Source organism: Mya arenaria, chromosome 8 (assembly GCF_026914265.1).
Source record: "Mya arenaria isolate MELC-2E11 chromosome 8, ASM2691426v1".
Taxonomy (NCBI): domain Eukaryota; kingdom Metazoa; phylum Mollusca; class Bivalvia; order Myida; family Myidae; genus Mya; species Mya arenaria.
In genome coordinates this window covers 43,505,176-43,630,259 of record NC_069129.1, presented here as the reverse complement: position 1 = coordinate 43,630,259, position 125,084 = coordinate 43,505,176, and the positions used below count along the sequence as shown (strand labels likewise).

Below are 125,084 nucleotides of genomic sequence, written 5' to 3'. Positions count from 1 at the left end.
TATCCAAGCGGATTACCAGTAAACGGAGGTCATCATGAGTTCCGTTCAAGACTAGAACGTCCGTATAAGGGTCCTCCAAGGCGATAACCAGTAGACGGATATATATGTCCTTATGAGTTCCGTTCAAGACTAGAACGTCCGTATAAGGGTCCTCCGAGGCGATAACCAGTAAACGGAGGTCATCATGAGGTCCGTTCAAGACTAGAACGTCCGTATAAGGGTCCTCCGAGGCTATAACCAGTAAACGGAGGTCATTATGAGGTCCGTTCAAGACTAGAACGTCCGTATAAGGGTCCTCCGAGGCGATAACCAGTAAACGGAGGTCATTAAGAGGTCCGTTCAAGACTAGAATGTCCGTATAAGGGTCCTCCGAGGCGATAACCAGTAAACGGAGGTCATTATGAGGTCCGTTCAAGACTAGAACGTCCGTATAAGGGTCCTCCGAGGCGATAACCAGTAGATGGATGTCATTATGAGGTCCGTTCAAGACTAGAACGTCCGTATAAGGGTCCTTCCTGGCGATAACCAGTAAACGGATGTCATTATGAGGTCCGTTCAAGACTAGAACGTCCGTATAAGGGTCCTCCGAGGCGATAACCAGTAAACGGAGGTCATTATGAGGTCCGTTCAAGACTAGAACGTCCGTATAAGGGTCCTCCGAGGCGATAACCAGTAAACGGAGGTCATTATGAGGTCCGTTCAAGACTAGAACGTCCGTATAAGGGTCCTCCGAGGCGATAACCAGTAAACGGAGGTCATTATGAGGTCCGTTCAAGACTAGAACGTCCGTATAAGGGTCCTCAAAGGCGATAACCAGTAGACGGAGGTCATCATGAGGTACGTTCAAGGTCCTCCGAGGCGATAACCAGTAAACGGAGGTCATTATAAGGTCCGTTCAAGACTAGAACGTCCGTATAAGGGTCCTCCGAGGCGATAACCAGTAAACGGAGGTCATCATGAGGTCCGTTCAAGACTATAACGTCCGTATAAGGGTCCTTCCTGGCGATAACCAGTAGATGGATGTCATTATGAGGTCCGTTCAAGACTATAACGTCCGTATAAGGGTCCTCCGAGGCGATAACCAGTAAACGGAGGTCATCATGAGGTCCGTTCAAGACTAGAACGTCCGTATAAGGGTCCTTCCTGGCGATAACCAGTAGATGGATGTCATTATGAGGTCCGTTCAAGACTATAACGTCCGTATAAGGGTCCTTCCTGGCGATAACCAGTAGATGGATGTCATTATGAGGTCCGTTCAAGACTATAACGTCCGTTTAATGGTCTTTCAAGGCGACAACTAGTAAGCTATGTTCAGCTAAGTCTAGTATGTCCCTATTAGGTGTCTTTTATGGCAACAACCAGTAGACGGAGGTCAATTTGTGTTAGGTTCAAGAACCGAACGTCCGTATAAGGGTCTTCCAATTGGACGAACAGTAGACGGAGGACAACAAATATACAGCTCAAGACTAGAATGTCACTTTAATGTATTGTAGAAGGCGACAGCCAGTAGACGGGTACTATATGTTCAGTCGAGGTCTAGTATGTCACTATTGTGTGTCTATTGTGACAACAACCAATAGACGGAGGTCATTAAATATACATTTTAAGTCTAGAATGACCCTATTATGTATTGCATAAGGCGATAACCAGTAAACGGATTTCATTAGATTTACAGATCGAGACTATAATGTCCCTGTAATGTATTGTATAAGGCGACAACAAGTAGGCGGAGATCACTATTTGTTCGGCTGAGGGATAGTATGTCAATATTATGAGCCTATTAGGACGACAACCAGTAGTCGGAGGTCATTCAATTTATAGTTAAAGCTTAGAAAGTCCCTATAATGCATTGTATAAGGCGACAACCAGTAGACGGAGGTCATTACATGTATTGTATAAGAAAGCAACCAGTTGGCCGAGGTCACGATATATGTTCAGCGGATGTCTGGTATGTCCTTATTATAAAATTATGTCTCCTATGGCTTCAACCTGCAGGTGGAGGTCACTTTATGATCAGTTCGGGTCTAGTATTTCCCTTAAATGTACCTATAAGGGGGACACAGTCTCTAGTATGCTTTCTATACGGCGACAAGCAGTAGGCAGAGGTATATATAGTCTCATCTTCGACTCGATAATTAAGATGTCTTTTGACATGGGTAAAAGTTGAGAATTTTGAAAATCCTGAAAAATGCTGGGGGCCGCAGGGCCCCCGGTCAGGTCCAGGGCGAAGCCTTGGCCAGGGGTCCAGGGGGCCAGAGGCCCCCTGAAGCTCCTTGAACATAGCCATTTTAGTGGATATGAAATGCCTTTTCCAGGCTTTAATTTTAAATAATGAGGAGTATTGGAATAAGGTTTTTCAGACAAATATGAATATGATATACATGTGACACTACATAATAAAGAATATCCTGCATAAGCAAGCCAGTAATCATGATTTACTAATTTTATTTTAAAAACCTCAAAATTAACCATGCTAAAATCCCATATTAATCTGTCACTTTAAAGAACATGGTGCAATAAGCAACTTGTCAATTCACTTCGCACTTCGGCCGAGATCGTTGCTAAGTTACCGGTACGGTACAAAAGACCATTAATCATTCTTATTAATTGGCATCCTACTAATCAGCATTTTTGTAAATATCAAAGACATTATAAAACTGTCAAAACATAAAGAAAACAACATTTCCAGGGTGTTATAAATTATCTACAGTGTATAAAATTTTACGACATTTTGGGGGTAAATTTGACATATACAGTACTGCAGTCGTCTGCACTTACACTCCGACCTGTTTTGGCAGTCTGATTTGATTTTTTTAGCAGCACTTCTGATAATAAACTTGTTTTTACAAGTCAGAGGTAATATTTCTTCTGTTTCTCAATCAAAAACACTGGCACTTGACAAGTCTCAACCATGACGTATTTAATGCGTATTTTCCGAAAATCTAAAAATAGTAACAAATATCAAGTTTTTGTTTACACTGTTTCCGTCAATGTTTTTGTCTGAAAATTTAAGAAATTAGAAATTCTACCGCTTTTGAACACAAACTACCGCTATTGAGACCTAAATCTACCTCTCTGTCATTGCCAAAGTAAACTCAGCAAGTTTGCGGTTATTTTTGAGATGCCTGTTGTAAGTTTTTCGTCATCGGAAGTAGAGGATTACCTTATATGGAAAATGCTTAAAATAGCACATGACGTATTGCAAAGGCTACGATCCACGCACACTTCTGGAGAAATGACCCGAAAACTGATGCTTTCTGTCACGGAAAGCTCACGGGAGAGATTCAATTCGAATTTCTTAAGATTGAAACTGATATTTAAGTTTGCTTAGATATCATCGCTGACCAAACTTGAAAACAAATTACTACTCGCGCCTTTTTTTAACATAATTGTGACTAAGGACCGCGTCTGCCATATATGGAAACTTTCGTGATTCTCCTCAATGACGTTAATCTTCCGATCGATTCGATTAGTCGAGCAGCAAGTCGTGTTTTCCCGCCTATTTCCGTAGATATACGTCACAGTGTCGTTTCAAAATACCGCAGTGTTCGGATAAGACAATAATAACATAAGTTATCGCAGATCTATACGAACGTCGAAGCATCGAATAAGCGATGGAAAATATATTTCAAGGTCCCAGCCTACCCCCCCCCCCCCCCCATTTTCTCAACGGATCTCGACGAATTGGAAATTCGACCCTCCGGGAATACGAAAATCCGGAATTTCCGGATAAATCCGGAAAACTTTTACCCATGTCTTTTGAGGACATGTGTTCTTACACTGTGGTAATAGGATGTGATGTCAATACATGTACGGTATTATTCTATTAACATTTTGTCCGTCTGTCCATCAGCAACTGTAGTATTATCGTCACTTCATACTCCTTAAAAGGGCCTTATTATTTTCGTTTCCATGATGCTGTTCATGGGTCCGTACTTGACGTAACGTGGTTAAATGGTGTATACCTTAACTCCAAATAGGGAGGCTAAATGTTTCCTTAATATTGCTTTATTGGTGACAACCTTGGAGCAATCATGGACATTAAATCTTATGCAAATGGCCAAGTGATAAAATGCAATTGCAAATGGTACAAAATTATATCATTTTATTGGTTTTATACATAATATTTATACAATCAGGTATCAAATTATAACATATACAATGGACTGTGAATGCTAATATGAGACAGAGGAAGAGAGGGAGAGAAAAAAAATGAATGAATAGAAATAGATAGAGCAGACACACTAAAAGGGAAAACGGAGGGATAGATCATACACCTCCAGTTAGACAGGTAGAAGAAGCATGCACAAGAGCAGGCAAAGATGGAGAGAACAGAAACACGCAGAGAAATATAGAGGTAGAAGAAGCATGCACACCCACTGATTTAGAGGGAGGTCGCGCGCGCGCGCACACACACACACACACACACACACACACATACACACACACGCGCACACACACACAGAGGAAGATAGCAAAGGAGGATAACTTACATATACATTCAGAGGAAGATAACATTGTTTTGGTAAACAATAATCAACAATTAAATTTAAATCATATGGTAGACAATTGTGCATGGTGTTTATTTTCATATCAACCACTCAAACGATTTAAGAAAAAATCAAATTTCTTGCCGAAAAATAGATAATATGTCATTGAGCAGAGACAAAAAATACATTTTTGAAATGTAAGAAACTGATTTCCTTTGCATTGATAAAAGTAAAATGATTTCACTGAAAACAATGCATGAACAACATTCCTGAAATATTTTTGGTGCCTGGCCGGCGTGAGGTTTGACAGTACTAACTGGTTCAAATCCTCGTCGAGTTTCAGTGTCCGTAAAAAAGCGAAATTACGACATAAATCATGAAATTGATTCACTTTGGTTTGTACTTTCGATAACTCTTAAACTCCCTGTGCATGATGACCTACATCTCCTCCTTAGTGCGCGTCACACCTGTTGGACATGAAACATGAAGATTAGATTAGGATTGAGACTTTCAGAACATAACTATTTTGATATATTAATAATATTCAATAACGATCATATCTAATTTACTTTATAGTTTATTATTTTTCATTTTTATTTACTACATATCTCAAAAAGAAGAAAATTCTTAGCATCAGACTATTTTTAAAGACCTAGGAATACACAGACCAAAACAGATATTTCCACATACTACTAGAGATGTCACTAGAAATTATTCCTACACAAACTATGGAGCCATTTTTTGTGTACATGGATTTACAGTTTAAGTTGGCTAGACAGATAGACAGACAGGTTAAAGTGTTTCCTGTATAGACTCTAATAAAGATATTTTCAAAGGGTGTCATGAAAATTGCATAATTATTTTTAATGAATATTGATCCCAAGTTTGTATTTACCTTTGTTGAACATTTCCTCTGCTTTTGCTTTCGAGTACCCTTTCTTCTTGTAAAACATCATGATTGCCTGGAAAATTGGACATCATTTTAAAAAAAAAATAACAATAAAGCCCCATTAGTTAGTGACAGAAAAATACTAGATATGAGCAATATACATGACCCTTTAGTCCGATTAAATACTGTCAGTGTTCTATTAAATCAACATTACTTATCTAATAGTCATGAACACAAAAAAATGTGTGCCCTTTAGACTAGCAATTTCTCAAGACTAAAACTTAGACATTTAACTCGTACATGTGGTCAACAAGTGCTTGGAGTTCAACCTCTAACACATATTTCAAAACATTTACCAGAGTTAACTTATAAGAATGATAAAATCTGAAGAGAATCTTAAATTCTGGCAGAGCTCACCTCAGGGACCCAGACATCAAACACATAGTCTATGTGTTTCATTGTGTCTAGTTTTAGCTCTTGAATATTTCCAATGTATCCCTCTACTACACGATCAATCTGAAGGGATAAATAATAGAATGAATCTTGTATTCCTTTTTCAATACCCTTATGCAATAGAATCAACTTTTTCATAAAGCCTCATCACACAAGTGTGATAACAAGAACATTTCACTAAAATGAGATAAATATAAGACACATATATTGCCTTAAAAGCATCAGATTTATCCTAATAATTTTAGAACTAAAAACTCTTACACAAAAAAAAAGTCAAATCCACCCATAAATGTTATCAACCTAAGGAAGCCAAGTCAACAAATGTACCTGTTCATCATCATCAATAGGACCAAATCCACTGTGTTTTATTGCTCTCCTGGCTCTCTGTGACATCCCAGTGGAGATAGTGTGAAGATTGCTTGCCTGTTTGCCTTGCATAATTTTCAGTAGGTATGCCTGAAATAAATAATATGAGGTTACTATATTGTAAATATCTCTTTCTATGGATAGTGTAAACTAGACCTATGAATGAATAGGAGTATTATCCCTGCCACACTGAATTAAAAGCCATAAGTGTCATATACTATTTTTAGAAGCATTGTGTGTCCTGCACTGTTGTGGTCCTTTTCCTATAAAAGTAAGTGCAAAGTTACATTGCTGTTTCTCGAAGGCTATTATGATATTAATCATTTCGTAACAGAAAAGACAATGTGACATGTACTTGATTTAATTACTTCACTATGTAAGCAGGAGTGTATTATAGATTCTGTACACATGTCTCATGTGTTGCAGGACCAAACACACTTATTATTATTCAATAAACAGCCAAATGGGCAGAGTGTATAATAAACATGTATGTATAAGTATGGTATGAACAGTAAAATCAAACATTCTTGGTTCAACATTCAACAGCAAGAGTTGAAATGTAAACCTATCAGAAATTACATTACCTTGACTTCCTTAGACAACAGGAACTGTACTAGGGTTTCATTCTTTTCTTTAATTTTTTGCAACCTGCAGGGTAGATATAAAATTCGTTAACCAACCAAGAACAAATATAGTTTGAGGCAAACCTTGTTATTCACTGTTTATCATGCAAATATTTTTATCATTTTTTATCGCCATGGCACCTTACAGTTTGTGCCTGAATCAAGAGCATAACATTTTAATCAAAAAAATCCATCTTGACCTTCATCCACGAACTAAAGATTAAAGAACCTTCAAGAAATAATTATACATTTGTATTATTGTATACAAAATACAAATTGAACATTTCATTTACAATTTGTGTTCACACAACAACCAAAAAATTGGCCTCATAAAAATATAATTTCATTATCTCTATATAGCCATCTTCATTAACTTCAAGACTATGTTTGGAGTTATTGCACGATCCAGATTGTTTTGATGTGAAACTTGATATAATTTACCAATATAGTCTTACCTTTTTTGACCTTTCTTTGAAAACACATCCTTTGGTCTTTTTTGCCTTAAATTCCCCTTTCTCTGGTGTTTCTCCATGATGCTCTCTTGATCTTAAAAGTATCAAAGATCAAAAGCTTATGGGTCTAAACTCTGACACAAGAAAATTGAGGGTATATCATAGTCAAAAGTAAATGATATTATTGTATTTTGAAAACCCAAATGCTCCTAATTCACATGTAGTTACTTAATTAACTTACGAACATCATTATTGACCCTCATTCTGTAATATAACAGCTGAGACATGAATAATTACTATGAAAACAATCCAGTAATCTTTTGACCTTGACAGTTCAGATAAGAGCATGAATTTTAATCGTGAAATTTATTCACACCATTTTCTGTGGATCTATAACAAATTACATCTAATGGAAACTAACTGTCAGTGCAATTGCTAAATATGGACACACATATAAAATGATTAATAAATTACCCTGCTCACTCTCTAAAGAGCTCCATTCAACTGGGGCTACTGGCACCTCAAGGTCAGGGAGATCCACATCGTTGGTGGTCTGGTTCATTCGTGCAGTCATGTCAAGGCCTTCCCTTGGGGACTCTGTGTCATCCATTGTTAACAATTAAGAAACCTCATTTTTACAGACATGGCCTACATAATTTATAATGGTCTGTTATCTTTTTTTAACCTTATATTCATTGGACAAATACAGAAGAAAATTAATACACATAGCAAAGGAAAGACTCATTTGCTTACATGCTTGGGCTTGTGGTTGAATGCTTACACTCATACCCATAAGAGTGAGAAATAATGTTCACATTTCAAAATGAAAAAAGACTATTCATTCATGCAAAAACTAATTCTGAACTTTTACTGTTACCTTTGTGCACTGGTAAACAAAATAATACCTGAGAATTCATCCAAAGCCTGTTTCATTTCAAGTCTGCTAGGATCCTGCAGTGGCACCTTATAATCATAGCCAACAGACATGTGAATTAAAATGCAGCTAGTTACCATATTGATATTACAATAAAAATATCATAAAATCTATATATAAGTACAACTACAGATTGACGCTACAAAGGCATCAAGAATATAACATATCTAAAAACCATTGAAGAAATGAATGATATATTCATGCGTTCAAATTCTCAGTTTCAAATGACCTAGTTTTAAATTTGACATAAATCATAACTAAATTTGACAGAGTTTAATGAAGACTATTACTCTTTATGATTTGGTAATCGAAGTAATTGCATACATCCACTTAGCTCATTCTCATTGGCGAAAACGAATAGAATCATTTGACCCCTGATTTGACCACCAAATCACCACACCACCTTCCCAATATTACCTCTGCATTTATCCCTAATGAGAGAAGCTTGAGCTGTAACCGAAGCCTCTCCTTCTTTATGTCTTGACTAGTCCAACATCTGTCCATTTCTTCACCAGAAAAGTACAGGTCTGCAAACTGTTACAAACAATGTAAAATTAAGGTAAGATTTCAATGCAAGAAATATAACTATATATACTTATAAATGCTCCTATTGTATGTGTTTCAAAAAGGGTAATAATGAAAAACTGCTGGAAACGGATTGTTTTATTTGTACTGCATTTTATGAACTAACTAATTAAAATAATTTATAATTTATTGTTACTAAAAGTACCTTGAACTGTACAGCCTATATCAGGCCTGTGAGGCCAGTGACTTGTATAATTTCTACAAATTACTTCTCCTATGTACATACATAATCATTTATTATAATTTTATCTTTAGAAATGTATTCAGTTTATGTAGATGAACTAAAGTTCTTCAACTAACCCGTCTTAAAATGTCTATACAATTGGGCCAGCTTAATACAAAAAAAATCTACATTTTATGCAAAAGCTAAAAAATAAATGGTTTTGTTATATCATTCTATAACAATAACGTATTTGTATAAAAACGGTAGGGTTTGCACCAATATTGAAGGTAGGGTCGGGTACCCAGAACCAAATAATGTTTTTATTAGGCCAAAGCTGTACAACAAAGAAGAAAAGTTACAAGAATGGCACAAATTAAATTCTATAGCAGATAAGTACCCTTATCACATAAACTCCACATGATGATCCATCAGTTTGTTTGTCATGTGGCACTGTCTGGACTTCCCATCCGTCATGGGTCAGAGCGTCTTGTCCTATGTGCCTTCTGGACCTTTCACGCAGAAATGCTCTATATATATACAAACAAAACCGAGAAACAGTTAAATATTTATGTAACACTTTTCACAACAATTCCAAACATCTGGTACTTAGTATGCATTATTACACAAATTTTGGAATATAATTGAATATTTTCAAAAACAACAACAAAAACGACAACTTACGTCCATCTGTTTCTGTACTTGTCACATTTGGATCTGGGCTCACACATAGGATTTATGTACACCAAACATTTTGCATCTGGAACTACGATCTGAAAAATGGGTCAGATGATCAGGTGAAGAAAAAAGGGTTGATTCCTAACCTATATGAACACTGAAAAAGGGAACTGATCAACAATTTGTTTTCAAAACATTAATTGCTTAAGGCTAATCCATTTAAACATATAACCCCCAGGGGAGGCACTTTTGAATTTGCCACCTCCCTACAGAAGCAAATTAACCCTTTCGGGGTCCAAATTAGCAAACAAAAACACCCACTCATATACTATTAAAATAATTGCCTTCCCCCCAGGGTTATATGTTTTACTGGAATAGCCCTTAGTGGTTAAGTATATTTTATCCAGATATAACCACAAATGCTAGATATGTTTAAAAGACCAATACTTAGTTAAAACTAGAGCTTTTACAGGAGTGACGAATATCCCCTGAATGCCACCTGCACATAGGAATGGCAAACTAATTCTTTGGAAAAAAGCCATTACTCAGAGATAATTATACACTGCCTTTCCTCTCATCACGCTTTACCAAAGTATGTTATATAATTAAAATCCATTATGAAATTTAGAAGTTTCGCTGCTGACAAGAAAATGTCACAAAGGGCAATAACTTTCTGTTTATCTGAAATAGAGTTATGGCTCTTCTTGTACACAGGAAATCAACTCATTGTGCTTAACTGTTGTAATAAGTTTAATTAAATTTCATCTATTAGTTTTCAAGTTTTGCTCTGGACAATAAAAAGTACCAAAGGGCAACATCTCTGTAATAGGTTGAAATAGAGTTATGGTTCTTGTGCACTGCACTTCCTCTCCATATGCTTTACCGTTATATGAAGCATAATTTATACCGTTGTATGTAGCTTAATTCAACTTCGTTTGTAGGGGGTAGAACTATGGAGTACAATGGAGTGTTCATAAAGAAAACGTATGCTGAAAAAACACAAACAGAAACACAGCAACCGGATTTAACAAGAAATAAGAAACATTGTCTAATGTCATTCTTACCATTAGAACCCAATGAACCTGATTTTCATTGACTGCACCAATCAAAGCATCATACTGATGCAAGGGTATCTGAAAAGATAGGAGCATGATTAAAATTCAGGTTGTCCGGTTAGTACAGTGGTTAGCGCACTCGCTTCTCACCAAGGCAACCCGGGTTTGATTCCCCGGCTTGGGCGCATGTGAGTTTGGTTGGTGGTCACCAAGCCGGACAACACAAGACCACACTCTTGTGCAACATCGTAGTATAAGCTGTCATAGCTTTCTTCACAATCTTTGTAAAATATGTAACATTTCAACTAAAATTCAGACTATTAGCAAATTTGATTTTCATATCAATTATCATACACATGTTTTAAATAGTTGTAGTAGCAACTGCTTAAACATTTGCAACATAATTCAGCAAAAAAGTGACAAGAGATTACGTGTTTAGTTCTATGTTAAATTAATGCCCCACATGTATCCTTTAATTAATTTGGATTTATTTCGGTAGCAAACAAGATAGAAAAAAAATAAGCATGCTACATGCGAATAATGATTACCTTGTTTAAGAAACCTGTAGACTCCTGATCTCCCTCAAAAATACTGGTCATATTGATGGAATCTATGTGATACACATTTTTCTTGGGCATCAGATGAAGAAATACATCAATGACCTGAAGTATAAGTCTTTGGAATAAATACAAAGAGGATAATGTAAGATCATGAAATAATTCAGCAAGTAAGTACCAAAAGTTATATTTCACCAGTGGCATAGTCAACAGTGAAATATTAACTCTTGGTGAGCATGATGGAGATTAATTGTGCTCTAACATGTAAAACAAACAATTATTCTTTTAATCATATACATTGCTTAAAACCATATAAAACAAAACAACAAACCACTAGCAAAAGGGAAAATATTCAGTGTTGAATATATTTGGCAGTTGAAAAGGTATCTATAAAATAGTCAAGTATATTATACTATAGTTTTATATGAAATCATAGAATATTAGGCTAATATTTCAATACTCTATTTTTATTTGAAAATCAGACAAGCTAAAAAAAATTACCTCGTCTGACAAGGTGCTGTTGAGAAAATGTATGCTGTGGTCAGTTATAGTGTAAGGCCCTATTTGGAATAGAAGTCTTCCAGTTGGTTGATTTTCCAAAACTTCTCTCAACACTGCAATAACAATGTATTTAGAATTTAATGCATAAACATTAATGATAATTTATATAATTTCTACAACTCTCTTTACAAAAATTACTATACTATCAACATCAAATGTATTCCAGTTCAAAAATATATAATTATAATTAAGTTGCAGTATTAGCTGTATTGCAAAAAAGCCTCATTTTCTGTGATAACTAATATATATGGTAAGCATGCCTAAAAAAAAGGTGAAATATACCTTGTTTAGTTTTGGACTCAATAATGGTTCGCATATCACTGGAACTGTCAGCAGAAGTTGTTGCCGACACATCTGCAACTAGATTTGTGGATCAATGTGGATATGTAAATAAATTAATAGCTTCATGCAGCATAAAACTTACCCTTGTGATGTTTTTCTTCTTTTTGTTTTTTTCTTCCAAAAATTGAACAACTTATATGTAACAGTACTCAAGAATGTATATATTCAACAATATAATATTCTTCAAACTTATATTGGCCAACCATCAACAAGTATGAAAATATGTCCATTTAATATGAAGTTATTCATAAGAAATTAATTAAGAACCTCAACACTGACATCCATTCCTGAATAAAAATATATCTATATACATTACCTGAAATATCTGTAGGTTGAAATGATATTTTTCTTGTAGAACCTTTAGAGCTGGCAGGGACAGGCAACATTTTTCCAACTGGTTCTAAAACAAATTCATAAGGATATTTGTATAAGATAGCATATAAGTATTGGGTTTAGATTAGGGTTTAAGTTGTAATTATATTTTTTCAGATACTGATTTCATTAGGGTCTTACCGAAGAGAGTCGAATACGACATTCTGGATCCAAATGCAGTACTGATAATGCAATATTTTTGTCATGACATTATTCTATCATCGCACAATGATGCTGGTTATGACATGACATTTGCAGAGTCGGATATGGCCATATTGCACTGGAGTTGAACACTGACTACCATATTTTGCAATCCGTATTGCGTGTGAATTTATGAGTGGTATATAATAAATAAAAAAGTGTGAATATGTCACATCAAAAGAAAAAATACTATGGGTTTATCCTGAAATAAACTTTATAACTGTAAATGAAAAATCTGGATAGTGTATGACTGATAATTCTGCAGTAATGAGCAACACAAGTGCAACAAGTCCAAAAATGACATTTTTGGCTGTTATTACTCTGGATATATTATATGCATTGGCAAACAAAAACCCGGGTGCCCAATACCATCACCCAATTAACATTTCCCTGAGGTTTCATGCCTCAAGGTAATATAGCTTTGGACTTTTTTGCATTTTTTTTGCCAGTTCAAGGGCCATAAATCTGATATAAGTGCAGCAGGAAACAAAACCACAGGTGCAAAACTTCATTACCTAAATAACATTCCACCAAGGTTTCTTGACTGTCAGTATTGTAGTTAAAGAGCTTCACAATCTCGCATTATACTCACGACTGGACAAACACATGGACGGAAAGACAAGTGCATTTTTGTTTTTGGCATAAAAATTGTATTATTTAATATAAGTATCCCTTACTAAAATACATACAAATATATTTATCCCTTGCCAAAACATTAAAATTAATCGAGCATTTATAACCCAGAATTTGTTAAATACGAACCTGCTTGATCAGGAACAATGTCCTCGTGACATACCGGTACTGTGGTATCTTGTGGCACAATACGTGGGCATCCCACATCAGGTACTTTTTCACCTTTTACTGTCAAGACAGGAAAAATTGTATATTTTTTTTATTTAATTGTCTAGAACTAGAATAAGTGTAAATGTATTTCGGTATATCAAATGAAAAACAACAACATAGCATCATGATGTAAAGACCATGTATAAAAAGTATCATAGAAATAATATACATATTCTTATCAGCAATGGTTCCTCTATTACGACAAATTTCTTTTTAGTTACTTAAAAAAATCAACCCAATAACATAATTATATAAAACTAGAGTTTTCTCAAATCTAAAGCTGTCCAAATCTAATCTACACTTGCTTGCCAAACTCGTAAAAATTTTCTTTGAATGGTAATGGACACATTCTTAAAAAGGCATTGACAATGAAAATAATTTTTAATATTAAGCTTTAAACTTCTCATGAAATTTTATGTCTTTGTATTGAATTTATGCTTTCAACAGTTATTGTACTTTTCCTTAAAATAAAAAGTGTTTATACTGAAGGCAAATAGCTGTAAGCCGTGCAAGGTGCGGACATACGTTTTCTTCTGCACTTCAATACTCGTTGAATCCCTATTTATAAGTAAACTAAATTATAAGTTGAAACTCAGGAGAAATTAAAATGCATCTGAAACTGCTTACCAAATGTTTTTTTTTTTAAACGGGTTCTTCTGTACTTTCTCCTAGTCTTGAGAAGCCCATGCTTGCATGTGTTACTTTTTCGACCAAGTCGAGGTGGTCTTCTCAAGAGTCCAGATTCCTTTGGGACCAAAGCCCTTACTTTGGAATGAAGCAACATCAAGTCTGCGTATATGGACTCATAATCAGAAGCTGTTTGAACTAAGTAGAGCATACTTTTCAAAGAAGATGCAAGCATTTTACACCTTGAGCCGACACCTACAGTCACTTTATGCTTCTGACATGTTGTGGCTTTAGGGGTATGTGGAGAGTCTGAGCAACATGAGTCCATCAAACCATCCTGCTTTTTGTCTCTTGTAACAGAGGAGAACAAATCCATATCAATATTCAAGTGTGGCGAGTTCTTGAACTCTGCACTTAGTGTTTCCCATCCACTACCAGGCACCTTGAGCAAAATGCAAAGCATGTGTTTGCAAGGCAGATGGTTCTTTTTCCAGTCAGGACAGGAACAACTAGGCAAAGAACCGCTAAGGTCAAGCAAGTATGTAGCATTGCTGTCTGCACTTAAAACAGTGAACTTTTGGTGTGGAAGTACAGGTATGTTTGAGATTGGCATATAGAGATGGCTGATGGAAGGCGTTGAGTACAATGATCAAGGAAAAGTCGTGGACGATTATGTAAAAATCTGGGCAAATCTTCAGAGTACCTACGACTTGAGTCCAGACATTTCACATTGTATTCAACGTACCTGGAAACATAATTTATATGTGTATTACAAATTACAAATGGGATTTTATTTCTCATGAATCAACAGCGTATAGCATTGTTTGTTCAATACTTTTATGTTATGCACTATGGGTATTCATTCAGGTTTGTTCATCCAAAAGTCTTATTTCCAATTATGATTGAAATGTACACTTGTCCCTGTAGTTTTTATTTTATTATTAAAAAGAGATGTTTGTAAAACATGATACTACTGGTCAGGCCCAACCTTCATGTCAAGTTCGATGACCATAGGTCATGGTATTGTTGAGTTATAACTCGGACAAGCTTTGGACAACCAACAGACGGAGAGACAGACTGACCTACCGGTTGACCGACATGAGCAAAGCGATTTACCCCCTCTTCTTTGAATGGGGGGCATTAGTACCTTAAGTGCCGATGAAGACGGTCAATGAAAATTACCTTTTGTAACTATCGGGTACAAACTGTTTCACAACTGTTGTAGTCAGACTGGTCACTGTGCCTGCTGTGTAGTTCTTAAGATAATTTTGTTTCAACTGGTAATGCTGCCTTTCTAATCCATTGGTTGTAGTGACTCTAACATTTGTTAGAGATTGTCTGTGGTAGCGGACCCATCTCTGAAATACATGTTTACATGTTACACAATAGTGATTTTGATTTGTGAGTGGACTTAAGTGCTCAATCAAATCCCATCAATATACTTAAAAATGTTAACCCACCATGGAATAAATACTAAGCCTATCGTTAAACAATGAACAAGGAAAGGATATTTAATAGGTTCAAAGTAACACAAAATAAAAATAATAAAATCACAACATAATAAACAAAAAGCTTTTAACACACAGAAGAACATCCAAACAAACAAATACAAGTATCCTACTTAAACTTAAAACTGCCAACATACTTTAGAAGCTGACAACCACTGTTTTTCGAACCAAATACGCAGCCTTTGATTCTTCTGCCAGTGCTGAGATTCCTTCAAGGATTCAACGGCGTCTGTATACATTAGCTCACTGTCTGCATTAGTGATCTCCCGCATCCTTAAATTTGAAAAATGTCAGCATTACTTGCTATCTGTAGTAAAGAGAACAAGAGTGCCAAAATGGCCCTATATTGCTCACCTGATTTAAATTACCAACTAGTCAGTTGTTATTAAGAATGTTGTCATAACAACTATTTTGGGCCTGGTCCATGGGGTTTCGGAGTACAAGATGTCTTTCAGGTTTAAAATGTTGACGCTACATGCCAGTCACTGGGCAATCGCAATAGCTAACCTACTGGACTTCTTCTCAGGTAAGCTAAAAATGTGCTTGAAAAGTGATTGTAGGACGAAATACCCTAAAATGATACATGTATCAAATTATTTGATATATATGGTTAAAAGCCTTCAAAATGCCAAGAAAAATTTGATATCAGCAGAAAAAGTACCTGAAAATAATCCAGTTACTTTAGTGGTTATTTGATTGAAATTCACAATATTAGTTTTTGCTTCAACTGTAAAATAACAGTTTGGTAAATTTTAAGCTTATTAAAACAAACTGCACAATTTTTGAATTCATACTGGAGTGATTTCAGTCTTTTTGCTGTTTAATTTGCAAGAGAGAGTGAAGATTCAGTTTGAATCTAATACTTACAAGTGAAGTAACTCCTTTTTCTGTTGGCTGTTCGTGTTTGATGTCAACCAACGCCCCCAGGACTGCTCACGGTGAAATCGCATAAAAACGTGAAACAACCTGTTGTAATAGCATTGCAATATAAGTAACAACTATAATAGCAAAATCATTGCAATTTTCAGGATAAACGTAATTTAGGTTAAATATTTAATACATTTCTATATCTGAGGACAGACCTATGGACAGTGGTACAAGGTGATTTATATATATACTTCTACAATTAGTCTTTCAAAGAAAACCTATTAAACTAGCATCAAATTATGCATGAAATTATTTTTATCCCGTTAAAATATGCCTTTTGGATAACATACTCTACCATATTGTCAATCTAAACGCACTCAAATATATTAGCTTAATGTCACATAGCTAGCTATACCAGGGTGTTTTATCTCTGTATGCATATTTGCAGAAAGTTTTTCAGGGCCAATTTTCTCTTTTACTTCAGTTGCAACAGTATGGAATTCAAGAAAAAAGGTCAATTCTATCATTTGTTTATGTACCTGGAAGTGATGTCTCTATGGCTGCTATCTCTTTTTCATCATAATCAGTCATGAAAAAGGTTGGTGTCCAGTCTGGATTCCACTGCTTCAATACATCGAGGCCTCTGGTAATGTTCTTAATTGTCTCAGAGGGTAAAATAAAGCATCCCACTGTTATGTATCCAATATTTGTAGAAACACAAATAAAGTACAAAGCTACCTCACTTTTACATATGCCATATGTGGCATCCATCAAGCAGATTTCATTGCCATCTATTGACAAAAGTCTCCTTTGCCATGCAGTTTGGCAAACAAATAAAAAGTCCTCCCCTTCATCATCTTTAGGGCTAGAATATAAATAAATATTTATAATATACTTTATGTTAATAACCTTCAAAAACAATCATGTCTGACCAGGAATGGGAGAGACATGCCTCTGCTTCCGTCATTTCTGTTACAAGTTTCCAATAATGCACATTTTATTACTGTTAATAAGATACTCCATATTGTGCTCTTTGGGATTGTCTTTTGTGGTCAACGACTTCTAAAACACAATCAAAATAATCATTTACAAAATGTGTATATTTAAAAAGAACTTATCATGCAATACATTTTGTATAACATCTTGCAACAGTAAAATGACAATCTGTAGCATGTAATAATTTACCTTGGTACAAAGAAAAAATTATCATCAGGTTCTTCATTCCTCCACTTTACAACATTCTGCTTCAGGTTTTCTTGATCCTCCATTGAAAATCTGTAAAATTTGGGGATCAAAAGATATATAAAAAAGGTTTAATTTTACTTTTTTTCTATTCTCAAATTCATGTTTGCTTAGAAATAGAAAATTCCCAATAGGGATTCATACCCCACATGCCACTAAAGAGAACTATTTAAAAATGTTTGGAAATAAAACATTAGGAAAACAATTTGAAAGTTATAATTTAAAAACAGTTTGACATCACTTTTTAATTAAGTTATGTCACTGAAAGGGAATATGGATGTAATGGATTTAATATGTTCTTACTGAGATAAGCTGAGTGAAGAATACATATGATTTCGAAGACACTTGTTGGAAGGATAAAACCGGTTGCTTGTCTCGGGTACTAAAGGGAAGTTTGTCTTTGAAAAAGAATAAATGTGCCTCTTCATTTCAGCAACGTCCCTTACACCCTCGGCCACCAGACAATGAATTTTGTCTATGACTTTTTTGTCAGCATGATGGGTCATAGCATCAACCTATGGCAAGATTTTGATTTAAAAAATCCAACTTTAGTAAAAATAATTCGGATTGACTACAGAAGCTTATAATATAGTTGCCAGGGCTTCACATCATCTTTATGAGTACTAAATAATACGGAAAAAATCTATATACATGTAATATTTTGAGGTATTTCCTGGCACCTTAGGATTTAAAAGCTTATTAATGTAACATGTGACATTTTTGTTTTAAATTGGATCATTTTCAATTTGTTTTTGTATAATTCTATGAATAGGATAGCTACGAACACTAGGGAAAGCCCTATATAAATACATAAAAACCCTTAAATGGATAATGATCATTGTCATTCACAGGGCGTGTGTTGCATAGGTAAACACATAATTTATCAGGGGAAACAAACCTCTTCAGTGAGATGGTTCTTGTGAGCCTCTGTGTCTGGGAGTGCAATATACATATAGTGCTGAAACGAAACTTCCTTTGATTCATCATTGAGATCAGCACGAAGATTCTTGCTCTGTTTTCTTCTGGCCCATTCAGAGTTGTGTTCAGTCTTAAAAAAAACAACAGAATAGCAGGTAAATTCATTCTTAATTTTGTGCAAATGAACACAGCATTATATACGGAAAGGAATTTGTCATACCTTACATAAAATTGATATTGTTGTGTACAATGCATTGAATCTTAGTACTAACTGATATATCACATAGTTAGCGACACATATATCTTGTGCAGTTTTGGGTTAATATATTTTAAATTCGCAAGATTGTCTACCACATAAGTACCAGTAAATTTAAACTTTTCCCCATTTCTCTTGAAATTTGTGTATTATGGATTTGAAGAGAGGAATATAATGTTATCTCACCTTATAAGATGGGAAACGCAAAATGGACCTCACATGAATAGCAGCTGGACAATTCATTTTTGTTGTTGTCTGGATTAATTTCCGCCCTTGTGCACTATACGCATGGTCAGCCTGTTTCAATCAAGATATAATGATCAATTTTACACTATTTGTTTCCTATATTCAAAATAAATAAATGTCCCTAAGTTTTTAGAACATTACATGGACTATTTGGTATACCTGTAGAATGCATGGCGACCAATAAGGAGATCCTGTCCCTCCAAAGGATATCTCTTCCTATAGCTCTTACCAAATCAGAAGGCCATGTAATGGTTTTTATTTAAGAAAAAGGGATAAAAAAAATTGCAAGTGCTTAATGCAAAATATTTATGAGAACCAACAGGTTTTATTCTCATCCTTTTGGCTGGTAAACTGCGCAAATTTAACAAGCCCAAAAGTGAATGTAATTTCAGTTACATTGGAATAAAATATTCAAATGTTCCAAGTAAAAGAAATCGAAAATAATTATTTCAGATTTCATTTAATAACATTTCAAGTTTGAAACATAATGTTCATGTTTCCAAATAAAGATACTGCTAGATTAGTTAAAATACCTTCAGATACTAAAATTGGCAGAGACTTTGAATCAGTATATAAAGCTGTTAGCTAATATAGAAAACTTTTTGAACTAACCTTTCCTAAATTCCTTGTTTGGGCTGCCTTTATTTTCTCTGCTCGGTGCCTGTCCGGACCATGGCAGCATTCCCGCACCTCCCTACCTAGGATCATGAATGGTACCCCATCAAATGACAGTGGCAGCCTTTCACTGGAGTGTTCTTCCCAAAAAAATTGTTTTTTCCTGAGCTTCGACAGATCTGGAAAAACACAAACATATTGGGCCTATAACAAGCCACTAACAAATTTTAATAACAACATTCATTTGCATTTAGTAGCCAACCAGTAGAAATTGGTTGGTTAGCACAAACTATAAAAAAACACTTGAAGGTAATAATTAACATTATGATCAAAATGACACTGTAATTTTATAAAATACCTGGTAAGTCTATTTTTTTCCCTTCGACCTTGACAAAGGAAGACATTGTTGCTATTTCATAATCAAAAATCAATTTGTTAGCATCTTCAGCAGCTGTGCTTCCATGAAAACATTTTATAATGGTAAATCTACCCTGCCCAACTGACGGCATTTTAATGTTGTGCATGATGTGAGTGAACACAAACTTCACTCAAGACTGTCACATGTCATTTCTCCAAGACACACACTTCTTGGAGAAATGCATTTGGATACATGTTTGTTCTATTTGTAGCACATTGGATCATTTAAGAGCAAATGTTTCACTCCTGACCTAATTTGGTTTATCCAAAAACATACAATGCCAAAAATAGAATTTAAATATATGATGATTGAATTATTACTTGTTTATTACTTGTTTAAGTCATTAATACATATAACTGTATAATAGCAAGAGTAAGTCCTTTTTCCTATAGAAGTGCTCAAACATGAACCTTACACTTTCAACCATTAACTCCCAGCTTCTTACATGAACTGACCAATCACTCACATAACAAACATACAAGTTCCCATTTTTAATAAGCCACACCCATGCAACACAGTCATCCTTTCAGAATACTTCCACCAAATCCATATGTCAATCATACCCTTGGAACTACTTCCAGATGGGCCCTTGCTGACAGAAATTGGTTATCTCAAGTACATGCATAATAAACGGTAACAATAATAAACACTAAGCTGTGAAGTGAGTCTTCAAAAGCTGCCAGAATCAAGAAACCTGGCAAAAACTGCAGGACTGTAATTATGGTATTTCATAACTATGTGACACAGACATTACACATACGGTACCATGGATAAATTTTTTGGTGGTTTTAAATTGCAGCTTTGAATGGCAATACTGTAAACACATTATTCAACCTAAGACACATTCAACCAGTTGACTTTCTTGAAATTGGACAATGAATGATTTATGGTCAATTGCCTTTATATACAGTTATAAAATGTTCTTATGATCTAAGTGTGGTGCTTGTCATTACCATTTAAACAATATCTAAGAACAACACCTTCACAAGCATATATGTCATGACAATCCTTTAAAGACATTCCCATTTTGTTTAAGAAATAAAAATATATACATTTATCATCATTTTTTATTGTTACAAAAACATACTGTTTTCTGAAATATGCTAACCAAATAAGTAAGTACAGTTTTTCCCAATTTGTCCAGGTGATCAGTCAGTTAAGCTTCAACATAGATTATTATCATATTAGTCCAATGGCTTACCTCCCGAAATCACAATGTTTGTGCACTTTTGGAAACAAGCATGAAATTTTGCACACATATACATATGACCATTACAGACTTTTTCTGCTGTAGAACCACTTCGACAGCACCACCTGGTGCCAGGTGGCGCCACCTAGCGCCACCTGGCGGCAGAGGTGGGAGTTTTTTGCTTATATATTTACATAAGTGACCATAACTTTTGATCTAGGTAACATTTTTACATTCTGTTTGCAGCATATATGTCTTGTTACATAATAGCATAACATGGAAACACTTCTGCAGCGCCCCCTGGTGTCATGTGGCACCACATAGCGCCACCTGGTGGCAGATGTGGGATTTTTCGCTTATATACTAACATAAATGCACAAACATTGGGACCTAAGCCACTGGACTATCTGTGCCACTTCCTAATTGAGTTCTTATTTATCTTATAATTGATGTTGTAGGTTTGTGTCTACTATGAAGCTCGCATGAACACAAGGCGTTGGATAGAGATGAGCCAGTGAAGAAATCTATCACGGCTATATTGGACAATTTAGCGGGAACACGTGTAGTACTTTCATTAGCCATGGCTGAGGTGGACAGCAGAGACGATACAAACGTGTCTATTAAATGGCATCTATGCATATTACAAGGGTAAGTCTCTGATAAGTATCTGCTTCTCAGGATTGCGAATGTTATGTCAAGAACTGAACAAACAGTTTTCTGTGAAAGTCCCTTGACCACTTGAGGTATTTTTTAGTTCAGTTTAATCTTAATTACATTATCAATTATCATCAAGCACTGAATGTTTAATTAATGTAACATCAATTAAGAACTACTTGGATTCATGTACAAACACATTTTCACTAGGGAAAAATTCCAGAAGGGAATCACTTCAGTTTTACCCATGTATGACAATTTTATTAATTTCTTAGTTTTTTGCCAGAACATTTCTTTTTATCATATTTTTTTTTTAATCTTAAAAAATCTTCATGTCCAAAATTCATTTATTTCCTTACTTGTATGGATATCTGTGTGGTGGTTTCACCATTCTTCTTGATCTTGAAACGGGTAAGGTTTTGTTGCCTCATCGGTATCCCGTAAATAGTCTGTACCTGTTCACTGCTCGGCATGTCTAACAGATGACTCACAGTTTTTGCTATTCCTCAGAAGTGAAACTGGATTATTAAATACAAAACAATTTAGAATTAACCACGACAAAAAGGCAAAAAGGACTAACATTCATTTGAAATTCATATTATGCTTGAAACTATATAATATGTCCTGAAAAGTACAATTCTACTTTGTTAATAATATGTCGACCTAGTAGACATATTATAGGGACATACTAGATAAGAGATGAATACTTAGTGACCTCCGGATACTGGTTGTCGCCCTGGTAGACTCATTATAGGGACAAACTAGGTCAGAGATGAATACTTAGTGACCTCCGGATACTGGTTGTCGCCCTCGTAGACTCATTATAGGGACAAACTAGGTCAGAGATGAATACTTAGTGACCTCCGGATACTGGTTGTCGACCTAGGTGACATATTATAGGGACATACTAGGTAAGAGATGAATACATAGTGACCTCTGGATACTGGTTGCCGCCCTTGTAGACACATAACAGGGACAAACTAGGACAAAGCTGAATACATAGTGACCACCGGATACTGGTTGTCGCCCTAGTAGACACATTATAGGGACATACTAGTTAAGAGATGAATACTTAGTGACCTCCGGATACTGGTTGTCGCCCTAGTAGACACATTATAGGGACATACTAGGTCAGAGATGAATACATAGTGACCTCCGGATACTAGTTGTCACCCTGGTAGACATATACTAGGTCAGAGATGAATACATAGTGACCTCCGGATACTGGTTGTCGCCCTAGTAGACACATTATAGGGACATACTAGGTCAGAGATGAATACATAGTGACCTCCGGATACTAGTTGTCACCCTGGTAGACATATACTAGGTCAGAGATGAATACATAGTGACCTCCGGATACTGGTTGTCGCCCTAGTAGACACATTATAGGGACATACTAGGTCAGAGATGAATACATAGTGACCTCCGGATACTAGTTGTCACCCTGGTAGACATATACTAGGTCAGAGATGAATACATAGTGACCTCCGGATACTGGTTGTCGCCCTAGTAGACACATTATAGGGACATACTAGGTCAGAGATGAATACATAGTGACCTCCGGATACTAGTTGTCACCCTGGTAGACATATACTTGGTCAGCGATGAATACATAGTGACCTCCGGATACTGGTTGTCGCCCTAGTAGACATATTATAGGGACATACTAGGTCAGAGATGAATACATAGTGACCTCCGGATACTGGTTGTCACCCTGGTAGACATATACTAGACCACCTGTCAGAGATGAATACATATAGTGACCTCCGAATACTGGTTGTCGCCCTAGTAGACACATCATAGGGACATACTAGGTCAGAGCCAGATACAAAGTGACCTCCGGATACTGGTTGTCGCCCTAGGTGACATACTATAGGGACATACTAGGTCAGAGATGAATACTTAGTGACCTCCGGATACTGGTTGTCGCCCTAGTAGACACATTATAGGGACATACTAGGTCAGAGATGAATATATAGTGATCTCCGGATACTGGTTGTCACCCTGGTAGACATATACTAGGTCAGAGATGAATACATAGTGACCTCCGGATACTGGTTGTCGCCCTAGTAGACATATTATAGGGACATACTAGGTCAGAGATGAATACATAGTGACCTCCGGATACTGGTTGTCACCCTGGTAGACATATACTAGGTCAGAGATGAATACATAGTGACCTCCGGATACTGGTTGTCGCCCTAGTAGACATATTATAGGGACATACTAGGTCAGATATAAATACATAGTGACCTCCGGATACTGGTTGTCGCCCTAGTAGACATATTATAGGGACATAATAGGTCAGAGATGAATACATAGTGACCTCCGGATACTGGTTATCGCCCTAGTAGACACATACTAGGTCAGAGCTGGATACATAGTGACCTCTGGATACTGGTTGTCGACCTAGTAGACATATTATAGGGACATACTAGTTAAGAGATGAATACATAGTGACCTCCGGATACTGGTTGTCGCCCTAGTAGACACATTATAGGGACATACTAGGTCAGAGATGAATACTTAGTGACCTCCGGATACTGGTTGTCGCCCTAGTAGACACATAATAGGGACAAACTAGTTCAAAGCTGGATACATAGTGACCTCCGGATACTGGTTGTCGCCCTTGTAGACACATTATTAGGGACAAAGTAGGTCAGAGCCAGATACAAAGTGACCTCCGGATACTAGTTGTCGCCCTAGGTGACATATTATAGGGACATACTAGGTCAGAGATGAATACTTAGTGACCTCCGGATACTGGTTGTCGCCCTAGTAGACACATAATAGGGACATACTAGGTCAGAGCCAGATACATAGTGACCTCCGGATACTGGTTGTCGCCGTAGTAGACACATTATAGGGACATACTAGGTCAGAGCCAGATACATAGTGACCTCCGGATACTGGTTGTCGCCCTAGTAGACACATAATAGGGACATACTAGGTCAGAGATGAATACATAGTGACCTCCGGATACTGGTTGTCGCCCTAGTAGACACATAATATGGACAAACTAGGTCAAAGCTGGATACATAGTGACCTCCGGATACTGGTTGTCACCCTAGTAGACACATTATTAGGGACAAACTAGGTCAGAGCCAGATACATAGTGACCTCCGGATACTGGTTGTCGCCCTAGGTGACATATTATAGGGACATACTAGGTCAGAGATGAATACTTAGTGACCTCCGGATACTGGTTGTTGCCCTAGTAGACACATAATAGGGACATACTAGGTCAGAGATGAATACATAGTGACCTCCGGATACTGGTTGTCGCCCTAGTAGACACATAATAGGGACATACTAGGTCAGAGAGGAATACATAGTGACCTCCGGATACTGGTTGTCGCCCTAGTAGACATTATTACAGAGACACACTAGCTCAGAGATTGATACATAGTGACCTCCGGATACTGGTTGTCGCCCTAGTAGACACAATATAGGGACATACTAGTTAAGAGATGAATACATAGTGACCTCCGGATACTGGTTGTCGCCCTAGTAGACACATCATAGGGACATACTAGGTCAGAGCCAGATACAAAGTGACCTCCGGATACTGGTTGTCGCCCTAGGTGACATACTATAGGGACATACTTGGTCAGAGATGAATACTTAGTGACCTCCGGATACTGGTTGTCGCCCTAGTAGACACATAATAGGGACAAACTAGGTCAAAGCTGGATACATAGTGACCTCCGGATACTGGTTGTCGCCCTAGTAGACACATAATAGGGACATACTAGGTCAGAGCTGGATACATAGTGACCTCCGGATACTGGTTGTCGCACAAGGAAACACATAATAGGGACATACTAGGTCAGAGCTGGATACATAGTGACCTCCGGATACTGGTTGTCACCCTAGGTGACATACTATAGGGACATACTAGGTCAGAGATGAATACTTAGTGACCTCCGGATACTGGTTGTCGCCCTAGTAGACACAGAATAGGGACAAACTAGGTCAAAGCTGGATACATAGTGACCTCCGAATACTGGTTGTCGCCCTAGTAGACACATAATAGGGACAAACTAGTTCAAAGCTGGATACATAGTGACCTCCGGATACTGGTTGTCGCCCTAGTAGACACATTATAGGGACATACTAGGTCAGAGCCAGATACATAGTGACCTCCGGATACTGGTTGTCGCCCTAGGTGACATATTATAGGGACATACTAGGTCAGAGATGAATACATAGTGACCTCCGGGTACTGGTTGTCGCCCTAGTAGACACATAATAGGGACAAACTAGTTCAAAGCTGGATACATAGTGACCTCCGGATACTGGTTGTCGCCCTAGTAGACACATTATTAGGGACAAACTAGGTCAGAGCCAGATACAAAGTGACCTCCGGATACTGGTTGTCGCCCTAGGTGACATATTATAGGGACATACTAGGTCAGAGATGAATACATAGTGACCTCCGGATACTGGTTGTCGCCCTAGTAGACACATAATAGGGACAAACTAGTTCAAAGCTGGATACATAGTGACCTCCGGATACTGGTTGTCGCCCTAGTAGACACATTATTAGGGACAAACTAGGTCAGAGCCAGATACAAACTGACCTCCGGATACTGGTTGTCGCCCTAGGTGACATACTATAGGGACATACTAGGTCAGAGATGAATACTTAGTGACCTCCGGATACTGGTTGTCGCCCTAGTAGACACATAATAGGGACATACTAGGTCTGAGCCAGATACATAGTGACCTCCGGATACTGGTTGTCGCCCTAGTAAACACATAATAGGGACATACTAGGTCAGAGATGAATACATAGTGACCTCCGGATACTGGTTGTCGCCCTAGTAGACACATAATAGGGATAAATTAGGTCAAAGCTGGATACAGAGTGAACTCAGGATACTGGTTGTCGCCCTAGTAGACACATTATTAGGGACAAACTAGGTCAGAGCCAGATACATAGTGACCTCCGGATACTGGTTGTCGCCCTAGGTGACATATTATAGGGACATACTAGGTCAGAGATGAATACTTAGTGACCTCCGGATACTGGTTGTTGCCCTAGTAGACACATAATAGGGACATACTAGGTCAGAGATGAATACATAGTGACCTCCGGATACTGGTTGTCGCCCTAGTAGACACATTATTAGGGACAAACTAGGTCAGAGCCAGATAAATAGTGACCTCCGGATACTGGTTGTCGCCCTAGGTGACATATTATAGGGACATACTAGGTCAGAGCTGGATACATAGTGACCTCCGGATACTGGTTGTCGCCCTAGTAGACACATAATAGGGACATACTAGGTCAGAGATGAATACATAGTGACCTCCGGATACTGGTTGTCGCCCTAGTAGACACATTATTAGGGACAAACTAGGTCAGAGCCAGATAAATGGTGACCTCCGGATACTGGTTGTCGCCCTAGGTGACATATTATAGGGACATACTAGGTCAGAGATGAATACATAGTGACCTCCGGATACTGGTTGTCGCCCTAGTAGACACATAATAGGGACATACTAGGTCAGAGATGAATACATAGTGACCTCCGGATACTGGTTGTCGCCCTAGTAGACACAATATAGGGACATACTAGATAAGAGATGAATACATAGTGACCTCCGGATACTGGTTGTCGCCCTAGTAGACACATAATAGGGACATACTAGGTCAGAGATGAATACATAGTGACCTCCGGATACTGGTTGTCGCCCTAGTAGACAAATTACAGAGACACACTAGCTCAGAGATGAATACATAGTGACCTCCGGATACTGGTTGTCGCCCTAGTAGACACAATATAGGGACATACTAGTTAAGAGATGAATACATAGTGACCTCCGGATACTGGTTGTCGCCCTAGTAGACACATCATAGGGACATACTAGGTCAGAGCCAGATACATAGTGACCTCCGGATACTGGTTGTCGCCCTAGGTGACATACTATAGGGACATACTAGGTCAGAGATGAATACTTAGTGACCTCCGGATACTGGTTGTCGCCCAAGTAGACACATAATAGGGACAAACTAGAAATGTGTCCATAGGACACGGATGCCCCCACTTCGATTTTTTGTCACAGAAAATAAGCCATAATGATTATTCAGGATAATCTGCACATATAGGATAAGTTGAGTTGAGTTGGGTTTTACGGCATCGCAAGACTGTATAGGTTATATGGCGCCATTCAGGCAGGAAAAAACTTGTTGGATCCACATTGGACACATACTTTTCAAGAATTAGATTGGAAACATATATTTTTGAAGTATTTTTGGCAAAAAAGGGCCGTAACTCCTAAATGACTAAAGCGATTTCCATGACTATCGAACTTGATCAAGATATTATGGTCACAAACATGTGTTTAAAGTTTGGTGAGGATTGGACAAACAGTTTTCAAGAATTAGATTGGAAACATATATTTTTGAAGTATTTTTGGCAAAAAAGGGCCGTAACTCCTAAATGACTAAAGCGATTTCCATGACTATCGAACTTGATCAAGATATTATGGTCACAAACATGTGTTTAAAGTTTGGTGAGGATTGGACAAACGGTTTTCAAGAATTAGATCGGAAACAATCTTCGGGACGTACGTACGTACAGACAGACAGACAGACGTACGTACGGACAAGGGCAACCCTATATGCCGCCACTTTGTGGGGGCATAACTAGGTCAAAGCTGGATACATAGTGACCTCCGTATACTGGTGGTCTCCCTAGTAGACACATAATAGGGACATACTAGGTCAAAGCTGGATACATAGTGACCTCCGGATACTGGTTGTCGCCCTATGTGACATATTATAGGGACAAACTAGGTCAGAGATGAATACTTAGTGATCTCCGGATACTGGTTGTCGCCCTAGTAGACACATCATAGGGACATACTAGGTCAGAGCCAGATACATAGTGACCTCCGGATACTGGTTGTCACCCTAGGTGACATACTATAGGGACATACTAGGTCAATGATGAATACTTAGTGACCTCCGGATACTGGTTGTCGCCCTAGTAGACACATAATAGGGACAAACTAGGTCAAAGCTGGATACATAGTGACCTCCGGATACTGGTTGTCGCCCTAGGTGACATATTATAGGGACATACTAGTTAAGAGATGAATACATAGTGACCTCCGGATACTGGTTGTCGCCCTAGTAGACACATCATAGGGACATACTAGGTCAGAGCCAGATACATAGTGACCTCCGGATACTGGTTGTCACCCTAGGTGACATACTATAGGGACATACTAGGTCAGAGATGAATACTTAGTGACCTCCGGATGCTGGTTGTCGCCCTAGTAGACACATAATAGGGACAAACTAGGTCAAAGCTGGATACATAGTGATCTCCGAATACTGGTTGTCGCCCTAGTAGATACATAATAGGGACAAACTAGTTCAAAGCTGGATACATAGTGACCTCCGGATACTGGTTGTCGCCCTAGTAGACACATTATAGGGACATACTAGGTCAGAGCCAGATACATAGTGACCTCCGGATACTGGTTGTCGCCCTAGGTGACATATTATAGGGCCATATTAGGTCAGAGATGAATACATAGTGACCTCCGGCTACCAGACACATAACAGGGACATACATTTACAAGGCTTTATAGAATCAAGAATTTGTGCAAGCCTGGAAGTTATTTTACAAGTGCAGGGCTTGATGGCTTATGTTAATAAACAAGTGCAGGGCTTGCTGGCTTTGGTTTATTTTGACCATTTGTTGTTGTAGCGAACGCATAATAGGACGATCTAGACCTGAGCTCAACATATAGTGACCTCCTACAATATTGCTATACACTAATACAGACATAATAAGTTAATATTAGTTTGCCATGAATTGTCAAAACGATGAATTTAGATGATAATTAATATTAATAATAAGTATTAAATAAAGCGCTCGACGACATGCTTTATAAATACTGTTTACATAATACCTCGAATTTATATTACAATGTAATTAAATACCTGGTTATTCAAATCTACTATCTTTGACATTGACAAAGGAAGACGTTTTCGATTATTTCTAATCGAAATTTAGTTCGTTGGCATATTTAATCGGCAGACCATAGTCCATACGCCATAAAAACATTATTCTCATTAGTCTCATCGATTTGGTAGCCATTTTGATTTTGTGACGTTTGCAGTACGTCACACAAACAACTGCCCTTGACTCCGCCTCCTCCAGATACTGGATGTCGTTTAGCATTAACCAACAACAAACCGAAAACAATCAAAAATCAGTGTTTAGGTAAGCGCATTTGGCAAAATTCATGCAATTTAATTGTGCCAATAATGTTAAAACCTAGTCAGGAAGAGAAATATGTTCAGTATCAATAACACTATCATAAAACACTGTGAACATTTCGGAATAGGACCCCAATTCGGACAGTTGAGAGTTTTCGTAAATAACTAGAGACAGTGTGGATTTAAGTAAACGACAGTGTGTATTTTGGCAGATGCTTGTTTACATAATTAGGTCAAAGATTTCTGTGTACCACACATGTGATGAGGGTAAATACAGGAGTTGGAAATTCAAGACATTGTTCTGTTTGTGCCCGAGTTTCTGTGTACCACACATGTGATGAGGGTAGAAAATACAGGAGTTGGAAATTCAAGACATTGTTCTGTTTGTGCCCGAGTACAAAGAATTTGGAAGAACGGTATCACATATTTTTGTAATTATATTTGTTATTTATGCACCAGTCAATTGAAACAACGCCCCCCAGGTCCGGGGGTATACCGGGGATAGCCGGGGAAAAGGGCCGTGTTTTTACTTCCAGGTGCCCCCGCAGGGCCAGGTGACCGCGGTGGTTTTATCATAGCGCCAAATTTAGTGGAGATTGGGCCTTATATAGAGTCTCTGGGGTGCGGGGGCATTTGGCCGGGGTTTAACCATCAGTTCGTCCCCGCAGGGCGGGGATTTTACCCGGGGTTTGCTGGACCGAAAGTCAAAGTCCCGGCTATTCCCCGGACCTGGGGGGGGGCGCGTGGTTACAATTGACTGGTGCATAATATTACCAAATTAAGCCATTGATGCAAATAATCTGTTCAGTAGAGCATAGCCATACATGATACACTGACAGGTTATGCACCAGTCAATTGTAACCACGGCCCCCCAGGTCCAGGGGTATACCAGGGATAACTGGGGAAATGGGCCTTGTTTTTACCTTTCGGGTGGCCCAACAGTGCCGGGTGAATGCAGTAGATTTGTCTTCGCTTTAAATATAACCGGAAATGGGCCTTACCTAGGGTCCCTGGGGTTCTGGGGCATTTGTCGTGGAATTAACCATCTGTTCGTACCCGCAGGGCAGGGATTTTAGCCTTGGTTAACTGGACCGAAAGTCAAAGTCCCCGCTATTCCCCGGACCTGGGGGGGGCGTGGTTACAATTGACTGGTGCATAATATTATTTTATTTTATAATAATTTTTATTATTCAGTCAGTAACAAGAATAACAACAAGCAGTTGAATATTCTATGTTTTGCAAGAAATTTTCTTTCAAAAAACTGAGAAAACTAAATTGTTACATGGTATGAAGTAAACCGTAACATGTCTTATAAACCTCTTTTAAACCATTAACATGAGAAGTTGAGAACCAATCCTTTAGTAGTTAAATTACAAAGAAAATTTGAAATAAGGTCTGTAGTGACTTACTGCCTTGTTTAGAATCTGACTAAATAAATTAGCATATAGTAACACCTCTACATTTCAACATTAACTAGAATTAACCAGAAAAAGAAAATAAGTCAGTAGCGACTACATCCCTTGTTTCCATAATCGATTGTTCTAATTTCACTATCGATTGTTGCCGACGTAGGTCTTTCTGATCAATTGTCGATTATAATCAATCATCGACACAACACTAATCTCTATACTGGTGATCATAGCTGAGGGGGCACGTTCTAAAGCACTGTAGATGACATATGACCATTTTTACTGATGTTCATAGTTGACATACACATTTTAAGGTGCTGCTGTTAGACAACTGACCGTCTATTTCTATACTGGTGACCATTGCTAGGGGATATGTTTTAAAGTGACCTGCTCATGATTTGTCAAATGCACTTTTTTTAAATTAATTCCGAAATAAAGAGTGGCAAATCATAAGGAGTGTTAAAACAAAATTACCAAAAGCTGGAACCTTCATAAAATGTTGATATTTGCTCCAATATCATTTTGATGAACACAATTTTAAATGCATTAGTCATGTTATCACATGATATTATGAATGTTTCCTTAACAGGTCAACATATCCACCATTTTTATTAAAGTCCTGGTGGTTTTGTGGACTAGCAGGCTGTTTTCTACTGTTTTCTTGGTTTTACCAGCGTGGTTTCGAACCCCACTAAAACCGAAATACTGTTTTAAGCACTGTATTTTTTTCTGCAATTTTTATATCATAAAATAATGATAAAGTAAGTGTTTTCAGATGCAATACCAGGAAAACTAATTTTTGGTCCAAAAACATAAGCGATTCACTTTAATTAAAGGACTACATCTAGAAAACTTGGTATATATATATGCCTTCATATGAATAGTTATGGTGATGACACCTGATGTGAAGTTCTAAATCTTAAACAATGCAGTTTATCAACTGAATACCTGGAATCATTGACCTAAGATTGGATTTTGGATTCAAAAGTTATGTTAAGTTTGATTCAGTTGAAAAAACTATGAAATTAAAATAATGTTGCTTGATTTTGAAGTCTACAGATAATACACAGGATTTATTGAAGAAATATGGTTAGAATCAGTAAAGACTTGAAAGAAAGTCTTAATTAACTGGTTGTGTAAAGAAACAGATAACTTTTAATTTAGTGAAAAAACATAAAAATGGGATTACATGTAGAGAAAACGTCAGAAAACCATTGGATTAAGAAAGAGATCTACAAGAATAGGTTGGATTATGTGAAGAAAACTACTAGATCAACAATTGGATTAACCTGAGATATTACAAGAACATCAAATTAAGAAGATGATCTACAAAAATAGATTGGATTATATGAAGAAACTACTAGATCAACAAAATTGGATTCACCTGAGGAATTACAAGAAACTATATGATGAAAGTCTTTTTACAGTGCTTTAAAAAAAATGTTCAACGGAAATGGGCCAAAATTAAAGAGAATATTGAAATTATATGAAGAAACTACTTGATAAACAGAATTGGATTCACCTTAAAGGAATTACAAGAAACTATATGATGAAGGTCTTTTTTTTCTGTGCTTTGAAAAAAGTTCATCTGAAATGGGCCAAAGTTGAAGAGAAGATTGAAATAATGTGGATTTTTGATGACATGATTGAGTCTGTGACAAAAAACACTTCCATTGTAGGTAGTTTTCTATGCTTGGTGAAATTAAGAAATAGTTTTTCATACAAGTATGGTTACTTATCTGCATGGAAATATCAACATAAAGTGGAACTAATGTGAATTGTGTCACCAATTAATTCTTCTGAAAGTACACAGTAACTATTATACACTTCTGTTTGCAAATCACGTTAGATCTAGGATCTGAAGCATTGACTGATCTTGGCGTCTGTTCAGGCTTAAACCACCAAGTGAATTTCCTTTAAAGTCAGCTATGGCTTATCATTCAACTTCATACATCGAAAAAACACTAACTTTTGCTATTACACCATCAGTAATTTGACCTGTTGTTTAACTAATCACAGAACTTTCCCTTGAAAAAGCGGGCTCCTTACCACACAAACCATCCATGTACAGTTTGCATTGATCTCCCCTCGACCAGCCTATTGGATCGTAGTCTTAAAGTATGCTTGCACAACTGCATCGTTACAAAAGGATATCTTTGAAGAGGTGATAATGACTACCTGGGGTATCTTTGAGAGGTGACCATGACTACCTGGGGTATCTTTGAAAGGTGATCATGACTACCTGCGGTATCTATGAAGAGGTGACCATGACTACCTGGGGTATCTATGAAGAGGTGACCATGACTACCTGGGGTATCTTTGAGAGGTGAACATGACTACCTGGGGTATCTATGAAGAGGTGACCATGATTACCTGGGATATCTATGAAGAGGTGACCATGATTACCTGGGGTATCTATGAAGAGGTGACCATGACTACATGGGGTATCTATGAAGAGGTGACCATGACTACCTGGGGTATCTTTGAAGAGGTGATCATGACTACCTGGGATATCTATGAAGAGGTGATAATGACTACCTGGGGTATCTATAAAGAGTTGATCATGACTACCTGGGATATCTATGGTGAGTTGATCATGACTACCTGGGGTATCTATTAAGAGTTGATCATGACTTCCTGGGGTATCTATGAAGAGTTGATCATGACTATCTGGGGTTTCTATGAAAATGTAATCATGACTACCTGGGGTATCTATAAAGAGATGATTGTGACTACCTGAGGTATCTTTGAAGAGTTGATCATGACTACCTGAGATATCTTTGAAGATTATAGGGTGTACATGTAGTGTGATGGTCCTGAACAACTGTGTAACAGGTATTGGAGTTTTAAGTGAAAATGCCAACTTGCCCCAAACCTTGAACTGGACACCAACAGCCTCCTTATTCTTCAAATGGTCAAGCTTGTTAACATGGTTAAAATTTTACATGTTCACTAAAAAACACGTTTTTTGGGGGAAATTAAGAAAACAAATACCGGTACACACTACAGCAAAAAAGTGTAGGTCCAGCAGAAAAAATAGTGATCAGTCAGGTTTGTGGAAACAAACAAAAAAACATTTCGCCTTAGCTGTACACTGGGCTTTTTTAAAAGTCAGTCAAATATGACTGCATTTTAACCTTTTATTGTTCATTTAACTAATTAAGACAATTATCTGTCAGTATGTGCAAAGATCTTACATAAATTTATTAAAATAATTTGGTTAAAAAGCAATGACTGTAATATTGACTTTTGACCATAAAGAATGTTTTACTATTAATTTATACCAGTGATTTCCTGATATTAAATACTAGTACAAGCAGGAATTGATATAAGAGGGGATGACTAAGGGCGCAACCTTTTGACACATGCCTCTCCCTCAGAGATGAAAATTATACAGTTTTAAATGTTTGCAGTGAGGCTCAGGGTGATTTTAAACAATTCATGTGCATGGTGCATATTTAGCCTATTTTATAACCTTTTTACAATATTGACATAATAAGCAAGTTGAATAAATTACACAGATTTAATAACATGTAAATGCAAAACTTTTTATATAATTATACAAAAACATTGACTCTGAAACATAACATATCATATAGTCTTTGTTTTAAGCTGCTCTCTCACAGCCGGATCAACTGATTTGACATCTTAATTGTCTTGGAATGAGGTATTTTTTGCTAGATGTCTAGAAAACAGTGATATATATGACTGCTGTCAAAAGATCAGATAGTTTTTTCTTAAATTTCCAATAACATGGGTGAATGCAAAAAGGTTCCAAGTGACATTAAATAAAGAAGCAGATAGAACCTTTTTGCTTTCACCCACTTGAATTGATAATTGATGTTTTATGGCTACAAAAGTTACCTATAGACGCTTTAAGAAAATTAAAATTTTCAGCAGTTTTTCACACAATTGAGATCTGTTCTATTGTTTAATCTTAAATGAAGGATGCTTCTGAGACAAAACATGCAAAATAATGAAACAAGATAAGATCAACAATGACCCTAATTTGTGAAGGTCAAGTTTCTGACACAAAGCGTAATGGTATTTACAGTTACATCCACAAATAATGATTTGCAATGCTAATAAGCTCTTGCTGAATTTCAGCAGGACCCTGTTACATATGTGTTGGACTGATATATCAATCACTAAATATCAATGGTATAAGGTCAAATAAATTAAGAGTCATTGTGCAGAATAATTACTCTTTGCCATGACCATCACCTTTGACCAACAAACTTCAAAAACAATACTGGTCATGTTCTGGTCAAAGATAACCTACCATTAATCTTTCATGGTCTGAGGTCAACCTACAAAATGTATTTTACAAAAATAAAATGTGTCTGTTTGCAAACATATGCTAGTGTATATGCCCATTGTTTTTTTACAATAGTGGCAAAATACATATAAAATACATTTAAGGTCAATAAATCAATAACACAAAGCAGCCCAGTTTTTTTAAATAACAGATTCTCTGCAAGCCAAGCTAAGGTAATTCCATCCAAAGAGCATGCAAACTGTCAACAGCCTGTTGAAGAGATTTTCCTGAGGAACAATCCTGGGGATTCATTCACTTCATTCTGTCAGAGTAGAGATGTTTCAATCTGACAGCCTGCAATTTAAATGTACATGTACTCATTTGAAAACTGTTCATATTCGCAATGACTTTTTTGTAAAAAAAATCCATTAAGTGATGTTACATCAAATGTTACCCATATACAATTAAATCATTAAACAGTAATTTTACAGGTATGAAGCTATGGCGTTTACAGCATTTAAAATAAAACACATTTATGAAACAAATGATATAATTTACTTTGTCTGTATATAATTATTTATTAACTAATATGTTTTAAACAGGTTATTATTTTTAGTTTTAAATACAGAAATGTTGATGCTGAGGTCTTGGAAAGTTTATTCTTACACAAGGAAGAGGTGCAAAATGAATGTGGATCTCATTCTGTTGATGTTGTCATGGCTGCCACTGAGATCCTGGACTCAACGGCGTGGTCAAGTGTTGATCCAAGCAGCGATATATCTGCCATCGCTGTGGAAGGCTCTGGATAAAGGACGGCAAAGGTCCATGACCAGCTCCTAATAGCAAATTTAATTATAATTAATAGTATGAGATGCATTGTTTATTTAACATGTACATGGGTATATAATTTAACACTACATAATAATGCACCAGTTAATTGTAACCACGGGCCCCCAGGCCCGTGGGTATACCGGGGATAGCCGGGGAAATAGGCCTTGTTTTTACCTTTCAGGTGGCCCCGCAGTGCCGGGTGACTGCGGTGGTTTTGTCTTCCCGCCAAATATAGTGGGTAATGGGCCTTTCCTAGGGTCCCTTGGGTGCGGTGGCATTTGGCGGGGGTTTCACGAGCAGTTTGTCCCTGCAGGGTGAGGACTTTGCCGAGCTTGGCTGGACCGAAAGTCAAAGTCCCTGCTATTCCCCGGACCATGGGGGTGGGGGCGTGGTTGCAATTGACTGGTGCATAATCAACACACATACAGGGGTTTTCTTAAGCGGACGCCCGCTTGCCCGCGCCGGGTTAAAATCGCCGCGGGCAAGTGATTTTCCAAAGCAGGTAGCCCGCCGGGCAAGTGAGCTTTCGCAGTGAACGCTTTCCGGTAGTTTTATTTTATTTTTCTTTCGGTTAAAATATTTCCTAACAAGCATAAGTTAAACCAATTTTGATTGGTTATTGGAGTTTAAAAAGCCAATCAAATGAATCGTAACGTACAGCATTCGTCAGCCTTGGCAAGATGGCGGACGGAGACAAACGGGCCGAAACTGAACCCTTTTTTCTCAATTTTCTCTAAAAGTAAACAAAAACCTAAGCCGAAAACTACCGATGATGAAAGAAAAAGATAGTAGAAAGAGAATCTTTCAATCTTCCTGGTTAAACGAATTTAAATGGTTAGAATACGAAAATCATCGCATGAAATGTAAAGTTTGTACGAAATATGATGATGTTGGTTCTTTTGTTACGGGTTCAAACTTCTTTCGAAAACACTCTTTAAAGGCTCATGAAGAATCGCAAGGTCATTGTAAAAAAAAATAGAAAATGCAAAAAATCGACCAGAAGTGACAGTGAGGCTATGGCTGGATGATGCTCGTTTGAAAATAAAATGTAGCAGTTAAGATCTGTTAAATGTTATTCTTTGTGTTTATTAATAAATATCATTGCCTTTAATAAAGATTGACTAAAATGGTATACATATAAACATTTGCAAAGATCGGGCAACAAAATTTCACAGGGGGCAAGTAGTCCAAATAATTGTACGTTGGCGGATTTTTTTTTAGATTTTTGATATGGCAAATCCTTCACGTACAAATTGTTTAGTATCAAAAGTGGGTAGTTGTTCCGATCAGGATTCCGGGTTAAAGCATATAGAGTCTATAAAATATCATAAAAACAAGAAATATTACCAGATAATGTTATTTTATATTAGTTCCGTACACAAAAAAATAAATATCCAACTTATAATTATGAGTTTGACGGCTTTTTTTCATTTCATTCTGTCAAAACATAACGATATATACATGAAGGGCACCTGCAAGGCTTCAGGGCACAGTTTTAAATCGCTCGGAACATTTCGGCCATGGCCGAGTTGTTACGATTGTATAACGAGGTCTATCTCGAAGCTTTGTCGGAGGAGGCCGAGCTATTACGATTGTATCGAGTTGTTCCCCTTCACATAATTGTTGTCTGTGTCAGTCAACTTTCGTTTTATTGGAAAGGTAAACAACTTGTTTTAATGCATTAAATGCTTGTTTAGTGCAAAATAACATTTCACTTACAAGGTAAAATATGAAAATAACTCTTTATGATCAATTTCAACCATAAAATACTTCACTACAAACAATTTCAATATTTTTAAAACACCCCCGTTTTTTGCACATTCCCGTTTAGACGTTAGGGATTGGAAGAATCCCGTATAACACGTCTATTATTTTAGACTAAGGGGGCAAGTAGATGTTCAAATTGACTTGCCCCCGGGGCAAGTGAAAGTCAAATCATTAGGAAAACCCCTGCACATATCCAACTTTCAAGAACCAGTTGACCAAACAGCATATGAGATGACTAGGGTACGAACTGACTAAGTCTAAGGTAAGAGTAGTACTACTCATTAAACGTCACATATTGATTTCTATCATTTTTTTTTATTTTATATAATGTGTTCCGTATGCAAACAGAAAATGTCAATACGAAATAGGCATCGAAAAGGCTTTTAAAGCTTGTAAAATTACCTTTGCCGACAGGATATATCCCTGTCAGTCAGTAGTAGTGTATGTTCTGTAATTTCAATCGAACGATCTATTCGTTTGTTGATAATAACTCATTTGAAGACAAAACTTCCCGCATCATCATTTCCAACGAAAACAACACAAATACGGAAGTAGACGTGTAAGTTTGGACTCTCTCACCGCAATCGGAACTCCTCGGCTAGTATCAAGATATGGCCTCGGATATAATACGGGTCGTAAGAAAATAGTCCATAATGGCCGACCAAGAAGATGTTCAAACAACCAAGAGATATGTTAGTCCAAAGACAGAATGAGGAGCGAACTTTTACCACTTATTTGTGTGTAAGTGTTATTTTTATACTTATTGTATTTTAATAAAATATAAAAATAGTTTTAAAAGAGCCCTAATGAGAAACTAATTGGAAATGTCATTAATTCTTTGTGGGTGGGGTAAAGTCTTCTTTCATTTGACAGATTCCAATATAGTAAATAACAATTTTGAAGCTCCACTGATCAGTGGCAAAAAATAAGAAAACAAATACTCTATTTGATTTTTTTTAATAACAAATAAGTCTGAATCTGACTTTACTTAGATCGATAATAGGTTAGAATTTCTTTCTCAGTGTATTTATCTCATACATTTCATATCATTAACTTTAATTTTAATTATTATAATTAAAATTTACATTCTTTTAACCAAGGATGTATGGTTTATATGCCGTGAGTGTTGGTATCGAACAACTTAATGTAATGGCGCAATTGAATGCCTCGGCCTGCTCAATAATATAGTTCTCTAAATAAATTAGATCTTGAAGTTCATTCTATTGGTTTAACAAAATGAGTTTGAACGCATAAACCAGCACACATTTCTTTCAAGACTAAATTCTATGATATCCACCAGTGGTGGTGATGCAGAAACATTGAAAAATGCTGACATTTTTACTGTGCCAATGAAATGCAGACATTTAAATTTTAATCTTATTGTCATTTTCAGAGAAGAGTATGGTACCAGGGGTACAGCTGACTCTGATTCCCGGCTTCTTCTAATGAAAAAAGGCAGATGAGGTAATGGTTGTGCTATTTTCGAAATTCGGACAATAATTTAACAGTCAAGTATCCTATTGGTTTAAGCCCAAAAGTACCTGCATGTTTGTAAAATTAACCAACAAGGATTGACAGTATTAAAATATCAACATTGTAGATGAATTTAAACATGATAACAATTTCATTTCATATTTTTTAATATACCAGTAGTCCAGAGCTAAAAGCTGCTCTCTCACAGATTGACAGTTCTTCTTGGTCATTCTTCAAAAGCCCAAAGGAGTAATTAAATTAAATTTACACATATAATTAATTATATGGCTTAAAGCAATAGCAAAAAAATAGTTTCCAAACAATTGAAATCTGTTCTATTATGTGTGACCTTATATGACTAGTTGGAGGAATTTTTACCAAATTTTCAAGCTTGTATATGAAAGACTGTGATCTGATATTATGTCAGCAGTCTAATATCACTGGTTTCCATACATTTGCACAATAATTGCCAATTGGCTCGTAAGATAAAAATAAAAAAGGTGTCAGAACAGTAAAACTGTGAGGATGCAGCTTTAAATTGGTGTTGCACTTAATGTTTTGTGAATACTTTTCTGTTGTTGTACCAGCTTTTAAAATAATTGATCTGAAAATATAATTCCTATTATTGTTGTATTTTCTGTTTTCTATTTCAGGCACTGGAATCCGAATGTAATCAAAAATGCCGTGGTATGAGGATTGACCTGCAATGCATGGAAATCATCTAACACAACTGCAATGCCTACCTTGGAAAAATGAGTGCAAGATGGAAACAAAGCGTTCAGTGGAACATTGTTATCTCAAATATTTGATGACTTACATACTGATGTGAAGTTGAAGATAAAAGTCATCTGTTGGTCTGTGATTATTAAATAAATCCGAACATATATTTTAAAAGGGTAATATGGTAAAGGATATATCTACGCTTAAAGTGGTTTTCCTATATTATGGAGGGAAGATAACTACAAAAACAGAAACAGATGGCATTGGCAGACCAAATAAAGGAGAACTATTATGTTCAGTTCAATTTTTAAGACTTCAGAAAATCCGTTAATAGGGCACATCCTTGCAAATGCCATATTGTAAACTGGGCTCTTTAAAAAGTGAAAAGGTGAAAGTGGTCTAGAGGATAAGCCTCAAATTCAAGGTTGTGAGTTCAAGACCTCCAAGATACTTTCTCTTGACCTCAGGAAAAGGATGTCCATACTTGTTTCTACTTAGGCAACAGACTTAAGAGTGATCTTGTAAGCTTCCAGCTTGCATAGCAATCTGATAAAGCATAAAATAAGATACTAGCTGACTTGCAAACAGTTTTTCCATTTGTGTTGATTTATTTTTCAGTCTGTTGGAATGTTTATTAGAAGTGATGTGCATTGCTTACTGCAACCACAATTTATTTTCTTTATTAGATGCATGTTTATTTCGTTGATTGTACGAGTTTATTTTCTCAAATGATGTAATAAAAGTTATTCTGAATGACTGTCCTTTTTTGTTTGAAGAAAATGTGTTGAGGTTTTGGCATAGCATAGTGTCATCATCATCATCATCATTGTTATGTACAAATAAAACATTCAAAACAATGTAATTAAAACCAAACTGTCAAGCCAAGAACTCAAAGAGGCACAAGGATATTGCTAAAGAGACCGGTAATACATTTAGACAAATAAAATGCAAAGAAAGATCTATAATTCTGACACATGGTAATGCTTTAAATAGTCCTCTCATTGTGTGTTTATGGTTAAAGTGGAGACATACAGTATTTTTTATAATGAAGACTTAAATTTGTATGGCAACTTAAAGCCATATATGGGGATTAAACGCCAGAAATATTGTGAAGTCTCCCAAAATACTCAATGCACTTAAAAGGGCTTGGCACAGAAATGAAAGTAAAAATAGGAGCAAAACCTAATTTATCATTAATTTTACATTGGATTGCATACAGATGGCTCTGTTATTACTTGACTAATATTAAAAATAAAATTAAGAGACATGTTGATCCAAACTGTAATTATTCTTGTTTGCATTTTATGGAGTTGGACATAAAAGAGTCATTTGGTGAAGAGTGATCTAAAGGCTAATTATTCAAAATAGATTAAGTATTATTGAAAAAAGTCTGGTATACATTGCTGAAAAGCTTAGTAACCTGGCTAAATATTTGTTTAAGGCTTTTATTTACAAAAAAAAAATCAGTTGAGTATCTTATCAGTTACTCTTTTGGTGTTGTTGTTTTTAATAAAAAATGACAATTTACTCAAAGATATTGAGACTAATAATTATAGATTAAGACAAATATAATGTGTAAGGAAACTTCTAATGAGTGGGTTTATCCACAGCTTAGGAGGTAAAGTGAAGCATGATCTGCCTTGAACAAATACAATTTTAAGACAAGTTCTGTCAACTTAGTGCACCAGTCAATTGTAACCCCCCCCCCCCCACCCCAGGTCCGGGGGAGTACTGGGGTTAACCCGAAGAAATGGGCCGTGTTTTTACCTATCAGGTGGCCCTGCAGTGCTGGGTGAATGCGGTGGTTTTATCTTCGCTTAAAATATAGAGGGGAATGGACCTTACCTAGAGTCCCTGGGGTGTGGGGGCATTTGGCAGGGATTTTGCCATTGGATCGTCCGCGCAGGATGGGGATTTTAGCCGGGGTTGGCTGTATTGAAAGTCAAAGTCCCCACTATTCCCCAGACCTGGGGGGGCCGTGGTTACAATTGTCTGGTGCATATCCACATGAACGTTGTACTGGTACTCTAACAATTGAGCTTACTGCGTGGATAGTCACCGCCCCACCCCAACCCCACAGAACTGTTTACACAAAAAAAATCTGCAGCCCAAACCCAACAATGCTGAAGTAAAGGCATGCATAGATTTCAGCTGGTAAAGCTGACTGGGTGCCAAGCTCACACCCATCCTACCACAACCCACAAAACTCTGCACAAGACAATCAATGATTTTACAGAATAGTAATGTTGTTTTAATGGCAAGGCATGGTGTGAAAAATAACACGGCAAAGTATGACTTAAAACTTACATTTCATAGGGTATTCCTATAACTGTTGAGAAAATGTTGACATTTAGTCCATGCATGCATTTAATCCGATGTAATGATTCATGCATGCCATGAACCGTATGATCATTTCAATGACTGTCAAGTACATTTTCTGCGTGCTCACGATAGAGGAAATAGAGTGCTTCAACTATAAGGAAACATCTAAATATTCATAAAACGAACATTCTTTGAGGTTACAATAAATATTTTCTCTAAAACAAGCACGTTTAATTTAACACAATCCATTTCCTTGTTGTTACAATGGGCCTTCTTTACGCGGATTGAAAACGGTGTTAATCGCCGGCAGCCGCATCGCACTTTCGTATATCCTTACTACTATTTACGAGGTCTATCTCGAAGCTTGCCGGAGATGGCCAAGTTGTTACGATTGCTGCTGCAACGTGCAGCGTTTCTATTGGTTGAAAGTATTGACATTCTGCCGGGTCGAATCATGTTTCAAGCCGCAGCATTTGCGGTTATTTCTTCGGACTAATGCAGCACTACAGCAAACTGGTAAGCATTTGTGCTTAATATATTCGGACATATTGTATGTATCTAATCAGAGATTTTACTATTATGTCCTATTATCGTCGGTATTCACGGTGCTTTCATCCGTTACGTTCCATGATCAATACACAACTACGTACAGTACAGTACTTAGTGTATCGGAGTTTTCCGACAATATGTCTCTACGGGTTTGATGAATAGGTGCATGAAACGATATCGTTCAGTTTAACTACTTACGTCTAGTGAGTCATACCTGGAATTTAAGGGAGATGTTTGACCTACCTTAATGAAAATTGGAAGATTTTGACTTTTTTAATAATCATCAGCAAAAAGAGGTACATGCCATATTTTATTGCATAAAATATAATAAAATTTATTCAAAAAATATATGATATTCTTGATGATGATCTATCTATCCTTATATTTTCAACTAAAATGATATATATTTAATGAGGTCACATCAAATTTCTTTTGGTTTAGCCAAAACAATTGAGCGAGCGAGTTAAAACAAAATGTCATTTTTTATAAAAATGATGCAAGCGTAGAGCGAAAAATGTTTTCTTTTGTTTCAAATAATAAATATAAAAAAGAGCAATTGTTCCACACAGTCGTCCTTCAACCCATTCGTTCGGCCACTCTATATTGGATATCGGAAAAATGTTCCAATGAGTTTTATTAACGCCATTTTAAGCACATAAATGAACGGACAAAATTCCTAAGATAGAACTATAATGTTATTAATTAGGTGGTTTTATTTAAACCCAGTCATTTGTTCGAGGTAAGGTGTATTAGCCTGATCCCTAAGGGCGAAGGACAATACAGCTGACTAAGGACAAATAACTCGGCCAATAGGGAATCACCTAATTTATGAGTATTTTGTTAATTTACTGTAACGTATGCTACGCTATTTTGGATAAAAACATTCTAATAACTTACCGTGTTATTGGAGCTCAGATATAAGAAGTTATTGTCATAAAATCCACCAGCAGGTTAAACTTAACTGTAATATTTAAACGTACAGAGTGGTTTATGTATTTTATACGCAAGTAATTCTAAATATGTTTTAAACAAGACACACAAGGTAACCCATTACATTTTAAAACAATTCTTCCAGGTTAAGTTTTCATTTCAGTGGGAAACAAAATCTCATCACAATCATGCTTATCACAAGTCGCTATTTTGTTTGAAATGATTGAGAGCAGTGCTCAACCGATTGATAAATAAATCTCAACACATTTTTAACTTCCCATAAAAAACAATTCTACAAATCTAGTACAAAAATGTATTCGATTACATTTTGAAGCTTTCAAAGTATGCCAATGAAGTGTAGCGAACAGACAAATTTATCACAGTCACATTACAATATTTTATTCAACACTGTATTGAGTGGTTTAATGGAATGTTTGACACCAAACTAAGTAAAAAAAAATGTTTAATACAAAATAGACAGAAACAAGGTCAGTCTTTGATATTTGTTCGGAATATAATGGATGATTGTAGACAAAATGCGGTTGACAAGCTCTGTGTTGACCTTGGTAGAACCTGTCTAGATATTTATATTTATATTAAGATGAATCAGCATAATTCTCTTTGTTGATTGGTACACCAGGGCTGACACTAGTATGGGACCTAATAAACCTGGTGCCACCTTTCTTTCTGTGGTTAAAACACACTTACACCCAGAGACTGCATTAGATGTTTAGTTTTTAGTTTTATTAACAAATACAGTAGACAATATGTCCATGAGTATACATTTACAAATAGAGAATTATATGCATGTAAGTAATCAAATGGTCAAATAAATCACCAATGATCATATAAATAAATATTCATGTTTCATGTCATAATAGAGACACAATATAGCATTATGTACATGTATATGACAGCGAGAGATCATTGTGTACATGAAAAACACATATTATTCATAGTAATAATGGTATTGGTTTCTAACATTAAATGCCTTATGTATATACATAGCTAAATTTCTATTCACTTTAACATTGTCCGATTGCATTAACTCAACAAACTTTGGTACATTTGGTCTAGTCCAATAATATTTACTAATATAAGTTTTTCTTAAATCACTATACAATGAGCATTCTAAAATAAAATGAAATTCATCTTCTAATACATAACAACACAAACATTTTCTATCAATATATGGTATTGGGTCAGGTTTGTGCCATCTGCCTGACTCTATTGACAGTCTATGTGAAGAAACTCTCAATCTACACATGTCTTTTCTAAATTTGTACATATTAACATTTGTCAGATAAGGTTGTAACATAAAATTACTAAACATTGTATACGATCTTGCACGAGATGAGTTATTTAATTCTGACATCCAATTCTGAATAAACATATCATTTAGTCTTGTTTTTAACAATGATATAAACATGTTTTCATCACCAACTCCTTGGTTTAACCATACATAATGAAAGCCTAGAGATTGCAATAAAGAACACACATCATTTGCCCAAGATTTACAATTAGGTCTTGTTTCAATATAACTACACATATATATGAGAACACATACCTTTAACATATTTATGAGCATCTAATTTTATAACTTTCAACCAATATCTTATAACATTAACAACTCTCCTAGTGTACAATGTAGTTCTACCAAGTTCGCCATATATAAAGTTATTCTGAGTTTGAATTTTAACACCTAATAATCTTTTGCAAAAATTTAAATGTACTCTTTCTAAAACAATAGAATCCTTTAATCCCCATACTTCTGATCCATAATTTAAAATTGGTAAGATTAATTTATCAAACAAATCTAACTTATTACTAATAGACATATATGGAAACTTAGCTAAATATGAGTTTAACTTGAAAATAGCCTTGGATGCCTGTCCTGCTAAAGTATCAAAGGTGGTGGTGAAGGAACCACCACAGGTAAAAATAATACCTAAATATGTAAAATGTTTAACTATTTCTAAATTGACCCCCTTATAAGAAAAAACAATATTTTTCCTTAACCTGCCTCCCTTTTTAAAAATCATAACTTTAGTCTTGGTAGAATTAACACTTAATTTCCATCTATCACAATACTGCTCTAGTAACAACAAACCCTTTTTTAACTGGTCTTCAGAGTCAGCCATAATAACAATATCATCTGCATATAATAACAGAAACAGTTTCAGCATACCTATATCAATACCATCAAAACCATTTAACATGTAATACTCTTCAATATCATTTAAATACATAGAAAATAAGAATGGAGATAAGCTTTCTCCTTGTCTAACACCAAGCATACATGTAAAGTCATCTTTACTAATAGTATTATGCATTTTAATTCTAGACTTAACAGTGGCATACATAGATTTAATAACATTAAACATATTTCCTCTAATTCCTAACTTCAAAAGTTTATACCAAATGACATCTCTCACTAAAAAATCAAAGGCCTTAGTAAAGTCTACAAAAACTGCATAAAGTCTCTTATTATTTTCTAACAAATAATTTATAACACCATGTAGTACAAAAATATTATCAACTGTGCCCATATTTTTTCTAAAACCAGCCTGAGCCTCAATATATACATGATATTTTTCAGCCCAACAATTTAATCTATTATTTATTACTTTAGTAAACAATTTACCAAATGTACTTAATAATGTAATACCTCTATAATTATTTGTATCATTCTTATCACCCTTCTTATGCAAAGGTACAATAAACCCTTCAGACCAAGCCTCTGGAAAATATCCACAACTCAACAACTTATTAAACAAAGTACATACAACAATAAAGAAATTATTACTATTAATACCATGTTTAAAAAACTCATTTAACAGATAATCAGGCCCAGCAGCTTTACCATTATTTAACTGGTTACATGCCTTAACAATATCCTCATGTGAAAATGGTACATTCAATTCTTCAAACATAATATTCAATTCTTCATTCATATTTTATGAGGAGGGCTCTCTGTCACAATGTCTAGATTCTCAGAAGGTTGTCTCCTCAAAGGTCTGTGTGGGAGTCTTCGAACACTAATGCTAATTCAAGGAAGTCCTTGTACACCGTTTCTCAAGTTTTATTCACAAGCTGGATAACCAACATTAACTACAACATACAATGGATAGTCCACAGATATTACTTAAAAATGGTTCTCTTAGGAGGTCCTAACCATACGGCTGTCAACTCTAGACTGATGAAAGCAAGTAACAATTTTAACAAGAAAGCTTTAGAACAAACATGGAATACCAAAGAGCATATTATTGTAACAACATATTTTAAGGCGTTCCCTTAAGGTATGTATAAAAGCAATACGTGTCAATTGATAAACAATCATTCTTTGAATTTTGAAGGGATTACAGGAAGATAAAGCAGGAAGGATTTAATAATAGAACAAAGGTAGTTAAGATCAAATGAAGCCAAATATGAACCTACAAGATTATTACAAACTGTTATAAATTATTCAACAAACATGTTTATAAAAGCAGTCTGGAAACAGATTGTTAAATAATCAATAATAAAATGTACATGTTGTATTTTAACAACATGTCCAAAAGTAAACACTATTTGTAAATCAGTTTTTAAGAGGGTTTTGGCAAAGTTAGATCATAAAAGTTCCCCCGAACTACTTTTACTTTGGGCTCCAAAGTTAAAATAGATTCCATTCAGCAGTGGGAATTTCCCTGTGTGTCAGTCTCTTTAGGGGTCAAAGGTTTTGTCCGCACACCGATCTTGGCAGAGGAAGAGTTTGAGCTGGTGCAGCTAGGCGGAGACCTCATTGTGACTTTGATTGTTTCCACATCTTTTAATAGAGTTGGTTCTACTGTAGAAATAGTTTTAAACTCTTCGCAGGCAATCATAAGATGATTTCGTTCCCCACAGAGGATGCACGTTTGGAACTTAGACACACAATCACCCTTTCTGTGAAATATTTTACTCATGCAATTAGGACATTGAAAATCTTTTGGGATATATCCTTTCTTTCTGTATTGATGATGATTGTTTTTAAGGTTTGAGTAGTATGCATTTAAAAAAGGTATAAATTCATCGTTTAATTCAAGGCAATATGATTGTAGAAGTTCGAAGTTGTTAACCAGTCTATTAATTTCTTCAGCTGCAGCGACATCCTGATCATTTCCATAAAATTCAACTGGATCAGTTTGTAAACATTCCACCTTTAATGAGAGTTCCATGGTATCTCTTTTGTATTGTTCATTTTCAGCAACGAGATTTGCTATTTGCTCACCTTGTTGTTTGAGTTTTGCCTGGTCATTCTCACATTTCTCTTTGAGAGATTCAATTACCTTGTTGAAGTTGTCAGCCATGGAATTTGCTTTTGATATCTCATCATTGATCTCATTTCGACAACAGCGTAATTCTGCTTTATATTGAAGATGTAGAAAGAGTGATTTTGGAAACAGAAATGCCAGATCTTCACTGTTAATTTCATAAAATGGTAGTTCCTGGAAGTTCTTCTTCAGAATAAAAGCGGTCATGCGATCTTGGTCTCTGGTTCTTTTATACTGGAGCTGAAGACAAGATATTTGTTGCTGACGGAAGTAACATCACCTGGCAAAGTGTCCATACCTCCTGCAGTGGAAGCTGTGTGCATTCTTGGCATGGCAAAGCATCACAGGATGGGATAGTCCACATCGTTTGCAAATAGATATTGGTGCCATTAGTTTTGGGGAATCACTCAATGGCAGGTAAAAATAAAATATGTCCACACAAACCTAAGTCCACAACGGATCGCTAAGGAGCTGAAAAGTCCTTACTCCGGATTACTTCCACCAATCTTTTATGAGGAGGGCTCTCTGTCACAATGTCTAGATTCTCAGAAGGTTGTCTCCTCAAAGGTCTGTGTGGGAGTCTTCGAACACTAATGCTAATTCAAGGAAGTCCTTGTACACCGTTTCTCAAGTTTTATTCACAAGCTGGATAACCAACATTAACTACAACATACAATGGATAGTCCACAGATATTACTTAAAAATGGTTCTCTTAGGAGGTCCTAACCATACGGCTGTCAACTCTAGACTGATGAAAGCAAGTAACAATTTTAACAAGAAAGCTTTAGAACAAACATGGAATACCAAAGAGCATATTATTGTAACAACATATTTTAAGGCGTTCCCTTAAGGTATGTATAAAAGCAATACGTGTCAATTGATAAACAATCATTCTTTGAATTTTGAAGGGATTACAGGAAGATAAAGCAGGAAGGATTTAATAATAGAACAAAGGTAGTTAAGATCAAATGAAGCCAAATATGAACCTACAAGATTATTACAAACTGTTATAAATTATTCAACAAACATGTTTATAAAAGCAGTCTGGAAACAGATTGTTAAATAATCAATAATAAAATGTACATGTTGTATTTTAACAACATGTCCAAAAGTAAACACTATTTGTAAATCAGTTTTTAAGAGGGTTCTGGCAAAGTTAGATCATAAAACATATATCTATCATGAAAATACAAAATATCTTCATCAGGTTGATAAAATGTTGAATCTGGGTCATTAATAGCCTTAAAATATTGTAGAAAATCTGCATTTGACAAATTACCACATTCTTCCTTAACAACTGACCCTTTTAACATTTTCCAATACATCTTAGCATTTGATAATCTAACACTTTCTAATTTCTTAGTCTGCATTTTATCATACATACATTTCTTTTTTCTCACAGTACTCTTATAGAAGCTTCTGGATTCTACCATATTCTTTCTATTTACATCACATGGATAATTTCTATACATGTTTAAATTTTTATAATAACAGAGTTTTAAATTTTTACAACCATCATCAAAATATAAGCCATCATTTGCTCTACATACATGTGCAACATTATTATCACAATATTTTTTAAACAAAGGTGAACATATATCTTCTATAATATTACAGAATGATTTCAAATTGGAATCAATATCATCATTACTATGTGAATTTTCAATGTCATCACACAGTGTTTCAAGCATATGTGTAGTCTCTTCATTATTTAATGTGTTAACATAATCATTCTTTTTGTCATCACTCCACATGTATTTATATGGTATATTATCAACTGTATCATCAATTTTCACATCTTCATTACAAAGACTATTATTACCACAAATTTGTGAACATCCCAAGCTAAAACTAACAACACTATGATCAGACAGAATGTTTGGATCTAACACATTAAAACTCTTTACACAACAGAACATCTTTTTTGAGCATAAAACTAAGTCAATAGTACTGCATCCTGCTGCATTAACAAAAGTATATTTTCCTATATTGGCATCTAATCCAATCCTACCATTTAAAATTCTCAAACCTGACATTTTACAGAAATCTAACATCATATTCCCATATTCATTTACAGTTTTATCTAAATTGCTTCTATGCATATGTTCATCTTGTACATAGTCATCTGGGAAAATATCTTCCAAACAAGTATGAATATTATCATTTAAGACAAAATCTGGCCTTTCTCCAACTCTAGCATTAAAGTCTCCACAAACAAAATATTCACAAGTATTTTCATATATAATATTAAAATCTAAAATATCATCCAAAATCAACTCAAACACTGAATTATCAGTTAAATATTCTCTGCAACTACCCTTAGGAATATTATAAGTCAGACACAATAATACATCATTATCTGTATTTAGTAACTGTCTATCTAATTTAATCCACTGAATACAGTCACTAGTATTTTTGACAAACTGAACATATTTTGATAATTTATTATGTACATAAATCATGACACCTCCACTACTTCTCTTTGAATGTTCAACCTTATCTTTTCTATTTAGAATATAGGTAGAAAAATTAGCTACATCATAATTAAATAAATCATTTGACCAAGTTTCAGTAAATAAAAGTATGTCATATGTTTTAAACAATGATTTCATTTCAGAACTGTCAAGTTTATTGTATTGTTTACCTACAAGACCTTGTACATTTAGTAAACACACTTTGACCTCGGTCATGACCCCATCGCTTTCCTACTTCTGCGTTCCTGGTCTCTGATTGGCTGCTTCTTTTCGCCCGCCTGTCACCTTGTCTTGTTTCTGATTCCCCGCGCCACTACGCACTATAGTCTCTTTCTGGGATTCCCCGATCGGTTTCTCGCTCCCCACGCTATTTTTAACACTAACACTATGTTTATTTTTACCGCTCGACACAGTCACAGCTGGTTTCCCAATGTGGGGTTTCACGCTCCTAGTTGAAGACGCCCGTGTTTCGTGTGTTGTGATTTTCTTCGCCCCGGAATTACTTTTAAATACTTGTGTTGGGGACTTAACATGTTGTGTCTGATTGTTCATGGATGTATTTGGATACGACGTAGCCTTTGCTGCCACAGGTAAGTCATCGCTTATCACATGTTCATTGCTCGAAGTACATGTTGACCCAGTTTCAGGACGAATGTTTACATGTACATCCGAGGGGGCGTGTCTCTCAGGGGTGTCCTCTTTGTTGATACTCGGTTCGTCCACGAAAACGCTAGTTTCTGCTCCCTCTACGACCGTCTCGTTGGAATAAACCCGTTGCCTAGTTACATTAGCATTTTCTACGATGTTTTGCGACTGATCGATGTACATTTGTATGCGATTAGTGCTTAGTACTCCAAACCAGTCCGGAAATTCGTCCCTCACACATACTCCGTCAATGAACAATCTCGCTGGGTATCGTATTTGTACTTTTCTGCGATTCACTCTAGCTTCAACCGCTTGCTCCGATTTGTAAAGTGCTGATCGTGCATTGGCTATTTCCTTTGGGTACTGCCTGTCAATGCCGAAATTACTTTGTTTCAGTAAGTAGGCTTTTCGCATGATGATTTCGGTATCCTCATAGTCTCTAAATCGCGCTATCAACGGTCGTTTCAGATCATCATTAGCCCCGTTTCTCTTCCCCCTGCCTAATCTATGTGCCCTGTCAATACAGAAATCGTCCTCATCTAACCCTAGCTCACTCTCTAAAAAACGAAGCAGGGTGCGCTTGTCTTCGTACTTATATGACAGTTTTTCGGTTATGCCATAGAAAATGAGATTATTCCTCATGTTTCTAGCTTCATTGTCTATTGATCTGTAACTAAGGGCCTTTGTAAATGTTAGTTGCTTATTAAACTGCTGTTCTAGTTCTACAATCCGTACCTCAAGATCACTACAGTATTTGTATATGTTTTGTACATCATCCCTACATGCATGTTGCTCGTCTTTTACGTCGCTGATCTTCTCAAAGTTCTTATTTACTTGATCAAATATACTGTTTAGCTTCTCGTCAGTAGACAAATTAGCAAAACTTTCACTACTGCTACTACTTCCCTTCTTTCTTTTCTTTCCCTTTGTCACCTGTGTGAATTTCCCGCCATCTCCGCCATTGTTCAAACTTGAAAAACGATTCATCACTGGTATTTGCGTGGCATTCAGCACAATACTGTCAAGTTCGATGCCGCTTTTATAAGCCAGTTCAAATGCAGCTATGGATAAGTGATTGCTCACACTATCTATCAATATAACCACTGGCCGGTACTCGTCAGCATGCAGATGAAAATGATATAGAAATTTCGCAAATGTTGAGGCATCAAACCAGTTCTTTTTGGTGTAAGTTATGCCAAATCCATACAAGGCATCCGTTATAGCCTCTGGGTTTAGGTTCTGGAAATATGAAATTGCTTGACACACTTGCCCCATGCTGAAACCTCGTTCGTCTGCATTCCAAATGCATTTCGCTGTATACATCAATCCTTTGAAATACAAAATATAACTGAAAAAAATGTACCAGCGGTCAGTTTTCTCTTCTGTTTATTTGGCTCTACATGTTTCTAGTGATGTTTCTGTTCTCATTTCGATGATGTGGAACAGTACCTCTGGGTGAAGTATTTTTAACAGTTATTGCTCTTGTTAATATTCATACTTATTTTTGTTCGGACTTTTTAAAACAATGAAAATATCAATTTTATACACTTCACTGTTTTGAAATTTAAGCTAGCTCTCAGTTCCAAATCAAAATAACGTCAGCGCGCACAGGGCTTGGACCCAATTTGAACGACGTCTATTACGAAATGACGGTACGTGCGCATACAAATTGGCTCGTTTCTTTTTAAAGATAACAGATGACCTTTGAATCCCTTTTTAGGCATATAATACAATTGTTTGTTTCAGTGTAAGATAGCAATATGTTTCACTTCGTGAACACCACTCGTGAAGTATAATTTTGGTGCTTACTCGCTATAATATATTTCGATCTTACACTGAAACAAACATTATCTTCTATATCTCATTTAAGAGATGTGAAGTGTACTGAAACCATTACACTGTATGCATTGTATGTTTTAGATATTGCTCATTCTTAATTGTCAAGGTGATAATTTGTCGTAAGGCACAAGTTTATACTGTTCCTAATTCGGGTATTGTTCTGGTATATGTCTCAAGCTGTAAAAAAACTGAATCATTTTGCTAGTGTGTGTAAATCGCGAAAAGTGCATGAAGTAATTTTCGTACATGGTCACTGCCAAGGTAATGAAAAATGTTTTGTACACCAAATTAAAGCAAATGTTAAGGCCAGACTTTTGTTAATGGTAATGTTAGTCCTCAGGTGTATGTTCTCTTTCATGTCAGTATGGAAAAGTCAAGTTGACACTAGAATTTTTCATTATGAAAATAAATCCCGTGCAATACTATGTAAAATACAAGCACGTGAAGATGTTGGTTTGGTCAAACTCGTGTATACAATAGGTGACAGGGAGAAAAGTCTCAGACCGTTCCGTCTTTGTTTGTCACAAGATCACTTTCAAAGGAAAATTGACGAATGTTTTAAAGGATTGCCAACATCGTAGCTATTGTTGATGATATTTTGGTTTTTGGAAAGACCAAATAGGAGCATGATGCAAATTTGAGATCATGAAATTGTCATGAAAAGGTCAAGAGAACTGGGAATCAAATTTAACACAGATAAGCTTCATGTCCGTGTTAGTGAAGTTTCATATTTTGGTAATGTTTTAACATGGCATGGTCTGAAAGCAGACAAATCGAATATATCTGCTGTAACAGGAATGATCCCTTCACAAAGCAACGCTGAGTTAGAATCAGTTTTGGGTATGGTAAATTACTTAATTAGTCACAAGTCCTTTAAGGCAGCTTTGTGCGAAGAATGTTCAGTTCCATTGGGAAAAGGAACATGACAAAGATTTTCAAAAAGCCAAGGATACAATGACAAGTTCTCCTGTTCTTGCATATGACGATCAGAAGAAGCCTTGTTCTTTGCAGTGCGACAGCAGCAAAGTAGGGTTTGGGGCTACATTGTTACAAAATGAACTTCCAGTGGCATACGCGTCAAAATCATTGATGAAAATCGAGAAAATATATGCTCAAATCGAAAAGGAAATAGAGGATATTTGTTTATTTCAGTGTAAGATCGTATTTTATTTCACGAGTGTCATAGAAAAACATATTTTCACGAGTGGCGAAGCCACGAGTGAAAATGTAGTTTTTTATGATCACGAGTGAAATTAAATACGATCTTACACTGAAATAAACAAATTTTCTGTTTCTTTTATGCTTATTTTCGGAGTTTTATTTGTTTTTTTATTTATTTCTGAATTACCCCCTTTTTTGAAAAGGGTGGGCTTTACGCCGCTACCCGTGGGGCGCCCCTCATGCATAATTATAGCTGTCAACTTTTCTACTTTCGGTTTGCTGAGAAATAGTTCTCTGCTATTCATTCTTATTGCTTAATATTCGCTCGATTTTTATTGCAAAGCTTTATGAATAGTAAACATGAAGTATTATTAGTGCACTAATGTTCCAAAAAATAATGAAAACACTTTTTATTTTAACCAAATTACTACGCCGCTATTTATAGAATGAAAATTTGGAAGGTCAAATGTGTTAGCAAAACAAATGTGGATACTCATTGGATTTTAACCATTCTTCTTAATTTAAGACTGGATATACGCGTGTTTTTAAAGTAAGTTAATATTCAGTCATCTTACTGTCAGAGACCAGTCTGTTTCGCTTTAAAATGTTTGTTTTCCGGAAGAGTAAATGCCACGCTAGTTTGTTGACACATTTTGAGATGTGGGTGGGGTAAAAAATATCGGATCTTTCTGTAAATTGTTGTGTGAATTCTCCAGGAAGCTCATTTTACGTACTACAACGGTTAACAGTTCAAAATACATTTGAACGATGCTATAAAATTTTATTTATGTTCGAACAGTTGTTTTTGTCTGTAATTTGTTTGGAATGAAAGCAAATGTTCGAACATTCAGCTTCAAAGATCAGTAAAATGTTTGATAAACGGGATAACCGGTAATAAACGGTAAGTTGTTAATTTCCAATTATATATTTATTTAAATTTATAAAATATTTCTTTATTTCTTTAAACATTTTTTGACATAATTTACTGAAGTCCAGTGTTCTGTTTTGACCAAGGCAAGTACATGTAACAACAAAGGATTTTAAAAGTAGTTCTGAAAAATGATATTTTCACTCCTTATTTTGCAGTGAAAATATCAATTTGATATTTTCACTGTTGTTATTTCACTGTTAAAACCCCATATTTCATCGTAAAGCATGAAAGAAATGTATTATATTTGTTTGATTGTCGTAGATTTCAGCAGTTCATCTACGGCAGAGAGGTCATAGTTCAAAAGGATAATCTCCCACATTATACCAGGCCCCAGCTAGGTTACAAAGAATGGTGTTACAGCTGGTATAACATCAAGTTAGAGTTTAAGAACAGAAAGAATGTACCATTGGCTGGTGCTTTAAGTAGGAAATCCGTAAAGGACACTTTCCGTAGTTACTCGGAAGGTATGGACCTCCAAGTTCTTTCGGTCATTACAAACTTATATTTAACTGATAGGAAATGAAATGAAATAAGAAGGGATAGAAAAAAGTCTTAGCTTCCTAAGAGATACAATAATGGTTATTGGCCTAACAAGAAAGCACATTGACCTGCAGAGGTTACAGAGTACTGGAATTTCAGAGACGAACGGTCTCATAATGAAAGGTGATAGAATTGTCATACCGAAATCCCTTAGGCAGGAAATGTTGCAAATGTCCATGTTGGACATATGGGCGTAGAAAAAAAATTGAAAAGAGCACAAAAAATATTTTTCTGGCCTATGTTAACTTCTGAAATCAAAGAAAAGATATCAACTTGCTTAGAGAAAATGTATTCTAATGCAAAACAGCCTTCAGAGCCACATTATGTCCCTGAACACCCTTGGTTTAAGGTTGGAACAGATTAGACATAAACATAATAAAAGGCATATTAGTAGATTTGGTATACCATATCAAGTAGTCTCTGATAATGGTTCATGCTATGCAAGTCATGAATACAAGAAATTTGCAAGTGATTAAAATTTTGAGCATATTATGACTTATCCATATCACAGCCAATCGAATGGATTAGCAGAGAAAGATGTTGGTATTGTAATTTTGTCAAAGTCAATGTCTGATGGTCAAGATCCTATGATGACTTTACAGCCAATTCATTGTGATTCATTCAGAATAAGGCTAGGTAAAATGTGGTAACCGGCATCATGCATTACCAAACATAGTGAAAGGTCAATTACTGTTCAAACTCCAGAAGGTTGTGAATATAGGAGAAATAGAGTTAATTTAATGAAAACAAATGAAACCCCACAAACTCCATTGATTGCTGATAATGATTTATAAATTTATAAAATTCATTCACTTCCAATGGAAAGTAATATAATTATCCCGAGAACTAGTCTAAATAATCCCCCAGAATCTCTCAAACTTGATATAAGTTCAAGTACATCTCCAAAGCCATATATCACCACGCTCTGGTCGAGTTAGTAAACCAAAGGTTTTTGTTTCAGTGTAATTTGTTTTAACAATGAAATGATCATATCATTTTGATAATATCTGCTTTATGTGAAAGTAATCAGTGGGTCTTGATAATGACACTGAACACACACTTGAGCTTATAAATTGTCGTGGATACAATTTTGTGATTAGAACACTACAGTACAAAAATTGAAGACACAGAACTGATATTTATTTATAATTGATTATGCATGATTTGTTATTTTTTAAAGGAGGGAGATGTTCTGGTATATGTCTAAAGCTGTAAATGTAATATGATCTGCATGCTCAGAGATATATACTCCACCTATAGCCATATGTATTCAGTCGCTATAATAGACTCAGTACAGAAACATCTATGCTGTTATACTTCATTAAAGAACCCAAAACAGGGATATTTCAGTCAGTAACTGCTCTTGTTATATACTTGAATGCATCTTAGGTTGAAAACTGTGAGAAACAAAATAATACAATACATTATCTGATTTCTAATATTGATCATTCTTTTGGTAAACATTCAGCGAGATCATGTTGTAAAATGAGGATACTAGATGATTTCAGGAACTCAATATTAAATTTATTAAACAAGCATTTTAATATTGATTACTGCAAGCCTTGGCGAGTCTTCATCAGTTTTAATTATCTGAACATGTTTAAATTTGCATACATGCATATAAAATAAGAGACATTTTCTTATATAATATATATTTAAAATATAAAAGTGAGTATATAAGTATGACAGAAAGTCTCATATAGTGTCTGATAAATACCCTAAGTACGATGCTTTATTAAAACGAAATGCACTGGAAACACAAAAGAAATTCCAAACTGGTCCACAGACTTACTATATGCTTATGGCGCAATAAGTGGGCGGAGCACAGTATCAATGTTGTTGAGTGAACAATTATATTTTATATACAAACATGTATGTGAAATTTAAATTTAATAATTTCATATAGACAGTCAAATAAAAAAGTAAGTAATTTATTTATGCTCATTATAAACATATCCTAAAATCAGAGTTTGCAAAGAAAAAAAAACAAGCCTTTTTTTAAGATCATCTGATAATCATGGTGCCCGTTTTATTAAAATATATTGTAACAACATTATGCTTACAAAGAATGATATATTATCAAGTGTCCATTTATCAAGCCAGACATTCTAGAAAAAATGTACAAACCATATTATATGTAATATGTTAAATATATAAACAAGTAAAAGATCATTATAAACCTAGTCATTATCGTACCCGAAAGAGAAAGTTAAAATTTATTACTCTTTTTAACTCTAAAAGAAGTCATTTTTACACAAAACTGGTTATATTTACAATAAGGGTAAATCAGATAAGAGACTATATAATGAGCATGGCAGTCTAACTTAAACTGAATGTTATTGCTCTCTTGTTGTTATTTGTTTGTAATCATGTTAACTCATATTTTCGGTTGTGGATGCTATGATCATTGTTTTGATGATCATAAGCTGTATAAGCTTGTATCTAAATAAGTGTTCTGTTCTGCCATGTACAATTGGAAATGTTGGTGATATTTAAAAGCACTTGCCACTTCTTACAACATGAAAGAATGGCGTTTAACATAGACTGGAGATGGTCTTCCGTGTCTGATACTAAGACGATGTATGCCGAGTTCTTTGATTACGAGATCTTAGGCGAATATTACCCAGAGAGTAGAAGACTTAGTGCATCCCTGCTTGATACTACATATGTATGTATTATAATCATGTACACTTGTTTTGTTCTTGTCGCCATTTTGTAGGATATTCGGCCACATGGTTCTATAGTATTCTGGTGAATAAATGACCTTTCTGTCCCCGGTGCCCAAGGGTGTCCACCTGGTAGGTAAGGTGGAGGTTAACTCGGCGGATGTACTCTTCCTCAATGAAATAAACTATATTACTTACCGCAGCAGACTAGAAAGGACAAAATCAAAATACCCTAGTTCAATACTTACAATATGGTAGAATACAGTAAAGTTCTATCAGAGAAACGGAGTAATATTTAATCAATTAATAACGACAATGTGTTATATATCTTTTTAAACGTGCAAAGCTAATTATGTTCTTTATTAATCAACAGTTTCTGAAACAAAGATCAATACACAAACATACCATCTGTGTGGTATGTCACGGCAACGTCCGCACATACAACAGCATTGCCTCTCCTCTTTTTTCTGGCTGTTTTCAGCGCCTTCAGTATGCCCCCAGGGGCAGGAGTTAATATTACCATCATGAGGCCTGGTTTCATTTTAATGGCACTATATACAAGTTGCTTTGTATATGTATTTAGCAAAAAAGGTGTAGTTAGCTTTCAACCACTCCTGCTTTCGAAGGCCGTCTTACTGCTGTCACAATCATTTTGGTTCTTCGTTGCTGATAAACTCGCTTGATTTGCTGGCACCTTACCCTTGTGCCCCACTTCTTGCCTGAACTGGCACTCGCCTGTTAAAGTACAAAGTCATGTAAACATTCTGGTAGAAACCACCTTCAGGTTCAGGTGCGCTTCAGACTAGTATATTAGCAAATGATTGAATCTCTTGGCAGTGACAAACTTACAGACATTTTAATCTAAATCCATTAAGTTACTATTTGATTATTTTCCCAACGCATAGCATGGCAGGACCACTTTATAGTTGTTGCAAGCCTTTTTGTGTATGGAACTTCAATGAAAAGCCAATCAGCACCACATTAATAGAAACAAAATCATCTCGTGAGTGTTGGAACAAGGTGAAGGCTCATTTACCTTAATATTTCAAAATATCAATTTACTTAATACTGATATAGTTAGTAAGTTCATCTCAGGAACATCAGATGTGAAAACATTGTGAATGTCACAGTTGTCAGTGTTTTGTGAAGCCAGCGTTTAGCATTCTCATTACTCAGAGGTTTGATAATGATATATCTAACGTGTGGTGCGCATAGCATCATCACTCTGGTGAACGAAAATGGCATTTAGTTTCCTCCTCTGGGTTCAGGAACCCATTGCTGTACTTATAGTAACCATCCTAAATCGGAAGAGCCACTCATTGTTATCAGTTACACGGTGCCTGCTGCCCTGGGAAAATGTTTATTTTGAATTAAACAAATACTAGTTTTTATTTAATATAGTAACACGAATGTCCATGCTGACCAGGATGAATGATTTTCTTTTGAGAGGACCATTTTACTCACGTCTTGGAATTTGCAATTTAAATCTTTAGTTTAACAGGCAAAAAAGTATTGCCTGTATTACGAAATAAACTTCGGCTGTGAGAAGAAATTGTTTCAAAGATATTTTGAACATTTATAAGTTATCGTTTCTGGGCTGTTTATGAACTTTGACTTTGTATGTTGAGAAAGGATTCACAACTTCTGTATTCGTTAAACACCTGAAAATGACAATTTTCGGCCCACTGTTAATGATCATATCAGGTCCTTAAATAAGTTACATCGATTATTGGGATGATTAATTATTTATGCAATTTTGGAATGCAGAAATCCCTATGGATGACGATGACATTGCTATTGTCGGTATCGGTTGCCGTTTACCAGGTGCCGAAAACGTCGCAGAGTTCTGGACATTACTCAAAAAAGGAGAAAATCATGTGATTGACATTCCATTCTCAAGATGGGACAATTCTAAAATATACGACCGAGATCCCGACGCCCTCGGAAAATCGTATGTCCCGAAGGCAGGCTTTGTGTCAAAGTGAGTATTATCCATTAAATAATAAAACAATCGTTAAATACAATGCAGGTTACACTGCAATATTTTATTTTCGGTTAAGTTCGAGATCAAATACATAGGCTTACCAGTCAACAAGTGTTTAACTATATGACAACTTATTTTCAAGATGTCAACTCGTTCAGTCTCGTGTTTTTTATCCCCTTTACTTAAAATATGTTAATTTCGGAAAAGTCAATAGAAGCGTTTCCGTTAAAATGTTCGATCAAACAAGATGGTGTTAAAAAATAGGAACCAAATGGCAAAAAAACATTTAAACTGATTGTTTCCCATTTCATTTCTAACTAAGAATATGAAGACGAAAGTAAGAACCAAACCAGAAAAAAATACATTGTTTTATTGTTTTTATGCTTGTTTTATATGTAGACCCGGATTTTGAGACAAGCCCACTTAATAATATATATATGTGTGTGTGTGTGTGTGTGCGTGTGTGTGTGCGTGCGTGCGTGGGTGCGTGCGTGCGTGCGTGCGTGTGTGTGTTGTAAATGCTTAAAACGTTAATGTAAACCTCGGCTCAACGTCTCCGTCATTATTAACCTACTCGGGTTAATATTATGCCCTTCATGATATGTGATAGTTATATCATTTTAAACCTCGGCTAACGCCTGTGTTCATATTGTCCTTCTCGTGATTACACTTTCTGTTATCACACTCTATGACATACCATAATACGTTAAGATGACTTTAAGGAATTTGATACAGGGATAGTCACGTAATGTATAATAATAATATTGAATACAGCATTTATTCAACGTAGGTGGCCATGCAGATCTATATGCTTGAACACATTTCAGTGTTTACACATGGGATCCAGAGTTCTTTGGAATTGGCAACGCAGAAGCTGCTCTTGTAGACCCACAACAGCGAATGGTGCTAACATGTACTCACATGGCTCTGGAGGATGGAGGAATAACAAGAAAAGATTTGGCAGAATCACAGACTGGGGTTTATATAGGTAATAATAACAAGTAATATAATAATAAATGAGCATATCACTCTTACTGTTTGTAACAATGCACTTTACATGAGCCGGATAATATTCTATAATTGTTCATCTTGGACGGATTTCATCAAATCGATTTTCGAAGAGTTTTGAAATCATATTAAGAGGAAGTTTTTCTATGTTAGTATATGACCAGTGAGATACTTTTCTCAATAAGTTGACTTAAAGTAAAAAATGACTTAAGGCTTTTTACGAATACCAACCCAATTTAACTAATTGCAACAATTTAACGATTTTGCACCTTAGTGCATGTGTTTTTCCAATTCGTTAAGACCAATGGTATTGCCATGTGAAATAAAACAAGTTACGAAAACAATAATAAAACTAGATGTTGCTCTTATATAATATGTAATTTTTTACTGTTCTTCGTCAACAGAGTAGAAATGTTTTCGTTAGTTTTGTTGAAATTTAATGTGATTAAGAAAATGTCAACAATAGAATACCACTCGATGCGCTGCTTTTTGGGCTTTTATAGTGTAGCAGTAACACAGGTTGCGCTTCCAGGAGGCCCCATCCCCCTTGCTGAACATTAATTGGATAATTGTTTGTTTCAGTATAAGATTGTGGTATATTTAACAGACTGAGCACGACAGTTATATTCACTTTTGGTGAACTATTTAAATCGTACACTGAAATAAAAAAATATGTTATGCCTAAAAGACATTTAATTGCACTTTTTTAGAAAAAAAACACATCAACCTGTATGCGCACGTAACGTGACTATTTCGGAAATATCAACGTTGACGTTTTATCCTAGTCCTATGCTCGGTGATGTTCCTTTTTCTTCGCAGAACGGGCTAAAAGTTCAAAACAGAGTGAAATATTAAATTGATGATCTTACTGTTTTAAACAGTGAAATATCAGTTTTTGTTCACTGATACATCTCCATTAACTACATTTTAGCATATAATTAATGAAATTTCAGTATCAGATGGTTCGATGAACGATTATAATTTGCCAGTTTGTTTCACCGTGCATTTATCCGTCCATCGACAATACTTAGTTTTAAGCAAGGGTATCACGGACCTCGACCTTTTGAACAACAACAGTAAACGATGTAAAGATGTTAATACGCATGAAGGATGTAGGACATAAGGCGGTTACAACAGCACACAATAAGAACTCTATTGCAAAATAAGCTGAGAGCAAAGTTTTTGTACCCTTGATGTTATGTTTTTAATGGATTGCAGGTGTAATGGCAGACGACTACAAGAAGTATGTCCTTGGGCAAATAGACAGTGCCTATACCCTTACGGGCGTTGATAGGAGCATCATCAGCGCCCGTGTGGCATACGTGTACAATCTAGCTGGTCCGGCAATGACTATTGAAACGGCATGCTCATCGTCAATGGTAGCCGTAGACACGGCATCACAGGCGTTAAGGATGGGTAGGTATATTGTACATTTAGATGAAATGCCGAAACTGTCCATAGGGTCAGTGAAAAAGTCCGAGTCACTAAATGGCGATACCGGGATTCTTTCTGGCAAAAAGGAGTTAGCTCAAAGATCAAAGATCAAAATTTATAATCGGTCTCATAATTGGTAGATTTACTTTATTGAAGAGAATATCAAGGTAGCTGCGAATATCGAGCTGTAAGTTCGATATTCGACAATGCATTGAAATGAAGCATCCATAGGCTCGTGAGGGCTTAAAACGCAAGATGACAATCGAGCTAGCTGCGAATCGTTGTAAGTTACATAGACGACGATATACATACTATTAGTAGCTGGTGGGTTTGTTTGCAGATATCGAGCTATGGGATTATTTGTCAAAATAAAATAACTCAGATCACTTTTGGCTTGTGAATTTGTGTCCTGATTAGGGTTATTTGTCGAGTACATGTATATGCATGAATCAAACATCAATGGTTCCTAGTACCAAATGTGAATATCGAGCAAGTGTGAATATCGATATGTGAGTTTGATATTCGACAATATACAGACATTAAATATGCAAATATCGAACCAGCTGCATATATTGAGCTATACTCGATATTTCGTTAATATACAGAAATCAGGAGCTGGTGGGTTTGTTTGCTGATGAAGCTTAGTACCCGATACGAATATCGAGCCAAGTTAGAATTTGCGAAAATATGTAGTAAACGGACGTTTATGGGCTGGTGAATTTGTTTGCTAATGGAGTAAGTTTAAAAATTTTAGGAGTTTTATCGATATAGCTGCGATTACCGTGGTTTGAAATCGCTATTTGAAAATAAAAGATTTAAGCATTCATGTGTTTAAGTGTTTAACGCTGGAGCTATTACACGATAATGAATGACGAGCCGTAAGATCGATATAAGACAACATAGAAAAATCAGTCTTTTAGAGGCTGGTGGGTTTGTTTGTTGCTTGGGCTTTATACTCAGGGCGAATATCGAGAGAGCTGTGAATATCAAGCTCAGAGATTGATATTCGAGTGTGCGCAGATTTCAGACATCCATTTGCTTGTGAATGTATTTAATGATTTGGGTAAGTACCAAATTTAATTATCGATCCAGCTGCGATCTGTGAATTCGATATTAGAAAATATGAAAATCCAACTATTTACATGTGTGTTAAGGTGTTTCACGGTAGAGCATATTACCTAGTGTTATCGATATTCGACAATATACAGAAATGAGACTATGAAGTGATGGTGGGTTTGATTGCGGTTGAGGATAGTACCCTTGGCGACTATGTTTTATTGTATGGTGTAAAGGCCCGATCAACGACCTCCCATTTGTGTTTGCAAATCCCGGATTTCGCAAACTCAAGTACGCTCAAATAACGATGCAATCGGAAACATACCTATAATTAAGTTAGAAGGCTTCATTTAGATATGATTTTGGTGTTTTTTGTTTGAAAAATGTTTTTGGCAAGTTGTCATATTGAGCCGCAAATTTCGGACCCCAGCGGGGGGTTTGCAGAAAAACACTGGGTTTTTCACTCTCCCGCGGGATTTTCCCCCAGCTTTTAAAAGCTGGGGGAAAATCCCGCGGGAATTCAATAATACAAGATATAAGTTATATTTGCACAAAACAAGACTTATATCAAAAGGAGCATTATACTTCAACACTGGTAGTGAATTAAAACGAGGGTACGGGTTTTTTCTCCTGCGTGATAAAATTCCCAGATTTTACCGATAATGCACAATCAATAAAAAAGCCCTCTTCTTAGCTACTGTAATATTTTTATGATGTTATTTTTAACTTGGTTAAGGATTTTGAAATAGATAGGTACATGTATTTCGTTTAAAAATAATAAAATAATAATGTTATTTATGGGAGTAAAACCCGGCAAAAAACAGTTTTGATTTAAAACGCGATTATTTCATTTCATTTAAAGCAAAGCCAAATGTTTGTACACATGTATCTTATTTGTTTAATATAACACCCATACTGTTTATGTAAATGATATTATTTAAGGGAATTTTGAAACTTATGATGTAGTGTAATTTAACCTTTGTAGTTTTAATAATCTTCCTCTTTTTAACCCACTTCGAAAATACTGCTTAAAAGAAAATTATGAGTACAATGAGTTGTAACATTAACATGTAAATATTGCGTAACATTATTGGTAATAGAATGTGACTTCAAACTGGTTCAACTCAAACATGCAGTCATCAATACTGTATGCTGGAAAATTTCAAATGTGTCACACGAATCAGTTAGTGTTTCATAGAAGATAAAGAAACTCACCAAGCTTTGAAGAACGATGAATGATACTGATTTTTGCAAAATGGATATTCCAAACATCCATGGGTAAGTCATATATTTTATTCCTTTACATTTTTGTGTGGCTTGTTGAATATGTACCTCCCACCCATGCCAACTCTTTAAACAAAACATATTTCTGTTCTAAGGGAGGGGCGCTAGTCAAGAGCATACACCCCTAAGTTATGCTTATGTCAAATTCTGGGCACACGTTCTGGACCCGCGGATCATCTGCTAATTTTCAAACGTCTCAACAGGTTTGTGAGAAAACGGGGTGTTATGAAAGGTTTTAGGATTTAATTTAGAGAGGTATTTGATGCTTGTAATATATTTTATATAATTTATGTTTTATGATATTTTTTCTATTTGAAATTGCAAAAGCATATTGCCAAAAATATGAATTAAATTTTAATGATAAAATCTTGGACATATACCTCCATGTAATAACAGGTATTACCATTTCATCAAATTCAGTAAGCTTCTTATGACACAGACAGCAGTTTTGCCTATGTAATGTGCAGGTAGGCGCATGATTGAAATGGCCTATTTAGCTGACTGCAGTGGTCTAAATTGAACATCCAAAAGTCTAATTGGATATCTGTGACTCAGTATGTGCTTGTTTTGTCAGATTTATGTTACTGTTTGGACTTTCGAGTAACAAAGTTGTGCTTGTTAGATGTAATATTGGTCCCTCTTAATAACTGTCCCCATGGTGTGTGTGATTTTTCCCCCATGTAAATGTCCTCATAACTAATACTATAGTATATGTAAATGTTAGGTGTGATTCCTCTCAATGTACATGTCTTCATAACTAATTACTTATACTGTATACATATGAATGTCCCTGAATTACTATCCCCATGGCGTTTGTCTTGGCAACGTTCATGTCAGAATAACTATTACTATAGTGTATGTCAATGTATTGTATGTATTTTATTGGTTTGTTTCATAAACATATATAACTATTACATATAAATGGCAACAATTTTAGATAAAAACAATGTGACGGGCAACTCAGATTAACTTTATAAGGCTACTGTTTTTTTATTGTTCGTTTAACAAATCTGCCGCTCAAAAAAAAACGCGATTTCAGAAAAAAAGTTGGAAAACCCAAACTTTTTTATTCTCTCCGCTCAGAATTTTACCCGTCGATTTAAACAAAATGTCGGGGAAAGAAAGACAACTCCTTCCAAATTTTCCTCGTTTCTATAGCCAGTCTATAAGTCATCCAATCGTAATCGCTGATTTTTGCATTCAGACGTTTGATTGGACAACAACGCTCGAAGAAACATGACGGAGTGGTTACCGTTAAGCTATTTCTCGGACAGCAAACAGTAAATTCATTTGTTAAAAAAAAAAATGAGTCACGTTCGATTTCTTTACTTTAATTTCAATGATAATGCTATCATTTGGAATTGTAATAAACGAACTTATGCTATTATGTTTATTTTTCTGTTAATTTGTAGTATTAATAAGAACCATTGTTTTTCAACATTTCTTCATTTTTTTGGTATTTTTAAACAATTCGATTTATTGTGTTAAGTCTTATTTAGTGTTCACCATTATTGCCATATTTAATGCCATAGCTACTCTAGTCAGTGTGTGTTGTGAGTTTTTGTTATAATGGTATACGTTGTATATGTCATGCAAGTTGTGCACTCACTTATTTTTAATAATAAAGTTATTACCAGCAATTGTTTCAAATCACACTAATAAAAAATAATAGTTCAATGTTGTTACTCAATTAAAATCAAAACGATGGGGTAATAGAAACTTGAAATACTCATTTATAATGTGAGATTCCATTTATTTATTTTTCAAAAGTGTGGAATCACATTGGAAAACTTATCTGTAACTCTGTAAATTGTCATAGAGGTTCTGTCAGAACAAAGGAAGAAAATGTGCCACCTAAAAGGACTGTCAGTTTATTTGATATTTAATGATGTCCAAGACTTAAGAAATTTGATTGGGTTCCTCCTGATAAAATATTATTCAGGCTGTTTTTGACTCTTGACTATAAGTTTTTATTTGTGCCAGTGTCGCGGACCTATTAGATTCCGATTGGTTTGTGCCATACCAAAGAAAACGCTGCACATAATACGTAAAAATTGTTTATACTTTCTTTTTCTGTGTATAAACCTAGGAAGACAAGTGTGCCCTGGAGAACTTGCATGGCCATCTAATAACAGGATTAAGACTCATGGATGGTCTGAAAGTCATTTTTGGACCAAATCAATTGAGCTAACTTGTGTTCAGATTGTGAACAGTCTATGATTGCGAACAGTATCTAGGCAGTATTAACAGTCATGTGATAACTCAAATGAAACTTAAGTGTTTAGTTTAAAACTAATGTTAAGATTGTGAACAGTACCTAGTCAGAATTAACTATCATGTGCTCATTTAAATAAAACTTAATAATAGTGATCAAAATCGAACTGATTTTAAAATTTAATGATGTGAACACTGTTCAGGCAGTAATTGTTCAGTGATTGGAAGAAAAGTGTTGTTTAATATAGCACCGGTGGTAAGATTCCATCCCTGTTTTGTGTTTAAAGTATTAAAATTTTAATAAGTAGCTTAATAACTTATGTTTTATTTAATACCAAAATATAAAAGATCATTTTGAAATTTTATTTTTTATTTTATTTCCTCCTTCTACGAACATCTTCAGGCATGGCGGTTCGTTAAACAAACAATAAAAAATGAAAGGCCTAAAAGATTATTTATTGTTTATATGCAATATATATTAAAGGATACGGATTTCTTTTATTCTTAAATCTATTGTTTTGTCATTTTTAGATTTATATTGTTTTCTTTTGTATGTATGTCTGTTTTTACTTTCAGCAATATTAAACAACTTGTGTTCGAATTAATTTGCAAGTAAAACTTGGCAGGTATTCAATATTGGTCCTAATTGAATCTGAGAACGATACAGCGTATTAGATAACTGACCACTAGAGTGAATTAAGTCAATGATATCTGACCCTTAGATAAACTTGAGTTGCACATTGAATACATGTTCCATCACTTGACTCTATGTTTTTATGTTTCTTCATTTGTTTCTCCATTTTTTAAGTTATTATCGATTTCGCTCTTGGAATATTGTTGTTTTTTTATATTTAATTAATAAAAATTGCTGACAAATGCTCTCCAAGAACTTCTGATGTGTGGTTTTCAAATGCGTGTTCATCCTTTATTCCTTTACTCAGCTAGAGGATGGAATTCATTAAACTACTGTATTCAATACCCCATGCAGCTCTTCATATTGTTTGAAAGCAATTATTTCACACAATCTAATATTAAAGGAACTAGACTCCAGATGATAACATAGTAAGAAAAAGAGAAAATTGTCAAAATCTAACATAAAACTTTTATGGTTGTGTACAGTGCATTGAATCTTACTTACTGGTGTGTGATATGTTCAAATTTGAAATTTACTCGGTTTGTCTACCATATAAAACCCAGTGAATTTAAAAATAGCGTTCGTATATTTATCTGTACTAATCATGTGACTTTTACATGCTAAAAGTAAATATGCTCACTATAAACTGAGAAACCATTATGTGCAATTTTGACAGATTAAACTCAGCTGAGACAGTGATGAAATATTTAAATCACGTATAATGATGTATTATCAGTCTCGTGCTAGTTGGAATTGATACGGCAAGGTTTGATTTGAGGTAATACTGAATTTCTCGTTTTAAAACCATCTGGTGTCTATGTCCCTTTAAATTGTGCGTGGTCGGAATTAGTCACCTGGGCTGAGTAGGGAACAATGCTCGCACATTGGCTGTCATGGGTTTAATCCCAATATCAGGCGCACTTATCCGTAAGGTTTCACCAACCTATAAACAGTCGCTATAAAGCATTATGTACGCAGGGTATAGATTACGTAAGTTAGTATACAATTGGTTGTGTGTGTGGGGGAGGGGTAGTGGTACTTCATCGTTGAATTAGATTTCTGTAACACTTGGTTATGACAAAAGTAAATGCTGTAGTCTTTAACGTTTTACCTAGACAATAAGATCTTATTTAAATGAAAGTATGTAACCCGTGGTAGTTTCTGAATGAAATTTTAAAGCCTTTAATGAAAGTTATCATCTAGATAATGAATAAACTTAAAGATAGTGCAAGGCCATACCATAAAATCTGAAGTTTAAAATGAATGTTAATATTAAAATCACATTTCAACTTTATTAAATTTACTCAAAATAAAAATGTTCAATGTTTTACTTATTCCGCTATTAAAAGTGCATTTATCGTGTTATTTTTTGTTAAATGGCATATTTGAGTTTTGCTGTATTTTCCTCCCGTAAAATATCCATCAAATTTATGGAGTTCTCAAATCAAATAAATTAAACTAAAATAATCCATCAACAGTAATTAATAACTTAAAAGTAATGTATATATGCTCAAAAATATAAGACTTGAATTGATTGCGTTTTTTTGATAAAATCTTTAAAGTTTATCCCGCAGGAGAAAAACCCAGAACTGAAAACCTTGGGGGTTTGTTTCGTGTTATTTCACTTCCGGTGTCGAAGCATAATGTTCCTTTTGATATAAGAAGTTGTTTTGTGCTAATATAAATCTCGTATTTGTGAAACCCCGCGGGAGAGTGAAAAATCCAGTGTTTGTCTAAAAAAACACGCTTGGGTCCGAAATTCGCGGGTCAATATAACAAACTTCCAAAAACATTTTGCAAACAAAAAACACCGTTATATAAGGGTACTTTAAATTGCGAATTCCAGGATTTGCAAACACAAATAGGAGGTGTTAAATCGCACTATGCTATCCATTGTGTTTACATCTAAATTGTTATAAAATGAATTGTAGAAAAACCAATAATGTCAAATTTATTTATATCCTTTGGTAATGTTAATTGTCTTATTTTCAAACAAGCAATTCCATTGACATACGTTTCAGGAACAATAACAGCAGCAATTTGCGGCGGTGTAAACCTGATGTTCGATCCAAATGTATTTGTTGCCTTGACAAAAGCACGAATGGCGTCCCCTTCAGGCCAATGCCGATCTTTTACAAAAGACGCAGACGGGTATGCACGAGGTGAGGGATGTGGCATCCTCGTCCTGAAAAGACTTAAAGATGTAAGTCAATGTATTCATGAGAAATATAAGCTGGTCAATAAAAATACAGTTACAGCTTACAAGCTCATTCAACCAAACGAATAAACAAGAAATCAATGCCAAACAAGGATCGCGTAAAGTGCAGATAATTTTAACATTTGCGCATTGGTTGAAAGCAGCGTATTTATTGTGTCGCGAAATGGTTTGTTAAGTGAAATGAACAACGTTCAAGCCTTAGTATAAAATTATAAAATTATGGTAACAAACGTGTTCTTGAACGAGCTTTTGAATAAATAATCCTAAAACCTTGTTATGGTCAAAACTTTATTTCGGCGATACTATATGGGTGACCGTTGACTCTGATTGATATTTGCCCAGGTTATGAAATAAAAAGCGCGAACGATTATCTCAATGTTATAACCCATTATTCTACTTTTATTTCAGAGCAAGAAACACATATAAGTAAATGTGAAAAACAACTTTTTAGAGTAGCTAAGACTAGTAAAACAAAGAACTGGTTGTCAATGGTAGTAAACAACTTTAAATGTTAATGATATGACATTAATAATAAAATACTGTACCTACAAGGTTTTTTGCCTTACTGCAGCATTTTGATAAACTGAATTTGTTGTTAATTCAAAATATACAGTAAAATTCCATCCATTTAAGATACAACACAATTTTATGAGATTTTTGCTCAAATGAATCTAGCAAAATGGCAAGAATACTAAAGCCTCCACAAAAAGTTTTATTACGACGTTCACTTCTTTTTGATACGTTGTAATCTGTCTTTTATTCTCATTTTTGTGCGTTATTTAGTCAAGTCTAGATCTAATTATTGCTTGCAAGCCGACAGAGAAGCCATTTTGAAAAGTCCATGATAATGACAAAAAATAGTTAGAAAACTATTGGCCAGTTACACGGTAAAGTCATTAAATATTTTGTATTACTGACAATAGATAAGTCCTAGATAATACTTAAATGTCTATAATGGTATATTTGGATAGGCTAGAAACATGTGATTCTATATGTCAAACTCAAAATACCCTTTATTTATTTATTTGTAAATGTTCATGTTTTACTTTGTCATGAAGAAGGTTACATGGACATGGAACATTTCAACCGTTTAATTGTAGTGGTGCCTTACACAATGCGTTATTATTTCGAGTTTTTTCATCCAGCCATCTTGAACCAACCTGAATAACATAATTTCAAAACAATATAAAAGTACTCTATATAAATAAAACATGACATATATTAAAATAATTTTAAGATGTAAATTGAAATATAATCACCTCAGTACCTATTAACTTTTAAGCGTAAAAATATTCCACGAAAAAGGTACAAACCTGGTAGATTCATATCACATTGTAAGATACGTTGTAAATAAATACATATTTAGAACGTATGGTACGATGCGGTATAATTCTACCAGGTTAGTAACAGCCAAACAATGTTAAATTTCAGAAAAGTTAAAGTTTGTTAGTTATAAGGATTTAGACGTTAAATGGCGTTTTCAGTTTCATTGTAGGAATGCAATTTCAATATACGCCTGGCCGCCAGGCTTCTTTCTTTATGCTGTCAGGATTCCACGCTGCTAAGCAGTCAGTTTGGAGGCAATACAAACATTACTCGTAGTTCATTGTCTATGCAATTTGTTTTTGTTTTATTGTGATTTTGGATGCCCCTCTTTCATTGTAATTTAAGCATTGACCATTATGTGTTTAACAAAGGCTATGGCTATCTGTCTGGCTCGAGCTCGTTACTCATTGAATACTTATTAATATTTATGTTGACTTTATAGTCGCTGTATATTAATAGTTCTTATTTACAAACAATTATATTCTGCATCAAAACACAAATGTACTATATTGAAATGTACGATTAACACAGGCAGAGCAAGATGGGAACAGAATATGGGCAACCATCAATACCGCTGTTAACCAAGATGGACGTAATGAGACACCAATTAACCATCCCTCGGCAAAAGCGCAGACGGACTTGATGAATTCCATGTACCATAGATTTGGAATAGACAAAACGTCCATACAAGTTATCGAAGCCCACGGTAAATTATCAATATACTATCAACGTATCAAATAAGACAAAACATCGTAGACAACTTTAATAAAATCCAATTTTTTATAATATATACCAGTGTAAATTGAGTTGGAATCTTCGTAGACCGAGTTTAATTTGAGGATAACATTGACTTAGAGGTAAACGCTTAAATCATCAAAGTAATAATACGTGCTTGAAGTCGAGCGCGCACCGGCTGTAAGTCCTATACGTTTCACATGAAAGGCACTACTTCCTTTTTTTGCCGAAGTGATGGTAATCTTTTTTGGGGAAACACTGAACCATAAAAGAGAACTAGAAAAAGCTTGTCATGCATTGCTCATATAAGGCGCGTACAGACCGGTAAGCATATTGTCCATGTTCTTGGCGGGGTTTGACCTCCGTTAACCAATGAAAATGTATACGGAAACACCCGAGTTACATGTAAATATTTACATCGTGACTGTTAAGAGTTCAATATTTGATCGGGAAGTATATTTCATCACTCTGCAATATAGTATTAAGCAATGTTTTTTGTAATTTTAACAATTATGATACAGTAGCTGACGAGTTAGTAAAATATCGTTTAAACAAAATATTTATGAACTAAACTTTATATGTATTTATCTTTCACGTAAACAGTCCCCATCAGTCAATCAAAATAAAACACACATCCAATCAAATATCGATTCAAATATGACCGTCAGCATTCCGATCGGCGCCATTTTATGTCAACCTCGTCTGCATTGTCTAACAATAAAATTTTCGACGATTTTTGTAGCAAACATTAAATGATGTAATTGAGGTATCTGGATGCTGACAGCCGTTACCCAGACCGATTGGTAGGTGGTGTCAATTCAATCCTTTCCGAACCTAAACAACACTAAGAATGCGAGCGTATGATCAAAGCCAGCGATCGCTCTGAACAGCTGACGGTACAGAACATGGACGGGAACTACCACATGTTAGCGTGTATCAAAGTATAGAGTAACATGTAGGTTATAAACGCTGAGACTCGAGCTATGCTTAATATTTAATTGTATAACGCATAAGGGCGTCGGGAATCAATTGCAAAGCAGCTTTGTCATTACACATTCTGCTTATTTCCAAATATGGTAATATGTGAAAACATTTTCGACCCAATGGCATATGAGTTTAAGATATGTTTGTGTTTGTAGTTAAGACTCATCCAAGATGCTTCTTTTAGTCCATTTCTGGAGTTTAAAGAAGATTATATACTTCCAGGTTGCATAAACGTAGGACAAACGTTTCCCTTTCATTCCTGGTATGTCTCACTTGATGTATTTAGCGAACTATAACCCTACAGTTTCCGGCGCCCGTAGTTCATATTAGGCTCGGCGCGTAAATGTATGTCATATGAATTTGACGCCGAAAGGGAGACAACTTCAAGTACTAGTTTGTTCAACGATCGCTAAAGTACCTCATATTTTTACTTAAAGCACATATAAGACGTTTAACGATTACAATATCTTTAATACTGTTCCATTTATATATTTTGTGTCCAAAATAAGGTTAGGCTACAACTATGATACAATATTTACATTTCTCTTTTGATGGGTAGCACTAGCTTTAACACAATTTCAATCAGTTTTTAAATCACGCCGCCCAATAACGCTTAAAGGGCACATTTGTAATCCTCTCAATGTCGTTTTTTGCCAAAAACGACCTTTCATTTGTGTTTGCAAATTCCGGATTTCGCAAACTCATGTACCCTTTAATAACGATGCAATTGAATACTGGCCTATAATTTAGTATGAAGGCTTTATTTAGGTTGAGTTTGGTGTTTTTTGTTTGGGAAATGTTTTGGAAGTTTATCATATTGACCCGCCAATTTCGGACCCCAGCTGCGGTTTTGCAGAAAAAAACACTGGGTTTTTCACTCTCCCGCGGGATTTTCCCCAACCACTAAAAAGCTGGGGGAAAATCCCGCGGAGTTTCAATTATACAAGATATAAGTTATATTTGCACAATACAACTTCTTATATCAAAACGAGCATTATGCTTCAACACCGGAAGTGAAATAACGCGACACAAATTATTCCAGCTTTTCAGTACGGTGTTTTTCTCCTGCGGGATAAATTTCCCAGATTTTATCAAAAACACTCAATCCATCCTTATTTTTTTGAGCCTATATACATTACTTTTAAGTTAATTTGATTATTTTAGTGTTATTTTTTCATTTGAGAATTCCATAAATTTAATGAATATTTTACGAGAGAAAAAAACAACAGCAAAACTCAAGTATACCATTTTATGAAAAATAACACGATAAATGTACTTTAAAAAGCGAAAAAAAGTAAAAAAAAAAAAAAAAAAAAACATGTTTATTTTGAGTGAATGTTATAAAGTTAAAATGTGATTCTAATACTATTTTTTTAAACTTCAGATTTTAGCAATTAGTTGTATGCAACCATCGGCATCGCCGATCTACAGACGTCGTAAAATTTAGTTATATTATGGCCGTGTCACCATCAATGATCTTCCAGTTTATTTATTATCTATTCCATTAAAGACTACAATATTTCATTGTGGCATAACCAAGTGTTACAGAAATCCAATTCAATGATGAAGTACTACACATCCCCCAACACACCCCCATCCACACCCCTACAAACAACCCATTTAATACTTATGTAATAAATACCCCGCGTACAGAAATTTTCTGTTAATAGGTTGGTAAAACCTTACGGATAAGTGCGCCTGATACGGGGATTAAACCCATGACATCTAATACACTAGCATTGCCCTCTACTCAGCCCAGGTGGCCGATTCCGACCCACACACACTTAAAACGGACTTAGACACCAGATGGTTCAAAGAAGAGAATTTCAGTATTATCTCAAAACAAACATAGCCGAATAAATACCAGCTAGGATGAGACTGATAATACATCATTTTACGTGATTAAAATATTTCATCACTGTCTCATCTGAGTTTAACTTTTTAAAAATCGCATATAAAGGTTTCCCAGTTAATGGTGAGCATATATAGCATGTATTTTTAAATGTACTTGGATTTACATGGTAGTCAAACCGAATAAACTTTTAATTGGAAAATATAATACATAAGTAAGTAAGTAAGATTCAATGCGGTGTACACAACGATAAAGGTTTAATCTTTGGTTTTGACAATTTTCTCTTTTTTTGCAATGTAATCATCAGCATTCAATTTTATAAAGCTGGTTAACTCTTTGGTTTGGTCAGAAGCTTACCGACCTGTGTAAGGTATTAAGAATTTAAAAAAGAATTGTCTTCAAGTATCTTAAAATCAATACATAAAAAAACGTCTGCGCGTTAATTTATGTTGAATAAGAGCATAGTAGTGAAGTTACTTAACTCTTTTACAAAGATGGTTCAACCAAAACATAATGAGAATCCGATATTGATATATGTGCATTTATATATCAAGCATATACTATATATACCAATATGTTTCTTATAATTCTTAAATAGAATAGATGTGAACATGTAAATTGTATAATCATGTAGAGCAGAGACATTTAAGATCCAATAAGGATTAGTTTACATTTAAGGTCAAATAAAAGCAATCAAAATCTTTCTTGATTGTATAACATTTGAGTTCACACACATCTGAAATATTGTGATTAAATTTCTTTACATTATTGATATACAGAATGTGATAATCATTATCAAAATATTATCATGATAAGTAAGTTGTTGAGTGAAAAACAAAAATTCAATTTAAATTGAGAAATTATTTAAAGATGCACTCTTACTCCCACATAAGATTTACTACAATTAATACTTTTGTTTTATTATTCTAAAAAGGATGAATACATATCGAAAACAATGGTTCTTATACCTATTTGAAAAAAATGTGCATAAAACACAGTATTTCTACCATTTGAGATTAGAGTACATCGCACTAAATCTTTGAGCATTCATCATTCATTTAATATTTTTGCCTATTTAGCTATTAATTAAACGGTTACAATCTCGTTATCAGTAATTAATATTTTCCATAAATTTATTATTAAGTAAGTAGTTAAAGAGTTATCAGTCAAAATATATGTTTGCTATACATGTGTTTGCATTGATAATGCCCCCCGCCCCCCCTCTTAATTCGCTAGTGTCCTGAAATGAAACGCAAAATAATTCGTCTGACACATTCGAAATTTTCCAGCAGACACTATTGATTACTGTATGTTTGTGTTAAACAGGTTTAAAGTCACATTCAGGTACTGATTATTAAACAATTTTACGCAATATTTACATGTTAACGTTACAACACATACCTCCCACTTTTCAGTATTTTTAATGTTGGCTAAAATAGAGTACGAAATCTAATTAAAAACAGAAAGGTTACATTACACTAATTCATAAGTTTTGAAACCTTATATAATATCATTTACATAATTAACATGGGTTATATATTCAACAAATAAGATGCATATGTAAAAACATTTTATTTTGCTTTAAATGAAGTGCCATAATCGCGTTTTATTTCATAAATTGTCAAAACTGTTGTTGCTGTTGTTTTTCTCCCGTAAAACAAGAGCTGTCACAGTATGTGACGAATGCCCCCGAATGTGACATTGACCTATGAACAAGGTCAGTACATGAAAAGTTGATCTTGCCTTTACGTGTCAAATACATATGGCAAGTTATTTTAAATAACATAAAAAAATACCACCCATACTTGACAACCTACACTGTTATGTCCTTATAAGCACTCCATTGTGAATAAACACTAAGTGTGACCTTGGCCTTAGAGGTAGGGACACGGGTCTTGCACGCGACACGTCGTCTTGGTATGTGGAACACATGTGGCAAGTTATTTTAAAATATGTCCATATAAGGGAAAGTTACAGCCCGGACACGAGTTATTGAGACGGACGGACGGACGATGCGATTTTAATATGCCCACCTTCGGGGGCATAAAAAAATATCTGGTATTTTCACATGAAAGAAATGTATTTCAAATTCCATGACAAAGTGATAAATAACTAATAATTACAATAATATTATAGCACAAAAGTGGGCCTTTTTATGGATTGTGTATTATTAGTAAAATCTCGGAATTTCATCCCGCAGAAAGAAAACGTACAGTAAAGCTCTTTTTTTGTTTCGTTTTCACTTCCGGTGGCAAAGCATAATGCTCTTTTTGATATAAGGATTTGTTTTGTGCTTATATAACTGTTTCCCAGGCGTGTTTGTTCCGTCATGTATGATTGTCCGTATGCCATGAATACAACAAATCTGTTAGTAAAATGTGTTCACTGCCATGACAGGATAATTAGTATTCACACTGAAGCCAATCATACATAACGGAACATACACGCCTGGGAAACACTCACACTAGCTATAATTAAACACCTCGTTACACTTATAGCATGTATGATTGAAGCCCCGTGGGAGGGTCTGTATAAACCCCGCTTGGGTCCGATATTAGCGGGTCAGTATGACAAACAAAATCATGCCTAAATGAATCCTTCTAACTTAATTATATGCCAGTATTCGATTGCATCATTTTTAAAGGGTACAAGTTTGAGTTTGCAAAATCAGGGATTTGCAAACACAAATGAAAAGTCGTTCAAATTTCGAGCCGTTGGACTGGGCATTCTGAGTTGTTCCTGTCTGAGTTATAATTATACTGTTTCTATGTTTATTCCAATACAAACTTCCCAGGGGAAGGTAGAAATCTACAACAAACAAAAATTATATTAAAACAAGCAAAATAACCTACAGGAAAAATATAATTACAAAGACAAGCTTACTTAGTTAAAATGCCTAGTTTTCCTTCTAAATCTGGACTGCTAGATTAATGCAGTTAATGCCTAGAAACTTTAAATATTATATACCTAACTGATACCAGTAAAGCAAACACTTATCAATAGTTTAAATGAAAAACAAGAATATACAAGGATGACCCATGCATACAAACAAACATGAAAAATACATAATAACATAAAATGTAGAAAATATCAGCTTAAGAAAATGATTTATCAAATATTAATGGAATGAATTAAATAGGAACTTACTCTGTGGGTAACCCAAAACTAGTCTTAATTCTAAAGAAAATACAAATTTCTCAGTAACACATCTGCATTGAAAAAATGGCCTAATTCTAACTAAGGGAGATAAACGCGCAAAACGAAAAAGTACCCTCACTGGCTTATTTGCCTATTACATGACAACACAATAATGGACTGATAACTTCAGAGGGTTCGTATCTCTTTAAATGTCTTTAAACAAGTACTTTCTTTTTTCAGTGGCCTATTTTCAGGCATCTTCATCTTCGTAATAATGTAGGTTAGAATTTGTATTATCAATTGATTAATTCATATGATCCGTTTGAAATTATATGGTCCATGAGAACACAGGGTTCTTATTCTTCACTGTATCAAAAAGTGTTTCAACACAGAGGTTTTATTCTTAACTGTAGTAAACAATATTTTAACACAGACCTCGTATCACTGTACTAAACAGTGTCTCAACACTGAGCTCTTATACAAGACTTAAAGAAACATTATAATAATAATAATAATAATAATAATAATAATAATAATAATAATAATAATAATAATAATAACTTTATTTAAAGAAGGTAACACATTAAGACATAGGCATCATATTATAAACAAACATAACACACGCCTTATTTACCATGTGGCCTTCTGAAAGAACTTACACACGCACACGCACACACACGTTAATGCTTAGAATATAAACATAAGCATACATTTATGTTATTTCAAAAGGTTGCGTATTAAAATGTTATACGAAAACATAAAGAAACATGAATATAATACACTAATTATAACATCAATGCCGAACAAAACATCATTTTGTACCTAAAGGTTAACAAATCGTATCATTAAAATTTATTAACTGAGTAAGTAGGACAGTCACACATGTATTTAACACCTTACTCGAGATATATATAATGTAAAAACAATAGTCATGGAATTATGCGTACAATTCTTACAACGGTTTTTGCAATTGATGATGTAAAAAGAACTTCTTGCAGCAGGCTTTAAATGTCTTTTCCGTGTTCGGTTTACGTATTCGTTCTGGTAAAGAGTTCCAAACTGTCCCGCTGTAGCATGCAAACGAGTGTTTCTTGTATTGAGTTTTATGTCGAATGTGGGCAATGTCTTGTCGCGTAGAAGATCGTAATCTATATCTTGTATTGTTTGATAACTTTATAATGTCTCTTATATAACTCGGTGTAAGATTGTTAATGGATTTATATACCATAACAGCCGTTTGATATTTGCAACGGTATTCAAATTGAAGCCATTCTAATTGTTTAAATAATTCATGCGATGGCGTTCTAATAGGCTTAAAGAGAATAATTTTAGCAGCTCTTTTTTGAAGAATGGTTATTCGTTTCGTATGCGTTTGCTTGCTTTTCCCCCAAACACTACAACAATAGTCAAACATAGGAAGTATATACGATTTATAAAACAAATGTCTTATTTGATCCGTTAAAAAGTAATTAAGTCTTTTTAAAAGAGCTATCTTTGCAGTTACTTTCTTGCAGACAAAGTCAACTTGCAGGTTCCATGACAATGATGAATCAATAACAATTCCAAGCAGTTTCTTCGAAGTTACATTTTCAATTAGTACATTGTCTACGAATAATTTGAGTGCACATGCATTTCTTAACTTTGCATTTGAACCCAGCAACATGCAATTCGTTTTCAATGGATGTATTGCCATGTTGTTTATTTTGCACCACTCCGATATTATATCCAAATTTATCTGCAACGTACGTTCAATTTCCTGCGTGTTTGAACTTTTTGCATATAGTGTAGTATCATCAACATATAAGTCAATCAAGGAATTTTCTATTTCAAAGGTAATGTCATTAATATATATAAGAAAAAGAATAGGTCCAAGAATGGATCCTTGAGGAACTCCAGACCTTATACATCTTCGTGAAGATTGGGAACCCCCAAACTTTACAATTTGGTGTCTATCTTTCAATTACGAAGTTATCAGTTGAACGGTATTATCACTGAAATTGTATAATTTCAATTTATGTGAAAGTATTTGGTGATCTACTATATCAAAAGCCTTTCGTAAATCAAGGAAGAGAGCACCTACATAGTTTCCATTGTCAATTTCATCAATCCAATCATCAATTATTCTTATCAACGCTGTGTGACAAGAATGATTTTCTCGAAACCCAGATTGAAATTCATGTATGATATTCGTATTTTTTTTAAATGTTTTGATTTGATCTGCCGTGTGCCGTTCAAACACCTTTGACAGTGTTGGAAGGATAGAAATTGGTCTATAATTATTTGGATCATTGCGACCAGAATATTTATATATAGGCCTAACCTTAGCCTCTTTAAATGAGTCTGGGAATATTCCTAGCCGTATGCTATTATTTATAATGGACGTTAGTGGTATAACAATACAATCACCACATTGTTTTAGGATATTAGGCCCTATTCCATCTAATCCTGTAGCTTTCGCCGTATTAAGCTTATCAATATACATTTTCACCTCTAATGGGGTGATGTAAGATATATCAAAGTACTGACCCTTTAGCAAACTATCTAATTTAGTACCAAGTTTTGAAAAATGTGTTTCATCGAAGACTGATTTACTGATACAATCGGATATGTCAGTAAAATGCTTATTGAACACGTCTAATATTTGTGCATCGCCAACAACATTTATTCCGTTTGAATGAAGGTATTGTGGTAATATTTTACTATTATTGTTTGTAGTGTCATTATTATTATCATTCAACTCTCTGAGGTTCTTCCATAACACCCTAGAATCTTTACAGTTTTTAACAGCTTTATTGTAATAATCTTTCTTGGTTTGCCGTACTAATCGAGTAACTTTATTTCTTGAAAGTCTATATTCCGACCAATGTTGACGCTTTTTGAATCGATTTCTTTCTTTTATAGCCAACCTTATTTCGTCAGTAAACCAGGCTGGTTGTGTTTCAAATTTTATTCGTTTTTATGCCCCCGAAGGTGGGCATATTAAAATCGCACCGTCCGTCCGTCCGTCCGTCCGGCTCTATAACTTTCCCTTGTATGGACAGATTTTAAAATAACTTGCCACATGTGTTCCACATACCAAGACGACGTGTGGCGTTCAAGACCCGTGTCCCTACCTCAAAGGTCAAGGTCACACTTAGTGTTTATTCACAATGGAGTGCTGCATATAAGGACATAGAGTATAGGTTGTCGTGTCCGGGCTGTAACTTTCTCTTGTATGGACAGATTTAAAAAAAAAAACTTGCCACATGTGTTCCACATACCAAGACGACGTGTCGCGTGCAAGATCCGTGTCCCTACCTCAAAGGTCAAGGTCACACTTGGTGTTTATTTACAATGGAGTGCTGCATATAAGGACATAGAGTATAGGTTGTTGTGTCCGGGCTGTAACTTTCCCTTGTATGGACATATTTTAAAATAACTTGCCACATGTGTTCCACATACCAAGACGACGTGTCGCGTGCAAGACCCGTGTCCCTACCTCAAAGGTCAAGGTCACACTTAGTGTTTATTCACAATGGAGTGCTGCATTTAAGGACATAGAGTATAGATTGTCGTGTCCGGGCTGTAACTTTCCCTTGTATGGACAGATTTTAAAATAACTTGCCACATGTGTTCCACATACCAAGACGACGTGTCGCGTGCAAGACCCGTGTCCCTACCTCAAAGGTCAAGGTCACACTTAGTGTTTATTCACAATGGAGTGCTGCATTTAAGGATATAGAGTATAGGTTGTCGTGTCCGGGCTGTAACTTTCTCTTGTATGGACAGATTTTAAAATAACTTGCCATATGTGTTCCACATACCAAGACGACGTGTCGCGTGCAAGACCCGTGTCCCTACCTCAAAGGTCAAGGTCACACTTAGTGTTTATTTACAATGGATTGCTGCATATAAGGACATAGAGTAAAGGTTGTCATGTCCGGGCTGTAACTTTCCCTTGTATGGACAGATTTTAAAATAACTTGCCACATGTGTTCCACATACCAAGACGACGTGTCGCGTGCAAGACCCGTGTCCCTACCTCAAAGGTCAAGGTCACACTTAGTGTTTATTCACAATGGAGTGCTGCATATAAGGACATAGAGTACAGGTTGTCGTGTCCGGGCTGTAACTTTCTCTTGTATGGACAGATTTTAAAATAACTTGCCACATGTGTTCCACATACCAAGACGACGTGTCGCGTGCAAGACCCGTGTCCCTACCTCAAAGGTCAAGGTCACACTTAGTGTTTATTTACAATGGATTGCTGCATATAAGGACATAGAGTAAAGGTTGTCATGTCCGGGCTGTAACTTTCCCTTGTATGGACAGATTTTAAAATAACTTGCCACATGTGTTCCACATACCAAGACGACGTGTCGCGTGCAAGACCCGTGTCCCTACCTCAAAGGTCAAGGTCACACTTAGTGTTTATTCACAATGGAGTGCTGCATATAAGGACATAGAGTATAGGTTGTCGTGTCCGGGCTGTAACTTTCTCTTTTATGGACAGATTTTAAAATAACTTGCCACATGTGTTCCACATACCACGACAACGTGTTGCGTGCAAGACCCGTGTCCCTGCCTCAAAGGTCAGGGTCACACATAGTGTTTATTCACAATGGAGTGCTGCATATAAGGACATAGAGTATAGGTTGTCGTGTCCGGGCTGCAACTTTCCCTTGTATGGACAGATTTTAAAATAACTTGCCACATGTGTTCCACATACCAAGACGACGTGTCGCGTGCAAGACCCGTGTCCCTACCTCAAAGGTCAAGGTCACACTTAGTGTTTATTCACAATGGAGTGCTGCATATAAGGACATAGAGTTTAGGTTGTCGTGTCAGGGCTGTTACTTTCCCTTGTATGGACAGATTTTAAAATCACTTGCTACATGTGTTCCACATACGAAGACGACGTGTCGTGTGCAAGACCCATGTCCCTACCTCTAAGGTGAAAGATACACTAAGTGTTTATTCACAAGGGAATTCTGAATATAAGGACATAACAGTGTAGGTTGTCAAGTATGGGTGGTATTTTTTTATGTTCAGAGGCAATTTGAAATAACTTGCCATATGTATTTGACACGTAAAGGCAAGATCAACTTTTCATGTACTGACCTTGTTCGTAGGTCAATGTCACATTCGGGGGCATTCGTCACATACTGTGACAGCTCTTGTTCTTTCAGTGGCGCATGGTGCGACAGCACCTCATTCAGTCGCTTATATAAAACTTCCATGGCTTCATTAGGGTCTTGAATTTGTTCAACCTCATTTATATTTACCTTGTTAAGATCAATGCAGAAGGAAATTTCATAAAAGTTTCTGAACGACCTATATTTTAATGTATGATGTCGATGCGTGTTTTCTGAAATCTTTTGTAAACGGGCAGCTCTAGTGAAACAAACAGGAAAGTGGTCACTTATACTTAAATTTGATACGAATGTTTAACATACTCGATCCACTGAGTTCGTATATACATGATCTATAATAGAAGATGTTTTCTCTGATACTCTTGTAGGAACATCTATAAGCTGATTTAATCCGTATTTCATAATACAATCCTGCCATGCAGTAATTTTAAATGTCTTACATTCGGCATTATAATTTATATTAATGTCTCCGACGATATGATACTCTAAATTTAAGTCCTCAACATTCTTTTATTGATTATTGAACATATTAATCCATTCTGACTTACTATCAGGTGGTCGATAAATGAAACACATTAGAAATGGTTTGGTATTGCAAAAAGATACTTCAATCCACATTGCTTCAATGTGTTCAGACTCAAGTTCTTTTCTGCGAATAAATGGTATATTTTCTCTAATGTACACCAATATTCCACCGCCCTATTTAGTTTTTCTATCTTTACGTTCAAAAATATAACCAGGAACGTTTATTATTTTGTCTGATATTCTATCAGTCAAAAATGTTTCACTGAACCCAAAAATATCAAAAGTTTTGCGCGATGACATCAAATAATATTTGATTTCATCAAACTTTGGCAAGAAATGTTGGATATTCAAGCACGCAACGTGTAAACCTTTGCAACGAAAAGGAAAGGTGTAATCGTGTTCATTTATAAATACTTGTCTTGATATTGTTTCATTAGTGCTATACTTGTGGTTGCATTTTAGGTTGTTGCTTTTAGCAGAAATAATATGTCTAACACATGCACAATTTTAAAAATTACACTCTGAACAAATATTAAGCAAATTTTCAAACCTTTTCTTGCTAGCAAAACTGATTGTGTGACTGTCAGTAAATCCCTAATAGAAACGTCGTCGACATGCTTCTGTTGCATGATTATCCATATTGCAGTTCGTACAAAAGACTCTAGTCTTGTTGCAACTATGTCCGTGCATAACACCTTCATAAGAGGACTGTCTATATGGATGAGATTGCCGGTGCTCATATCGTTGTTGCGCAAGTCCATAGCCAGTCGTTCCGGTCAACTCGTTCCTTCCGGTTCGCTGTCGCTCTGGCTGCACATATCTACCGTTTCCGGTGAGCAAATCTCTTCCAGTGTCATTTCGGCCAGGATGTTGATACCCGGGAGAGTGATTTATTCCACTATCCTGTCGCGCCGGATGTTCGTACCCGGAACTTCCGGTGAAATTATTCCTTCCATAGTCTTGTCGCGCCGGAAGTTCTGGCCCGGAGCTTCCGGTGGGGTGATACCTTCCCGTCAGCTGTCGCGCCGAATATTCTCGGTAGGCGCTTCCGGTACAGTGATTCCTTTCGATGTTCTGTTGCGGATGTCTCTGATAAGGATGTCGCATAGGATAAGAATACCATCTCTTCCGGTTATCTCGTTTCTTCCGGTCTCAGGTCGTTCATTACTAGACCATCCGGTGTACCGATTCTTTTTGGTAAACTGTCCTACCGGATGTCTAATGTTAGCGTTTGCGGTGAAGTGGCCAGTTTGTTCGTGCCGCAAATTTTGGTAACTGCTCCTTTCGGCAATGTTGTCACCTTGCATTGACGGTGTTGGAGAATCCCTCGTGTCTGCAATATTTACACGGCGATTAATATATTGAAATATCCTTGTTTCACCTTGGTTATTAATGTGGATACCATCACTATGGAAGAGATGTTGGACAACGTTGCCATTTCGGTAGACGAAGGAGCTACATATATCCAATACCTCAGCACCGGTCTCTGCACACACACGCTGTACCAATTCGTTTATCGGAGATACATTTGCATCCCGTCGTGGACACACAGTGCAAACATAAACTTTACATTCACACTGGCGCAAATGTTCAACGGTTTTCTTGAGATCTCCATAGATTTTATCCAGTGGAGCCCTGGCAGCAGCATCATTCCCGCCGGCGTAGATTATAATAGTGCGCCACTCTTCATTGCCTGAAACATTTAACTTAGAGCAAATGTGTGATAACTTCTTGCCTGGATTTACGTCAAGTTCAACTTTTGGATGCAGACGCCGAAATTTCATACATTGGAGGATTGAATCGCCAATCACCAGTGTTTTTGTTTCGTGCTCCATCGGTCTCACATCGTTTTCAAAAGCTGTTTTCTGTGATGTTATTTTTGTAGAAACTGGTTTAATCTGCGATTTTAATGTTTGATTTAGTTGTTTCACTGCGTCGGATATCGCTTGCAATTTCTTAGCATTGGATTCGTTCATTTTTTCACAAGACGATTTCAACTGCATAGTACTCGATTCTGCATCTTCAAGGTGACGGTCAGTAAAATCAGAGTTTGTTTTATTTTGTCTTTTGACGCTGAACATTTCATCCCGTAGTTGAGCAAATCTCTCTTCTGTCTGGGTAATATGATATTCCAAATTAGTTTCTAAACGACTGACAGATTATTGTAGACCTTTGAGTAAAGGAATGGTTTCCGAGATGGGATGTTGGAAATTTATGGCATCGACTTCGTTTGTACTTGTTGTTAGCAAATTTTCTACGCGGAATTCTGTATCAGTATGCATTCTTAACTGAACTTCACTGTCGCAGTCAATTAAAGTGACTGTTTCTTCTTCAGACTGAATAACAAGGTTCGATGGGTGAAGCAACTCCTTTAACGATAGATTAATATCTTGCACCGTAATAGAAGAGACTATTTCCGGCAGATGATCTACGTGGAACCACTCGACTTTTTTTCCGTTGACAAGACATGAACAGGCCGTATGATACATATTTAAGGTATAATGTCCCTTACCATTGTTGACCTTAAATTTAGTCTCGACAATCCGCTGTTTTTTATCATGAACTTGCGTCTTCAAGCTCTGGCCTTGCATTTCTCCCGAGCTGTAAAATTGTTCAGCGGCAGCCTTAAACACTTCGTATGTTCCTGTGTTGAAAAGCTCTTACACTTCAAGATAGCAATCAAAATATCAACAATGAGATTCGCAACTGGCCAAAGTAAAGTTCCATCATTTCAAATAACAATCACTAATCTATTCAACTATTCAATACGTTTGGCATAGTTACTCATATATTAAGACAGTACAGACTAAGTAATGTATTGTTTTTTGTGTGTTATGGGTCAAAATAAAGTAGTAATTCGATTCTAAACCGTTTTATTTATCAATTGTATTATTTGAATGTGTATTTTTTTAAAAGTCTGTGAATGTAAAGTGTGTTACATACTGTATTGCAAAACTATAAAGCGTACTTTCCTATCAAATGCATGACTTTTTGAACGCATAACCAAAATTTCCTTATATGCAATGTGCCGATCAAAACAATGTTAATGCTCCTCGGTGGTTTCCGTTTTGATTTGCATTGTGTAATGGAAGTCAGACCCCGCCCAAAACATGTACAGTTTGCTTACCGGCCTGCACGGGGCTTATATGTGCAATGAATAGCAAGCCATTGTATGGTTCAGTGGTCCCCCCCCCCCCCCCCCTATAAAACATAGCCACCACTCCGGCAAGGAAAGGATGTACTCCCTTTCACCGTATACCGTATGGGGACTTGTTATGTCGAACGCTTCGCCTTCAAGCCCGAATAAGGAAGAAAATGACTATTTAGAAATTTAACGATTTCCAACAGAACGAAGGATGGTATTTTAAGTCATTAGTTGTCTTGTAATTTGAAATTTAATAAAATAATTCGAAATTATCATAATGAAAATTTAGAAAGATATCAGCTTGATTCACTGTTTTACTGTGATTATTGTTTTTATAGATCTTTTCCATGCGGAGTGTTTCTATTTTGCAAACTTGCTATATTTGTATATTTACACCTCAACTTACATTCCTTTAATGAACTGCCTTTCGGCAATTGCGTTTATCAATCGATGAACGCAACATCTTCGGATATTTTCGGATCGCAATTCATCGCATAACAATACACATGAACACTATTGATCTTGTTATTTTTTGTATTGTGTCAGCAGGTCCCGTAAAATATAAATCAACATTTTAGAAAGTGTTAAGTTATTATATTTTAAACGTATTGTTGCCAAAAGTGTTTCAATTTTTACGTTTGAAAGTGATTTCAAGTGGTTGATCTTTTCCCGCGTAATTGTTACTTCATTTGAATAAAATGTTTCCGGTTACAGTCGGGTCGTTCTATTTACAGAATGGGTAAGAAAGGATTACTGAAAGGTTATCTTTAATTAAAAGTATTTTTTAACAATTCTTGAATGAAATAATGAACTATTGGTGTAAATATAAGAAATGAATTGCGGGGTTGATGTCATTATCGGGGATATGAACGCATTTCGGCTGGTCAAAGTACTCGTGGAGTCCTTCGGACTCCACACACTTTGACCAGCCCAATTGCGTTCATACCCCGATAATAACATCAACCGCGCAATTCATTTCTTTAAATTAAGATCATCGTTATGCCTATAAAATTCTCCTTATCATGCAGTCAATGTATTCTTTTAAGTCTATTGTTATTATATACGAGAAACAACATTTTATGGATAGCCATCGACCATTAAAAGAGCTATTGGAAAACAGGACTCCATGCTTATGAGCATTTTGGAAGTGTTTAATTGTTAAAGCTACACATGATTTAAGTGTCCTTTAAACAAAGTCACAATATGACTAATGAGGCGCAATCGCGGGATTTGACATCCTTTTGTTTCTGTGTTCCACTGAATGTTATCACAAACAGACTTGTGGCTTGAACATTAGTAAGTTGTTGTCATTTGCAGGGACCGGTACACGTATCGGAGATAAGACGGAAACGTTTGCGCTTGGAACTGTGTTAGGACACAACAGACAAAAGAAAACATTCTTAGGCTCTGTTAAGACAAACATAGGTCACCTTGAATCTGCGGCCGGGGTTGCAGGAATCATCAAAGTTTTGCTTATGATGGAGCACGGTGAAATTGTTCCGTCATTATGGTACAATAAAGAAAATGAAAATCCAGAACTAAAACTGGAAAAATATGGATTTGAAGTTCCAATCGAATGTATTGATTGGCCGAAAGAACATGCAATTAATCGAATAGCATGTGTAAATAACTTTGGTTTTGGCGGGACAAACTCACACGCAGTGATTAAACAATATGAGCGAGATGATGGAGCACAACAATCAAGTTACCAAAAGTCACTGCCGTACATCTTTGTACTTAGCGCACTAGATGCAGAAACTCTCCAAACAAATGTCCGAAACTTAAATGAAAAGATTTCTGGGCATTCATACGATCTTGCAAGCCTGTCATATACCACTTTGTTTAAACGTGACCTCTGGCAAGAGAGAATTGCAGTGACTGCATCTTCTCAGCAAGAGCTCATGATTGCTCTTCAGAACAAAATGGTTAACCACAAGGAAAACACTGTGACCAAGGACAAAAATTTAGTTTTTGTTTTTTGCGGAGATGGCACAGTATGGAATGGCATGGGGAAGGATCTTTTAGGAATACCTTGTTTCAATAATAAGGTTAATGAAATCGACAACCAAATCAATCACCTGACAGGTTGGTCAATACTTCAAAAGCTTCAGGAGGAGAATCAAGACATTTGTGACAACCCAATGGTTGAACATATTGCCATATTTACATATCAGGTGGCACTTGCAGAGCTTTGGAAATACTATGGAATAGTTCCCAATCGAGTGGTGGGAATGTCCGTTGGAGAGGTAGCTGCAGCTTATGTATCCGGAGAACTAGATCTGGAGTCAGCATCTAAGGTTATCTATCATAGATCGAGAGTATTATCCCAAGCGAGTAAAGGCAGCATGGCCGTTGTGATGAATGTACCGATAGCCGAACTCCAAATTCTGACGGAACGATACTCTTTTTCTATTGCAGTGTTCTTAAGTCCTGTTTCCTGTACTATATCTGGTGAAAAGGAAGAAATTAAGTTAGTGGAATGTGAGTTGCGAAAAAAGTTTGCTAAAATGAAATTAATACCACTTGATGTCCATACTGGCTACCACAGCAGATTTGTTGACAAAGCAGCTCAAGAACTTAGCAAGGTGTCCTTAAATTTACAAGGCACAACGCGTTGTTTGCCATTGGTATCAACAGTAACTGGAAAAACAGTACCTAAAGGGAATATGTCTTCTATAGAATACTGGAGTGAAAATATAAGTAAGCCAGTTTTGTTTCAGGAAGCTGTCGTAAGGGCACAGGATATTGAGCAAACAACAATTTTTGTAGAAATTGGTCCAAGCCCAGCGCTTTATGTCCACATATGTGATATATTTCCAGGCCAAGACATTAAAACCATAATTTCGGCAAAGCCCCAAAACGAAGGACAAACATTTGGAAATGCAATTTGTTCATTAGTTGAATCAGGATTAAATTTCAAGTGGGATCGCATTGTTCCTTCCAGCCGAATGCCATGTACCGATATTCCATCTTATCAGCTAAATAAAATGAAAAACATTGTTCCAAACAACAATGAAAAATTAACCAAACATCCGTTCATCTCACAAATAGATAGCAATGAATTTGGTGCTCAGTTTAAAGCACTCGTAGATTTCCAGAACTCTCCCTTTATATTTGAACATATCGTCAACGGAAAGAACATACTGCCTGGAGCATTTTATTCCGAAATTGCACTGGAAGTGGGAACAACTGTGTTAGAAACAAACAAAAGAGACATCAGTGTGTCGTTAGAATTCCTTAAACCTGTTCACCTGACACAGCACGAGGTGTTAGATATTCGTATTTCTACAAGACAGCAAAACAACGGTTTTCGTTTCAATGTGAACATCAGAAATGTTGCACATTGTAGGGGATGGGTCTATAAGCAAACACGAAGAGTAGATAGTGTGTATGCCGACCCCGTGGCTTTAATGGCAAATCTAGTAACAAAGGGGAACACTTTCCACAAATCAAAGACACAAATTTATGAAGACTTTAAAACAGTTGGATTTGAATATGGGCCAGCATTTCAATTGTTACAAAATATGATTACAAACGGAAACGAAGCGGTATGTGAAATACAAGCATCCCAATCAATTATAGATAGTTGTCATAACAACACGCTCGGCTTTCATTCTACTCTTATTGATGCAATGACGCAGTCTACATTCATGGAAAATACGTTGAAACGGCAAAACATAGAATTGAGTATGCCTGCTAGCATTGGTGAGATAAATATTTATGGAAGTCCATCGAGAACAATGACAATCTTTTCTAAAACAATCAATGATTTAGCTTTGGAAAGTGTTCACCAACAACACTTCAGCATTTGCATGTTTGATGAAGCTGGAAATCTAATTGCTGCATTAGATAACTTCACTACTTACAGAAGGAAAAACAATTCACATGCGCCATGTGAACTGAAATACACACTTGAGTGGCTGTTTGAAGAAAAGAAGTCCAAGAAAATCATGATGAATTGTTTCACAGAAACTGAAGTAAGCAAAGGAAAAAGTCTAATGTTTGCTGGACCTAACTTGGACGGTGAATTGAGTGCAGTTTCGCATATAAATGGGATAATTGTCACTGAAAAGAAAGACGACGAGACTTTAAATGAATACGCAAACACAATTCTCAGACTTAACCCGTTCACTCAAGAAGGAATCGACATTGGGGCAATAGTTTATTTTGTAGGATATCGTACACTTTCAATAGAAAGTGTTCATGATATAGAGAAATTGTGTACGTATGTTACAGGGAATTTAATGTTATTGAAAGATCTTATTATGAGTTGGAAAACGCTAGAATCTGCGCTGCCTTTCTTTGTTGTCACTGAGAGTTCACAAGGCAAAATTGACAGGCATGATGTAGGACATAGTTTGGTTGGAAATGAACTTTGGGGATTCGTCCGTTCACTGAATGGAGAGTTAGATCATAACCAAATAACCTTAATAGACCTACAACCTTCACTTCAAAAAACACATCGGATTCTTACCCATTTTATCAAGCAAGAGATGGAAAACAAAAGTGAGCTATTTGGAGGTCAGATTATTATCGACCAAAACGGAATTTATTCCGCACACATACTGAGATCTCCAAGTTTTCTTCCAACGCCTGTGTACGGCAAAGTTTATCATACACAATTAGCGAGCTCACAGATGCAAAAAGTAATGTGGAGTGCGCAAGAAAGAGATGAGTACTTTCTTACAAATACGTCGTCTACAAAAAATCAATCGTCTAGGCATTTGAACGTCCAAAGCGTTGTTGTATTGCCCCCAAATAGTACAAAGACATTACTGGTCAGGTATTCTAAGCCTGTGGTATCGGAAGAGGTTCGTCAGGTAATCGGGATCGAATTCATTGGCACTGTGATAGATGAACAGAAAGAAAGAAATAATGAAAATGTTCAAAGTTATATTTGTGTTTCACTTACCGAGGCAAATACTGTTGTGTATGTGAAAGAAGACTTTGTAGTGAAATTGGATGATGTTCCTTACTACTATCCTGGATTACTGTCTTTTATACTCGTTTGTTACAGGATTGCAGAATCGGTGAAAGCATATTCTTCAGTCACGCTTTTGTGGGATAATCCAAATATAAGAGAGTTTCAAATCCTGCGCCACGTTCTTTTGAATACACATCCAAAAGAAGTAAATTTGAATGTAGAAAGTGCAGACGTAATTATTGATGTTAATTGCGTATCTCAAGTAAGGCTTCTTACGGCGCTTATGAGTTGTAAGAAATTTGTTTCATTGTTCAAAGAAGTGCCTATCATTGCAAGACGCTGCACTGGAGAAGGCTCGGAATTAGAAGTGATTTCCATAACGGATGTTTTTAGGGAAAAAAATATTTCTGTCAACTTGAACAAGTCTGTCCGGTGGCTAAAAGAAAATACAAAATGGAAGGCTTTGTTTTCGTTAGGCGAAGAAGAGCGATGCCAATTCTCCCTTCTACCTTTTCACAGAATTGATATTGCCAACCGAAACAACAGCAATATTGCGATTAGAAATCCACTCCCATCTCTTTTCCAAAAAAGTGGCATGTATCTCATAACTGGTGGACTGACAGGTCTTGGATGGGAAATGATGCAAATACTCGCAGAAATGTGCGCCGGCTTGCTGATATCGGTGTCTAGGCGAAAAGCCTCTACAGAAGTTCTTGCCGAAATTAATACCATTGAAAGGAGGTTCGCTTGTAGAATTAAGTGTCTTATAGGCGACGTTTGCGATTTTAGTTCAATGGTGAATATTTTCAAAGAGGTAGATCAGCACAGTGAAGGCAATGTTAGATTGGAGGGAATATTTCATAATGCAGGTGTACTCGACAGCCAACTCCTTTCAAATATGGATGAGACCCACCTTGATCGCGTGTTGTCGCCTAAAGTTAGAGGCTCATTAATTCTCCATTTGTTGACAGCACAGTTTTTTTGGTTATCCCGGTCAAAGCAATTATGGAGCTGCAAACTGCTTTATGGACACATTTATGAACTGGAGACGCTCGAAAGGACTTCCCGGACAAGCCATTAACTGGGGTGCGCTATATATTGGAATGTCCGCAGACCAAAAGATCCGTGAATCATTTGAAAGAAGAGGAATAAACTTGATGCAAGCCTTGGATGTCAAAAGTTGCTTTAAAGATGCTTTGCTTTGTAACAGGCCATATGTTATGTATGCTGACATCAACTGGGATAGTTTTTCGAAACCATTTACAAAAATCTGGAACCCAAAATTCATCGAAGTTGTCACTGCCGAGTTTGTCACTTCAATGCACCAACAGGCTATTCAACCGGTGTATGATTTCAAAGCATTACAGGTATCTGATCGACAGACACAGAAGTCTGCTCTTGAGGAAGTCGTGCTTCTTTGCGGTAGGGAGGTACTTGGTGTGCCTAAGCACACTTTGTCTCTTGATGTCACCTTTCATGAGGTTGGGTTGGACTCATTTGGATCTATGACTTTGACAAACACTGTCAAAACAATTACAGGATGTAGAATTCCTCCTGCTGTGTTAGCAGACCACAACAATTCACTCAATGATGTCGTGTGTTATCTTCTTGATGAGTTGTTTGGAAATTCCACTTAAAACTACTTAACAATGTTGGCGTTTACTATACATATATTTGTCATTGTATGCATCTTCTATTCAAGAATTAAGCATAAGCGGCAAGGTCAGTTAGAGATGGTCATGCCTTGAGTATACACATAACAAGCAGGTGTTCAAGGTTTTGTACAATACACTTAAAATGTACTAGTTATAAAACAAATTTAGTGAGTATACCTGCATGTGCTTAAACAGCTGTGTTGCACACACTCTATTCTGACAGCCGTAACGTTTGTTACGAAGATCAGATTGGGTGAGTCAAAGGTCAAATTTTACTTTGATGTTGAATTGTTAGCCATTATTTAAATACGAAGACACTTAACAACGTGTACGACAATTTTGTTTATCTTATTATAAGCTGTAAAAGCTCACTCAAGTTAGATATTTCATTAATTAACTCTTGCTTATGACATACACTCCGATACGGTTTGCAAAAGATTAAGAATATAAGATTGGATGTTGATAAAAAAAGGTTATATTTTCAAGTTGTCTTGTTCTTTTTTTTCTTTTGCGTTTTTATATTTTCTATAAATTGGGTTAGACATTTTCTTTTTCGCAGAAGTTATGTTTGTTGAAACTTTGTTTATGAAAATATGATGTTTGTGATTTGTTCTTTTTACTTATGAACATCAAAGACATATATTTTAATGTTACCAGATTCTTTTGTTAGTTTGAATTGTACATTTTTTCATTTGAATTTCATGTTTGGATAAAGGAATTTGAATGTTAGATTTCAAAAGTTGAAAGTTTCATGTTATAATTTGCGTAGAACAGTTGAAAAACATTCTGTTGTTGAAGACCCAAATGTGTTTTATGAATTAACGTGGTTAAAGTGTATTTTGAGCATTAATATGCTCAGGATTTTCCTTATAATTGTAATGTATTGTTATAGTTCAGTTATGTTGTATAAATGTTAAAAATAATGTAAATATCTAGGGCATATGCTTGTTGTTCTGCGTAATTTTAAACTGGTGTTTCCTACATTTGTATTGGATTCTTTTTATTCCACTTGATGTATCATTGTTTAAACTAAGCGTAGGATTGACATTATTATTATCGTTAACATACAGTTTGTATAAGGTGGGCCTATTATTTGTATGATTAAATATTTTAATTCCACAGGAATGGCCCTTCTATAAACAAAGGGTGGAACTGTTTATTGTATAATTAAATATTCACATTTATTCCACAGGATGGACCTTTGTATAAACAAAGGATGAGCCTATTATTTGTATAGTTTTAAATTCACATTTATTCCACAGGATGCACCTTTGTATAAACAAGGGGTGGGCCTGTAAATTGTATGATTTAATACTCACATGTATTCCACAGAATGGAACTTTGTATAAACAAAGGGAAGGCCTGTTAATTGTATAGTTTTATATTCACATTTATTCCACAGGATTGACTTTTGTATAAACAAAGGGTGGGCCTGTTAATTGTATAGTCTAATATTAACATTTATTCCACAGGATGGACCTTTGTATAAACAAAAGGTGGGCCTGTTACTTGTATAATTTAATATTAACATTTATTCCACAGGATGAACCTTTGTATTCACAAAAGGGTGGGCCTGTTAATTGTATAGTTTAATATTAACATTAATTCCATAGGATGAACCTTTGTATTCACAAAGGGTGGGCCTGTTAATTGTATAGTTTAATATTAATATTTATTCCACAGGATGAACCTTTGTATTCACAAAGGGTGGGCCTGTTAGTTGTTTAATCTCATATTCACATTTATTCCACGGGATGGACCTTTGTATAAACAAAGGGTGGGCCTGTTACTTGTATAATTTAATATTCACATTTATTCCACGGGATGAACCTTTGTATTCACAAGGGTGGGCCTGTTAATTGTATAGTTTAATATTAACATTAATTCCACAGGATGGACCTTTGTATTCACAAAGGGTGGGTCTGTTAGTTGTTTAATCTCATATTCACATTTATTCCACAGGATGGACATTTGTATGTACAATGGGTGGGTCTTATAATTGTAATATTGAATATTTACATTTATTCCACAGGATGGACCTTTGTATAAACAAAGGGTGGGCCTGTTAATTGTATAGTTTAATATTAACATTTATTCCACAGGAATGAGCCTTTGTATAAAAAAGGATTGGCCTATTTATTGTTCAATTTTATATTTATATTTATTCCAAGGGATGGACTTTTGTATTTTTGTAATGATACCATGCGAAGTATATTTTGATTCACAAAACTTGGGTCTGTTGTTTAAATGATCTTTAACATACAGTTTTTCTCGCTTTCTTTAAGAAGACAGTGTATAATTCCACAGGATTTCCTTTTGTGTAAATAAAGGTTGGACTGTAAATTATCATTTAAACGCACATATGTTGTTTGTTTTTGCATTTAATGAAATACTTTTATAATGGTACGACATGATGTATTTTAGATACACAAAGAGTTGGATATTGATTTGTTATCTTTTACATACCCTTTTTTAAGTTTTTCTTCATTATGTTTGAGTATTATTCATTGTGTAGGCAAAGGGTAAGTGTGCTTATTTAAATAAAAAAGGTGTGTTTACCAAAAATAGTATTGTTTTTTGGTAATTTTACTGTTTGCTGCAACATCGTATAACATGTTTTATTTCTTAGTATGGTCCTTTTTCTTAGCAAAGGGCGAGTCTGTTAATGAAAATCTTAAAGGGGCATCTACGATGTGTATTCTTGATGGCTTTTGTTATGATATTGTATCATAAGAATAAGATAATTTGCCTTTTTTAATCAACTTTGAACTGAAAAATATAATATGTCATGAGGTGAAGATATTGATTTGTTTATTTAATTAACAGATGTATTGTTGAAAAAAATATGTTGGGCCTTTTATTTATAAACTGCACGCCCATTAATGATACAGTTGTGTTTGTTTACTTACCGAAATACTATTGTACTCTGTATACTCTCCAGATAATCCCACATATTCTTTTATTTCGGAAATGATATGGCGTTTGAACGCATGGTTAAGTGTTTTGTTTTGCTTTACTTTTACTTGTATAATGTACTACTGTGTTATTTGTGTCGATATGATATACCTGTGTATGTACAAAGATTCGGCATGATAATTCAACTGAACAAATGCAGCTTTAACGTACAATTATTTTGTGACTTTTAGTCCATAATTTTACCCTAGAATACCCTAGACCCTACTACTGTGCCTAATGAAGATTGTATTCAGAACGAAATAAAAGTCTCTTTTTTCTATTTTGTCGTTCTGTGTGAATAAATTGCCTTTGTGTTAGCGTCTCTTGTGACCGCATTGGGTCAACTCACCTCATAAACCCTTGGTCCCATATACACTATTGTCTAAGCTCGAAATTAATATCAGGAAAAGTGAATTTTACATGTGACAAAAACTCTTAAATATAGTTGTTCATACATTGTACGCAATTGTAAAACATATGATTCGATACATACACAACCGTGTTCAGAACCTTTGTTGCATGTACAAGCAATGTTTCAATGGAATTAATGCTGTTCAGACTGAATGCGTCTTTGTGTGGTTGGAGGTCTCATACAAATCATGTTTAATTTAGTATCATTTTGAGTTTCATTTTAAGCGACGTTACAATAGGATATATGTTGCAATTTTGGGTTATCTATATTTAGGCTCAAAGCGTTTGTGAATCTGGCCTAGGTCTGACTTTTACCTATTTATAAAATAAATGTTCGAACATGTTTGATCATGCCACACTATACACAAGAAGCGATATCGGGTTTTTATAACATAACCACATTTTATTCGATATCTGCTGTCGACAGCAACGTTTACGGATGTCATTTAAATGAATTTCTGGTCAACACAAACACATGTTAACAGATGTCGGAAATAAAGTGTCGCAATTAGTGCCATCTGAAATCGTTGCACTGAAAGTGCTGAGAAACTGGGGGAATGGTAAAGCATGTGTCGATGCTTGATTTTAATGATGCAAAGAATTGAAGTGGTGATTGCGAGATCAAGTTAACATCAATTGAAATAAGATATGTTTGCCAAACAATATGCCCCATTCAGAGCCATGTTGTCAGGAATATTTGGACAATTTAATGAAATATGCATGGACCGAATGCTGATTGAAATTTTGTCATTTGCATTGGATGCTGTAATGGTAGTTTTAACATTATGACCATGCGGAGTGTGAGGAAAGGAGGCACAGTTTTTAATCATGTTCAGATGATGACTGATATTTGCTGATAAACATGTCTCCTCTTTGCAGCAGGTGATAAGTTAAATATGGCGTAAATTGTAATGACCAACATAAGTTGTGACCTTGACCTTTGACTCTATGGCCTCAAAATACATTCGGGTCATCAACTGGTCACCCCAAATCTAAGATTTAAGTGTGAGGGCCATGGGTGCAGGCATCATCGAGTTATTACACAGACAAGCTTTTTGCGTTCAATGTCACTTTGACCTTGACCCGATGACCCCTAAAAACTAATATAATGGTCAGGCCTAGCCTCCATGTCAAGTTCAATGACCATATGTTCAGGCATTGTTGAGTTATGAGCAGTTGATGGTCACTGTGACATTTACATTTGACCCGATGACCTCTAAAATCATTAGGGGCAATCTACTGGTCAGGCCCAAGCTCCATAGTCAGGTTTTAGGGCCATGGGTGCATGCATTGTCGAGTTATCTCTCGGACAAGCTTTTAGCATTCAATGTCGCTGTGACCTTGACCTTTGACCTTTGACCCTGCTGACTTGCCACAAAGGAGTTGTATATTATTGCTTTACGTCCGAAATTCGTCAATTTTAACAACATTCATAGGCGACTCATCGCTTATTTACACCTAAATCACCTTCAATACTGTATATTTTTGCACTTATGTCCATATACAAGATAAGGAGATAAATTCCATTACACCTCAATAAAGTTACTACGCGATCTACTTGCAGCGGACTTAATCATACCGATTTTTGAGTATGTAAACCGTCTATATACATCCGAGGTTGTTTTAAATATGTTACGGAATCCGTTAGGGGTGGTGGGTTTCGAAGGGAGTAGGGTGTCGACACGAACGTATTCTGCTTGGCTTATAATCCTTTCTGATTGCATTTTGCATTGTTTATACATTTTATTTATAACTCCATGTTCTCGAAAAAGGCTTAAACAACGATTTAAGGTTGTCAACAAGATATGACTTTGTGGCCCAGATCTTCCTTAATATGTCGCCAGTTTGTGAACACAGTTATTGGACTTGGTATTACAAAAGTTGTTAATTTTCCATGGATATCGTTAGGACAACATGTACATCCTGCAGAACAAACACTAAATTGGTTTATTATGATTTTGATTGACTTTAAAATATTTTCAATTGTTTATAGTCTTGAATTATTTGTGTTTTATGTCCAGATTTATCTATCCAATCATAGCCAAGGAGTTTGAAATGATTGTAACTTAATTTAAATTATTTTTATATAAGCTCCATAACAAGAAATCTGTTTTGTATTGCAATAACTTAACACATTTTACAATGCTGCTCCTCTGAAATAAATCAATGAATTATAAATTCGAAAAATATTCGAAGCTTCCTTCCTGCTACCGTTTTGTAATTTTGTACGAACAGATCTTCAGAAAATCATGATGGCCTTCGATCGCTCATCTGAGCACGTTACTCATTATGACATGTATAACTCGGAAGCATGGTTCGGATTATTGAACAAAATAATAGTTCTCATATATTGTGTCCTCTTGCCTGAAACTAGAATTAAAACAATCAGTCATTCCGTGCTGAAAGTCAGGCTATACACTGCTCAAACTTAAACATCAAACGATTTGACATCCGCGCGGTCAATTCTTCGGAGGTTGTCCGGTTAGCGCAGTGGTTAACGCACTCGCTTCTCACCAAGGCGACCGGGTTCGATTCCCGGCCTGGGCGCATGTGAGTTTGGTTTGTGGTCTACAAGCCGGAAAAGTGGGATTTCTCGGTGTACTCCTGTTTCCCCCACATCACAAGACGCGCAACATCGTGCCAACGAGAGTGACTTAGTATAATCTATCATAGCTTTCTGCACAATCGTTGTAAAATATATAGCCTTTAAACTAATCATTCGGAACACATCGGCCATTCGCCATCGAAAACAACCTCAGATGAATGCCAGTACATCAGTAGAAGTAGTTTGTGTAAATTTAAATAGTGGTATTAATCATTTTAATTGTTTAAACGTGTAATTTGCATTTCTAAGTTCAAGCTTTTTTCCTATTGAAGTGTATATTACATAAATAATTAAGATTCCCCAGAGAAAAGTCATTAAGTTTAAATTTCGTTTGCGTAGCCCAAAAAAAAATTCATATGTTATTTAATATAGTTAACTCTTTATATCTTAAATTTATCCCGTATTTATCATTTCACACCACACTACATTGAAGTCTATGACCTAGAAACAATGAATCTGATGACGTCACGAATACAATATCTGCGTCATAGGTTAATCAATGCGGTATTTGATAATTTTCCAATTAAAGAACCAATGAACACATACTGTAGAGTTAAGGCCGAAATGTTTTGGGAAATGGGTTTTTTTCTTTTAAAATGAAAAAAAACATATGCAATAAAAAGGTTAAAAAACGGCGCCGGTGTGCCGTCTGTCCATAATGGCATAATGTTTATTAACCTCTAACTGCTAAATTGAAAAAACTACGCGATGTATTTGCAACGTTGTTAAATGTAAAGATTTCTTTATACATCCGAAAAAAATTCGATGGAAAGTGGCCGAGATGTTTCGAATGAATGGTCAATATATCAACCGACATTCCAGAGCTGGTAGGGCGAGTTATACAGAATCAGCTCGATACTTGGATTAAATATGCTTGAAATGTTTGTTCGGGTGTATTTTGTTTGCAGACCGAAGCATAAAAACAATAGAAAATAACAAAATAATAAATTTATTAACAAAATGATACTGTCAAAATTTATAAACGAAACAAAATAACAATTTACAAAAAATATAACCATGCAGACAATGCGAAAGCAGTAAAGGAATGAGAACAATTGTGACCATATTTTTTTGTTAATTCATAAATTATCATTCAAACACGAGCTATTTTTCAAATTGAAATTTATTATTCACTTACATATTAAAAGTTGCATTCTCAAAGATTGAGTTTTTACTTAAATTTGTTGTCTCAGAATCAGCTGATTTTGGAATCAATGCCTGCAACTGAGTAATATAAGATAATTCACAATAGAACAAATTGTCTGGAATTGTCTGGATAACTGCTGAAAAGCGTCAGTAACGTTTTTAGCCCAAAACAAATAATTTAAAAACTGCGAACAGATCTTTTGTCAGCAGTCTTATATCACTGGTTTTCAGACATTCAGGCCAAAATAGACTTATACCAAGACAAAAATATAAGATGTCAAAACAGTCAATATGTTCAAGTGCAGCTTAAAGTGGTCGGTAGCAAACCGAGGGGTGAATGCGAAAAGGTTCTAAGTAACATTAAATAAAGAAGCAGATAGAACCTTTTCGCTTTCACCACTCGAAACAGTATATGGCGATTTAAGACAAGAACAGGTCATGTTTACACAAATAACACACCAGCACTGAATAAACCATCTTGAAGTTACTACATAATATTATTCAGATTGCACAATGTACACGTGGAAAGGTTTATAATACTGTTTTGGCATTCTTAGACAGTATTTGTAGCATTAATTATGTCTCAAGTGACGTCATCATTATGAACTTACGTCAAATAAGTATGTATAAAATCTTATGAATAAAATGTTTTGTAAATATTTGTGCGTGCGTATTATACAGCGACGTTTTTTTTATTTATTTAAAGCAATACATTCTCGAATCTGTATATATTATATAAATAGAAAATCTCTAATCGAATTTCCTGCATTCATGCAACAGTTACTATGTACCGCGAAACATTTCCCTTAATTGCTCATCCTTTACACAAGTATAAGGATATTACAATAAGGCTAAAATTATGTATTAAAACCCTTTCGATATCAATAAGTTCATTGTTAACGAGTGCATATTACGAAATCAACATTTTTCAACAAATAAATCATACTAAATTTTAAATGCAGTTTATATCGTAGGGACACCGGCCTGAGCAATATAAAAAACATTTTATATGGTAGGCTGGTGTTCGTCTGATGAAATAACGTTTATATGCTCAAGCAGTGTTTTCGTATATGAAATTACGTCATTGGTGGCGACGTCATAATTAAAAATCAACAATTTAAACACTTTATTGCTCCATGCCAAATATTTGACATTCAAAATCACTGTCTTTGTAAAGCGCTGATTTTTCAAAGAATCAAGGGAAGGCAACTCCGTAATAATCGTGTCCCTTGGCGTTAAAACACTTGTACGAGCAGAGGAGAGCGCGGACTGGCACCAGACCGTTCAGATTGTTCAGTTTCAAGTCCTGAAATTGACGAATGTATTTTATTAAATGTTAAAATATATTATACATGTATAACTTAATATCAACTAGAAATGTGTCCATAGGACACGGATGCCCCCACTTCGATTTTTTGTCACAGAAAATAAGCCATAATGATTATTCAGGATAATCTGCACATATAGGATAAGTTGAGTTGAGTTGGGTTTTACGGCATCGCAAGACTGTATAGGTTATATGGCGCCATTCAGGCAGGAAAAAACTTGTTGGATCCACATCTCATTTACATCGAGATGATATTTTTTAAGTATTGTTGGGAAATAAAGGGCCCTAACTCCTAAATGATTGAAGCGATTTCCATGGCTATCGAACTTGATCAAGATATTATGGTCACAATCATGTATGTAAAGTTTGGTGAGGATTGGACACATACTTTTCAAGAATTAGATTGGAAACATATATTTTTGAAGTATTTTTGGCAAAAAAGGGCCGTAACTCCTAAATGACTAAAGCGATTTCCATGACTATCGAACTTGATCAAGATATTATGGTCACAAACATGTGTTTAAAGTTTGGTGAGGATTGGACAAACAGTTTTCAAGAATTAGATCGGAAACAATCTTCGGGACGTATTTTTCAAGTCTTTTTTTGCAAATAAAGGGCCGTAACTCCTAAATGACAAAAGCGATTTCCATGGCTAAGGAACTTGATCAAGATATTATGGTCACAAACATGTGTTTAAAGTTTGGTGAGGATTGGACAAACGGTTTTCAAGAATTAGATCGGAAACAATCTTCGGGACGTACGTACGTACAGACAGACAGACGTACGTACGGACAAGGGCAACCTTATATGCCGCCACTTTGTGGGGGCATAATAACTATGTATTCAATTCATATGCATGGTCAAATGGCACACTAAAGGTTGATGCAAAATAAATAATAAACAAGAAACGCCGTAATGCGACGAAACAAGGTTTTTAATGACTGACAGAAGAACTTCAGCCTGAGTCTGTTTTTCTATATTTAGTAACAGTGACCTTGACCCTAGGGACCCCATATGCAATCCATTGAAAGGTATCCATAAACTCTTCCTTTATACCAAGTTGGGTCAGGATATGTCAACCCTGACTAAAATTATTCAGTTTCAACTAGTTTCCTATATTAGTAACAGTGACCTTGACCATGACCCTTGGGACCCCAAACGCAATCCCATGAAAGGTACATATAAACTCTTTCTATAGACCAAGTTTGGCCAAGATATGTCAACCCTTACTAAAGTTATTCAGTTTCAACCGTTTTTCTATTTTTAGTAACAGTGACCTTGAACCTAGGGACGCCAAACGCAATCCCATGAAAGGTCTCCATAAACTCTTCCAATACACCACGTTAAGTCAAGATATGTCACCCCTAACTAAAGTTATTTAGTTTTAACCGTTTTTCTATTTTTAGTAACAGTGACCTTGACCTTGACCATAGGGACCCCAAACGTAATCCCATAAAAGGTCTCCATAAACTCTTCCTATAGACCAGGTTTGGTCAAGATATGTCAACCCTAACAAAAGTTATTCAGTTTCAACCGTTTTTCTATTTTAGTAACAGTGACCTCGACCTTGACCATAGGGACCCCAAACGCAATCCCATGAAAGATCTGCATAAACTCTTCCTATAGACCAAGTTTAGTCAAGATATGTCATCCCTAATTAAAGTTATTCATTTTTAACCGTTTTTCTATTTTTAGTAACAGTGACCTTGACCTTGGCCCTAGGGACCCCAAACGCAAAGCGGCAATCTTATGAAAGGTACCCATAAACTCTTTCTATAGACCAAGTTTGGTCAAGATATGTCAACCCTTACTAAAGTTATTCAGTTTCATAGGTGAGTTTGACGCCGCCCGGCAGCCCGGCCGCCCGACCGACCGCCCGCACAACGACGTTCGTCATTCTAATAACCAGGTTTCACAATGTGAAAACCTGGTTAAAAAACAACAAAACAATATATTGAACTCATTTGACGTTAATTATTTAAACAAAAAGGGTATATGATTTGCGTAAATATATAAACTATTAGACTTAATAGATCGTTTGTTTTTAATTTAATAGCCACATGACCATAAAAAAAGTATAAAAGACAGTATAAAAGGCGTCGCTAATATTATTTTTGTGCCATTTAAACGGATTTTGGACTGCGACGATCATATATTTCATCTTAAATGTATGAACTACGTTTATTTGAATGTAGGAGAAAAAAGTACCGGTAATAAAATACGCCCAAAATGCATAATTTCGGCCTAAAATTGTTAAATTTTCTTGGGGGAGTACTTTAAAAAAAACTGCCAACAATTTTAGCTAAACAAATTTTGGTTCACGGTACTAAGGGAGAGGCGCAAGTCAAAAGGTAACGCCCCCCGAGTTTCGCCCCCTCTAACGTCAAATCCTGGATCCGCCACTGAATACATATTAATTTCAAGAAAAAGTAGCCTGTGTAAGACCATCTTCTGTTTTGATGACTTACATTAAGAACAAAAATAAGTACACGCCAAATTTTTAACCAGTCCCGTAAAACTTACCGATTTGGCGTCGATGAATTTCACACATTCTAGCCAAGTGTTCAGAAAGGATTCCCCACACACCGCGCACCTTGACGCCTGCGCCAGCATCTCTCGGATCTGTGGGTAGTGCTTTATGGAGCGCCGCAAATACGACCACCTACAATGAAGGGTCATTTGTAAGTATGAAAATTACATCATTTCAACTTTTGAGTTTGAACTGTTTCTGCAGTTAACAATATAGTTATAAATTCAAATAATTTAAATCACAGAAAATATCATTACGTGAAATATCATCAGACACATTATTTGAAATATTTCTGATAACCAGTGTTTGAAACAAAGCAAGTTCCTTGAATGCAACCACTACACTAATTATAACATATTAAAAAAAGAATTTAAAAACAGCTAAAAGTCACAACATTTAATCACATTTTAAAAAAAGAGAGACATACACACAGATATAAATCCCTTCTGTCTTGATTAAAACCAAACTACCTATTTCATCTAAGTTCTACAAAATCACAACTTTGAATTACTAAAACATATAACAGAGTTATCTCATAATTTCGAATATTTTTTCTATATTTCAAAACTGACAACAATGACATTCTATGAGGGTTCGTTCCAAACAATATAAAAACCCAATTAGCTAAAAAAAATAGCAATTCATTTCTCTTTTAACTTATCTGGTAAAGCATAGGACTGTTTTCATTAGTTTCGTTTTTTTTAATTTAAAAAAAAAAAACAGAAAAAAAAAGATAATCATTCAATGATTCAATAGAATTACTTGCGAAGAAACTAAAGACTGGTAAGATATAGTACATTGTTTGTATATCACGTGATAAATTACGTCATATATGCTACGTCAGAAGGCAATATTTTGCTTAAAATGAAGACTTAAAGCAGATAACTTTTCTTTCAGAAAACCATTTTGAATGAAACAAAGGGCAGTCTAAGCCGCGTAGAGAGCCAAGCCTTCGTTTTATTACCGGAGTTTGATAAAGTTATTAGTTTCATCAAACACTTCGAAAAACATGCTCTAAAATAATGTTTTGACAGTGCTCCGTCAGACGGCCGTATTGCGAAAAGGTTTGTCGAAGTGTTTTAAGAAACTACACTCTTAATCAAACTCTGGTAAAAGACCAAAGGCGGGGCTCTGTAAGCGGCGTAGACTGCGCTATGTTTTCTTTAAAATGGTGAAGAAATAGGAAAGTTATCATTGTAAAAAGTCTTCATTCGAAGCAAAATATTGCCTTCCGACGTAGCTTCCGACGTAGCATTTATGACGCAATTTATCACGTGGTATACACACACTGTAGTAGTACACAAAGGATTTATCCTCCTTGATTCAATTGAGGTAACGAGACATCAACCTACTTCAAACATACACCTAAATGAAAGACAGAAAATTCTACTTCTTCTATTTGAGAAAGAACTTGCTGTAAATCCATTTTCTAATTTACCATTCGCTGTTTCTAGAAAGAAATGCAATTAAGCGTTATTTTGTGAGGACTTAGGTACAAATATCAATTATCGAAAATATGAGTACGCAGATTTTGATAATTTCACAAAAAATGTTCTATTGTTGTCAAACATCAAACTCACATTATGTTTTTTTTAACTTCACGGCGTTTGGAAACGCAACAACTGATAAAGAAGTCAATACGGTAAGGGTACGTGCTTTCAAATCCATTAATGAAACTTGTATCCCATGAGCAAAAAAATAATATTATTATTCCCTCTAACTCAGATCGATATCCCACAAATGAGTCTCAGAGTAAAAATATTTTTTTACTATATTTTGTTAAACTGAGGTGGGTGGAAAAGCATCTACAATGGCTGCTCGTGTAAGACTTGTTTTTTTTCCAACGATAAACGAAACCTCGTTTCCGAAAAAATGAACATATCTAACACTTTTGGCCATTGAATAAACTTGTAATCTCTCATGGAAGTCAATAAGCGAAATATTATTTTCAATCAATGTTTTTAAACATGTCAAACAGGTTTATTGGAGGACGACAGGAAAGCACATGTATACGCTTGATTTTACACAATATTAAACATAAATAAAAAGTAAATGCATGATGCATACAAACACACAACAAAAAGGATCGTGTTTCTGTTCGCCCTGGGGCAAAAATCCAAACTAATTATATCCAAGATGGTTCGTGTCAGACATAATTTTATATGTGTATCGTAGTTTATGACGTGTATACTTTAACTTGTATGTGATTACCTCAAATGATTTTCGAGTTGTGATCAATGCGACACAGACGACGGTACCAATGCTATAAAAACCTCCGACTTTAACAAAACGAGTAACAAAAGGAGCTGCATATTGTAGATTACAGGTGTTAACTCACAAAAAAAGAACGACAAAAAACACAAGGCCATGCAAAAGCCTCTGTTCACAAATACACACAGGAGTTAGAGTAGCTCGTGGGCAATATAAGAAGCAGCAATAGTACAACAATCAATGTGCTTCCACGATGTATGAAGCTGGTTCAACGGAATAAAGACACATAATGACTTCTTATCATGTAATGTCATTCTCTTTTTATTCTCATTTTGTAAAATCTCTAGAAAAAAAATGAAAATATAAAATGATATAGATAGTATTCATATTTCATAATTATTCTAAAGCAATAACGATACAGAATGTCTTCGTATTTCAAATATATTCTAATATAAGCAATAACAATATATTCAAAATGTTTTAAAGCTATATCTGAAAGATAAACCAGTCTCGATAAAGTCTTGAAACGCATAAATCATTCCTAAGAATCTTTTTTCGTAGAACCAGCCTCACTTTCACATAATTCGTATTTTAGTGTAAGATCGCAATTTATTTTAACCAATGGGCATCAAAATCTATAATTCACAATTGGTGTAGTAAGGAGTTTGACTCTTGGTGCTCACGATTTGAAATTATTGCGATAGTACAGTAAAATAAACATTATTTTTATATTATATGCCTAAATGAATATAAAACGACATACAATTGTTGTTTTTCAGAAGTATCGGACCAAAGCGTATGCGAACATGACGTCATTTCAGAAATGATGCCGTTATGTCCAATCCTGTTCGCACACGCTTATAATTTTAATTTGAGAACGGACTAAAAATTCAAAACAGTGAAAAATATTAATTTGAGAATTTCACTGTATGAAAGAATGAAATATCATTTTTATTTCACTGATGAATCTCTGTTAAACACTGGAAAGCATATAATAAATACAAACAACACATTTGTTAAAATGCACAATATACACACAGTTTACCTCTTGTCAGGGCGTCTTTATTCATACAAAATATGAAGAGATTCATAAAAAGCAAGTACATTGTTCATGCGTTGCGTATATCATCGAATAAGAATATGTATTTCAAACAAGGGTTCTTCAAAAAGTTATGCTATAAATGATAAAGAACAAACTCTTTAACATAGACATCTCACTCATAACCTGTATTTGAACATAATGGTCAGGACTTCATCTACAAAGCATGATTATTTCGTAGAAATTAAAGAAATAAAGAGACACTTATTTAAAAATTAAGGAAGTATATCTTATATACAGTGGCCAATACTAGGAAATTATAATGAAGAAAGAACTTATTCATTATTTAAAGAAATCATTGTCAATTCATTCAACACACGTCTATGATGTGTTGTCTGATATTAATGGAGCCTTATTGGTGTGATAAAATCAAATCTGATATCTTACACTGGTCAATTCAGTATGGAAGATGACCGCCGCAATACACACCTATGACAAGTATGTTGTTGCTGTGAGGTATCTCTTACGAGGTAAGGATTTCAGACTCTGACTAAGAATTGGAAAGGGTATTTTCCTGTTATATTGCAATATGCAAGGCCATAAAAATAAGGGGATGCTGGACCAAAAAAGAATTTCAAAACGTCAATTATTTTAATTAAAAACGGTTGTAGATTATTTTTCATAGTTTCAAAAAAAACGTGCTTTCTTGGAGAACATATTATACTAGAAATGACATTTAAAGACAAATATGTCAGTGATTAAACGTATATTCAAGGCAGACTACTCTACTCTAGTCTGAGACTATGGTAAGAAGGACTGCAGAAGATCTTCAGGCCCCAATTTCTCGAAACTTTTTAAGCTTAACAGGCTTAAGCTGCTTATTTCAATAAGCCAAAATACATACTTATAGTGATTTTTTTATAAATGAAAAATGGCTTATTGTGGTAATCGTAACGATAATTCCTATCTAAAGTATTAAAACTTTTAACAGAGTATATAAAACGCAAAATATTGAAAGACAAAAATAGTGGGTTTAGCTTAATCCTGTTATAAGAGACTTAAGAAGTTTTGAGAAATTGGGGCCAGAGGCATATATGGTGGGCTTACAACAAAGCGATTTTGTTAATATATATGTTGTGGTTTGCATGATGTTTGCCATAGAGCATAACTTTTTGAAGGACCCTCGTAATAAATATAAAGAAAGGAAAGCTGTGTAAGGAAATTGTTGACGATTATAATGATTTACACAACTTAATGTAAGGCAAGTCCTTGTATACACTGTTCAATGGACAACTGCTTCAGGAACCCGGCCGACAAATAACATAGTAAATTCTCTGCTTAATTGCTTCATAAACCTTTAAGTCAATGTTAACTTTGATTCCTGCACGAGTGCGAAACAGTGCTCCAACTCTTTTAGGAGCTGTGTATAAAAAGGAGCCAATGACACTTCCGAGCTAGAGCAAAAGAACGGATATCATCGTAAAACGTAATTATGACTCGTTATTTTATCTAATATCACAATTATGAGGGCTTATTTGAGAAATCGGGGAATGCAGTGCCATATAAATATGTTTAATCTTCACACGTATTTGGGTTATTTTGTAAACATATTGTTTATGGAGTTATAAAACCGATTCTCCCATCAAACACATCAATGTTTACAAACGAAAGTAGAACATTTTCACCAATTTTCAGCTGAATTTCACTCAAGAAGCTTACATTTAAGATAAAGCCAGTATTATCGAGTGCTTTTATTTTGTCGGGAATAAAAATGACCGCTGATTACCGGAATAAGCATGTTTATACTCCTTTTCTGGGTCGATCTGGAGCCAAAGCCAGGGAGCTGGAGCCAAAGCGTGGAGGCTGAGCCAATACGCTGTATAATAATGCATTCAACTGGTCATATTTGGAATAGTTGCAGTTTTTATTTATAACTAGTATTAAGATAGTGTTGTATTTTTTTTTTAAATATATAATTATTTATGATTATTTAATGCAATTCATCTGATAATGGGCGTTGCAATCTCAGAAATGTCGATGGAGCTAAACAATCCTTTCACAACATCTGTATAATTATATGGTTACTGTTTCTTGAACAGTCTTCTAACTCCAATCAGATTCCAAAATAAATGAATAGTAGTGGATGAAAGAAAAGTGTGTCATCTAACAAAGATTAGATAGACGAAAAACTGGTAAACTATGTGCTAAATTACATCAACTGACCGCTAATACATCAATCGGATTGAATACGTGTAAGTGTTAATTTTCTTATTTTTCTGTACATTTGATTTATATTTCCTATATATAAAAAAGGTACCCTTTTTACAGACATTAAACGCGAGCTTGGCTTAGATTAAGAGAAAACTAGTGTGAATTCTTACAATAATTCATTGTTTCCTGGACCTGCAAGGTGTCTATACAGCATAAGTAAGCACACGATATTAAAGCTGCACTCTCACAGATAAACCGTTTTTACAACTTTTTTTTGTCATAATATAACACAACACAGGTTTGCTTTATTATTACGATTACATATTAACATTTTTTTATTAATTAATATAGGGTAATTACACCTTTTTGAGGTCGTTACCATCTGCAAAGGCCCGCAAAATGGTTTACAGCCCGACGAGTAGCGCGAGGGTTGTAAACCATTTAAAGGACCTTTGCAGATGGTAACAACCGCAAAAAGGTGTATTAACCATTATTGCATAAAATTACACACAAGGAGTAACTTTTTTGTTGAAAAGCTGTTTAATGTCAGGAAAATACAGAAACAGTTAGTTCAAAATAACCTCAATAACATGTACTTGTGTGACGTCACGAGTGATGTCACTAAAAAAGTTTTACATTAAGCTCGAATAGGGCTGCAAAAAACTCGACAGTTTCATTTTTGTTTCTACGCAATTTTTTTCAGTGTTCAGTCGATTGGAAAGTGTTTTCTTTTTAAGTAATTTACTGAATTACCTGGATTATTTACACACAATACCTATCGGGTAATCGAATAATTACCGATATATTCCTACTTTAACATTTATATGTTTTGGCAACTAATTTAAACCGAGAAAAATTGTTAAAATGTTCTGGACAAAATGTTCAGCATCTTCAGCATCTAACAGAGAAAAATATATTTGAAAACTCTTTGTTCATTGCATACGAAGTAATGGAATCATGTCCATATAAGTCGTTTGTTCTGAATAAAATCAACAGAAATGACTAAAGTTGGGAGGAGTTAAACGTTTTAGACTTTATTTAGTGCTTTTAGAGCAAACAAATAGTCAAAACAACTGCAGAAAGTACTATCTAGTAAACACATATCAGCTTGCCAGGAAAATATATTTCAGAAGGAAATATGTAAGTTATATGTGGTTTATTTCATTTCTATAATGTTTGTATACAGCTATATATGCTGAAACATGTTTTAGTGCAATATTTGCATCGTTGACCCACTTTCGGTAAGAAACCAGGTCGCTCAGTCTCCATTGTTATGATGCGGGCTCTGATAGAGCTTATGTTAAACAAAAAAGGCGGGAATTAACGGCACGTGAAATTACTGAATAATGCACGTTTTTTTACCGATAACGCCCGGATAATTGCGTTTTAACACACCACGATAGTGGACCGAAAACACACATTTTATGCAATAATCTTTATTAATAAAGAATTTAGCGTTCGGAATTTGCCGATATTTCTCATCAAAACAGGCATTATCATACAGCGTATTGGCTCAGCCTCCATGCTTTGGCTCCAGCTCCCTGGCTTTGGCTCCAGATCAACCCAGAAAAGGAGTATAAACATGCTAATTCCGGTAATCAGGCGGTCATTTTTATTCCCGACAAAATAAAAGCACTCGATAATACTGGCTTTATCTTAAATGTAAGCTTCTTGAGTGAAATTCAGCTGAAAATTGGTGAAAATGTTCTACTTTCGTTTGTAAACATTGATGTGTTTGATGGGAGAATCGGTTTTATAACTCCATAAACAATATGTTTACAAAATAACCCAAATACGTGTGAAGATTAAACATATTTATATGGCATTGCATTCCCCGATTTCTCAAATAAGCCCTCATAATTGTGATATTAGATAAAATAACGAGTCATACTTACGTTTTACGATGATATCCGTTTTTTTGCTCTAGCTCGGAAGTGTCATTGGCTCCTTTTTATACACAGCTCCTAAAAGAACTGGAGCCACTGTTTCGCACCCGTGTCCTGGTGACCTCATATACTCTCGGTATCATTTGAAAGGTATTTGCTAGCTGATTACTAATATCTAAAATAAATGACCGAAAATACGACATACATTGAAGTTGCTGCATGTTTATTTTATTTATTTAGTTTTTATTTCAACTGAAATCAGAGGTCAACTGCCAGTTTTTTTCAAATTTTGGAGGCCAAAAACATTTTATATTAAAATATTTTTAAACGTAAACGTTTGTTTTTTTCACACATATCCCTTTCAAAACTCTGAACCCACCAGGCTTTTCAATATTCATATTATTGTGGATCGGATCCCTTATTGAGTAACCTATTTTTGTTAACAACACATAACATATGAAAAAAACTATTAAAATAACAGATAAATGAAAAACCTTGGTTAACAAAGAAGATTTAAAATTCAAATTTCAAAAACTACTTGAGTATATTCAATCATGATTACTCATTTGTACATATTTGCATAATCAAATGCGAGCAATTCTGTAGAGAAGAGCAGTCTATAACTTAAAGACAAAGTTTTCTGGACAATTCAAGAATATTTTTTAAACAATAATAACAGAAGATAATAATTTGATATAAACCAAGCAACAGCATTATATTGATAGAGCAGAAAATTGTGGTGGAGTTGAAAGGTGTTATATATTTTAATACGCAATATATTTTATATCAAGTACAGAAGATATTACATAAGTATATTTAATTTACATGTAAAGTAATAGTGTCCTAGCAATATACCTAACAGATGTAATAATGCTTACCTGTCTTTCAGTTCCTTCATGACATGCCTGGCACAAATTTCCTGAAAGATAATAAACACATCTAGTAAGTTTCTAGATAATGCATTCCGAACTACAGGGACAACTCCAGGTGCCAAAAATATAATGGAGGACTCTGTTTAAAGTGGCACAATTAAGTTTGGTGCCCCACTTTAATTTATTTCAATGCAGTATTTATAATGTTTAACTCATTTGACTTTTAAGGTCTAAATCGAAAATAATTAATATGATTTGTGTGCAGATAAAAGAAATAAGTCTTTATAATAAGTCTTTATAATTATATGTTTTTTTTCCAATTATGAAGTAATAGCCACAGAATCCCCAATTAGAAAGTCCCCAAAATAGATCGCTTATATCTCTTATCTGTCCATAAATCATATGGGATTTTATCATTAAGGTCAACTTAACAAAAAAATGCATTAAAATAAAAGTAAAATATGTTTTTGAATGAACCTATATTATACGCCTTTAAGGGCCTTACAGGCACTTAAAGAGAGGCACACAGGGAGCAAAACAACACAAACAGACCACACAGCATCAAACTGTGTTGTTGTTTTTCCTTTGTTTCTTTAAACTTGTTCCAACAAACACTCTTCCTTTAAAGCAGGCTAAAAAATATATATTTTAAAAATAATGATATTCTAATTCTTAAAATTCTCCTCACAAAAACAACTGTACTCACAAAGGAAAATTCAACCATGTTTACCAGCACATGTATATACAGTTTTAACAGTAAATCTGTTTTCAAACGAGGTTTGTTTCTATCACATTCATATTTTTTGGCAACTATAACCAAAATATGAAACAAATATGTTATGAAATATAAACATAAACATTCAGATGTTGACAACATTGTTTTAAGTATGTTGTATGTCTTGTTTAGTATTTATTTGGTCTTTATCTGTGTGACCTTTGTTAAATTGTAGGCTACAATAAACTGGCATGTCCCTGTAGTTACCGTTGTTTGTTTTTTTAAACACTGTCAGCTTCTACCATTCTTTCAAATGTTGTTAAAAAACTGAATGTGTCAACCTCTATGTATTTGGAGATAAAAAAATATCTAAGGAAACCAGTTTCTTGGATGGAAACAAGTTGTAAACACTAAAGAAATACCCTTTATATTTAGGAATCTTTTCCTTAACTCACCCTTTCCAAATATAAATCAGACTTTATTTTTAATATTCATAGCTAATGTATCAACCTCCAGGAGTTTGGAGATAAAGGGTTGTCCTAGATCCTAGGAAACCAGTTGCAAATATTAAAATATCCCCCTTTTTATTAGGGAAACATTTCCTTGACTTACACTTTCCAAAAATAAATCATATTCGCTTCATTGCTAATGGGCCTTTAATAGGACATACCTTCAATGATAGGACCTCTTCTTCCTGTACAGAGTGGACGGGGATATGTTGTAACAGGGGATTCTCCTCACAAAACAGCTCCTTCAGGGGCATGCTGTGCAGCTGGTTTGAAATAAGAATAATAGTAATGTTTGATGGAAAGCAATTATATCAGTTGAAAAGTGATGTTTAAAGGCCTAGTTTAATCCTTCTATAAGTGACCCCCACCCCACCCCACCCCCAACCCAAAACAAAAACAGTGTGTTTTACACAACCTCTGTGTGTTGATCTTAATCTAATTGCCTAATTGTCTTTGATCTTCTATCTGAATATCCTGCTGTGCAGTTTTGGAGGTTTTATTATAGAAATGCACCCTAAATTGCCCTGAGCCAATAAACAAATAACAGGAAATTGGCCCCTACTGTGACATCAGTGCAATAAGCAGATGCACAGCAGGGGATTGTCATGCCAAACATTCCTTAAACTAGGCCTTTAAAAAAAGCAATCATATCAGTTAATTACATGAAGTTTTAAAAACTATATGTATCATGATATTGTCACGAATATCAGTGGACTTCATTTAGATAAATATAACAAATTTAATATAACACTACATGTATGTAGTTTTATATCACCAAGTTTATAAGCACTACATGTAGTTTTATATCAGCAATTGTTTAAGAACACTACATGTGGTTTATTATCACCAATTTCATAAGAGCACTATATGCAGTTTATATCACCAGTGTTTTAAGATACAACATGTTTTATATTGTGCTCTATTTCTTTTCTGTTTGGTTAATACCAAGTGATATTAAAACCTAGAACAGGTTTGTACCATCTGGCATTAGTGGCACATTTTTTTTACAGATCAACGATCACAAATCTTACCTTAACTTGTTTAAAGATAAATTCTAAAGAGGATAGATATTTCAGAAAAATAATATTTAGTTTTTTGTTTTTAATAGATTATTTCAATGCATAACTAAAAACAGTACCTAGTTAAGCCAAAAACATAAACAATTTCATTTTAGAGCCATGCATTGAAATAAAATATATTGTTTTCTTTACAACACATACTTCTGTAGGAAATATTCGAAGATCATTTGCTGCTATGTCGAGGATTCTGAGCTTGTAACACTTTCCTATACTCTGAAACAAACATGTTCTTTGTGTATTGTAAATTAAGCCAATGATTTACCAGTCTCATAGAAAGTTTATTAGATTTGTCTTGCTGGTCAAACAGGTTTTACGGACTCTGCCGTATGTGCAATTTAAAGTATTTTGCAGACACAGACACATTGCTAACAAAAAGATAACTAGGTTGTCATAGTGGATAGTGCACTTGCTTCTTAACAATGTGTCCCGGGTTCAATAACCTGCCTCGGCGCATGTGAGTTTGGTTGGTGGTCACCAAGCTGGACAATTGGTGTTTTGGGGGTAACTGGTTTCCCCCTATATAAGACCACACTCTCGCCCAACATCTTGCCAACAAGAGTGACTAAGCTTAAGTTCACATAACTTTCTTAAAAATCGTTGTCAAATAAACAAAGTTTAAATTTAAAAATCACTCACTTCAGGCAACTCTCTTATTCTGTTTTTCTGTAGATGAAGTTTCTCGAGATTTATAAGAAACCCAAATTCCAGAGGTAAACTAGTCAGTTGGTTATTTGCACAGTGAAATTCTTCCAGCCTAGTCAGGGCACATAACTCTATTGGAAGTTCTGTCAACAAATTCTTGTCCACACTTAAAAACTGAAGGTTATTCAGCCTGAAAAGTAAAAATTTGTTGTAAGATCAACACATTTCATAATGGCATATGTCATTCTGATCACAGTACTAGAAAATTTTGAAAGAAAGGTATTTAAGCTCTGAAGCATACAAAATTTAAAATTATAAGTACATGTACAATTTTAAAGGGTGTAATTAATTATGTACATTATATAGATTAATGCCAAGAACATTTTAATCTTAATGCACTAATATGATTAACTCATTTCTCTTTAATGATCAAGACAAAAAAAGAATATGGTTTATGTACAGTTCAAAAGATTTTGACATTTATTTATTATAAGTTTTAAATTTTTAAAAGGGGTGCAATACTGGTTAGGTTGATGCAAAACAAAAGTTTTAAATTTTAATACATTATTTTGATTAACTCTTTAATGATTAAAACAAAAAAGAATATTATTTGTGTACATTTCAAAAAAATATTGAAATTTATTTCTGTTTTGACTTTGAATTGATTAAAACTACATGTATATGGCCTCAAAATCCACACCAGAATATCTTTTAAAAAAAATTCCTATGCACAAATTATATGCTTTTTTGCTTTGAACATTACAGTATAAAATGAGTGAAGCATTATACAGTGACCCAGCTAGGCCTAAATTAAACAGGGGTGGGGGGCACTCACTTTTTTTTATAATAAAAAGCTCCATAGAAAGTGCAGTTTACAAACCATGAGCGAGTCCCTTTAAACGAAGGATGAACATCCATTTTTCACTTACCTACAGATATCCGCTGGTAGTACTTTCAATGCATTGGAGTTTAAGTTGAGAAAGGTCAGACTTCTTAAATTTGCTGAAATTTGAAAAAATAATTATTACACAATTAATCTCAATGTTATTACAGGGTAAAGGACTTTCAGGAATTTCATCTAGATACCAAATGAATAGGTTTGTCAAAATTCATAATTTAACAGTTTCAAACAGTGAAAATGAAAATTTTATGGTTTTTACTGTTTTGAAATATTTGCCTGTTTCATGCTTACTAATCAAAAGACAGTGCACACCTTACTCGACAGGGACACAATTTCAACATCATCATTTCCAAAATGACGTTAAGTTTGCATACAGTTTTGCACGCTTTTCTGAAAACCTACACTTAAATGTAATTTTATATTGGTTTTAAGCATATAATAGATAATTCACATCATTAACACCAAAAGTAATTATTTCACTGGTGGCTTTACAACTCATGAAATATAGTTTTTGATGCTCACTTGATGAAATATATTGCGATCTTACACTGAAACAAATTAAAATTAGGGGCGGTTGCAAAAATGTTCTAAGTGACATTAAATAAAGAAGAAGATAGAACCTTTTTGCTATCATCCACCATATTGTAGTATATATCATACATCTTGATAAATACACTTTATAATATAAATTCAACCTCGAGAGGATTTTGAATCACAAATAACATATCCTGCTCTGGGTTTGATTTCTAAATGATAATTTGAAGACAGAATACATAGCAAAGACATAGATAATACAAAAACTACTTACTTAGTGCTTTAGGGGTAAGTGTATGGATCTGGTTGTTGAAGAGATGCAGTTTCTCAAGCATAAACAGATGTTCTATGACATCCGGCAGAACTTCAAACTGGTTGTTCCCACAATTCAAAATCTGCAACTGCAATAAATGAAGCAAGCTAAAATACTAATATCAGATTTTTATGAAAGGTTATGAACGTTCTCATTAAGTTTTGGTTGAACCGTCTCAAATAGAAAAGCAATCGACCAGCTACTACTTATTCTTCACTTATTTTTTTAAATTTGAACAGGCCAAATTTGTGAGTTAAAACAGTCCATTTGTCCGGCAGCTGGTTTTATTCCATACACTGCATAACGAACACTATCGATATGAGTAACTGGCAGACATTGTGAAAGTTCAGGAAATGTGTCAGTCATTTAGTCTGACAGCATCTCAGTCATTGAAATTAGACTTTTGGATGAACAAGCCTAAATTCTTATACTTTTGCTTGGCATCAAATTTTTTAACAAGACCTGCTATATAAAATTCAGAATTTGAGCAAGCCCGAAACATATTTTACCAGTGCAGGGCTAGTGGGCTTGTGTTAATTTCGACCACTGGCATCTGACATTATATCATTCGGAATTAAAAAAAATCTGTCCAACAAAGGCAACAATTAACTTATAAAAATAATTTATTTAAGACCCGTGCAATCTGCAGTCCTGTAACAATGTACAGGACCTCACAAAATAATAACAGGACCTAAACTACTGAGAATAAAAATCATTGTTTGCAATTTCAAATAGGTGAATTTCTCTCTTGCATTCAAAACTTAAATAATGTGTCAGTGTACTCAGTCTTGCAACCCAAAGCTAGATTTGAAGATATTCCAGAATGAAAATTAAAATATTTGCATATAAAACACAGATTCACTTATAAAACAAATACAATGTAATTTCATTCAAAATTTTGACTGTAAATGCATTCGGAAGAATTCATTTATTGATTATGTGACTCTTTAAGTTAACACATACTTCACAGTAGCTTTCTTTCCTAAAGCAAAAACACCAGGCAAAGGAGCTCCTTTATGATGCGGCCAGGGATCGAACTCTTTACATCCCACTCCATAGGCAGATACCTTAACTACTAGGCAACGGAGAAAGTTGTTCTATTTATCATAAGACTGTTTATATCGACTACAATGTACATTTAGCCTGGGAACCAGATACAAAAAGCATTCATTTCATCATTTTTCAATATTCAGACATTGTGGTTTTGAGCCATACACCAGAACACCTTTCCTCCAAGTTTTACTTTACATAGTACAATAACAATAAACATTAGGCTTAGCTACAATAATGGATAGCTTAAATAATGAGCGATCAACGATACTTTTTTTATTATTTTGACATTTCTTGTGTACAAATTGTATTCCTGTAATGGTACAACTCTCTACCATTTAAATATGAATTTATAACTGAGATAATTTCAAAATTGTGGCCGCGAGGATTCTCTGTGCAAGGACCATTCGCTACCCTTGCTGGGATGGTGGACGTCTCGAGTCTGCCATAGTAAAAGAACTTTTTTATTATTTTGACATTTCTTATGTATCCCTGTAATGCTACAACTCTACCATTTAACACCAGGTGAAAGAATTTATAGTAATATTATGCATCAATGTTAAATAATAATGACAAAATTGTTCAAAATATACCCAACAGTGATCCAAACTGGATTGAATTTGTCACTAGTAGGGTCGTTATTTTCACATAAATATATTCTAGGTCACGAATACAGTTTTATACATGTACACAACCTGTCAGATTAAATATCCCAGATTTATAGATATCGGAATACTTGATAAATAATGGACACATGTAAGTGTTTTATGATATCTGAAAATGTGTTTTTGGCATAATGACATAAATAAATACATGTATGTGTTTAATAGTCTATACAAGGCAATAATATTTTCGAATACATTTGAATTTCAATCAGAGATAATTTCAAAATTAGCCTGGACCCAAGGCTAAACATCATTAAAAAAAGAAGCCTGGACGGCATTTTAGAATTACTAGCTTCATGAGCCATTTTCAGATGACGTTTTTTGAGTACAGTCACATGCAGCATATGTGGTTTGTTATAGTATTTCTTCGTCAAACAGCTTTTAAACTAAATATATTAAAACAGGAATAATTTAACATGCCTGATATATTCTAAAGAAAATGCGTCATAATTAAAGTTCAAACTGTACTGTACAAACTGGTTTATGGATACAGCGGTCGTGAAAACACATTCCTTACCTGGTCCAAGTAGCTTAACTCAAAAGGCAGTGTCTTTAATGAATTATTCTTCAGTTGCAAATGAATAATACAATCTAATTTGCCTATAGCTTTTGGTACACGATCGAGTTTCTTATTACTTAAATTCAAAGCCTTTGGTTTTGATTTCAAAGCTCGAATTAGCAAGGTGTCCGCCATCTTGCGTTGCTATCAACAAAGGCTACATTATACTAAAATTGTTTGAGGTTCTATCACGGTATCTCCTAACACAGTGATCTCCCGTTTTTAAATATCGGAGATCAATTACACACTTTCTATCCTCACGTCTATTTTTTATGAAATCTAAGTATCTTTTTACAATTCTTTCAAAACTCAACTACTAGTATAAAACACACTGATTCTTTGACGATGTAATTAACGTTTTTTATTAAGGAAACATTTCATTGTAAATTTCATGGTAAAACGAGTGCATTCTTCCAATACAAATAAATTATAGATATTCAAGAAATAATACATGAAAAAAATGATTTAAAGTTAAAAGGCCATAACTATAATTTGATTGGGTTTTTTTTTCACGGCAACGGTTGACCATACCATTCAGAGGTCATATGCAACTAGTAACTTAAACGTGGCAGCTATATGCATGGGCTCTGAATCAAGTATCTGTGGGGGCGTGCACCGAAACAGGTATTTGAATAAATCGATTCCTTTTGATCCATAAATAAATTCAATCACTGAACGTGATAGACTGAGCCTTCAGTTCGTGAACTTATTTTCTGTAGAATGTTACGAGTATACACTGTTAGTGTTACTACTGCTTGCAAATATACTTTGGAAAACGTGCTTGTCAATCGGCTAATAAATACGGAATTCCGTTAGAGCCATCGCCTGTGAACGTGTTGATCTGAAACGCGATGCTCGATAGTACGATGATGAAAACAAGAACTCACGAAACTACAATAACGAAAACACGACAGTACGATGATGATAACGCGACAGTGCGAAGATGATAACGCGACCGTACGATGACGAAAACGTAACGAACAGGCAGTCAGTTTGTACCGTTCAAAAAGTGTTAGGCACTTCAAAAGGCGTTATATTTACGATATTAACTGACCGAGTGATGTGAAACCAATACCAGATTTACATGTATGTTTCCATCGCGGGTATATAAGATCGATAGTGGCGGATCCGTGGTCCAGTGGAATTACGCTTGACTGTCACAGGTTCGATTCCTCGCCAAATCGTTTTCAGGGAGCGACGTAAAATGCGATAGTGCTTTACACTGGTGCACGGTAAAATAACCAGGGTAGCTTTAACCAGGGTAACATTTTGTCTGTGAACTATGTTCCAAAAACCCTTATATGACTAACTCTTTTATCGGGGCACACGCCGATTGGGCCTTGCCCAAGCACGATTATAACTAAATTCAAAAATTAGCCAACGTTCTAGTTTGATACTTGAAATAAAACGATCAATAGCTGACGGTAGCATTCGACTTTCGTTCATGTGCTAAATCGATTGACAGGCTATATATGTTGAACTTGATTCGATATTTAATACCATCTAATGTTGCAGAGAGTAGTATAACTATACACTTACATAATTGTATCGTGCAACGTGGGGATATCAAAATCATTCTTCTGCATTAAGAAACTGGTCCCTTTGTTAGTCCAAATAATTTTACGTTGACGGATTTTATTTACGAAGATTTGATTGGAAGAATCCCGTCTATTATTTTGGACTAGTCCCTTAGTTTAAGCAACATTTTGTACAATATCAAAACATATAGTCGGGGCCCTTCTGGTATAAATGTTATACAACCATTGCACAGCCTCAGCATAAACACGCATATATATATATTTCTTTCATGCTTTACGATGAAATATGGGGTTTTAACAGTGAAATAACAATAGTGAAAATATCAATTTGATATTTTCACTGCAAAATAAGGAGTGAAAATATCAATTTTCAGAACTACTTTTAAAATCCTTTGTTGTTACATGTACTTGCCTTGGTCAAAACAGAACACTGGACTTCAGTAAATTATGTCAAAAAATGTTAAAAAAAAATAAAGAAATATTTTATAAATTTAAATAAATATATAATTGGAAATTAACAACTTACCGTTTATTACCGGTTATCCCGTTTATCAAACATTTTACTTATCTTTGAAGCTGAATGTTCGAACATTTGCTTTCATTCCAAACAAATTACAGACAAAAACAACTGTTCGAACATAAATAAAATTTTATAGCATCGTTCAAATGTATTTTGAACTGTTAACCGTTTTAGTACGTAAAATGAGCTTCCTGGAGAATTCACACAACAATTTACAGATAGATCCGATATTTTTTACCCCACCCACATCTCAAAATGTGTCAACAAACTAGCGTGGCATTTACTCTTCTGGAAAACAAACATTTTAAAGCGAAACAGACTGGTCTCTGACAGTAAGATGACTGAATATTAACTTACTACAGTATAAAAACACGCGTATATATGCAGTCTTAAACTAAGAAGAATGGTTAAAATCCAATGAGTATCCATTTGTTTTGCTAACACATTTGACCTTCCAAATTTTCATTCTATAAATAGCGGCGTAGTAATTTGGTTAAAATAAAAAGTGTTTTCATTATTTTTTGGAACATCTGTGCACTAATAATACTTCATTTTTTACTGTTCATAAAGCTTTGCAATAAAAAACGAGCGAATATCAAGCAATAAGAATGAATAGCAGAGAACTATTTCTCAGCAAACCGAAAGTAGAAAAGTTGACAGATATAATTATGCATGAGGGGCCCCCCACGGGTAGCGGCGTAAAGCCCACCCTTTTCAAAAAAGGGGGTAATTCAGAAATAAATAAAAAACAAATAAAACTCCGAAAATAAGCATAAAAGAAACAGAAAATTTGTTTATTTCAGTGTAAGATCGTATTTAATTTCACTCGTGATCATAAAAAAACTACATTTTCACTCGTGGCTTCGCCACTCGTGAAAATATGTTTTTCTATGACACTCGTGAAATAAAATACGATCTTACACTGAAATAAACAAATATCCTCTATATATATATAGTGAATCCATGGACTGGATCCTTGTGTCTTTAAAAATAAATTTGGTTAAATGTTAGGCAACTAGTCCAGTATTCAATATTGGCCTTATCCTTAGACATGTCTCAGTGATTCCATTCAGCCTATTGGTCAGCTAAATATACAGGCCAATCAAAATTCTCTATTTATAATCGTAAGTTTACATTCAGTCCAAGTTGCTTATTTTAGGACCTGCAACCGAAATACCGCTTAATTTTGAACTGGAATCCGATATATAGCATTTAGTGGAAATAGTGTATAAAACGTCCCAATATCACTTGATTGCCGTATATTTTACTTAAACCTTCTCTAACCTAGTCATTTCTTACAAGTGTCAGTTATAATTCATGCTTAAAGTGTAAGCCTAACGCAATATAGATCGGGATCGAGGAGAATTTATAACGAAGGATTCGTTAACACCGTATTCTGGAATAATCACGACAAATTGTAACATATTTCCTGGTTTGTATGACTTGTATTATGATCCAATAATTACAACGAGCTATAATGAAAATATGGTTAAATTAATATTATTATGTAAATGTAGAGCTAGAAAAAATTGTAGTGCAGCTGAGCTCTTGTATAGATCACAGCCTTACATACTGAGTTTATTTTTTATGTTTTTTTTATGCCATTTACTCTTATAATATAGCCCATTCTATTCTTAGAAGGCTACATACAGTAATGATTTGATTATTAATAAACCACAGGGGTCTTGCCTCAATATCACAAAAATACTCGAGTCAAATCTCACACTCAGTTTCAACTCATTTTACCACATAAAAGCATAGTATGATCAAAATAAAGTAGTATTTCGAGTTATACTGTATGTCACTGTAATCATTTGTTTACGGAGCCCTGGGAGTCGGTCAAAAACGAAAATCTGGTCTTTTTAGCATCTAAATGACTCCTGATTACCACTTTATTATTTATCAACAAATATTTCAGCGTTAACACTATTGTTTTACTAAATAATATCACATAGCATGTTGATTTAACACCAGAAAACCATTTCTAGCACACCAGATAGGCATTTCCGGTGAATTAAGCCGTGCTGGAAAATTCCATCTGGCACCCCCCTATGCCAGATGAGTCACGCGCTTTGACGTAATACTTTTTATTTATTTTATTATGCACTTTATGTAACCATTATTATGCGATTCAATAGATAAGTTCCATAAACATTAACTTGACAAAAATATATCTTCAAAACAAATCAAAATAACCCTTAACAGACGTGATATCGTAGGAACTTATTGACGTATGTAGTAAATACAAATTACTGCGCGTCATGACGACAGTAAACATCATCGCAAGCGCTTTTTGGTGAAATGAACAAAAATGCGCTATTTATGTATTTTCATAACAAAACAATGTGATTCAAGGTATGCTAGAAAAAAATATCTATCATATGTGTCCATTCCGGATAGAAAAATCCGACCCTCGGGCACGCTGCGTTGCCTGTAACTCGGCAAGCCTCATTACCTGGCAACATATT

General features: G+C 35.2%; 4 protein-coding genes and 3 long non-coding RNA genes across 8 annotated transcripts; 2 read left to right on the top strand and 5 right to left on the bottom strand.

The window, feature by feature from the left end:
* Nucleotides 1–4,090: 4,090 nt before the first annotated feature.
* Nucleotides 4,091–13,508, bottom strand: LOC128244220 (uncharacterized). Its single transcript, XM_052962237.1, has 17 exons — nucleotides 13,481–13,508; nucleotides 12,462–12,545; nucleotides 12,086–12,157; nucleotides 11,744–11,856; nucleotides 11,234–11,347; nucleotides 10,695–10,763; nucleotides 9,637–9,725; nucleotides 9,353–9,482; nucleotides 8,625–8,741; nucleotides 8,179–8,236; nucleotides 7,748–7,870; nucleotides 7,277–7,367; nucleotides 6,783–6,846; nucleotides 6,160–6,288; nucleotides 5,797–5,895; nucleotides 5,386–5,452; nucleotides 4,091–4,957 (listed from the first exon to the last, which is right to left on the bottom strand). The coding sequence occupies exons 2-17, from the start codon at nucleotides 12,529–12,531 to the stop codon at nucleotides 4,929–4,931; spliced, it is 1,434 nt and encodes a 477-aa protein (XP_052818197.1). The 5' UTR covers nucleotides 12,532–12,545; nucleotides 13,481–13,508; the 3' UTR covers nucleotides 4,091–4,928.
* A 1,241-nt stretch (nucleotides 13,509–14,749) lies between these two features.
* Nucleotides 14,750–18,311, bottom strand: LOC128244219 (uncharacterized). The gene is made up of 8 exons (XM_052962236.1): nucleotides 18,109–18,311; nucleotides 17,749–17,838; nucleotides 17,103–17,428; nucleotides 16,757–16,778; nucleotides 16,564–16,662; nucleotides 15,834–15,969; nucleotides 15,371–15,546; nucleotides 14,750–14,933 (listed from the first exon to the last, which is right to left on the bottom strand). Exons 1-8 carry the CDS (start codon nucleotides 18,309–18,311, stop codon nucleotides 14,750–14,752), a joined length of 1,236 nt encoding a protein of 411 aa, XP_052818196.1.
* Nucleotides 18,312–18,819: 508 nt separating this feature from the next.
* LOC128242636 (uncharacterized) lies at nucleotides 18,820–30,196 on the bottom strand. The gene is made up of 5 exons (XR_008262652.1): nucleotides 30,065–30,196; nucleotides 22,461–22,619; nucleotides 19,838–20,019; nucleotides 19,166–19,276; nucleotides 18,820–18,853 (listed from the first exon to the last, which is right to left on the bottom strand). It is a non-coding gene; the product is annotated as an uncharacterized LOC128242636 (long non-coding RNA).
* A 5,893-nt stretch (nucleotides 30,197–36,089) lies between these two features.
* On the bottom strand, nucleotides 36,090–39,148 carry LOC128245073 (uncharacterized). Its single transcript, XR_008263050.1, has 3 exons — nucleotides 39,011–39,148; nucleotides 36,677–36,846; nucleotides 36,090–36,364 (listed from the first exon to the last, which is right to left on the bottom strand). It is a non-coding gene; the product is annotated as an uncharacterized LOC128245073 (long non-coding RNA).
* A 92-nt stretch (nucleotides 39,149–39,240) lies between these two features.
* On the top strand, nucleotides 39,241–41,589 carry LOC128244853 (uncharacterized). The gene is made up of 3 exons (XR_008263000.1): nucleotides 39,241–39,349; nucleotides 40,002–40,072; nucleotides 40,735–41,589. It is a non-coding gene; the product is annotated as an uncharacterized LOC128244853 (long non-coding RNA).
* Nucleotides 41,590–51,800: 10,211 nt separating this feature from the next.
* LOC128244218 (mycolipanoate synthase-like) lies at nucleotides 51,801–94,685 on the top strand. Its single transcript, XM_052962235.1, is given in 8 exon segments — nucleotides 51,801–51,958; nucleotides 60,918–61,131; nucleotides 61,962–62,122; nucleotides 63,361–63,558; nucleotides 70,786–70,967; nucleotides 72,840–73,014; nucleotides 89,137–93,731; nucleotides 93,733–94,685. Coding segments are annotated over 8 exon segments (6,213 nt in total). The 5' UTR covers nucleotides 51,801–51,918; the 3' UTR covers nucleotides 94,381–94,685.
* Nucleotides 94,686–101,656: 6,971 nt separating this feature from the next.
* Nucleotides 101,657–120,703, bottom strand: LOC128244872 (leucine-rich repeat-containing protein 69-like). 2 transcript variants are annotated; one of them, XM_052962980.1, is made up of 10 exons: nucleotides 120,517–120,703; nucleotides 118,246–118,372; nucleotides 117,466–117,538; nucleotides 116,531–116,726; nucleotides 116,036–116,107; nucleotides 114,977–115,078; nucleotides 113,598–113,638; nucleotides 108,629–108,643; nucleotides 105,366–105,504; nucleotides 101,657–102,821 (listed from the first exon to the last, which is right to left on the bottom strand). In XM_052962980.1, exons 1-10 carry the CDS (start codon nucleotides 120,691–120,693, stop codon nucleotides 102,711–102,713), a joined length of 1,053 nt encoding a protein of 350 aa, XP_052818940.1. In that variant the 5' UTR covers nucleotides 120,694–120,703; the 3' UTR covers nucleotides 101,657–102,710. The 2 variants fall into 2 exon arrangements, with proteins under 2 accessions (XP_052818940.1, XP_052818941.1); XM_052962981.1 differs by lacking the exon at nucleotides 108,629–108,643.
* Nucleotides 120,704–125,084: the final 4,381 nt, after the last annotated feature.

Coding starts and splice junctions, on each gene's coding strand:
- LOC128244220 (XM_052962237.1), bottom strand. CDS start 12,531: ATGTTGCCTGTCCCTGCCAGCTCTAAAGGTTCTACAAGAAAAATATCA. Junction 11,857..12,085: donor TGAGTCCAAAACTAAACAAG/GTATATTTCACC, acceptor TTGTTATTGCAG/TGTTGAGAGAAGTTTTGGAA. Junction 9,726..10,694: donor AGGTTCATTGGGTTCTAATG/GTAAGAATGACA, acceptor CCCATTTTTCAG/ATCGTAGTTCCAGATGCAAA.
- LOC128244872 (XM_052962980.1), bottom strand. CDS start 120,693: ATGGCGGACACCTTGCTAATTCGAGCTTTGAAATCAAAACCAAAGGCT. Junction 115,079..116,035: donor TTCGAATATTTCCTACAGAA/GTATGTGTTGTA, acceptor ATTTCAAACCAG/CTGCACAGCATGCCCCTGAA. Junction 113,639..114,976: donor AAGAGGTCCTATCATTGAAG/GTATGTCCTATT, acceptor ATTATCTTTCAG/GAAATTTGTGCCAGGCATGT.
- LOC128244219 (XM_052962236.1), bottom strand. CDS start 18,311: ATGACCCATCATGCTGACAAAAAAGTCATAGACAAAATTCATTGTCTG. Junction 16,663..16,756: donor CTGTCCTCAGATATAGAAAT/GTATTAAATATT, acceptor CTATTACAACAG/GTTGTTTCACGTTTTTATGC. Junction 15,970..16,563: donor AAAAAGGAGTTACTTCACTT/GTAAGTATTAGA, acceptor TTCAAATTTAAG/GATGCGGGAGATCACTAATG.